Source organism: Symphodus melops (genome assembly GCF_947650265.1).
Source record: "Symphodus melops genome assembly, chromosome: 10".
In the NCBI taxonomy this organism is placed as follows: Eukaryota; Metazoa; Chordata; class Actinopteri; order Labriformes; family Labridae; genus Symphodus; species Symphodus melops.
The window spans coordinates 13,529,601-13,673,779 of record NC_136700.1 but is presented as its reverse complement, the minus strand read 5'-3'; the positions used below and the strand labels follow the sequence as shown (position 1 = coordinate 13,673,779).

Genomic DNA, 144,179 nt, shown 5'->3' with positions numbered 1-144,179 from the left:
TTGCTATTTGGAAACAACGTCTTTCAACTCCACTAACAACACAGTGAGAGCTACTCAACCGGATGCTGAAAAAGGACAATAGCCAGTTCTTTTGATGCCTCATTGTCAACAGCAGTTGATGGACATGACTGTAACACAACATCAACCTCTTTGCGGTCTATTTGGCACGTCTACATCATTGTATTGGTTGTCCTGGTGGCTTTAAAACAGCTGCCCTGAAATGTCTTTGAACTCCACGAGCAGCGCTTTGAGAGCTGCTCAACTGGATGCTGAAGATGGACAATAGCCAACTTGTCTTTGAACTCCACGAGCAGCGCTTTGAGAGCTGCTCAACTGGATGCTGAAGATGGACAATAGCCAACTTATCTGACGCATCATTGTCAACATCAGTTGATGGACATGATAGTAACACAACATCATCCTCTTTGGCACGTCTACATCATTGTATTGGTTGTCCTGGTGGCTTTAAAACAGCTGCCCTGAAATGTCTTTGAACTCCACGAGCAGCGCTTTGAGAGCTGCTCAACTGGATGCTGAAGATGGACAATAGCCAACTTATCTGACGCATCATTGTCAACATCAGTTGATGGACATGATAGTAACACTACATCATCCTCTTTGGCACGTCTACATCATTGTACTGGTAGTCCTTGTGGCTTTAAAACACCTGCCCCGTGTGAGGGTCGAACTCACGACCTTCAGATTATGAGACTGACGCGCTGCCTACTGCGCCAACGAGGCTTGCACTTGTGAGCCATGTGCCTCGTCAAACGTCCAACTGTATGCTTGATTGCTATTTGGAAACAACGTCTTTCAACTCCACTAACAACACAGTGAGAGCTACTTAACCGGATGCTGAAAAAGGACAATAGCCAGTTCTTTTGATGCCTCATTGTCAACATCAGTTGATGGACATGACTGTAACACAACATCAACCTCTTTGGCACGTCTACATCATTGGTAGTCCTTGTGGCTTTAAAACACCTGCCCCGTGTGAGGGTCGAACTCACGACCTTCAGATTATGAGACTGACGCGCTGCCTACTGCGCCAACGAGGCTTGCACTTGTGAGTCATGTGCCTCGTCAAACGTCCAACTGTATGCTTGATTGCTATTTGGAAACAACGTCTTTCAACTCCACTAACAACACAGTGAGAGCTACTTAACCGGATGCTGAAAAAGGACAATAGCCAGTTCTTTTGATGCCTCATTGTCAACAGCAGTTGATGGACATGACTGTAACACAACATCAACCTATTTGGCACGTCTACATCATTGTATTGGTAGTCCTTGTGGCTTTAAAACACCTGCCCCGTGTGAGGGTCGAACTCACGACCTTCAGATTATGAGACTGACGCGCTGCCTACTGCGCCAACGAGGCTTGCACTTGTGAGCCATGTGCCTCGTCAAACGTCCAACTGTATGCTTGATTGCTATTTGGAAACAACGTCTTTCAACTCCACTAACAACACAGTGAGAGCTACTTAACCGGATGCTGAAAAAGGACAATAGCCAGTTCTTTTGATGCCTCATTGTCAACAGCAGTTGATGGACATGACTGTAACACAACATCAACCTATTTGGCACGTCTACATCATTGTATTGGTAGTCCTTGTGGCTTTAAAACACCTGCCCCGTGTGAGGGTCGAACTCACGACCTTCAGATTATGAGACTGACGCGCTGCCTACTGCGCCAACGAGGCTTGCACTTGTGAGCCATGTGCCTCGTCAAACGTCCAACTGTATGCTTGATTGCTATTTGGAAACAACGTCTTTCAACTCCACTAACAACACAGTGAGAGCTACTTAACCGGATGCTGAAAAAGGACAATAGCCAGTTCTTTTGATGCCTCATTGTCAACAGCAGTTGATGGACATGACTGTAACACAACATCAACCTATTTGGCACGTCTACATCATTGTATTGGTAGTCCTTGTGGCTTTAAAACACCTGCCCCGTGTGAAGGTCGAACTCACGACCTTCAGATTATGAGACTGACGCGCTGCCTACTGCGCCAACGAGGCTTGCACTTGTGAGCCATGTGCCTCGTCAAACGTCCAACTGTATGCTTGATTGCTATTTGGAAACAACGTCTTTCAACTCCACTAACAACACAGTGAGAGCTACTCAACCGGATGCTGAAAAAGGACAATAGCCAGTTCTTTTGATGCCTCATTGTCAACAGCAGTTGATGGACATGACTGTAACACAACATCAACCTCTTTGCGGTCTATTTGGCACGTCTACATCATTGTATTGGTTGTCCTGGTGGCTTTAAAACAGCTGCCCTGAAATGTCTTTGAACTCCACGAGCAGCGCTTTGAGAGCTGCTCAACTGGATGCTGAAGATGGACAATAGCCAACTTGTCTTTGAACTCCACGAGCAGCGCTTTGAGAGCTGCTCAACTGGATGCTGAAGATGGACAATAGCCAACTTATCTGACGCATCATTGTCAACATCAGTTGATGGACATGATAGTAACACAACATCATCCTCTTTGGCACGTCTACATCATTGTATTGGTTGTCCTGGTGGCTTTAAAACAGCTGCCCTGAAATGTCTTTGAACTCCACGAGCAGCGCTTTGAGAGCTGCTCAACTGGATGCTGAAGATGGACAATAGCCAACTTATCTGACGCATCATTGTCAACATCAGTTGATGGACATGATAGTAACACTACATCATCCTCTTTGGCACGTCTACATCATTGTACTGGTAGTCCTTGTGGCTTTAAAACACCTGCCCCGTGTGAGGGTCGAACTCACGACCTTCAGATTATGAGACTGACGCGCTGCCTACTGCGCCAACGAGGCTTGCACTTGTGAGCCATGTGCCTCGTCAAACGTCCAACTGTATGCTTGATTGCTATTTGGAAACAACGTCTTTCAACTCCACTAACAACACAGTGAGAGCTACTTAACCGGATGCTGAAAAAGGACAATAGCCAGTTCTTTTGATGCCTCATTGTCAACATCAGTTGATGGACATGACTGTAACACAACATCAACCTCTTTGGCACGTCTACATCATTGGTAGTCCTTGTGGCTTTAAAACACCTGCCCCGTGTGAGGGTCGAACTCACGACCTTCAGATTATGAGACTGACGCGCTGCCTACTGCGCCAACGAGGCTTGCACTTGTGAGTCATGTGCCTCGTCAAAAGTCCAACTGTATGCTTGATTGCTATTTGGAAACAACGTCTTTCAACTCCACTAACAACACAGTGAGAGCTACTTAACCGGATGCTGAAAAAGGACAATAGCCAGTTCTTTTGATGCCTCATTGTCAACAGCAGTTGATGGACATGACTGTAACACAACATCAACCTATTTGGCACGTCTACATCATTGTATTGGTAGTCCTTGTGGCTTTAAAACACCTGCCCCGTGTGAGGGTCGAACTCACGACCTTCAGATTATGAGACTGACGCGCTGCCTACTGCGCCAAGGCCAGCGCGCATTGGTCGAGGTAAACAACAAGAAATCGGTTGAAATGACGCTGAGATCAGTAGATCGAATCCTGTTCATGATGAACTCGTTGGGATTCCCACATCATAAACATTGTATATTAATATTTCCAAATCAAATATATAAACCCGTGTGCAATTAATCTTTGCCTAATGTCACTATACACAGTTATAAACAACGATAAGAACTCGTTTATTTGGCTGGTTTTGTCCTGTTGTGGCATTATTCGGACAGCAGGTGGCAGATTGGCTTGCATACCAAATCAAATGTTTTCCTTAATCCCCTTTAAATATTATTTGTAGTTTGCAAGATTATCAAATCGTGTTTTAACCATAATTTTAGTATTTTTGCAAAATGTATAAGCCTATATTAAATTCCCCACAACATTTGGCATCAATAACCCTTATTTTAATATTAAGGATTATTACCCTCAAGAGAAACTGACTAGTATTCAAAAGCATGTATGTAGATGACTATAGATATTTATATAGCCTATGAGTGTCTGTGTGTTATATCTTATGGGCAATAAAAAGAAAAGAAAAAGACACATTTAGATTTGTTTCATTTATCTAAAGAGGATAAAGAAGAAATGAAGACAGAAATGTTTGTTTGTTCAATTTGACATTTTATGAAAAACATTAATAAACAACACAGTGATTACAAGAACAATCAAGAATAATAAGAATAAGAATAATAATAAAAACAATAATGGCATATGACACAGCAAACATGAACCGCATGTAGCCAGCCTTTTCCAGTTTTCCAACTGTACTCCTGGTATTCAGGTTCACAGCTACACACTGGAGTAGAGTAAGTAGACAGACTTAAGAAACTCAAGGGTTTTCATTGCTTGGCTTTTGTTTCTTCCCATATCCATGTTTTGCCAGCTCAGCCCTCCATTCTTCGTAAGATTGAGTCTCAGACTCTGTGCAGAACCAGTTTCCAAAGTACTGGCGATGTGACTGTGGCTTTCTGTCCTTGTTGCACTTTTTGCATATGATGACATCCGACTTCTTCTCATATTTTCTTGTCATTTGTCCAGCGCGCTCTTTGTCTTGCTTTCTCTTTCTGTATTGCTGGGTTGTATATGGGATATCTTTATTTGAGGTCTGTGTCTGAGTGAAGGGTGGCATGAATGATGGTGGCATGGTGACGAGCATCATCTGTGAGGGTCCTGCAGAACACTGCACGGATGGGGGAAAGAGAGGATGTTGGGGTTGTGAAGCCTGGGAGATAGTCTGAGGTTGTGGCCTTCTCTTCAGCTTTGCCTCCCCAGCAGTGTTAGGAGGAAGAATGAAAGAATGAGGCTCAGCCAAACTACTATATAGCAGAGCAGCTCCTTTCTGCAAAGCCGCAGGAAGCGTTTTAGTTGCTGCCATCGGTGCGTCTGGAGCTGGGATGCCTTGCATCACAGTATGTTGTTCCTGTGACCTACAACGCCTGCTGTACCTGAAGACAAAACAAAAAAAGGTCAGTTTTATCAGCTGATCAAATGTATCCAATAGCACTTCATCACATAAGATAAGTTAAGATATAAGGTTTTATTGTTCTCAAAAGTTCTCGCTAAATTACTCACCATTGTGTGAGTGTTGCAGCATTCACTACTGGGAGTTGGATGGTGGTGGCACTCATAACCTTAGCATTGTTAAGGATGCACTCTCTGATGTTGTTGTAAGCACGTAACACCATTGTAAAGCGTGACACCCTCACTCCTTCACAGCGCACAGTGCTTGGGTAGAAAGCACAGAGCCTTGTAAAGATGGCCTCCACGACTCTGTTGCAGTCAGGCCATTGTGCAGGACTGTGAGCTCCAAAGAAACTCCTGCAAATGACAACAAAATACACAATATTAATGTAGGATTATTCATATATTCTTATTATTAATTCTTACTATCTGTGTTATTCTATTTTCCTTCTGTCTGTGTTGACCTGACATTTCAGTTTGCTTAATTAGACGTGATACCTTTTGGTGCTCTCCACACCTGGTGCCACAATCTTTTTAGTCGCCCTGTATCGTCCCTGCTTTAAGGTGGTTTGGTGACGTGGTGAGTAAGCAGTCTTCCTCTTGTCATAATCCCCCAACGCCTGCCACAGGGTGATGATCTGGGCGCTCTGTTCTCCAGTCAATGCAGGACGATGTTCTTTAAGGCCAACCAAAACCTCTGCCAAGTCCTGCACGGCTCCATACCCCTGAATATTGTCACGGCCGACACAGTCCTAGAATGAATTTTTTGAAAATTGAGAAAAAAATTAATAGCAGAAAAAAATAAGACAATAGAAAATACCTGAGCATTTCCAACATATCCCAGAGTTTGTTCACAGACATGTTAAAGGACACAATGAATTAACATTACATCATGTGAAGTGGAGTCTTCAGATGTTGGAAGATCCCTTTCTGTTGGTAGCTCGACCACTGGGCCTTCAATAAACGATGCCACTGGAGGAGGGACCACACATGATGACGACATGGTGGTGGATTGAGAAGATTTCACCGCAGATTGAGGGGCCATAGAGGAGGATGACACAGAGCTGGATGCAGGCGTTGCTGATGGAGGGAGCACAGACGCTGCAGACAATGATGCTCGCGAGGAGGCAGCAGGTGCTATTTCTGAGTCAAGTGTTGGGACAGTGATGTCTTGAAACTCCTCAGGTTCAGCATAACCTTCATCAGTTGTTACATCAATGTCATTAGACTCTGACTCCACAATAGCCACCTTGTAATCCTGCAGGACTTTACCAGTTTGCTGGTAAAGGTATTCGAGTCCAATGAGCTCACCTTTAAAATAGATTACAAAAATAAATAAATGGCAAACAATTAAAAAATATGCCAAGACATTATTCAACAGCTCAGTGGTAACATTGTATTTGTTTAACTTGAATGAAATTGTCCCAAAAAATAAACAAATAGTTGTATACCAGTGTACTTTCTCGGCCCAGCATAAGGGGTGATCTTCTCGCCAAGAACCTCCTCTGCAAGAGTGTTGACAGCATGACGGAGCAGATGATTGTAGCAACGTGGATGCTGCTCATCCGTTGTTGCTGCCACAGCCCGGTCCTCATTCCACCTTGACAGTCCATCCACAAGATACGCTTGGTAGAAGGTGTCACTTGCCAGTGTACCTAAAGTAAAGTAAAAAATAAAAAAATCAGACCATACAAACGTTTCCTATAAATCAACGAAAAGCTGTTCTTCTTACAACTAATTTAATCGCAACACAGTTCATTTACTTATTTATATTGAAATTAAATCCTACATTTATAAAGTCTCTATTAACACATATTTACCTGGGATGAATCTGTTCAGATGCAGGTGAAATGACTCGAGGGAAGTGGAACCTCTGGCACAGCGGAAGGTTGGCAGACGGTGTCCTCCTTTCATCACAGTTCCCGTTTGCAGGTAGAGCTGCACTCCTGGAGGATCCTGGATGCAGGCCACATGCTTTCTCTGGGACTTCCAGATCTCGCTCATCCGGGCGGAGTTGATGAGTGGGACTCCCAGAGTGTTACGGCCAGCATCCCCATCGAAGGCCTGGATATGGCGTTCAATCAGAGCCTGTGTCTCCTTGGTGCCGCGGGTGGTTCTCTTACAATGCAGGGCTAGCTCGTTTCTGTTGATAGAACGCAGCACATCAGCCTCAGATGGTTGCCTCATGGCAGCTTCTAGCTCTGACCTCTTGGCCTTCTTCAGAGCTGACAGGTCGTCCTGATCCCACGCAAAGATACAGTGGCTGAGGCGACTCATGAAGGGGGCATACAACTGGTGTGAGTCAGTTGTGCAGCCCACAGCAATCCTCCGCATGAAGTGCCAAATGTCTAACCGGATTGTCATCTGCTCCCACTCTTCAAACATCCTTCTCAGAAGAGTGTTGCCACAGCAGTCCCGGTCAACATATAGAGCTTCGGGAGGAGCCACCCCAGCCACTCTGTATCGTCTGATGAGCCCTTCAATCATCGGCCCGAGACCGAAACCTTCACTGGCAGTAAGCACACACATGATCACCTGCCCATGCTCATTACCAACATTGGTTGCCCAGGTGGCTGTGCCATAGCTGTGTCCTGCAAGCTTTCGTGCGACTTTCTTGGTGGAATCCATTTTCAAGATCCGACCATATTGGGAAGTTATGGTGGCCTTGACCTCATCCAGCCTTTGCAAGACATCCTGGGCATACACCTGCATCAGCCAACGGTGTTTTGGGACAGGAATCATAGGTGGTGCAGGTGCAAATGAAACAGGCAGGATCAGGCCAGATGTGACAGCTCTGGCAATCCCCTTGCAATCTGTCAGGTACTGAACCGTCTTTTGTAACCAGACCTCAGTGTGTCGTTCCTGCAGCTTGTGCTGGATTTGACTGCTGCTGTTGCCCAGCCCTCGCTGACGCATCAAACTGGCTACCTCGAAGTCACATGCCAGTTTTGATGTTAGAATGCAGGGGAACTGCACCCTGTGGCCCATGTCCAGCTGAGACACAATGCCGTGGCTCCAGCTGATGACCTTCCGGTGGCAACTTCGGCAGGACAGGTACTCAGATGCCACAAAATAAATCGTACCCACCGCAACAACTTGCCTGATCTTCTGGTGCAAGCCTGCAGATGTGAGGAGATCTTTGTGGCAGTCTGGGTGTGGACAAGTTAACTTGACTTGCCACAGCTTACGTGGCATCCAAAGAAGCAGGGGACGGCCAAAGTAATTCTCCAGTGGAGGAGAAATACTGGTCTTCAGTGGCACCTGTGGAGGATACCACCAAAGTTTGTCCACTCTGCTAAAGTCCAGCTCCGGATGCCCCTGTGCTGTCCACTTGAACAGAGCCTTCGAAATCCACCTTTGGTCCACTTCTGGCAAGGCGCGTGTCCAGCCAGCTGGAATACAGACTCGTGCTGGGGGGGGGGGGGAAACAAACATATATATTTGATTTGAACTCTTTTTTTTACTTTATAATCTCTTGGAAATTGAACATGTTGTGCAGGAACTTGTAAAACGCAAGTCACATGAAGTACAAAAGCATATACTACTTTTAAGATACATTAGATAAATTAACATCAATAGATGAAGATGTGAAGCTGGCCAGAACCAAATATCAGGAAGTACAACTGTAAAAGAAAATATTTTGTATATAAAAGTATAAACCTACATGTCACATTGGCCTCTTCAAAGCGTATTGCCTCTGCTAGCAGCGTGCTGTCATCCAGCTCAGTAGACACAGAGGTGTGGGAGATGGTGGGAGGGGGCTCTGTGGCTTGCTGAACAGAGACAGTCGGGGGGGCGAGGGTGAGTAAAGGCCCTGTGCGTCCCTCAACCGACGCTGTTGGCTGAGCAAGGGTCAGTGAGGGCCGTGTGTGTGCCTGGGTCAAAGCTAAAAAACAAACAACAAAAGTAAAAAAAATGATAAACAACACGGATAAATATAAAAATATATATAACAACTGTGTTATACATGAGTGTGTGCTTACAGGGTTTTGCTTTGAGGGGGGAAACCAGCCTCGTCACAGTCTTGGATAATGTTCTTGAATTGGGCAATTTCCCAACCAAGAGGGAGCGAAGAGCAAGGGTGGCAGCGTGCTGAGTTGGAGGAGTGTTCTGGGTGGTGGAAGTGCTCTGTGTGGCGGCATGCTGAGTGGAGGGAGAGACCTGGATGGTATCAACATGCTGTGTGGAAGGAGGGGGCTGAGTAGGGGGACAGAGCTGGGTGGTGGCACTTGGTTGGGGTTTTTTTCCAGCATATTGTGCTTCCTTCATTGCAACAGCAATTCTACCAGAAGGAAAGCTCTCAATGTATTCCCTGAAACACATTTTGTTGTTCGCATGTTCCTGGGAGTCTTTGCTGCCTCCTGTGGGATCCCTGTTCATAGCTGCCACCAGGTAAGCAGCATACCCCAGGGCATTTTCAGCTACCCAGCGAAAGGTCTGTCCACGAAAGACACCAAACTGAATTTCAAAGAAACCAAGCAGGTGTTTTCGGTTACTGATATCGCCACTGTGTTGGATTAAAGCTTTTCTGGCTTTGTCCAGCACTACGTCTGGGGACAGGGGTCGCCTCCACTGCTGGCCTCTGTTGGCATTTTTGACTTTCGTTGCTTCCAATGTGTCCGTAAGGTTAATACTGCCATCAGCTCGTCTCCTGAAGCGAGGTTCCATCTAGAATATAAAAGGACAACATATATAAAACAGAGAAACAGATGTTTAAAACACAGCTGTGGAATGCCACAAAGTGACCCATCTTTCTTTTTTCTCACTTCTCATCTGCAAGAGTCAGCCTCTAGTTGGACACTTTAATGACAATCACCTTAAATAGGACTGTTTGCACCTTATACTGCCATCACCTTATATTTGCATTTTGAATGGGTGGACACTTTAATGGCAATCCCTTTAGGTGTGCCTGTATATATACGCATACGCACACACACACATATATATATACACATATATATATATATATATATATATATATATATATATATATATATATATTTATATATAACCCTAACCCTAAAACTGTTTTCACATTTAACAATGAAATGGTCCCTCGTTTCATCATTCTTGTATTTTTTTTTTCCTGAAAATAATTTAAGGCCATGAAGTTTCAGGTGGAAAACACTTGTCATTGTATTGTTTTACGGTAATTAAAAACACAAAACGGGTTAATTCGACCCAAACACCACTTCCACAGCTTGCGAAATTGTATTTTTTTCCTATATGCCTGTTTTTTTACACCGATTATATTCAGTCATGATCGCCTTGTAATGCTATGCTCATAGCCACATTACACGAACTAAGTTAAAACAACTAACAGTAGCCTTGGGCCGGGCTAGCAATTCGGTGAATATATTTATTTTAACAAAAGTTTACTTACCATTTCTTTCAAAATCTTTCAAAAGTCGAACGTGAAGAAATCTGTCTCTGTCGAACGTGAAGAAATCTGTTGATTCCGATCGGGACTGAGGCGAGCGCTGGCGTTACTAAGCAACTCTAAGGCGGGGACATCCGAGTGGGGCGGGACATCGGTGTGAATCTTGGTAGCGATACGAGCGCTGATTGGCCACATCGTGGTAGAATTCTGGTAGATTCTTGGTAGCAGACAGGGACGTGATTGGTTGCCACTACCAAGATTCACCTCGACCGACGGGTGGCGGGGGGCGCCAACGAGGCTTGCACTTGTGAGCCATGTGCCTCGTCAAACGTCCAACTGTATGCTTGATTGCTATTTGGAAACAACGTCTTTCAACTCCACTAACAACACAGTGAGAGCTACTTAACCGGATGCTGAAAAAGGACAATAGCCAGTTCTTTTGATGCCTCATTGTCAACAGCAGTTGATGGACATGACTGTAACACAACATCAACCTCTTTGGCACGTCTACATCATTGTATTGGTAGTCCTTGTGGCTTTAAAACACCTGCCCCGTGTGAGGGTCGAACTCACGACCTTCAGATTATGAGACTGACGCGCTGCCTACTGCGCCAACGAGGCTTGCACTTGTGAGCCATGTGCCTCGTCAAACGTCCAACTGTATGCTTGATTGCTATTTGGAAACAACGTCTTTCAACTCCACTAACAACACAGTGAGAGCTACTCAACCGGATGCTGAAAAAGGACAATAGCCAGTTCTTTTGATGCCTCATTGTCAACAGCAGTTGATGGACATGACTGTAACACAACATCAACCTCTTTGCGGTCTATTTGGCACGTCTACATCATTGTATTGGTTGTCCTGGTGGCTTTAAAACAGCTGCCCTGAAATGTCTTTGAACTCCACGAGCAGCGCTTTGAGAGCTGCTCAACTGGATGCTGAAGATGGACAATAGCCAACTTGTCTTTGAACTCCACGAGCAGCGCTTTGAGAGCTGCTCAACTGGATGCTGAAGATGGACAATAGCCAACTTATCTGACGCATCATTGTCAACATCAGTTGATGGACATGATAGTAACACAACATCATCCTCTTTGGCACGTCTACATCATTGTATTGGTTGTCCTGGTGGCTTTAAAACAGCTGCCCTGAAATGTCTTTGAACTCCACGAGCAGCGCTTTGAGAGCTGCTCAACTGGATGCTGAAGATGGACAATAGCCAACTTATCTGACGCATCATTGTCAACATCAGTTGATGGACATGATAGTAACACTACATCATCCTCTTTGGCACGTCTACATCATTGTACTGGTAGTCCTTGTGGCTTTAAAACACCTGCCCCGTGTGAGGGTCGAACTCACGACCTTCAGATTATGAGACTGACGCGCTGCCTACTGCGCCAACGAGGCTTGCACTTGTGAGCCATGTGCCTCGTCAAACGTCCAACTGTATGCTTGATTGCTATTTGGAAACAACGTCTTTCAACTCCACTAACAACACAGTGAGAGCTACTTAACCGGATGCTGAAAAAGGACAACAGCCAGTTCTTTTGATGCCTCATTGTCAACATCAGTTGATGGACATGACTGTAACACAACATCAACCTCTTTGGCACGTCTACATCATTGTATTGGTAGTCCTTGTGGCTTTAAAACACCTGCCCCGTGTGAGGGTCGAACTCACGACCTTCAGATTATGAGACTGACGCGCTGCCTACTGCGCCAACGAGGCTTGCACTTGTGAGCCATGTGCCTCGTCAAACGTCCAACTGTATGCTTGATTGCTATTTGGAAACAACGTCTTTCAACTCCACTAACAACACAGTGAGAGCTACTCAACCGGATGCTGAAAAAGGACAATAGCCAGTTCTTTTGATGCCTCATTGTCAACAGCAGTTGATGGACATGACTGTAACACAACATCAACCTATTTGGCACGTCTACATCATTGTATTGGTAGTCCTTGTGGCTTTAAAACACCTGCCCCGTGTGAGGGTCGAACTCACGACCTTCAGATTATGAGACTGACGCGCTGCCTACTGCGCCAACGAGGCTTGCACTTGTGAGCCATGTGCCTCGTCAAACGTCCAACTGTATGCTTGATTGCTATTTGGAAACAACGTCTTTCAACTCCACTAACAACACAGTGAGAGCTACTCAACCGGATGCTGAAAAAGGACAATAGCCAGTTCTTTTGATGCCTCATTGTCAACAGCAGTTGATGGACATGACTGTAACACAACATCAACCTCTTTGCGGTCTATTTGGCACGTCTACATCATTGTATTGGTTGTCCTGGTGGCTTTAAAACAGCTGCCCTGAAATGTCTTTGAACTCCACGAGCAGCGCTTTGAGAGCTGCTCAACTGGATGCTGAAGATGGACAATAGCCAACTTGTCTTTGAACTCCATGAGCAGCGCTTTGAGAGCTGCTCAACTGGATGCTGAAGATGGACAATAGCCAACTTATCTGACGCATCATTGTCAACATCAGTTGATGGACATGATAGTAACACAACATCATCCTCTTTGGCACGTCTACATCATTGTATTGGTTGTCCTGGTGGCTTTAAAACAGCTGCCCTGAAATGTCTTTGAACTCCACGAGCAGCGCTTTGAGAGCTGCTCAACTGGATGCTGAAGATGGACAATAGCCAACTTATCTGACGCATCATTGTCAACATCAGTTGATGGACATGATAGTAACACTACATCATCCTCTTTGGCACGTCTACATCATTGTACTGGTAGTCCTTGTGGCTTTAAAACACCTGCCCCGTGTGAGGGTCGAACTCACGACCTTCAGATTATGAGACTGACGCGCTGCCTACTGCGCCAACGAGGCTTGCACTTGTGAGCCATGTGCCTCGTCAAACGTCCAACTGTATGCTTGATTGCTATTTGGAAACAACGTCTTTCAACTCCACTAACAACACAGTGAGAGCTACTTAACCGGATGCTGAAAAAGGACAATAGCCAGTTCTTTTGATGCCTCATTGTCAACATCAGTTGATGGACATGACTGTAACACAACATCAACCTCTTTGGCACGTCTACATCATTGTATTGGTAGTCCTTGTGGCTTTAAAACACCTGCCCCGTGTGAGGGTCGAACTCACGACCTTCAGATTATGAGACTGACGCGCTGCCTACTGCGCCAACGAGGCTTGCACTTGTGAGCCATGTGCCTCGTCAAACGTCCAACTGTATGCTTGATTGCTATTTGGAAACAACGTCTTTCAACTCCACTAACAACACAGTGAGAGCTACTCAACCGGATGCTGAAAAAGGACAATAGCCAGTTCTTTTGATGCCTCATTGTCAACAGCAGTTGATGGACATGACTGTAACACAACATCAACCTCTTTGCGGTCTATTTGGCACATCTACATCATTGTATTGGTTGTCCTGGTGGCTTTAAAACAGCTGCCCTGAAATGTCTTTGAACTCCACGAGCAGCGCTTTGAGAGCTGCTCAACTGGATGCTGAAGATGGACAATAGCCAACTTGTCTTTGAACTCCACGAGCAGCGCTTTGAGAGCTGCTCAACTGGATGCTGAAGATGGACAATAGCCAACTTATCTGACGCATCGTTGTCAACATCAGTTGATGGACATGATAGTAACACAACATCATCCTCTTTGGCACGTCTACATCATTGTATTGGTTGTCCTGGTGGCTTTAAAACAGCTGCCCTGAAATGTCTTTGAACTCCACGAGCAGCGCTTTGAGAGCTGCTCAACTGGATGCTGAAGATGGACAATAGCCAACTTATCTGACGCATCATTGTCAACATCAGTTGATGGACATGATAGTAACACTACATCATCCTCTTTGGCACGTCTACATCATTGTATTGGTAGTCCTTGTGGCTTTAAAACACCTGCCCCGTGTGAGGGTCGAACTCACGACCTTCAGATTATGAGACTGACGCGCTGCCTACTGCGCCAACGAGGCTTGCACTTGTGAGCCATGTGCCTCGTCAAACGTCCAACTGTATGCTTGATTGCTATTTGGAAACAACGTCTTTCAACTCCACTAACAACACAGTGAGAGCTACTCAACCGGATGCTGAAAAAGGACAATAGCCAGTTCTTTTGATGCCTCATTGTCAACAGCAGTTGATGGACATGACTGTAACACAACATCAACCTCTTTGCGGTCTATTTGGCACGTCTACATCATTGTATTGGTTGTCCTGGTGGCTTTAAAACAGCTGCCCTGAAATGTCTTTGAACTCCACGAGCAGCGCTTTGAGAGCTGCTCAACTGGATGCTGAAGATGGACAATAGCCAACTTGTCTTTGAACTCCACGAGCAGCGCTTTGAGAGCTGCTCAACTGGATGCTGAAGATGGACAATAGCCAACTTATCTGACGCATCATTGTCAACATCAGTTGATGGACATGATAGTAACACAACATCATCCTCTTTGGCATGTCTACATCATTGTATTGGTTGTCCTGGTGGCTTTAAAACAGCTGCCCTGAAATGTTTTTGAACTCCACGAGCAGCGCTTTGAGAGCTGCTCAACTGGATGCTGAAGATGGACAATAGCCAACTCATCTGACGCATCATTGTCAACATCAGTTGATGGACATGATAGTAACACTACATCATCCTCTTTGGCACGTCTACATCATTGTACTGGTAGTCCTTGTGGCTTTAAAACACCTGCCCCGTGTGAGGGTCGAACTCACGACCTTCAGATTATGAGACTGACGCGCTGCCTACTGCGCCAACGAGGCTTGCACTTGTGAGTCATGTGCCTCGTCAAAAGTCCAACTGTATGCTTGATTGCTATTTGGAAACAACGTCTTTCAACTCCACTAACAACACAGTGAGAGCTACTTAACCGGATGCTGAAAAAGGACAATAGCCAGTTCTTTTGATGCCTCATTGTCAACAGCAGTTGATGGACATGACTGTAACACAACATCAACCTATTTGGCACGTCTACATCATTGTATTGGTAGTCCTTGTGGCTTTAAAACACCTGCCCCGTGTGAGGGTCGAACTCACGACCTTCAGATTATGAGACTGACGCGCTGCCTACTGCGCCAACGAGGCTTGCACTTGTGAGCCATGTGCCTCGTCAAACGTCCAACTGTATGCTTGATTGCTATTTGGAAACAACGTCTTTCAACTCCACTAACAACACAGTGAGAGCTACTTAACCGGATGCTGAAAAAGGACAATAGCCAGTTCTTTTGATGCCTCATTGTCAACAGCAGTTGATGGACATGACTGTAACACAACATCAACCTATTTGGCACGTCTACATCATTGTATTGGTAGTCCTTGTGGCTTTAAAACACCTGCCCCGTGTGAGGGTCGAACTCACGACCTTCAGATTATGAGACTGACGCGCTGCCTACTGCGCCAAGGCCAGCGCGCATTGGTCGAGGTAAACAACAAGAAATCGGTTGAAATGACGCTGAGATCAGTGGATCGAATCCTGTTCATGATGAACTCGTTGGGATTCCCACATCATAAACATTGTATATTAATATTTCCAAATCAAATATATAAACCCGTGTGCAATTAATCTTTGCCTAATGTCACTATACACAGTTATAAACAACGATAAGAACTCGTTTATTTGGCTGGTTTTGTCCTGTTGTGGCATTATTCGGACAGCAGGTGGCAGATTGGCTTGCATACCAAATCAAACGTTTTCCTTAATCCCCTTTAAATATTATTTGTAGTTTGCAAGATTATCAAATCGTGTTTTAACCATAATTTTAGTATTTTTGCAAAATGTATAAGCCTATATTAAATTCCCCACAACATTTGGCATCAATAACCCTTATTTTAATATTAAGGATTATTACCCTCAAGAGAAACTGACTAGTATTCAAAAGCATGTATGTAGATGACTATAGATATTTATATAGCCTATGAGTGCCTGTGTGTTATATCTTATGGGCAATAAAAAGAAAAGAAAAAGACACATTTAGATTTGTTTCATTTATCTAAAGAGGATAAAGAAGAAATGAAGACAGAAATGTTTGTTTGTTCAATTTGACATTTTATGAAAAACATTAATAAACAACACAGTGATTACAAGAACAATCAAGTGTTGCATAAAAAAATAGAAAAAAAAATAGAATAATAATAAAAACAATAATGGCATATGACACAGCAAACATGAACCGCATGTAGCCAGCCTTTTCCAGTTTTCCAACTGTACTCCTGGTATTCAGGTTCACAGCTACACACTGGAGTAGAGTAAGTAGACAGACTTAAGAAACTCAAGGGTTTTCATTGCTTGGCTTTTGTTTCTTCCCATATCCATGTTTTGCCAGCTCAGCCCTCCATTCTTCGTAAGATTGAGTCTCAGACTCTGTGCAGAACCAGTTTCCAAAGTACTGGCGATGTGACTGTGGCTTTCTGTCCTTGTTGCACTTTTTGCATATGATGACATCCGACTTCTTCTCATATTTTCTTGTCATTTGTCCAGCGCGCTCTTTGTCTTGCTTTCTCTTTCTGTATTGCAGGGTTGTGTATGGGATATCTTTATTTGAGGTCTGTGTCTGAGTGAAGGGTGGCATGAATGATGGTGGCATGGTGACGAGCATCATCTGTGAGGGTCCTGCAGAACACTGCACGGATGGGGGAAAGAGAGGATGTTGGGGTTGTGAAGCCTGGGAGATAGTCTGAGGTTGTGGCCTTCTCTTTAGCTTTGCCTCCCCAGCAGTTAGGAGGAAGAATGAAAGAATGAGGTTCAGCAGCTCCTTTCTGCAAAGCTGCAAGAAGCGTTTCAGTTGCTGCCATCGGTGCGTCTGGAGCTGGGATGCCTTGCATCACAGTTTGTTGTTCCTGTGACCTACAACGCCTGCTGTACCTGAAGACAAAACAAAACAAAACAAAAAAAAACTTCAGTTTTATCAGCTGATCAAATGTATCCTCCAATAGCACACTTCATCACATAAGATAAGTTAAGATATAAGGTTTTATTGTTCTCAAAGGAACATTTGTCTTTAAAATAGCACATACATTTATTTTACTTCACAGGTTATCTACATTTCTTTATATAAATATGAGTCTATTTTTAATTGCACGGGTTTAATTTGTAATTTGTTTATTCTGAGTCATATAGGGGGTCCTCTCCATCTTGTTTCGGGTTTATCTATGGTTTAAATATGTAAGGGAGGGAGGACAGCAGTTGTTGAACACTAATGTCTTGTATCCCTGTGTCCCGCATGTCATGTATGTATGTATGTATACGTATGTATGTATGTATGTATGTATGTATATGTGTGTGTGTGTGTGTGTGTGTGTGTGTGTGTGTGTGTGTGTGTGTGTGTGTGTGTGTGTAGCGGTTTCATATATATATATATACACACACAAACTTGTATTATCAACACTATAGCATGATTACACTTTTTTAAAACTGTTTTCACATTTAACAATGAAATGGTCCTTCGTTTCATCATTCTTGTAATTTTTTTTTACTGAAAATAATGTAAGGCCATGAAGTTTCAGGTGGAAATCACTTGTTATTGTATTGTTTTACGGTAATTAAAAACACAAAACGGGTTAATTCGACCCAAACACTACTTTCCTATATGCCTGTTTTTTTACACCCATTACATTCAGTCATGATCGCCTTGTCATGCTATGCTCATAGCCACATTACACGAACTAAGTTAAAACAACTAACAGTAGCCTTGGGCCGGGCTAGTAATTCGGTGAATATATTTATTTTAATAAAAGTTTACTTACCAGAAGCCGGCGCTGGCGTTACTAAGCAACTCTGAGGCGGGGACATCCGAGTGGGGCGGGACATCGGTGTGAATCTTGGTAGCGATACGAGCGCTGATTGGCCACATCGTGGTAGAATTCTGGTAGATTCTTGGTAGCAGACAGGGACGTGATTGGTTGCCACTACCAAGATTCACCTCGACCGACGGGTGGCGGGGGGCGCCAACGAGGCTTGCACTTGTGAGCCATGTGCCTCGTCAAACGTCCAACTGTATGCTTGATTGCTATTTGGAAACAACGTCTTTCAACTCCACTAACAACACAGTGAGAGCTACTCAACCGGATGCTGAAAAAGGACAATAGCCAGTTCTTTTGATGCCTCATTGTCAACAGCAGTTGATGGACATGACTGTAACACAACATCAACCTCTTTGCGGTCTATTTGGCACGTCTACATCATTGTATTGGTTGTCCTGGTGGCTTTAAAACAGCTGCCCTGAAATGTCTTTGAACTCCACGAGCAGCGCTTTGAGAGCTGCTCAACTGGATGCTGAAGATGGACAATAGCCAACTTGTCTTTGAACTCCACGAGCAGCGCTTTGAGAGCTGCTCAACTGGATGCTGAAGATGGACAATAGCCAACTTATCTGACGCATCATTGTCAACATCAGTTGATGGACATGATAGTAACACAACATCATCCTCTTTGGCACGTCTACATCATTGTATTGGTTGTCCTGGTGGCTTTAAAACAGCTGCCCTGAAATGTCTTTGAACTCCACGAGCAGCGCTTTGAGAGCTGCTCAACTGGATGCTGAAGATGGACAATAGCCAACTTATCTGACGCATCATTGTCAACATCAGTTGATGGACATGATAGTAACACTACATCATCCTCTTTGGCACGTCTACATCATTGTACTGGTAGTCCTTGTGGCTTTAAAACACCTGCCCCGTGTGAGGGTCGAACTCACGACCTTCAGATTATGAGACTGACGCGCTGCCTACTGCGCCAACGAGGCTTGCACTTGTGAGCCATGTGCCTCGTCAAACGTCCAACTGTATGCTTGATTGCTATTTGGAAACAACGTCTTTCAACTCCACTAACAACACAGTGAGAGCTACTTAACCGGATGCTGAAAAAGGACAATAGCCAGTTCTTTTGATGCCTCATTGTCAACATCAGTTGATGGACATGACTGTAACACAACATCAACCTCTTTGGCACGTCTACATCATTGTATTGGTAGTCCTTGTGGCTTTAAAACACCTGCCCCGTGTGAGGGTCGAACTCACGACCTTCAGATTATGAGACTGACGCGCTGCCTACTGCGCCAAGGCCAGCGCGCATTGGTCGAGGTAAACAACAAGAAATCGGTTGAAATGACGCTGAGATCAGTAGATCGAATCCTGTTCATGATGAACTCGTTGGGATTCCCACATCATAAACATTGTATATTAATATTTCCAAATCAAATATATAAACCCGTGTGCAATTAATCTTTGCCTAATGTCACTATACACAGTTATAAACAACGATAAGAACTCGTTTATTTGGCTGGTTTTGTCCTGTTGTGGCATTATTCGGACAGCAGGTGGCAGATTGGCTTGCATACCAAATCAAATGTTTTCCTTAATCCCCTTTAAATATTATTTGTAGTTTGCAAGATTATCAAATCGTGTTTTAACCATAATTTTAGTATTTTTGCAAAATGTATAAGCCTATATTAAATTCCCCACAACATTTGGCATCAATAACCCTTATTTTAATATTAAGGATTATTACCCTCAAGAGAAACTGACTAGTATTCAAAAGCATGTATGTAGATGACTATAGATATTTATATAGCCTATGAGTGCCTGTGTGTTATATCTTATGGGCAATAAAAAGAAAAGAAAAAGACACATTTAGATTTGTTTCATTTATCTAAAGAGGATAAAGAAGAAATGAAGACAGAAATGTTTGTTTGTTCAATTTGACATTTTATGAAAAACATTAATAAACAACACAGTGATTACAAGAACAATCAAGTGTTGCATAAAAAAATAGAAAAAAAAATAGAATAATAATAAAAACAATAATGGCATATGACACAGCAAACATGAACCGCATGTAGCCAGCCTTTTCCAGTTTTCCAACTGTACTCCTGGTATTCAGGTTCACAGCTACACACTGGAGTAGAGTAAGTAGACAGACTTAAGAAACTCAAGGGTTTTCATTGCTTGGCTTTTGTTTCTTCCCATATCCATGTTTTGCCAGCTCAGCCCTCCATTCTTCGTAAGATTGAGTCTCAGACTCTGTGCAGAACCAGTTTCCAAAGTACTGGCGATGTGACTGTGGCTTTCTGTCCTTGTTGCACTTTTTGCATATGATGACATCCGACTTCTTCTCATATTTTCTTGTCATTTGTCCAGCGCGCTCTTTGTCTTGCTTTCTCTTTCTGTATTGCAGGGTTGTGTATGGGATATCTTTATTTGAGGTCTGTGTCTGAGTGAAGGGTGGCATGAATGATGGTGGCATGGTGACGAGCATCATCTGTGAGGGTCCTGCAGAACACTGCACGGATGGGGGAAAGAGAGGATGTTGGGGTTGTGAAGCCTGGGAGATAGTCTGAGGTTGTGGCCTTCTCTTTAGCTTTGCCTCCCCAGCAGTTAGGAGGAAGAATGAAAGAATGAGGTTCAGCAGCTCCTTTCTGCAAAGCTGCAAGAAGCGTTTCAGTTGCTGCCATCGGTGCGTCTGGAGCTGGGATGCCTTGCATCACAGTTTGTTGTTCCTGTGACCTACAACGCCTGCTGTACCTGAAGACAAAACAAAACAAAAACAAAAAAAACTTCAGTTTTATCAGCTGATCAAATGTATCCTCCAATAGCACTTCATCACATAAGATAAGTTAAGATATAAGGTTTTATTGTTCTCAAAGGAACATTTGTCTTTAAAATAGCACATACATTTATTTTACTTCACAGGTTATCTACATTTCTTTATATAAATATGAGTCTATTTTTAATTGCACGGGTTTAATTTGTAATTTGTTTATTCTGAGTCATATAGGGGGTCCTCTCCATCTTGTTTCGGGTTTATCTATGGTTTAAATATGTAAGGGAGGGAGGACAGCAGTTGTTGAACACTAATGTCTTGTATCCCTGTGTCCCGCATGTCATGTATGTATGTATGTATACGTATGTGTGTGTGTGTGTGTGTGTGTGTGTGTGTGTGTGTGTGTGTGTGTGTGTGTGTGTGTGTGTGTAGCGGTTTCATATATATATATATACACACACAAACTTGTATTATCAACACTATAGCATGATTACACTTTTTTAAAACTGTTTTCACATTTAACAATGAAATGGTCCTTCGTTTCATCATTCTTGTAATTTTTTTTTACTGAAAATAATGTAAGGCCATGAAGTTTCAGGTGGAAATCACTTGTTATTGTATTGTTTTACGGTAATTAAAAACACAAAACGGGTTAATTCGACCCAAACACTACTTTCCTATATGCCTGTTTTTTTACACCCATTACATTCAGTCATGATCGCCTTGTCATGCTATGCTCATAGCCACATTACACGAACTAAGTTAAAACAACTAACAGTAGCCTTGGGCCGGGCTAGTAATTCGGTGAATATATTTATTTTAATAAAAGTTTACTTACCAGAAGCCGGCGCTGGCGTTACTAAGCAACTCTGAGGCGGGGACATCCGAGTGGGACGGGACATCGGTGTGAATCTTGGTAGCGATACGAGCGCTGATTGGCCACATCGTGGTAGAATTCTGGTAGATTCTTGGTAGCAGACAGGGACGTGATTGGTTGCCACTACCAAGATTCACCTCGACCGACGGGTGGCGGGGGGCGCCAACGAGGCTTGCACTTGTGAGCCATGTGCCTCGTCAAACGTCCAACTGTATGCTTGATTGCTATTTGGAAACAACGTCTTTCAACTCCACTAACAACACAGTGAGAGCTACTCAACCGGATGCTGAAAAAGGACAATAGCCAGTTCTTTTGATGCCTCATTGTCAACAGCAGTTGATGGACATGACTGTAACACAACATCAACCTATTTGGCACGTCTACATCATTGTATTGGTAGTCCTTGTGGCTTTAAAACACCTGCCCCGTGTGAGGGTCGAACTCACGACCTTCAGATTATGAGACTGACGCGCTGCCTACTGCGCCAAGGCCAGCGCGCATTGGTCGAGGTAAACAACAAGAAATCGGTTGAAATGACGCTGAGATCAGTAGATCGAATCCTGTTCATGATGAACTCGTTGGGATTCCCACATCATAAACATTGTATATTAATATTTCCAAATCAAATATATAAACCCGTGTGCAATTAATCTTTGCCTAATGTCACTATACACAGTTATAAACAACGATAAGAACTCATTTATTTGGCTGGTTTTGTCCTGTTGTGGCATTATTCGGACAGCAGGTGGCAGATTGGCTTGCATACCAAATCAAATGTTTTCCTTAATCCCCTTTAAATATTATTTGTAGTTTGCAAGATTATCAAATCGTGTTTTAACCATAATTTTAGTATTTTTGCAAAATGTATAAGCCTATATTAAATTCCCCACAACATTTGGCATCAATAACCCTTATTTTAATATTAAGGATTATTACCCTCAAGAGAAACTGACTAGTATTCAAAAGCATGTATGTAGATGACTATAGATATTTATATAGCCTATGAGTGCCTGTGTGTTATATCTTATGGGCAATAAAAAGAAAAGAAAAAGACACATTTAGATTTGTTTCATTTATCTAAAGAGGATAAAGAAGAAATGAAGACAGAAATGTTTGTTTGTTCAATTTGACATTTTATGAAAAACATTAATAAACAACACAGTGATTACAAGAACAATCAAGTGTTGCATAAAAAAATAGAAAAAAAAATAGAATAATAATAAAAACAATAATGGCATATGACACAGCAAACATGAACCGCATGTAGCCAGCCTTTTCCAGTTTTCCAACTGTACTCCTGGTATTCAGGTTCACAGCTACACACTGGAGTAGAGTAAGTAGACAGACTTAAGAAACTCAAGGGTTTTCATTGCTTGGCTTTTGTTTCTTCCCATATCCATGTTTTGCCAGCTCAGCCCTCCATTCTTCGTAAGATTGAGTCTCAGACTCTGTGCAGAACCAGTTTCCAAAGTACTGGCGATGTGACTGTGGCTTTCTGTCCTTGTTGCACTTTTTGCATATGATGACATCCGACTTCTTCTCATATTTTCTTGTCATTTGTCCAGCGCGCTCTTTGTCTTGCTTTCTCTTTCTGTATTGCAGGGTTGTGTATGGGATATCTTTATTTGAGGTCTGTGTCTGAGTGAAGGGTGGCATGAATGATGGTGGCATGGTGACGAGCATCATCTGTGAGGGTCCTGCAGAACACTGCACGGATGGGGGAAAGAGAGGATGTTGGGGTTGTGAAGCCTGGGAGATAGTCTGAGGTTGTGGCCTTCTCTTTAGCTTTGCCTCCCCAGCAGTTAGGAGGAAGAATGAAAGAATGAGGTTCAGCAGCTCCTTTCTGCAAAGCTGCAAGAAGCGTTTCAGTTGCTGCCATCGGTGCGTCTGGAGCTGGGATGCCTTGCATCACAGTTTGTTGTTCCTGTGACCTACAACGCCTGCTGTACCTGAAGACAAAACAAAACAAAAACAAAAAAAACTTCAGTTTTATCAGCTGATCAAATGTATCCTCCAATAGCACTTCATCACATAAGATAAGTTAAGATATAAGGTTTTATTGTTCTCAAAGGAACATTTGTCTTTAAAATAGCACATACATTTATTTTACTTCACAGGTTATCTACATTTCTTTATATAAATATGAGTCTATTTTTAATTGCACGGGTTTAATTTGTAATTTGTTTATTCTGAGTCATATAGGGGGTCCTCTCCATCTTGTTTCGGGTTTATCTATGGTTTAAATATGTAAGGGAGGGAGGACAGCAGTTGTTGAACACTAATGTCTTGTATCCCTGTGTCCCGCATGTCATGTATGTATGTATGTATACGTATGTGTGTGTGTGTGTGTGTGTGTGTGTGTGTGTGTGTGTGTGTGTGTGTGTGTGTGTGTGTGTGTGTGTGTGTGTGTAGCGGTTTCATATATATATATATACACACACAAACTTGTATTATCAACACTATAGCATGATTACACTTTTTTAAAACTGTTTTCACATTTAACAATGAAATGGTCCTTCGTTTCATCATTCTTGTAATTTTTTTTTACTGAAAATAATGTAAGGCCATGAAGTTTCAGGTGGAAATCACTTGTTATTGTATTGTTTTACGGTAATTAAAAACACAAAACGGGTTAATTCGACCCAAACACTACTTTCCTATATGCCTGTTTTTTTACACCCATTACATTCAGTCATGATCGCCTTGTCATGCTATGCTCATAGCCACATTACACGAACTAAGTTAAAACAACTAACAGTAGCCTTGGGCCGGGCTAGTAATTCGGTGAATATATTTATTTTAATAAAAGTTTACTTACCAGAAGCCGGCGCTGGCGTTACTAAGCAACTCTGAGGCGGGGACATCCGAGTGGGGCGGGACATCGGTGTGAATCTTGGTAGCGATACGAGCGCTGATTGGCCACATCGTGGTAGAATTCTGGTAGATTCTTGGTAGCAGACAGGGACGTGATTGGTTGCCACTACCAAGATTCACCTCGACCGACGGGTGGCGGGGGGCGCCAACGAGGCTTGCACTTGTGAGCCATGTGCCTCGTCAAACGTCCAACTGTTTGCTTTATTGCTATTTGGAAACAACGTCTTTCAACTCCACTAACAACAAAGTGAGAGCTACTCAACCGGATGCTGAAAAAGGACAATAGCCAGTTCTTTTGATGCCTCATTGTCAACAGCAGTTGATGGACATGACTGTAACACAACATCAACCTATTTGGCACGTCTACATCATTGTATTGGTTGTCCTGTTGGCTTTAAAACAGCTGCCCTGAAATGTCTTTGAACTCCACGAGCAGCGCTTTGAGAGCTGCTCAACTGGATGCTGAAGATGGACAAATGCCAACTTATCTGACGCATCATTGTCAACATCAGTTGATGGACATGACTGTAACACAACATCAACTTCTTTGGCACGTCTACATCATGATACTGGTAGTCCTTGTGGCTTTAAAACACCTGCCCCGTGTGAGGGTCGAACTCACGACCTTCAGATTATGAGACTGACGCGCTGCCTACTGCGCCAACGAGGCTTGCAGTTGTGAGCCATGTGCCTCGTCAAACGTCCAACTGTATGCTTGATTGCTATTTGGAAACAACGTCTTTCAACTCCACTAACAACACAGTGAGAGCTACTCAACCGGATGCTGAAAAAGGACAATAGCTAGTTCTTTTGATGCCTCATTGTCAACAGCAGTTGATGGACATGACTGTAACACAACATCAACCTCTTTGCGGTCTATTTGGCACGTCTACATCATTGTATTGGTTGTCCTTGTGGCTTTAAAACACCTGCCCCGTGTGAGGGTTGAACTCTGACGCCTCATTGTCACTTTTGAAAACAGCAGTTGATGGACATGAAGGTAACACAACATCAACCTCTTTGCAGTCTTTTTGTTTCGTCAACATCATTGTATTGGTTGTCCACAAACTCAGTCACAGCTGTTAAACAGCTGCTCTACTGTCTCATTATGAGTAGCACTCAGGCCTTTGTGATTGTCCATGCGTGGCCATCGGCTCAACTTTGAAGGGCCCCATCAACCGTGCTCTGTTTTAGCTTCACATTTACTATGTATACTAACTTTTAAAACACGTTTTTTGGATATGTCAGAGTCTTTTCAAGGCATTGTCTCTTGGTGTTTTTGCCCGTGGACTCCTTTAATTAAACTTGCACTTATTGCCTCACCCTAATGAAGAGACAGTCCTTTCACTCTTTGAACGCAAAATGAACCAACTGTGGAAAGTGTTGTTTGTGTACAAGTGTGTGATGTTCTTGATAGTGTATGTCTATGTGAGAGAGTGAAAGAGACAGAAATAAAAAAAGAGGAACAGGAGAGAAGAAGGTTTTGTGTATATTTGTATGTGTTTTTGGCAGTAAATCAGTATGCTAATGAGGCATGGTCTGTAATCCTCTTAGAGCTAATCTCTCTCAATCCACCCAGTCCAGGCCTGGGCACTGCTCACGCATAGGCATGCCTGGGTTAACACAACCACACACAAACACATGCACTTGCTACTTTGCTTTTACTTCTCAAAAACACTCTTTCACATTCTCACAAACAAAAAAGGCTATCAGTCCCTGGTTTATCATGAATCAGCAAAGAAAACACCCTGCTTTTATCCTGCAGATAACTCTGAAATAGAAAAATATTATTGTCGGACATCAGTGACGATGTATTTTTTGTTGTGGCCAAGTGTCTGCTCGTTAATTCTTCGACATTCACATTCTCCTCCACTATGTAGTGTCTGAACCAGACAGAGACCATAGCAATCGTCTTTCTCTCGTCTCTTCTTTGCCCCGACTGTGTTGAAGAACAACCAAGGTGAACTTTGCTTTTTCAGACAGTGAGTGCCTGTCTGCAGCACAAGTTCTGATAACCTGCCTATGTCAAAGGTAATTGCACATGCATGTTCTCTAAATTCTCCCTTTTTTGGTGTCAGACAGTACAGGCCATGTGGTCGGATTACTGTTTTGCTCAGTGTTTCCATGGTGATGAAGCAAAAGGCCGTTTTGAGATGTTCTCTATGAAGACCTTGTGTGCGTGTATGCACTGTATGCGTACTTCAGTGAAGCAGATTGCATTTGGCAGCAGACTCTAAGAGGATGTTCAAGCGGAGGTAGTCGTCTGAACCAGAAATAGAGAGCTTTGTGTGTGTGGGTGTGCGTGTTTGTGTGTGAAACCATATTTGCTGATACATGTGTGAACGCTACATTCACACTTTGTGTGCTTGTATCACTTGTGTGTCACCATGAACTCATCAGATTTCATATATTCGAGCAGAATTAAAAACTAATGCTCAGTTAGGAAATGTGCACATGTAAACACACTTTGAGAAAGATACACAAAGAGCCTGGCCTCTCAACACCTGAGGGATCACAATGTATTCTTCTGTTATGTGTGGTTAATACTGCTGCATACAGTACTCAGTATGCACAGCACATCACACTCCTAATCTCTCTCTCTGTCTTCCTCTGGTGCCTCTCTCCTTTTTTCCACCGTTGCCTCCTGTCTGCTCTGCTTCTTTTCTCCTTTTTTTTTTAGCCTATTCATCGACCTCCCAATGGAATACTACTTACTAGCATTTCCAGCGATATCTTCTACTTTTCGGTTGCCTCTTCTCAACCCCTTGATGTACCCTCTCTGTGTAGTAGATAAAGTCATTTTGACTGCAAAGAAGCATATCAACCGTATATCAAATATTGCATAGAATTTACAGATTTCTTTCGCACCCTTTATATTCTTCCTATCTGTGTTCCTCTTCTTTGCAGGTATGAAAGAGCTTTCCCCACCTCCTCTGAACCTGCGGCGCCTCTACGCTGAGACATTGGAATGGGAGCCAGTGTTGATCATCATCTCCCCAGGGGCAGACCCATCCCAGGAGCTTGCTGAACTAGCAGCTGAAACTGTGGGCAGGGAAAACTATCACGAGGTAGAGAATAACAAGAGTAAATGAGTAACAAGATTTGATGTATGTAAATGCTGAGTGTGCTTCAGCTTCCTTAACATTGACTTGAAAGACAGTTTTGAGACATAGGGCGTCATCATATTTGTCGCCAGAGTCCACTGACAGTCCTCCACACCGGCTGTTTTTAAAAAAAAAATTATTTGTGGTTAATAAATCCTTTGAAGAATTTAAGCAAAAACCTCTAAAGCATCACTATGTAACTTTTCCAGCTTAAAATGTTGCTTCAAAGTCGATCTAATAGTAAATTAACATATATTGAGAAGAGGTTCAAAAGATGAACAAAATGCCACTCCATGGATTATGTTCGATACTCTTACCCTAAGACTGATAAGCTGCGACTTCTTGGCTTCTGTATGGGAACTCTTTTGTTAAATATTATATTTGGAGGCTCAGTATTTCAATCCTGTAACTCAAGAGAAAAGTGAATTAAAATATCAAATCAGATTATCTAGCCCTCTTTCTTTTGAAAGATTACAATACAGAATCAAATGTTCCAATCCACTGCTCCTGTTTCTCGCCCCCCTCTACTCTGTCTAGATCTCCATGGGTCAGGGACAGGCTGATGTGGCCTTAGCTACACTCAGAGAGTCTTCCCGAAACGGAGACTGGCTTTGCCTAAAAAACCTTCATCTCGTCACTGCATGGCTGCCCCTCTTGGAAAAGGTCAGTTCTCTGTGTGTAAGAACATGAGATTATAGCATACTTTGCTTGTGTAAATGTGTGTTTGCATTGTGCTTTACTTAAAATGAAGCAAGTTAAATGTATATCTCAGCCCTTGTGCACATGTTGCTCATCCTGTATGTTTACATCATTAACTGTTGCTTCGTCAGCCACTTCTGCGTTGTTATTTTTACGTAACGTCACCTCAGGAAATCCCCTGTCCCCCCTCCCATCTGACAGGGGTAGTCTCCACCTGTGAGGAGGATATGTGAATGGCTAGGCCGGGAGAATCTCGGGAGCAGTTCTCCCATATAAGGATATTATATTATGGTCTATGGTTAGTTGTGTCTCACATTACACACATCTCTCAAAACCAAGGTCCACTGTTTTCAAAATTCTTCTGAAATTTTTCAAGATGAATACATTGTTTTCCCACTGAAACTACTCAGCAAAAATCATTTCTATAAAAAGAATGTTTGACATAGTTTTTTCAAGATTTGGCAAAAAAAATGAAAAACCCTTAAAACAGCAACTGCAATTTGCATACCTGCATCTTTATTTCTGAAAATGAAGAGGACACTTCAACACATAATCCGGACATGGCTTTACTATTTCCTTTGTTCTATATGTAGATACTGTATGTTGGAGGATGTGTTCTTTCACCATTACCATTTACCATTCTCTTAAAGTCACAGAGTGGTTTGCAGCCCATCTCAGAATGTCTTTACCACTTTAATCCCTCAAACTCATAGGGATGTAAAGACGTGATCAGACGTCCCTCCTAAACCCCATGAAGGCTAGATGTCTGGACATATATGCAGCTTCCCAGCAATAGATCAGTCATGCTTAAGTATCCTTAAACAGGGCAATTGAGAGTTGGTTAGAAAATGCAGAAGACCAGGTCATTAAGTTCATTTTGAGCACTTGGAATTACAGTACTTAATTTAAAATGTCCAAAAAGCAAAACACTAAATCTTATCGAAGCACACTGCAGCATCTTTGATTCAGTTCTGTCGCGTATACTGCAAGGCAGTGCAATCAGTGCACTGAAGAGATGTCCTTCTTCCTGTTTTAACAGTGTTCTCAAGTGTGGAGGACGTATGCGTTGTTGTCTCAAAGATGTTTATCATGCTTCACTGAGGGAAAAGCTCTCTGAATTATGTGAAGAAGTGCATTCAGTATGTTGTAATGTGTGCAATGTAAACAACCTTTTATATTGTGTCTTTTCCACTTTGTTTGGGCTTTTTTTGTATGCATGTGCTTTTCCTGTGGCTCTGCTAGGTGTTCTGTCACTGTTGCCATATTTACCCGGAGGACACAGCTGTTTGCAGTGATGCTTGTATTTTGGGTCTGTGCGAATGCCCTCGTGTGTGTGTGTGTGTGTGTGTGTGTGTGTGTGTGCGTGTGCGTGTGCGTGTGCGAATGCCCTCGTGTGTGTGTGTGTGTGTGTGTGTGTGTGTGTGTGTGTGTGAGTGTTGAGGTGTTAGCACATGTGCGCCCTTGGGTTAGCCAGATAACCCTCCTGTCCTGAGTCTGCTGTGCACCTGACTACAACCATACCTCATTATCTTCTACCATGTCCTGCTCCGCTCCCCTCCCCTCACTTCTCTATCTCTCCTAGTGTTTCACTTTGTATTGTCCTTTTATTGTACTCCGCTACCCCCTCACCATTTTTTCCTTGTGTAATTCAAACTCTCTTTCCGTCTGTCTGTTTTTCGCTCACTGTTTCTTTGTCTCGCTCCCTGCCCAGCAACCGATGAGGTTGAGCTCTCTGCAGTCGAGCTTGAAATGAAAAAACTGACGCAATGAAGGGAGCGAGGGATGCAGGGAACATAGGAAAGAAAGAATGAAGACACAGTAGATGCAAAAGCGGGCAAAGCACAGGGGAAGATATCAAGTGAGCGTCAGTGAGCAGGCGGAAATTCTACCAAGATTTGGATTTGTTTTAGTTTCCTCCTCTGTTTCTGTATCTGTGACCATCTGTTCTGTCTCTTCTGTTACTGTATCGCTAAATGTAGTTTCCAATATTCTCAGACTTCTCTTTACCATCTGTCTCTCAACTCCCTCCCCCCGTTTCACTTTACGAGTTGGTCATTTAGAGAGAGGCAAAAGTAGGGAATGGAGGCAGAGAAGCAGAGCGGTCAGTGTTCATAATTGAAGTTGGCAGTGCAGATGTCCTCTCATCCCTGTCTGCTCATATTCTTCCACTTGTGCTGTTTTCTATCTCACATTAGCCACTCCATCCATCAGTTTATGTACATATCATCTAACCAAATAGGGGTCTGTATGTATCCATTTAAACGTGTCGATCTTCATATCAAAGAAACATAACAAAAAATAAATAGGTCATCATCATCTTTCAGAATAATGTTTATTGTAATACAATCAGTTTTAACTGGCACAGTATTCAGGCACAACTGCAATCCTGAGTTTCTTAGATCGATAATTCTATAGTGTGAAAACACAAATATCCACTTGGAAAATATGTGTGTGAATTAAACCTGTAGAGCTTCAGAATTGTTGTGACATTGATGCACTAACAGTCAAATAATCATGGGCTTTCTCCGCTCTGTTTATTTCCCTGATTCTCTGTATTACCCATCTCCCCCTGTTGGTTGTTAAATATTTCTATTCCACTACCTCTTGGAAGACTATAATCTTATCAGGCACATCATTGCACACGCACACACTATATGAGACAGCGGCGTATTCTTCGATAGCTGTCAGTTCCAGTGTTCCATGATCTTCGGCTAACACGTGTGCTGTCATGTGGGTGAATTAGGTTCTAAATGATGCGGAAACACATCGATTGCAATTCTAAATACGTGAGTTTACACTGAACTTGTGATTATGTGTGTGAGTACCCAGTCAGATGACATAAGACCCTTAGGTACCTGCATGCTATTTTTAACCACAAGTGTTTGAGAAAAAAATGAAAGAGAGGGGAATGTCTGAAGAAAGGTGTGAGAAAGGGAAGGAACATAGAAAAGAACAGATGCCAAAAGAGAGTGAAGTAAGGTGAGTGGCATGTCATTCTTGACTTGTCTGTAAACATGCAATTGTTTTATAACTAGGAAGTAACAGTTCTTTTTGGACAACATACGGGTTGCGTGAATGTATCAACTTATCTTTGCACGGAAAACATGTAAAAGAAAACGATTCTTCAAAAATGTTTGCTGTAAGACCTGATCATTTTTTGTCAAATTCGTACTCATTTTTGACACATGTGGGAAAGTCAGTGGATTGTTTAAAGACATGGATATAAAGGTTTCCCGCAACTGCATTTCATGAAGTATTAAGGTATTTCTGTCTTGTAACCTTGGTGGTTACAGCTTTTGGATATTAGCCCTCTGCGTGTAGGTCCAATGTTAGAACCCGACCTTGTAAGCTGGGAGTCAGCCTTTGTGTAAAACAGATCAAAAGTCAAAATATGGAAAATTGCTGGACCTGCGTTATTGAGTGAGCAGACAATGCTTGCAGTCTGAGGCTTAAGTCACCTCTAATCGTTCCAAATGATGAACAAGTATTAAGTATATTTTAGTTCAGTATATTTCCGCCTTGGAAGTGAAGCTTACCATGCAGCCTCATACCATTGCACAAGAAGTCCTTTGTGAATGTGTTTAATACGTGTCCTCTCCTTCTTTCACAGGAGCTTAATGTGCTACAGCCGAAAGCAGGCTTCCGTCTCTGGCTCACAGCAGAAGTTCACCCCAGATTTCCTTCCATTCTGTTGCAGTCCAGCCTCAAGCTCACCTACGAGGTACTCACACACGTTTAAAACAAAATATGAAGTAGCTCACAGTGCTGTTAGGTAGCATTGACCTTATCAATATCACACAACGTCAAACACAATTAATAACCCTTCAGATGTTGTCGTCACACAAAGTCATTCATCTCTATTGTTTTTTTCCCCACATAGTGTTGAACCTGTACATTTACTTCCCCCAATATTAACTGTTGGTGAACTGTTTCTGAATTTATGTTTACGATAACGGGCTGTAGGCTACAATACAAGTGCATATCCACAATACTGGCATTTTACAATCACAAGCCATTTGAAATGGCTACAAACGCAGTGCAGAGACACACATATACTGAAGACACAGAAGCCTGCAGCTTGTGTGTTAGTGATGCATGGTTTAATGCTCAGTGTGTTTCTGATGAAAGTTGTGCTTAAGGGGTTAAATGCTTCAGCAGACAAGCATGCTGCACAAATAGCCTCTCTCCCTCTGTCCATCTTCTTTTTTTTTTTTCCTCTCAGAAAACACTTGCGTTCTTTCATATGCAGACTTACTTACAAACCTTAGATGTATGCGCACACATCCCCAGTGATAAGCTCGGCAATGTGCTAAAGTATGTTTGCAATGTTGAACATTTAAGATTCACATTTATTGATTTACATTCAAACAATCGATGTTTTGTTTTTGTTACTTTTACCGTGAACAACTGTGTTGTAATAGAATTTCTCAGAGCTGATCTGCAAGGTGTTAGCTGGGACTTATCAAGAAATGCTTGAGTTGATTTTTGAAGATCGTTGGTTGTAGTGTTGGTATAAATGTTTATACATGTGAATGTGCATAACACCGGGCACCACAGATAACGAGACACATCTCAAAATTCTCATTGAGCAAAAATGTAATTCTATGTGTTTTTTATAGGCAATATGGATGCTGTGGTTTTATGTGAGGATAAAAAAAGGGCAAACAAATGCAATTTAGACTGACGAGGAAAGTACCATGTAAAAACTGGGCACCTTTCTGGGTAGCATATGTAGAGAGGTTGTCCTTTTTGGCAAATTTAGTACATGTACTATTAGTGGCTGTGCATATTATCAAAAACTCCAGATGGTGGTAGCAAATGTTCAGCAAAGCTGATTATGTGTGAAATAATATGTTCATTGTTTCTCTCTCATTCTGAGGATATTGTTGCCAGAGGAATCAGATATAAAGAGAGCTGACTCATGTCGCAACTTTTGCTGTTGAAGTAAAGTTAAAAAATGGGAACATGGCACAGCCCCCAACAGAATCTGACGACACACTGTTTTTGTCGTTTCGTTTTTAAACTTGTGTTGTGACTCCTGGAGCCCAGCGACAAGGGACACCAAGAAAGTCTTTTTCATGACATTCAATGTTTCTTTGCTCTTAATATGGTCTATTCTGCCTGCCTGTGGTCATTCAGTGCCTTCGTGATTTTAGATCAGTCTATTTTTTTTAATTCTAAATTATTATAACAATTGTGTCATCTCAGCAAAGCCACAGGAGTATCTCTTCTCTTTTCTCTTTTTTATCTTAAATTAAATGTATATCTTTGCCTTGCCGTATTTTTGTGGTTGTATGAAATTAATTTATTTAGACCTTGCACTTTGAACTTGTAATAACCTTCAATTGTTCCAAAAGAATTTATCTCCATAGAAGCCACTCATTACCTTTGTCTTTCTCATGTCAAGGCTCCTCCTGGGTTGAAGAAGAATCTTCTGAGGACATATGAGTCTTGGACTCCAGAGCAGATCAGCAAAGGTGAGCTCCTCTCATCTCTTCTTATAAAAATAGTCAGTTTGTCATCAAAACTTTTTATTTTCCTGTTTCTGAGCAATGACAGAAGTCTTTTGATTGATGTACCCTATAATCACATGACTCTCTGTTTCTCTTTTGAATACATGATATATTGTACAGTGTATAAGCTAACCACAGCATTTCGCTAACAAGCTGGCCCCAGGCTAAAATACATTGTATCAACGATAAAAAGTCTAGTTAACATGTTCAACAATAAATCTGAGGTATACTGTTACAACACTGGTAATTATCAAAGCATGATTTTTTTAACTCAGGGATTGAGTCCTGTAAAGAAAGAAATTTGGGGTACTTTGCAAGTTCTGAGACATGTAATGAACAGTAGGAATCAACGAAAAAAACATTCAAAAAGGTCTAAACCGTCCAAAGAAAAAGTTTACAGTTGTGAGATACTATTGCTGTTTTTGTTTAGGAGGCATCCTGGCAAGAGCTCAATCTTTATTCTGCTTGGCCTGGTTCCATGCTGTCTGCCAAGAGAGACGCAACTACATACCACAGGTAAACTACTAAAACACCTCATATGAATGGAAGTTGTCATGCTTCTGCAATTTTATCTTGGGACAATGGTTAATGGACTTGAGCTTTGATGGCACTTTTCTAGTCTTCAGACTTCTCAAGTGCTTTTTGACCGCATGTCACACCTACACACCCATTCACACCCTGATGGTAGAGACTGCTACGTAAAGTGTCCGTTTGAGCACATTATCACCCCGCTGACAAAGTACCGGGATCAAACCGGTGTTCAGTGACTTGCCCAAGAACACATCGACAGGTTGTGGCAGGAGCTGGGGATCTAACCCCAACCTTTTGTTTAGAGAACTCTGACTCTCCCACTTCTCCACAGCCACCACAAAGTAGTTAGGATAGCAAAGGTTCTTTACAAAATCATGTCAAAAACTGGAACTACAGTCTTTGCACACATATTTGAACAGTCTTGATATCCAAGATTTATTTATATATGTTATGTAGCCCTGTTTTCCTACTAGTTCAACATAACTCAGCTCTTTTCTAAGCCACTAAATGATGGGTACAAAAATCATACAGATTGTTGTTCAAAGGGAGGAAGTTATGATGACATAAAAGTCCTCGTCAACACACGGACACCCACAGAAAGGATACAATGAAACCAGCCAAGCGATCAGTTTCTTTGTTCTAACTGAGCAGCATAGTGTCTGCTCTTTGTGCTGTCTCTCTGGCAGACACATTGTGTGTGTCAATGGTATACGTACCTATGTGGGTGCGTAGATGAACAAGAGCTTTTATTGTAAACTTGCTTGCTGGTCAACTTACACAATGTGCACATCGCAGAGCACAGTGTATTATTCAGTCCCTGACCTGGTGAAGCTTCATCTGGTACTTTTAAGACACACAGCTTGTAAATCAGGGTTTTGCAAATTCAATAGAGGAATCGGGACGCGTGAAAAATAGAATACTTTTGATTTTAAAAAGGAAATACAGTTAAAATGTCAACTGAAAATTGATAATAAATCTACTAGCTTAATGTGAGAAAATCACTTGCTTGTCTTTCCCTTTGCATCAATAAAGTATCTATCCATCGATCGATAGATCTATCTACTGTGTGTTTGAAACCAAAGTGTAGCTCTGCTCTGTATTTTAAATACATTCCATATACAAAGGCAAGTCAATGTGCTTTACACAAGGCAGAATTTAATAATTGAAATGTGAGGCATAGCTCATCTCTATACTTTGTTGTAGTTACAAGCACATAGTGGCTTCATTCTTTTTCCCCATGCTTTGTTTTGAATCCTGGCTGTAGAAGCTGATGTGGAGGAGGGGGGGGGGGTGACCACAATGCATGTCAAACATACCCAGACTTTCTTTGAGTAAGCAAGAGCTGCTGGTCTGTCCTAAATTCTATTTCAGCTTAAACTGTCAGCTGTGTTTGGCATAGAGAAACCCCCAAATCACTCCCCTCCACGCTCTTGGTATCTCACGATTTGCCCTCTGCTGGTTCATTTCCTACCTCACAGGGAGATTTTTAGAGTATTTAATAAGGGTCCAAAGTGCAAAATGTATCTTCAGGGGTGCCTCAAGGGTCATTGCTTGGTTCCTCTTCTGTTCTTAATATACACCATCCCACTTGGTGGAAAAATCCTCTCACATAGTTTCTCATTCCATTGCTATGCTGACAACACCAAGCCAGATGACACTACAGTCTCAGCAATAATTGTGTTATGGCTGGCTGATATCTCTAAGTGGTTGATGAATGTCACAAACAGCATGTCACTTCACTTTTCATATCCCTCCACTGGCTCCTGGTTACTGCTCACATTAAAACGTTAAACCCTGCATTACCTAAACTTTCTTATCCAGCTGTACACTTACACTTACTCCTGTCCACTCAGTCTGCCAATAACAGGCTCCTGGTGTCTCTTTCCACCTTTAAGAATTAACTAAAGACCCAGCTCTTTTTATGAACAACTACGCACGGGAGTGACAATGGCGATAAAGATGATCATTGATGATGATATAAAAAATACAAACACTTTTTGGGTCCAATCAGACTTAAAGTTGTTTGTATGCACCATTGTTTCGTTTTTTCTAGAACCTTTGCTTGTGTTCTACTTTCTCTCAGATGCACTTTACTTTGGGGATAAAAAAGCACCTGCCCAATGTAGAATTCAGGAGTCAGCTTTATAAAAATCTGTTGCACAATTGGTCGCATTCAAGTGTTTTGAGACGCTGAGTCTCAAAATGCACTGGGACTCATTTGTTTCTGTATGTCTCATCGTAACGCCAAGGCTACAAGTCAGCAGTTGAAGAAACACTGCATCTATTTTTGTCTGCTGACCTGCACACACAAAACCCAAAACATTGTTCTGTTAACTTACCTCCAACCTGGACTGCTGTTACCCTCTCTGTCTCTTGCACTTTTGTTCTCTTCCAGTCACTGAATTTCTGATAGATGCTGAGAGAGAAAGGAATAAAAATAGTGAAAGGTAGGATTAAGAAAAGGGGAAAGATAAAACCAGACACAGAAACAGGTTTTCACATGCAGGTTTTGTACAGGATGTGACAAACAGCAGCAAAAGATAGATATTAGGTGTTTCTGTCCGTTAACCATGGAAGAAAAAAGAGTGGTAATTTATGTCTTGTGAACAAGCACACTTTCTGACGCTCATACACAATGCCTGTGAATATCAACATGATACATGAACACAAATAAAACACACACATTTGCAGTCATATTTATTAGACCTACAAATAGAAACATTCAGAATAAGCAGCAAATGGTATGTAAATGTAAACGTTTCATCAAATAAATAAAAGCTCTCGGCTCATGCTCTGAAACAGTCGGTATATACAAGCAAACGTTTCCAAAACAACACAAGTTAAAAGATTTCCTGAACATGCCTACGCGGTTCTCTTTCATCCACCAGCAGCATCAGTCTGCAGATTACGACTGCTGATTGAAAAGCAGTGAAGTGCAACAAACGCATATCCAAAAAGGACTGCCCTGTCACTCCATTATGATTCAACACTTTTGTAACTTTTTTCTGTCTTTCTCAGATATGGTTAATGTTGTGCTAAACTGTGGGTGCCCTTTCGTGCACAGACCTCTCTCCCCTCACTGAGGTCTCAGTGCTAAATATTTTTACTCATAAACTGCTGTCGCCTTCACACAACAGCTTGTGTATTACTTCCAGCGAGTTAATAAGGGAGTCCATATTGGGGCTGTATATCGAAACATTTGTATCACTGAATGTGAAAAGCAAATATTGGACGTTTGTTGGTGTCTTTAAATGCCTCGGTTATTCCTGACACACTCAAGAAATAGTTTCCCTGAAAATCAGAGCAACAATAGACATAATGAGAGAGCCAATAGTTATTACGTTTGTTTGTCTTTATTGATTAGGACTGAGCTGTATTTACTTTTCATTGTCCCTGTGACTTTGATCGTTGGAGTGGAGAAATACAGTGGTACTGCACTCACACACTTTTTGTTGAAGATTAATATGAAAAAAAAAAACAAAAAAAACCTGAACATATGACAGGTATTTTTTACACTGATGTTTGATCCTGTGTGCCATCTGCCATTCTTTCTCATGTATTCCTCCTTCTCTGCTTCATGCAGGGTTGGACAAAGTTCTACGAATTTTCTTTGTCGGACCTCCGTGCTGGCTTTGAAATCATCGACAGGCTTTTTGAAGGTAGGTGGGCTGATAGCGATCATTACAATGTCGTAGGAAGCTGTGCTTATCTGCTCTGCGACACCTGCCAGCTATGACTGGAAGCTTTGGATTCTTAGATCTGTTTCCTCTTTAATGTACACTTCCCTTTATGGAGAATGACACTGACACATCAGCATTTGAATTTTAATGCTAAGTCTATAATAGGCCATTTGTTATGTCGCTGCATTTCTACATGTATGCTGGTGTTCTTTTGTTCTGTTTGTGCCAATAATCCATTATGAAGCTTTCCTTCTTTTGGTTGTCTTTGTGTCACCAAGGAGGTAAACCTTTCCAGTGGGAGTTTGTCCATGGCCTGTTGGAGAGTGCCATTTATGGTGGACGCATTGACAACCCCTCGGACCTGCGTATCTTACGCTCCTACCTGGAGCAGTTTTTCTCTGCACATCTCTTCTCCTCCTCAGCTGGTCAGAGAAAAAGCAGAGGAGGAACGCGCTTCTTCCCAACTCAGATCAGCCTCCCAAACTCCTGCTCCATATTGGTAGGATGTCTTTGTGACAGAGTGTTAAAACTGCAAGCTGCAAGCATTTCCATAAACAATTAGGGGATGCACGTGGGACTGTTAAATAAGTTAAAGAAGTAAGTTGTTGCTACAGAGACAAGAACAGATGTATATTTGTTCTGCACTTTGACGCTTAAGCTGCTTTGTAGTGTAATCAAACCCCGATAGTTTAAGGCGCACTGGGGGAGATGCAAGAACAAGTTTCATTAGAAGTAGGTTTATAGAGAAGCCACAGCAAAAAATTGAATCAGTTTGCCTCAAATAAGCACCATTTGCTTTGTATTCTGTTAAGGAAGCGGAATCTTTGTAAATCTGTGCATTTAATTTCCATCTTAGATAGTAGTATATCATAAGAGCTATTAAAAGACAGTTTACTATACACAAGTAGTCAAGCAGTGTTCTTTATTTTACACTGTTTAGAGCAAGCTCACTCGTAGCTAACACGATTTTATTCCAGTATCACAAGGGCTTTGGAGTTCTCACTTGTCTCTATCTCTCTCCAGATTTCTCACGTAGCTACAATTCTGTGTGTGACCTGTTTGTGACTGTGTGCATTTTCAGGACTACCGCAGTGTCATAGAGAGTCTCCCTGAGGACGACAGACCCGCATTCTTCGGTCTGCCTGCCAACATCGAGAGATCCGCTCAGAGAATTATCAGCTCCCAGGTGCGCCCACACACTCACGATCGTACTTACAAAGCCACCTGCTTATTCCCACAAGCACACCGCGCCATCCACACAGCACTCCATCTCCACCACACACATGCGGAAGCACATACTCACATTTATTATCCATTCACACCGAAACATGTATCATTTGGACCTTGTTAAACTGACATATACATTTAGGAATTCTCAAAAGCATCTTCAACAGGAAAGATATACTTATGCAAATCAAAGCAGATAGACTCAAACACATGCCAGAACAAAAAAAGAGATGACACACACACTAACAAAGGACCGGGTATTGAATGAAAACGAGGAACATTTGTGTCACTCAGAGACAGAACTCTCACCTACCACCACAGATTCTCTTTCAGGTGCAATCCAAGTCAAGACACAGAGTGTTTTTTATTTTGCTTGATATGTGCAAATTTGACTGCAAGGAAATCTTTGCAGCCTTTTTTTTAAATGTTGTGATTGGCCAATCCTCCCTGAGAATACATATCTGCTGTGGGCCGTGTTGGTGATAACGTATTACAAAGTCATCCATTAGAGTACTCAGATTTCTTTTTTGTAGTGATGAGTCGCGTAATCAGTTCATAGTTACTTCTTCGTAAAAGTAACTGTGATAAAAAAACAACCTCTTCCTTCAGTCGCCTCAAGAGAAAAGAACTCCCAGAAGCATCTGCAGTGTTTTAGGGCTTTCACACTTGCTGAATTCTCCTGAAAAACTCAAGATATTTCCCGGAGGAGATGTATTATGTGAACAGGAACAGCCACATTTTTCGGTCAGACATAAATTGGAGTTTCTTCTTCCAGACTCGCAGCACGTCCGATTGAACTGATTTAAGACAACGCAGTTCTCCGGAGAATTCGCCTTGTGCCAGTAGGAAGGTGTATGACGTGTATATCCTGTGACTGCTGCACCGCGCATAGAATCAATACGTGCGGCAGCCGCGATCTTCGCACACCTAGATAAACGACTAAATTACATTTTCTGTTTGTCAGTATGATCTCCGCTCTGTTGTTGATGTTGTCAGTACGTTGGGCTTCGCGTAGCATCAATATGAAGGGAAATATTCTTATTATTGTGTCGTGTTGAGGACTCTGTTGCTTCGTCCGTTACTTCCAGGTTGTGTCTTTACGTCACGTCTTACCTCAGGGAACTTCCATCCATCTGGACCATTTTACCGGTGTGGGTTAAGAGCCTCAAATGGGCTTTAATTTATGTTAACACTAGAGCACTCCTATGCCTTACTTTTCTTAGTGAGTAATGCAGTAATGTAACAGATTACTTTTTATTTGCAGTTATCTTGTAATGTGACAAGTTACTCTGAAATGTTACATGACACAATACTGGCTGTCAGTCTCCACTAACATTTATCTACTCTTTATTTGAGTAGTTTCCTAAGTGTTTGAATGATAGTTAAAAGTCAGAGTGATTTGAATTCAGAAGAAATCAGGTGGCTCTGTCATTTGCCTTTAGATTCTTTTTTTTCTATTTTTATTTTCTGATTCCTATTCTACGTTTATTAGTCCAGCAGCTGGTGCCAGCTTCTTAATAAGTGCAATCTGTAATTCAGGTACAACATACATTTATCCACATCCATTTTTCCTACAATATGCACGTGCCTCCTTTTAATCGTGTCTGTCAAAAATGTTGTTTGCTAACCATCAACATCCACAAACAATTTGTGTATACCTGACATGAGGAGTTCTAGAAAAATTCAATTTAAAAACTAATATTCAATGGCAATTTTGAACCCTTGCAGTTTTTTCCCTAATCATGCTGCAGCTTAATTTGAACGCGTGTTAGTCGCTGCATGAAAGCCTGAAAAGGCCCATTGAGTATATATCTACATTGAAGTCAATGTCACCCTTAGGAATATGTTCAGGTGTTTGCCAGCGGCCTGACATCCACCCAGTGAGACACAAGTCAAAGAGAAGTTCTCGCCAAAATGAACTCACTTTTTCACATTTGCATCAAATATTTGCCACTTCACTGATCTCTGTACTGCAAAGGCAATTCATCTCCTAATTGCTGTTCAAATTACAGAGCTGATTGTTCGACCACATTGTTGGAACTGCAACATTACACAACACTGATTCTTCCTTTTATGAGTCATCATTGGACTCTTTGTGTGTTTGAGTGTGTGAGTTTATACATCCCGTGTCTCTATACTCTCCTAAGAAACCCACAACCTCAATCATGTTCAAGGCCCTCACCTTCATTTAGGAGACATGAAAGCAGTTTATTTAAGGGTCAGGACTTCACTTTGAGGTTTAGGCATTTTACCAGGCAGCCATCCGTTTTCATTTATTTCACTATGAAATAGAATTCACCTTGCAGAGACATAAAACAAGGTTCAGATGGATGATCTGTCATTGTGAAGATCATGTCTGGTTTTATTGTGCTTAAGGTTATGCTGTCATTGTGCAGAAGTTACACCTCAGCAATAAAATGAAAAAAATATCTGAACAGAAAATAAAATAGAAAAAGTTTGAGGTTGGACACACAGGTACGAAGGTAAGGGCAGAGTTTCTTCTCTTGTGGAAAACCTGGAAATATATGTTGCATGTCGTTAAAAATCAAAATGTCTTCCTGGTGATTTAATTTTTCAGCTACATCATGTTCTTGCAGCATTGAGCTGAGCGCCTTTGTAGTTATGATAAAAACCTGGGCCATGCTAAGCCAGATGGGGAGCCATGGGGAATAAAACTGAGGAATGGAGGATCAATGTGTTTGCATGTGCTTTGGGTGTATTTTTGCACTGTCTCTGCTAGCTATAACACACGTGGGGTTGCAGATGGCTTGCAGTATTTATGTTCATCCTGTCATGAATAATTATCAAGGGTGTTGTTGTGGGTGTCTGTTCATATCTATGAGACTGAGTGTGTGTTTGCGTGTGGTTATTGATGGTCACTGCAGATTCTGATGTAACTCAACGAAACCCAGTATCACAGTGCACTAAATGTGTTCCTTCACTGTGATTTGTTTTCTTTGTGTAAAGAGAGGGAGAGAGTTTGAGAGGTAGAGCTAATGAGAAAGAGAGGCTAAAATCCAAAGAGAAATGGAAGATCTGCAGAAAGGGTTCACTGTCAAAGTAGCAAAATTATATTAAAAAAAACATACTGAATCATATCAAATGTATCAAGAGAAAAGTCCCGCTTTTAGCATAAATGAGTACGCCTCTGTGTAAAAAGAAACCATAATGGAATAAATGAAGGGGGACATATGATGGACAGATGGTTCTGTTGGGTTTTTTTGTGCTCGCACATGTCTTTCTGTGTGCACTTATCCTCAGCACACCCACTTAAACCATACCGAACCATTACAGCCTGTGTGCTCGGTCCCATGAGGGAGTTAATGCATTTACAGTGAGCCCATTCATCCTGTCAGTGAGGCCTGCTGATCACTAGAACCACCAACCTAGTTTAATTCACACTATCTCTCAAGGTCCTGTGTGTGTGTGTGTGTGTGTGTGTGTGTGTGTGTGTGTGTGTGTGTGTGTGTGCGTCTCCCCTCCTGCTGTTATTTTTCACTGTCAAGTTCATTTTCTCTCTCTCTCTCTCTCTCTCTCTCTCTCTCTCTCTCTCTCTCTCTCTCTCTCTCTCTCTCTCTCTCTCTCTCTCTCTCTCTCTCTCTCTCTCACCCACCCTTATCTCCTGTTAAAGACCATTGTAACTTTTTGTGGGTCGAGAACTTAACCACACTCCCCTACATTAAAAAAAAGGCCCTTGGGACCATCAAGCAGTTTGTTTTAGTTTAGAACAGTTTGATTCCGTTGGGTACAATAAACTCTGATCTTGCAGTTCCACACCCAACTGTACCCTTAGTAAAGTCTAGCTCGCCAATAAACTCGAACAAAGACGATGTAGACAGTTCTAAAAGGTCAGCAATAGGCAGAGGTCCATCAGGCAGTGCTACATGCCTGTAGTAATTAATGTAATTAGTTTAAAAAAACTAAAGGAGCCTTGACAATAGTCACAGGATATTTAAACATGGTGCGTTTCGTGTTTGTCCTTTATTACTTTTTATGTTTCTTACTTCTGTTACACAGGATGTAAATATTTAATTAAATCAACTAAATGTAGTGTGCCTCGCTCTACCCTTTAGTTAGCTCGGTATGCTTGGCACCCCAACACAAGGGAAGCAAAAACAGTACAACTGAACGGATCAGTTATGTTGGCACTTTTCGCGTTTTTAAACAATGACTCCCAGGTGCACATAAGGATGTGATTTGAACTATACGTTTAATCATCAGAAGGCAATTAAAAACGGAACTTCCTGGTTTCTCTCTTTGACTGTCCAGCTGGTTATAATAGTAAACATGGTTTCCACCTGGTAGTCATTGGGTGTGAAAAAAAACACGTTAATATATTTCTATCTTTAGATATTTTAATTCTCTTATCTTTAGCTGCCATCATTTAAACTGCTGTCAGGTTTAAGGGCTTGATTAGCTATCTGTTTTTTTTAAATCCTCCTTTATCTCTCTCTCTCTCTCTCTCTCTCTCTCTCTCTCTCTCTCTCACACACACACACACACACACACACACACACACACACACACACACACACACACACACACACACACACACACACACACACACACACACACACACACACACACACACACACACACACACACACACACACACACACACACAGTGTAAGCACCCTCTCCGCCCTGAGCCGAGATGAAAAAGTAGGTGTTTAGTAGAGAGTACTCCTGGCCTAAATGAAAGCCAGTTATCAGATGTGTCACCTTCCAACATCATGCACATACATAGAAATGACACAACCACATAAACACACAACCTAAGTCATAATAAAAAGCACTACCCAGCACTCTGAGCCTGGAGCGGAGCATGCTTGATTCGGTGTGTAAGCAGCTGTAAGGAGATGTATTTGGGCTTTTTTCTCACTTGAAACATTGTTAACAGTGGAGAGTGTTACTAGTAGAAATGCCAGCGACATACTGTATTATTACAGCATCTTTAAAATACTCTGGTTTTCTTTTTCTGAATAAAGAATTGTTTCTTGGTGAAATTAGCAAGGGGTAATCTTTCAATTTTAGCTACACATTATTCAAAGGAGACAGATTAAAGGGATACTTCACCCATTTGCATGAAGCTGTGTATCATTAGAAACATGGTAGTAGTGTTGAATGGTCGTGAATCCAACCCTCATTTTGCCCTGAGACGAGAAAAATATGTTTTTCTTTGCCTGGAAGTTTTCTTCATGTGATGCAAAAAGCGTCAAATTGCAAAATGAGGGTTGGATTCACAACCATTCAATACTACTACCATGTTTCTAATGATACACAGCTTCATGTAAATGGGTGAAGTATCCCTTTCAGTTATAAATATCCATTTTACCTACATATCTACATAATGAGGTTTTGTTTATCATCCGTCATACACCTTTGTGTAGTTATATAAAGAAAGTTGTAACCATTTATTTTTGTGTGACCATTTCGAGCATGCTACACAACCTGCTTATCTAACAAATCTAAATTTATTCATTCAGTAAAATGATGCTTCTTTGTAACTTCTACAACGTCCTTTGATTCATTTTTTTTTTGGTTTCTTATTGATTAACTCACAGGTGATTTCCCAGCTCCGGGTTCTGAGCCGCTCAGTAGCAACAGGTTCGAAGTTTGACAGGGAGCTTTGGTCGAATGGACTTTCACCGGTCCTCAACTTGTGGAAGAAACTCAACCAGGTTAGTATTTCTTTTTTTTCCAGTTCAGCTTTTCCCAGTTCTCGATTTTTGTTTTCCTTCACTTAAATTCTTTAAATGCTTTGCTTAGTAATCAGAAAGGTTTACATATATTCATTTTATATTGCATCTGCAAACCAACCCACGCTCTTTCTTTCTTCCTTATCTGGTGATCTAAACATTTTCAAGGTGTAATCAGGAACTAGTCAATTAAAAGTAGCAAAAGCTAATTGGAAGATGTCAGAGTCTAATTGAGCTCTGCGTGTGAAGGTCAGGCAGCATCTCTGCGGCTGCTCACAGACCGACATCGTTCCAAATCAAAAAGGAAATCTCCCTCTACATTGAATAATTTAGCCATCATTAGACCCCTCTCCCTCATAAACTCAAGTGCTGTTTATGACACATTTTGTACCTCCCTTTTTCCCCTTTAGACCAATGCATCTCCATTTCCATGAATGCACTTGTCTGAGATGCCGTTTGTAGATGTATTCATGGACTCTTGATTCAAGAGCAGAAGTATACAGTAGCACAAACTGGCTCGCTCAAGTCAACTAATTTTTTTTTCATCCTTGGACTCGGTTTATCTAGCTGTTCGGTTACATTTTTGAATAGAGACAATAACAAAGCTGCAGTCGAGCTGAATCCCACCAGCCTTTTTTTCCCTTTGTCTCATTTATCGCTTACTCTCCATTGTCTCAATTCCTCCATTCCACAGTCCTACTATCCCTGTCTTTCCCCTTCTGCCAGAGTGCAGCTACTGAATTTGATTTCTACAACAGAATAACGTACAAAGATACAACAATAGAGCGCTATGTAACCAATATAAAACTAAGTGTCCCCCTGGTTTGTACTGAAAAAAAAAAAAAATTCACTGTTTGTTGGTTACATCTCTTTAATGTTGAGTAAACTAAAGGGAAATAAAACAATACTAGGACAATGTTCAGTAATAAACAGAAAGTCTTACAGCACAGAAGCCCAAAGTAAAAACATCTAAAGCTCTGACTCAGATTCAGATTACCTTTATTGTCCCATAAGGGGACATTTCTTTTGTAGGGATAACATCTACAGTTAAATCGTACCTCTGTTCCTATTCTCATTCTCAGATGACTCTAGAAATCCATCTGACTTTTTTGTCATAATACCAACATGTTTGTTTCGCTGTCAATTATCTCCCAGGGTTCTACTCTGATTCACCAGAAGGTAGCCCCACCTACAGAAGGTCAAGGGTCACCAGTCCTGTCGTTCATCATTTTGGAGCAGTTCAATGGCGTCCGCTTGGTCCAGGTATGTCAGAAAACCTACTAATACTACTCCTACGATTACTAACACAAAACATGTTTCTTACATTGTTATAGAAAGGGTTACTTCACCTGCATCAAACTGTTAAGGGAGAAAAACATGTTGTTTACTGAAAATGCAATATGGTTCATAAGTTCAGTTAAACAGAAGAATGTTTTTACCTTGAATAAAAATGTTCAAATGTAAAATGGGCTTTGTCTCATGGAGATGCATGCAGTGAGCATGAATGTGTATACATTTAGAATATGTTTCTTCAAGCAGTCGAATTAGCATTGTGGTTAGAAGGTAATATCACAGGTGACATAAATTAAAAAAAACATATTTTATCTTCCTCTATGTACTTCTTTACCAGCGCATGAGAACCACACTCTATAATGTTTTCAACTCAAAACACTTCTTTTTTATGTTCTTGCCTCTTTAAACTTAGCCCGTCATTTAAAGGTCCAGTTCACAGTAACAACATAACCAAGATGCCAATAACACCTCAGTGCATCAGTCCTCTCAGACGCCTTCTCAGAGTGTGTACTTAACGGTTCCTGTCTTCTCAGAGTATCCACCAATCCCTGGCCGCACTCAGCAAGGTCATCAGAGGGACCCAACTGCTAACACCAGACGTTCAAAAACTGGCCACCGCTCTGCTCAATCACGAGGTGAGAGAAGAAAAAGAGAGGGTAAATGAGTGGAAGAAAGGAGATACAGTGCAGAGTTTTCCTGGAGCAGAACTGCAAATTAAGATGCTACATAAATGTTAGTTTGTCTTTATAGATATAAATGTCATTTTGTGTATGTATGCTATTTCCAAATGACACATTTTGGTTTATATCAAAGATAAAGATGATGAATTTATGAAAAGTACCTTCCTGTTGCCCTGTTTGATGAATTTAGCTCAGTGCTTTCTTTCTGTGACTTTCTGCCACATGTATGAAGTAACATGTTATTTTAGAGAAGCAGCAGCTTTTCTCCACTGACATTTTTACTTTTCACGTCAGATATACACTGAGATTTATCTTACACTTTTAAAATGATGTTTCTCTTCATGGAAGTATCTCGTTTCAAAAGAGAAGTTTAGCATGTCCCCTAGACCGTGATGAGGGGCACACAGTGTTCAGAGCTCACTTGTAGTCATCCTGCAAAAACAGCAGGTATCCTCCCGTGTGTCCCCGGGCTGAGATGAGGACAAAAGGGATGCGATGAGGTACAGTAGAGGAGGAGAGATACACAATCAACCTTTTAATCTTTCTGTGTTTGTAATCTCCTGAGAGCAGCCAACGGCGTAATTCCTTCCACACTGCTCTCCTTCCTCTCTCTTTTTATATTAATCAGCAGCTCCCAACCAACTTTCTCCAGTTGTCATCTCATGGTGTTCTGTCTCTCTCCTCTCTTATGTCTTTTTTTAAATAGGATCAATTTGGGGTCGTACCAAGGTTTAGAAATGTTTTAGCTTCAGTAAGAGGCGGAGAAGTGTGAATTATGTGTTCCAATACCATTATCTGAAGTCTTTTTGAAAACATGCCAATCCAAAGTAAGATATAGCATTTACTGACAGTGTCCTGTTGTCATGAATAGCATAACAAACATTAATAAGTAGATGCATGTCATAATCATTTATTCTAAAAAAATGTTGACGTTCCACATAAACATCTAACTAAAATGTTAATTCACAGTTCGCAATCTCATTGAGTAATTGTCTGTGTTTTGAGTTTCACAAATAAGTCCGCTGAGAACATGAATAATAAACTGAAAGAAGAAAAGAATACGGTCCCAGTATGCACAGTTATTAATGAGTATATAAAACTGAGGAGCCCTCTCCTCACATCCCCTTTTTAATTGAACTGTAAAAAGACTTTCCATGGCCCAACGTAGAGAAGCCCAGACTCGTTTCTTTGATGGTCTATGACACACTGAGCTGCCTCTGCAGCTTTTCAATCAGTTGATGGACAATTAGACTGGTCCGCTATATTAGTTATGGAGGGCAATGCTACTTTGTAAGTTTTACCGTTGCCTGTTTTTTAAACTAAGAGGGCTAATTAGGGCCCAAGACATATGCACTGTTTTAAAGCCGGCTTCTTCCTCAGATTCAGATCAGTTCATTGAACAAAGGTTGCCTAAACTATCTGGCAAAGTGCAACAGCAGCTGTACTCTGTCTTTATGCTGCTTTACGTGTTGAAATTCGACAACATTCTTGAGCATCCTTACATTAACCACCAGCAGAGTTTAGTTTTCAACACTTAATGACTTTCAGGATTCTATAGCTGGTTGCTATTGTTGGAAAAAGCATTAAAGCACAGAGTGTTTGCAAACCGACTTTCACTGATAGGCTCAGTTTCAAGCAGAATTATTGGGAAATGGACCATTTATGGGTGTAATATTGTAAAGGTGTTGAGGGCTGGAGGAATCAGCTGCATTGCCCCTTTCCTCTGCCGTGCAGTAAAAAAGAATTAGACACTTGGAAACAACCAAAGCATCAGAAGAGAGAAGTAAGCTGTGCTGCATAACAGACAAATGTCCCCACTGCCTTTAGTCAGTGGAAAGATCATTAATGACGCAGAGATGATTTTTGATTCAAGGTTAAAACATTTGTAGGACTAGTTAATTTTTCATCGTCACCTAATGGCGTAATGTAATTAACGTGGCAAAGTTTGTCATCAAGGTTCCTTAAAAGCAAGCTGTGTTCAATGGCAAGAAGTGATCAAAGCAATCTTATCTAAACATTTACTTGCAAAGATGTTGCTATAAACTATTTCTTAAACTCTGCTTTGCTGAGTGTGATGCAAAATCTCTGACGTGTCAACATTAGGTTGGATTTGCCATTATGATCAAGGAGTATGAACAGAACAACACAGACTACTTTGGAAGGAGTGACGATCTTTTTGTTTTCAACAGAGCTCCCTCTCTCTCCCTCCATTCTTTGTCCCATTTGTCAACACGTGTATTATCCATGACTGGGCTCCTAGATTTTTAGGAATTTAAAAAAAATTGATTATCATTGATTGATTGATTAAAACTTTCAGGGGCTGATTTTAAATTAGAGCAAATATTTGGCCTTTACTGTGTTACGGTCTCTTTACTGTGACTTTATTGTGACATCAAATACACACACATACGTAGACACACACACACACAATGGTTGACCTGCACAGTCAATTATTTCAAGCTTATAATACATTAAGTTCGGCCTCACTGTGCATATTTGCGTGTGCGTGTGTGTGCGTGCGTGTGCGTCTGTGTCTGTGTGTGTGTGTGTGTGTGTGTGTGTGTGTGTGTGTGTGTGTGTGTGTGTGTGTGTGTGTGTGTGTGTGTGTGTGTGTGTGTGTGTGTGTGTGTAAGGCCGTTCTGTGATATTCTGTCTAATAGTTTATCACAGAGTTAACAGTTTTCCCCCTGAGGCAGTCCACCCTCTGCCACCTACACAGATATTGCATTTGTCAGCTCTTAGTTAAATGAACCATTAAATCGTTACTGTACAAACTAAACGTGTGAGTTTTAGAATCAGTCTTCTCTTTGTTTAATATTTACCAAAGCAACTAAACTGAAATAGCACCTGGAAGAATTGTAGTCATGTTTAAAGGAAAGAAACAGTTTCAAACTTTGTATATTCTCTCACCTCTCCTGAGGAGGAAAAACTTTTTACTGCATTGTAAAAAAAAAAAAATCACTCCACTTCCTCACATAGAATCACTTTTTGTAAAATGAACATTGCCATCCTCAAAACAAAAACTTGTGTTGTTTTTTCTGTGTGGGATTTGTTTTCCCAAACCACTGAGGCATCTGAACCTGGGAGGTTGAAAATCTATTTACTTCAGTTTCATGGTGAGACAACGAACAGAAACAGATGGAAATATAGAAAAGAGTTGCTCACATAGACAGACACACCCTGTCATATTTATGTTTGCAAGAGTCTGCTGTCATAGTCAAGTTTTGATTCGCACTTTAAGTAACAATTAAAACGTCAACATATTAAGAATGTTCAGTATTTATAAAGATGTCAGATATCACTTATTTAGCCATTTGTGTGTCTGACAGCTCTGACCCTCTGACACCAGGCCTTTGGGAAGATGATGTCACTGCTGAAAACCTCTTGTTTAGTTTTTAGACCAGAGCTGTTGTGGATGGCAGGATAGTGTTTGCCCTTAATACTGAAATATTTGAATGTGTATTTTGAATACCTTTAAGGTTCAGTGTTGATCGCTTAATGTTGAAGCACTCTGTGATTGTGGTAATAACAGAACTGAAAGACACAAGCAGAAACAGTGACATACAAAAAAAAAGTTTTAGGGATTTTCCATTCAAAAGTTTCCAGATGATTAGTGACTTTTAAGACTTCCAAAAGTTATTTGAAGGACACAGTTAACTTCTTGTGCAGACAACTCAGCAGCGTTCCCTTAAAAAATATCCAAAACACAGCCCAGTGGATCAGCAGTCCTCCTGCACGCTGTGACTTTCTGATTTGACAGCTGAGAATAGTGAGTGTGCGAGAGGCACGTTCAACTGACCCAACAGATTTCCCACAGCGAAAATAACACGTTCTGCTTCTCTTCCATGCTGACACTGATTTCTGTTTTGTATTTACTTTTTTTCTTCTTTATGGCTTTAAATGAGTTCTCTTTCTCCCCATGCCTGCTCTCTTTTGTCACAGTGTCCTTTAACGTGGCAGAACAAATGGGAGGGACCTGAAGAGCCGATGCAGTACCTTAGAGCTGTTGTAACACGGGCTCTTGCCATACAGGTAATGTATGCATGTTTATGCACGAAGACATCCCCTACACTTTTTCTCTGCCTGTTCACCATCTGTCTTGTTCTATTTCCCTTTCTATAAGAGGCCACAGTATGAATACATCAAAATGTTGATACAGTTTTCGGACTGCTTTTTTATAGTTCGAGGAACCGTCAGGACCCTCCTCCTTTGTTATTCATTAGGCACTGCAGGAACTATAAACTATTTTAGTTCTTCGAACCCTATAGAGGAACTTTTTTTGCTTCTGCTTCAGATTAGGAACCACGGCTGTACAAATGCAGACCGAAAGAAACGTTCCCATGGTGTGTAGTTCTCTCTGGTAGGAAGTTCCACTTCATAAAGTCCCTAGAACGTTTTGGTAAAAAAAAAAAAAAAAAAACACCTTATGATAACTTGTCAAAACTTTGCATCGTGTTGAAAATAACTAACATAAAATATTGTCTTAAGCATTATCATTGTTTAGTTTAACCGAATGTTTCACTCAATGACTTTCACATGAGGTTGCTCCTGTCTTTGAACCTTCAGCAAAAATAATCTTGTCGCATTTCTGTGGAATAATTGGTATTAAAGGCATCTGCAGATGACCTCATGGGTTATTAAAAACCCAGACACTCCTGGGAATCCTCTATTAAACCAATCTCTCTGGAATGAGACTTAAGAGTTTTGTAATCAGCATTAGCATAAAGCATTGGAGGATCCATTTAAATTCATTTTGTATTAATATCCTTCCGAACAGTTTGTCCTCTGGATGTAATGACAATCTTGGAGGACCCTTTTGGATTTCTTTAGTTTCAAATGTCCTTTTTTACCTCCCTTACATTGATCGTTTTTAAGGTTTCCCCTTCATAATAAAAGTCTTCAAAAATCTGGGTCCAATGACCTGACTAAATGCATTAAGGTTATTGCTCCATCTGAAATAATTTATGACTGATCTAGGCAATGTGTTGACGAAAACCATGCCAAAAAAAGGTTCTAATGTTGTTTTCAAAAAAGCGCTTCATAAATATAAGCAAATTACAATATAAAAGCATGCGTTTCTGGGAAGTGTTTGCCCTAAGTTGGTGCCAGGAAATGAATGTTCTGGCTGAAACTCCTCTGTGTCTCCCATCGACTGTGTCTGACTGTACGCCCACCTCAATATGCTCTGTCAGAATAGAGGAAAACACATACACACACCCGCTCAGAAATACTAGATTTAAATTTGAATTTGGTGAAATTTGTTATTTGTGTGGGCTAGCCTCACCGCCTGTGTCTGCCTGCCTGACTTCCCATCTGTTTGTGTGTGTGTGTGTGTGTGTGTCTCCCTTTCTGCGCTCCATCTGTCTTTATGTGTGTCTATCTGGAGGCTGCACTGTCCTTAACTGTCTATTTCTGCCCATCAGCGCTGAGTGATATCTCTGTTAGCAGTGTGTCTGTGTCCTGCTCACTAATCAGTCTAATAAAGGCCGAGACAGTCAGAGCTGCTCCTGTATAGAACTGCTGAAGAATAAAGAGCGAACAACACAGCAGCACACCCCAGATGAGTAGGGCGACCTTGAAAGAACCCAAATGCCCATACACAAATATGCACACAAATACTATGCATAGAAACGCATATAAGCTTGCTGTATTTATAATACCTCCAATCCTGCATGCAGATGCCTGCACTGTTTGTGTGTGCGTGTGCATGTGTGTGTGCGTGTGCATGTGTGTGTGTTTGTCTGTCTGTCTGTGTGTGTGTTTTTGTGCTTCGTGCATGGGCATTTTTTCTGCAAGTATGTGAATATGGAAATGGAATTGCATTTGTGCTTCTTTTTTTTCTTGGCATAATGCTCATCCCAATTTATCTCTAAAGCCAGTGCAGACTGATGCTGTGCAGGAAAAAAAAAAAAAAACCCGAATCCATTTATAATTGAGACTGGATCAGATGTTGGTTCATTCTGCCTCTGTTTGTCAGCAATTTTCTCCAGCTGACCTCCAAATCCAGCAGTTTTTCTGGCAAATTAGAGAAAGCTGCCTGACTTTTGAAGAAAAAGAAGAGCTCAGAATAGAACAAGACTGCAGTCCCAGGTCAACCCTGAAGACTAAATCTGTCCACTGCAGACACACAGCCTTATATGATGATTGCTTAGCTCGAAGTGTTAAAGGACAGGGAAATGTGTTGATGTACCATTCTGCATCGTTTCCCAAAGAAGAAAAACATACATGCAGACTACGGACTGAGCTTATATCATGAGGAATAAATCAGACTAAGTGGCAAGCATGTAAGTCTTTTTTAAAGTGTTTTTTTTCCCAATGTTCTTTGCTTGTGTGATAAAAGCACAAGGAGACATTAAATACTCTATTGGCAACACACTGTTATTGCCCTCTCCCGTTTCAACCCTTTATATCTCTCATTCACCAATCGATACACTCTGACTTAAATAGAAATTATAACCATTCCACACACAGATCAATGTTTTCTAGTGGAATGTAAAGAGCCAATCACAATGCAAAGCTTCTATTTCTGTATTTCATGTGACCAACGTTCACAGTGAGAGGGAGGAGATTAAGAAAACATATTTGAAGTACTCAGAGCCAGCCCTGTTTATGTTTAATCTCACGTCTTTAACTGAAATCTGTTGTGTTTATTCTCATTATCTTCCATTGATCCACTCAATGTTATGCCCCACTCCTTTGTGAAACTGATTTTATGCCTGAACTGTGTGTTCCCTTTCGAGAGTTTATTTGTTATCGTCTACCTTTTTGGGTTCATTAATCTGTATGCCGTCTCTGTGTGTGGTTTTTGTTTGTGTATCCAGAGTTGGGTGGAGCGCACAGGCAGACAGGCTCTTCTATCAGACACCCTGGATCTCTCAGAGCTGTTCCACCCTGACACCTTCCTCAATGCTTTGAGACAGGAAACTGCCAGGTAGCGTTGTATGCTTTATTAAGTTTAGTTTTGGACACAACAGTTACTGAATGAATTCAACGGTTCAAAAGATGTTTCTGTGTGGTTTCAGGTCCATGGGTTGTTCTATGGACAGCCTGGTGTTTGTCTCATCATGGAGGAGTCATCTCGTACAGGCCAAGCTCCAAGTCAAGGTTTAATTAACACTAGTACACATGAACCAACAGATCATGGATGCAGACAGCACAACCACACTGCAACTATCTGCACTGCAGAATACTGGAGCTAAAAACAAAGCAGACTCTGGCTCAGTGATAATTGGAAAATAATGATGTGAAGGATTGCAAGAATAGAATACAGAAGCAGCTAAGAAGGCAGACGCCCAAAAATGAGAACAGAAAAACGAAAGGAAAAATAAAAGAAAGAAAAGAAGGCCAATGTATTGCGTATCCATTCGAGACGAGTCTGCTGCCTTTTAGAACAGTCATCTCAAGTCTCCTGTGCCTCTTTAATGCGTCTGATCGGCACACATTCAAACTATTTAAAAGCTGAGCATATTCCAAGTGCACAATACCAGTCTCAGTCATCTATTTTTTTTTCCTTTCACGCACTGATTAAGGGTGATATAATTGTAATGTGTACAATTAGAAACTTTCAGGCATCGTTTCTGACATGCCAAAAAAATATGCAGCTTGACATGGCCTTATTTCACATGTATAAAAAGGAAAAGGAAAAGGGTGTGGATGCTTAAAAAAGAGGCTGCAGCTGCAGGGAGGGAAAGGAAATTCTCAGACATCTGACGAAGAAAGAGAAAGGGGGATAACGGTGACGCAATGAGCTCTCTTACACAAACACACACAATTTAGCTTTTCTGGATTTTATGTCGCTCATTCTCTTACCCAAATTATGGTGATTCAGTGGTTTTCTGTGTTATGTCTTACGTGACGCCAGAGTTCCCTTCATTGTCTGGCATATTGTGGAAAATCCCCAAGACACTTGACTGAATTCACTCGCCTAAACACTCTGTCAAGTACGATGACCTGAAAATGCAATCACTTTAAGGTCAGTGGGATTTGTCTACATTTCTCTCAGGTTAAATATACACCCTCCTTTATCTTTTTTTTTCCAGATTGGAGGCCTCCAGTTGGAGGGCTGTAGTTTTGATGGTGTTCATCTTAGTGAGAATCAGCATGACTCTCCGAGTGTGTCAGCTGTCCCGACCTGTTACATGGCCTGGGTTCCACAGGTATGTGTTTGAAACACGGCAGATTTAAAACACTTATATCGTAGTTTTACATTTTTGGAGTCATTTATTTGTTTCTGTGTTTCTTCCTAGTCGTCCTCTGCAGACTCCACAGCATCCGAGGACAACATCTGGTTGCCGCTGTATACAAGCTCGGAGAGAGTAAAGGTGGTCACACACGTCAGTCTCCCCTGTGGAGCCAATTCAAACCAGTGGATACAGACCGGAGCCGCTCTCTTTCTCAAACAGCAGTGACAAAACGTCTTAGGGAAGTTAACCTGAGACAGTTACGACAGAAGGCTTTTGTTGAGTGCTGTTCGCCTCAGGGGAAGATAACTTTGTCATTAAAGGCAGATTTGACAGGGGCAGCAAATAACAAAACAAATTAACACTTCAAAATGTCAGTCTCTTACACAGACACTATCATTTTCTAATTAGGCACCTCAGCTTGGAGACAAAAAAAAAAAAACAACACACACACGCACGCAGCCACTTCATGTCACTTTCATTTGCATACTATGTTACCAGAGGAAGAGAAAACCGTTAGTGAATAATTGACTTTATGGAGGTCGGCTTTTTGGCTTAACAATGACACTAATAGTATCTTCATTTCACGGATATGACAGCAGAATAGAGCAGCTGAAACATCTTCAGTAATGTAAAAAACATTAGTTTGATCTCCGTTGTAGCGGGTGCCAGCTTTGATACCTCCGATTAGGTGAAGAAAACACTTCTCCACTCGTCTACTTTAAAACATGAAACTGGATCAATCTGTATATGAAAGCTTTCTAAAGTCACTAACTTGATCCTTTTTTTTTTGCAACATGTTAAACCTGCTTGCCTTTAAAGCGTGTTTCATAGTTGCCTGAGTGTATCTATGACTTTATTTATTCATAATAAAAAACAAATAAATGTTGTTTCTATGTCATGACTTTATTTATTCATAATAAAAAACAAATAAATGTTGTTTCTATGTCATGTATTTTAAGTACTCACTATAAGTGTTTGGTTAGACAAACAAACTGGTTTTTTTTCTATTCAGCTTCTTTTTTTCTTTTTTTTTTGAGTTAGAGAAGCATTCTGCTAAAAAACCAACACAGAGGTGCTGGTTCTTTGTGTGTGTGTGGAGGCGTGTTGTGTGAGTGTGTGTAGGTGTGTTTCGGAGCACATTATCAGCAGTCACAACTGTTCAACAGTAAACAATACAGATCACAGTTCACTCTGCTCGCTCTGCCACTCACTCAGATCTGCTGAGGCGGGCTTTATGGGCGTGAAACGCCTCGGTGTCTGTTCCCAAAGCAAATGGTGGTTGTCTCTCTCACACACAATCACACACACACACACACACACACACACACGTGCACATTCACAAGCACTCAGTCCCTAACCTCTGTGATTGGTTGTGAGTTGAGGTTGAGCAGAGTCAGTGAAGCTGTGATGGATGGCCACAGTACAACAAGGACGTGTGTGTTTTTATGTGTGTGTGTGTGTTTGTGTATGAATCCAACTAAGAGCATCAAATTTGATTGATGGCTTAATTAAGCCTTTTCCCCCTTGTATCCTCCTGTTTTTCCTGTTGTGTGTATTCATTTGTGCAAATTTTTTGGAATGCGTCTGTGTATGCAACTCTGCAAATGTGTGTGTGTGCTTGATGTGTATTTGTGGAGACAGAGAAACGGGCTGGAATGAGGGAGGAGTGGGTATTGTGTGTGCACTGCAGTGTGACAAAATGGGAGTGAAATGGAACAGCAGGTTTAAAAAAAAAAAAAGAAGAGAGGATTGGATTTCAACAAAACACGGCCCTCTGGGTCAGAGAGTGAGAGAGAGACAGAGGGATAGAGGTAGAGAGAGGGGGATGATGAGCGAGGAGAGTGAGAAAAAGGCTCTAAAATTTGTGTTGTGAGAAAATTGAGAAACGAGAAAATGAGGATGGTATGGACGAAAGAAAAAGATGGGGGGGTGGAGCAAGCCAGGACAAAGTAGCAAGAAGTTTTGGACGAATGAGCATGACAGCAGAGAGAAAGTATTCATCAATTAATGTGGCATATATCAAATCTGGTTCAACACTGGGTTGGTACAAAACTCTTTGGTAAGTTTTGACATCAACTATCCCGAAAGGCAGAGGTGAGAAAATAACATCAGCAGCAATCACACAGAGAAATGCTTCGCTGAGGGCTTGTTCCTAAGGTGTTTACAGAGCTATCACAAATTAGCATGCCAGCTTTGTGGAGCTGCTGTGATAAAATTCTATTTCTGACGGCGTTCAGTAGCGGCTTTACTTCACTGTTTGTCTGGACTTGTAATCACAAACCCACACAATATGAGTCATGATTTAAACGCTGAACATGTTGCATCCCAGTACCTGACCAAACTTTGAGTTATGAAGTTTCATTTTCAAACCTTCCATTTAATGTGTCAAAATAATGCCACATACATGCAGGACAGAAACAAGGCAGTCTATTTGACGTTTCTTGAAATGTCTTGAATTTTGCAACACGTTTTCTAAGTTCATCTTTTTTTTTTTTTTTTTTACATCTTTTGTAACCATTATTAACTATTATTCTCCTTTCTCTCGCCATTCTCTCCTCTGTTCCATTTTCTATCCTTTATGAACTTCACAACATCCTCCATTTGTCATAGTTCATTAAAAAGAAGGCAAAAAGAAAAAGAAGGCAAAAAATGACTCACTTTTAAGATGTAAACAGAGTCCAAATAAAAAAGCCAAAGTGAAAAAAAAAGAGTGAAACACAGGGAGGATGCAAGACTAGACATGATACACAGGGCAAGAACTACAAAATAAATCAGGAAACGCTTAAGACTAAACTCGGAAACATTAACATAAAGAAACACCCAAGGGAAACAAGCAACACCAGGGATGAATGAGACAAAATCAAACAATAAATGAAATCTAATCTCTGTACATACAAAACTAAACAAGACCAAATCGTGACACCGTTCATATGTATGACGTCCAGCATTTACTGTTTGGGGCTTTCCTATTTGTTTAACCCACAATAGAAGTCACTGCTTATGTGAAGGCTGCTTATTTAAAATATAAACACTACATGTTCTAGCTGAAAATCTTTCTTACACACAGATTTGTGACAGAGTCAAAAAAAATGGTAAGAAACATGAAGGTGTAAACGGAAAGGAACAGGACTATTTCCTTTGTTTGTTGTCTTGTAGATATGTTATCTTCAATCAGATTTGAAGAAGTCTCGTCTAGTCCCTACATTCTTACTCAGTTTGTGTAAGGCATGTGACCCCAGTGTTTAAACTTCATTACTCAGCATGCTAACTGAGCCAACATCTGGTGGGTCTCTATAAAGCGAGAGTGGTAAAATGTTTTGGTTTCCTGCATGAGGCTGGATTTCTCATTTGGGTTTTTAGGTATAAAATGTTAATCACTGCTGCATTAGACTGTAACCGTGTTTTTTAATGCTAGAACCAGAGGAACCTCAGATGACTCACTGCCAGCTGCAATATCACAACAAACTGGTAAAGTGTAGGAAATGAATCAAATGAATTGTGATATCTTCATCTTAAACATCACAACAGGATACATTCCTGGAACATCCAAGTTAGATATGAGTTGACTTCATAGACATCCATATTTGAACTTTTGTATGTTTCCTTTTGCAAGTGGGTTTTTCAGGGTTACGGGTTTCAAGATTGACGACAAGAAATTCTTTTTGTGTTTAAGCATACCTGGCCAGTGAAGCTCATTCTGGTTCTGGTTCTGAAACTGGATCTCTGATGCACCTGCTGATGACACCAGTGTTCTCTCCCATTGCTTCCAGTAGCTTCCATGTGGGGCACAGTGTCATCCTCACAATTCTTTGCTCTGTTTTCTTACAATAAAAACTTTTGATAAAAAAAAGATGCCACAACATGTCCCACCTCAGCAGGGGTGCAAAGTGAGAGGAAAAGCCAACTTCCTCCAGGAGGAGGCATAACTCAGAAGGAGGACAGGTGAGTGCCTAAATTACATTGTAGGAGTAGCAAAGTAAAGAGAGAGAGGAAAACGACACTGAACGGGGAGGAATGGGATCAATCTGGTTTCCAGCAGCTTTAATAGACTCTGGGACAAGTACCACGAACCACTATTTGCTCAGTAAGCTTTATATTACTAAACAAATCTACTGATCTGGTGAAATGATCCATCCTAAATTGACATTTGCAGGCACCTATTCAATGAAAAATGTTTAGATCCTTGCTGTTTTAGTGTTTTGATGAGCTCACAATTTGGACTCAATGCCAACCAAAAATCTGCAGTGAGGTCCGAATTTCAACCGTCAACAGCAGGTTGAAGTCTAGATGTTTTTTTAGGCTGGGGGTGGAGACAAGCTCAATGTCCAGAGAGGTGACACTGTGACAGTCGATAGTTCTCTTGCTGAATATTTATGCTTAGTTTTTGTTTCAGAAAGAAAACCAGAGAGGGCTTTAGCAGTTGCAAAAGGTACAAATATGATGAAAAACATGTATGCCAGCTGTCCCGATAGTGGCATTACTTCAACCATTTAAAATTCTAAACTTAAACAACAAATACATGCAAACACTTTGCACCCTACATCAAACTTTAGCCCAAATTGAGCTTTGATGCTTTGATTTCACAGCAATTATTATTTTTTTGTTCCAATTAAAGCCAAACTAGCTAAAGTTCATCTCCAGACTTTCCTCCACATTATCCAGATTTTTGATATATCTGAGCCCACCGTTGAAGTGTAAACCAATCCTGCAAATTCTTGCAAAAAAAAACTTTTTGGAATTTGAACATTTTGACAGTAGTTTAAAATTTTGCATTTTAATACAGCCCTTTATGTCATGAAGCCAACTGTTTTATCTCTCAGCCAATATCTTGTTGAGATCAGCACTTGGCTTTGGAGTCAAAGGCTATGAGTTCAAGCCCATGGTGTTGCAAGATGTATATCTTGTACATATTCAGGCATTGTGCTGTGGACCTCTACCCTGCATTAATTTAATTTAATTTTAGAAGATTTAAATAGTTACAAGTCCGGACAGTTATATTGTCATTTGTCTCTTCCTGCTCAAAGGACTCTTTCTGCATCCGTCTCCATAGTTTAAATTGGCTTTACCTTTATAGAAAATTAGATGTTTGGTACTTGTGGGTTTTAAGGGTGGCTGAGAGGAAAGTAGGGCCAAATGGTGACCAGGAGGTTGCTGGTTCAAATCTCAGCACCTATTAGAGGGTTTAGATTGTGAAAGGTGTCTTGATTGGTCTTAGTTTGTATTTCAGATTCAGGGTTTAGGTTTCCTTGTATTGTTTTACTTCTCATTCTTCCGATTGTTGCTTGTTTCCCATTGTGTATTTTTTTTTCTTAATGTTTCATAGTTAAGTCCTTGGTGTCTCCTGTTGTAGTTAGTCATTTCTTATCTCGGTTCTATGTTGTGTGTTTTGTTGCATTCTTGAGTTTTCTGTGCCTTCAATGTTTCATGATGTATGTTTGTAGTCATCCATGGTGTTTCAAGTCTTGTCCTGCCTGTCTTGATTGCCCTCATTGTCTTCACCTGCGTCATTAGTCTCACCTGTGTTTGATTACCCTTGTGTCTATATTTAGTCTCAGTGGTCCGTCCCTCTTGTTGTCAGTTCATTGTCTTATTTCAGACCATGTCATACAGTATCTTGAGTGTTTGCCCTGAATTGTTATAGTTTCAATTGGCTTGGCCTTTAAGCCTAGTTTGACCTTCGGGGCTTCTGGAGACCAATATTGTACTTTACTATTTTACAAGTGTTTTGCTGTTTTCGTCACCCTCAATTAGCCTCAATGTGCGCTTTTTCCTCCTAAAAAACGCTTGCCACCCAAACCATGTCTGCAGTAGCAGCTATAATTGAGCTTTAAACCTCTTTGAAAACGTTTCTCATCGCAGGGAGGAGAAGACGTTACAGTAAGTTGACTGGTGAAAGTCTTCTTTTACAGTGATGAAGCAATGAAAATGAAACTGGAGAGGATTGTAGAGGACTCTGTGCTGGACAACGCTTACATGAAGCTGATCAGAAAGGTGAGTTGCTAACTTAATTGTTGTCACTGCACAAGGGAGGATTTAAAATTTTTTCGTTATTATGCTTTGTCTTGTAGTGTGTGGGGGTGAGCTGTCGCTGCGCTCAAGTTTATAGGCTTAATTTCTGTTTTCTTTTCGGCTGATACTTTATCTTTCTTTTATAGAGCAACATTTGCTTTATTTTATGCAGCCTTGTCCTTCTTGTTGCCACCATGATGCCAGAGCTCAATGTATTTAGCCCTCTGATGGTAATAAATGTATGCAACGAGCCAATTATTTGTGCTCGGCTTGTCACCTACAATGTGGAATAACTACTTAATACTTTTTTCATTACTGCAATTAAGATACAATTCTTTTTGGAAAACTTTTGGCTCAACTTAATTTGTTGTTATAACTAAAGCCACTGATAACCCAGCACCCAGCAAAATAAAAATAAACTAGGAAACTGGGAGCCTAGTCTCCTGCCACACCACTGGAAGACACCGTGAAGTGGCTGGGTGTGCTGGGTAAAACTTCCCACCTTCTAAATAGAGGTCATGAGAAGGCCTTCCTCCCTTTGTTCCCAAAACTGACCCTCCAACACTGCTATTCAATGAGTTATTTTTCATATATGTTAACGTTATAACTAGATTTTATGCAATTAAAATGTGACAGAGTAACACTTACTTCACACAGTTATTTAAAGGCCCTTCTTTTCACTTTGACTTTCATCACATTTCATGACAGTAACTTCTACTAACAAACACTTCAATCCTGCGAGCTATTTCCTCTGCAGCTAAAGAATGACATAGCTTATTCCTCTGTGCCAGAGAGCTCCATTGTTGTCAAAAAACTTTTTTTTTTTTTAAATCAATAAGCCACACTATTGCACTCAGTGACATAATCCGTCCTTGCAATGCAGTCAATCCCACAAACAGCTTAATCTTTTTTGTATTCTCACTTTCAGATTGTTAACAGAAAAGCAAACTCCCTCTTATTGAGTTACCTATCCCATAAACATGTGGAGCACAGCTTTATCAAGCAACATCATGTAGGCAGTCGGTATAATGTGCTTTGGGCCCCACACAAGGTGCGTCTGTTGACAAGCAGAAGTGAAGAATTACAAAATGAAGACCCATGTTGACTAATAAGATAAAGTTGTATCACCAAATTTTGCACAAATATGACTCTTCTAGCATCTACAGCCCATTGCAACAACAACTCTTGGCGTAAAATCAATAATTCTTTAAATGTATGCAAACCTTAGACATGGCTTGTGTTAATTGACTTTCTGGACCCAATAAAGCTGCTAAACATGAGATAACGATGACACCAATAACACTTCAGCCTATGACATTTCTTCCTGGTCTGAATAATATCTGCAGGGAGAGGCGTCTTGTTTCTTGCTCTGTCTTGTTGACCTTTTAGCACCTTTTGCCACCATCTCCTTCGCTTAGCCTCAGACATGGAATCAACCAATATCGATACAGGATACGGGTACTATTTTCACTGTCGAAAATTGATGTGCTTTAAGATAAACTTTGAATCTATATTAAACAGTGGAACAGGTAAATGTTGTTACTTTAAGGATATTTTTTTTTAGTTTGACTTTTTTCATTAAGATTTGCATATACAGCAGGATCTAAAGGGCTTTTGGGTAAAAACAGTATAACGAGGAACAAACACAGCTGGTGTCTGCCTTTTGATGGAATTTGTTGATATTAAAGGAAGTATGAAATATTGGCAGCCTTAACCTTGAAAAATTGCTGATAGGAGAAAAAGCTTTCACACCACATAGACCTTTTTTATGCATAATGCACATTTGCACAGCATGCATATTTTGCCATAATTTGCTGTGACATCCCTTTGTTTTATACTTTGCATACTGTGATTACATGTTTCTTTTACATAGTTGTTTTTTTCCTCGTTTCATAAACCTCTTCATAAAAAACCCCCATCTATAGATGAACATTTTTTCTCTCCTGACTAATCTGCTTCAGTCATCTTTAAAGTTTTATTTCATTTCATCAAAGTGAACATTTGTGTCAGTATGATACTTTCACCCTTGAGAAAACATATTGCAGCACTCAAACATCACCCGCACAATCACTGTAATTCTTTTCTGTAATGAAGCTCGCTCATCCAGAATATGAATTAAGGTTGTAACTAGGCTATACAAGTGCTACCTCAGCCACTGTGAAACTGTCCCGCACCTGCTAATGACAATATACCATCTGCAATGAACATAAAAATAATTGCCCAGCACTTTTACTCGCATTGAAAAGCTGTATGGTCCAAATGATCTCACATCATATTTGCGTGAGAAGCCCTGACCTAGCCTTTCACTCTGAGAAGAAGTACTGTAGCGGCAGACAAAATGGCAATAATAATGGCAGACAAAAAAAAATCTCCCCTGTTTCATAAGTGATTCCCATTATATCATGCTGTGCTGATTGAATGGCATTGGGGGAATTCTTGAGCAATGAAAACAGGCTGTTTAAAGGGACCTTCCCTTGTTAAAAAAGTAGTATGAATAAAAGTTACCCCAATGTCTTGTATTGATTGGAATATACCAATCCAACCTCCGAGAGGAGGCATCCACGCTGCATCCAAATCAGATAACTTAACAATGAGTGGGCTTTCTTTGATGGGAATGTACATTGCCTATACTTGACTGGATGTCTGAGCTCCTTGTTTTTTTCTTCGGTATGCCAACATACCGTGGTGGACAGTGGTCCATTTATATCTGGATATTATTCCCTAATACACTACCTACAGATCATGACCATAGGTAAATCCTCTGGAACTAACCTGGCCTGAGCAAAGCTTGTTTATAATGTAATAAAACATGCATGGCTTTACTTGTCATCCATCATCACATAGACTGTATGAAACATGGGCATCACCTATGTAGAGTAATACTACATTGACCAAAAACAGGTTGTACCAAGCTGTCAACATGTTAATGTCTGCTTCAAAAGTGGACATTTAAACGTGGGGCTAAATCAGTGTAATTCAAACCTTTTCAGAACAAGCCAGTTCTCTGTTAATGCAACAATGTGTTGCGGTTGCGGATCCCCACTCCCAAAAATCTAAATTTGATCAGCCGTTTTGGTATTTTCGTTTTGCATTACTGCTGGCTTACCCACTTTCATTCAGAGGGTTGCAACTTCGAGGATACTCTTTTGATGGCGAATCATGAGAGTTAATGACCTCCTGTGAATCTTGAATTGTTGAATCGCTTGTTGTAGCTGCAGCTGAAACAGCTGTATTAAGCCAATATGCCTTCCCTGTTGTGTCAGACTCAGAAGTTTAATTTGGTGTTCTTTTAATGGACCCTGTCTTAAGCCACCGATACATGATCCTGTCAGTTTTACAGCCCTGATCATTTGTAAAGAAAATCATAACATTGCAAACCCCAAAAACGCCTCTCCAAAAACCACAAAACAGCCATTTTAAATATAATAATATTAAATAAGTTAAGTTAACATTGAAAACAAGACATTCATGCTACTCTCCACGAGGCTTTTGAGTCAGTCAAAGACAGTTTGAAAAATATACTTACATTTTTCCAATCTACTCACGGACCACTAATGCATGTTAGACCCTTTTGCCATTTGTTTCCGAATAATTGAATGATGCAATCCTGGAAGTTCTTTACTTGCTCACGGACCACTCTTTAAGAAAGGCTGGACTTCAGCGTATTTCTTATCGTTTGAAACTAGCCTCAAGTGGACACTCGATGAACATGCAGTTTTCTTATAGTCAAGGCATACTGTATGTAAGACAATGAGGGTGAATGACTCATCTTTAAAAGATTGAACAGTATTTTGAAGTTTTATACATGTAGTGAAACATGTTTACATGTTCCTACAGGGTACTACTTCTGTATGTCGGAATGTCACATATAAAAGCCTCAGGAGACCGGTTGTTAGAAAAGTGAAAACAAAAAAGGTTATCAAAGGCCATTTACTTTATTTATACATAGCAAGGGAAATGTAGTAACAGAACTTTTTTTTTTCCTCAGTATAATGTGTTAAACTGGGTGTGTGTTTAAGTGTGTGTATGTGTCAGCGTGTTCCCTCCCTGGAGAGATATCCTGCCTCCAGCAGAGTCGGAAGGGCTGACAGATGACCACAAGGTCACTTGTCTCTCTGATCGGTGATCCTCTCAGGAGGCACAAACACACTTCAGGGGGAATTTCCTGCTCTGTTTCTGCCTTTGCCTTCTAATGTGTCCTCCTCTGCTGCTTTCATTTTTGCTTTAACTCTAGTTTTTCTCTTAGTGCTCTTCTTTGTTCTGTCATATCCCGAGCTTTTTTCTTCTACATCCTTTTCTCACCCGTTCTCCTCTGTTCCCCTGCTCTCTTTACAACTTCTAACTTCTCTTTGTCTCTTCTGTCTTTGCTTCCCTAACGATATTCCTGCCTCACTGTCTCTCCCGCTTTCTCTCTCTCTCTCTCTCTCTCTCTCTCTCTCTCCTTGCTACTGTGAGCCATGATCTTATTGCAGAGTAAGGGGATTATCGTATTAATGGCAGATGTAAGACAGGATTCCTTCAGGACTTTTTGTCGTCTCTCACAGTTTTTCTTTTTATTTTTTATAGTGACTGGTTAAAAAGAATGGGATAAAAGGACGTCTTCTTTCCCTTTCAAACTCTGCTCTTTTTTTTTGTCAAACCAACTAGAACTTGTTAGTGCAACTTAATAATTAACATCATAGCTGTGAATATATTGTAAACCTGTTTTCTCCAGATTTAAGTTGAAAAACATTCAAGTTCATTCGTAAAACAGTATCTTTCTATCTATCTCTGTTATTTATTCCCAGTCTTTATGTACCAGTACTCTCAATGTTTTCATGTTGATAATTAACTGAAGTTAAAATAATCACTTGTGTTAAACAGTAGGCCTATTGTCAAGAAACATTTGAGTTCTTAGGAGGCCATTACTTAAAAACTCTAACCATAAAAATGTCTGTTGAAAATCTATAAATACCAGAAAATTGTTTGACACATTATTTCCCCTTTAAATTTCTTTTTTCATTATATTGAATATTTTTACAACTGCTGTGTACAAGTATTACACATGCTACACATTTCTAGAAAGCTGATTATTTTGACTAGCCATGCAGGGCTATTTCCAGAGAGGAATGGCATGGGGGACCCCCCATGAAATTATGTTTGTCTCCTCAGGTGCCAGCTGAAAATCCTTGATGGTTATTGGCTATTTGCCTTGCTATAGGCGGAACTTATGTTGAAATCCCTTATTCAGGATGTTTTTAATAGAAAATTGAATGATTCAATAATATATATTTTTTCATAAACATTCTTGATTAAATTAATTTAAAAAGTCAATAATTAAAGATTCATGGATTAACGGATTTGTGCCCAGCTCTGCAGAAAGTCAATCAAATGGAAAAATCAGTGAAAAAGCCTTGTATTTGCACAAAATAGCTTGTGATAACTGCTTTGCTGCAGTTACCAAATATTCAATGCACTACGAGATAAGTGTGTCTATCAAGAAGAAGAGATGTACCCAATAAAACAGGAAAAATGAATTTTGTATGCAGTCAATACACTAAGACCGTTGGCAGTGCTCGAGGACTTCTTGTACTCTTTCAAAGCAGTTTAGAGACTCCGGCTTGGCTTTAATGTAACACTTTGGAGAGCAGTTTGGAAAGTATCCGATCCCTTTTCAATATCTTCAAAAAGATCTGCTGTCATCATCGAGTTTGTAAAGGATGTTTGCTGGCTTCACTTCTGAAAATGAAAAAATTCAGGTGAGTTTCCCAAACACCACAAAAGTTCAACATCTCGGACAGCAGAGATTAAGGACCTCTGCCCCATTGGTGCCTTTTGCAACAGCTTGAAAATATTTTGGTCGAGGTTTTTGCACATCACCCAGCATCCTAATAAAGTAGGCTTCAGCAGTTTTTGTTGTCGGTACAACCACAATTGCTGTCTTTGCAAAAACCATTTCCATTTCGTACAGATGCCCAACAGATGGCCTGGGCTGTTGTAAAGATCACACAGCACTAGGGTACTATTTGGAAAACTCTGGTTTTAATAGAACAAATGCAGATTGATGAATGAATTACATTGTGTTCAGAATTGAAAGCATATTGATAAAATTAACCTCAATTTAACCTCAATTTATTTATATATATACATATATATTCCACTAAAAAAACAAACATTAGGTTTCAGTCGTTCTTTGAAACTGGCAATGAGTACTGAGTGCAAAAGTTTGATCTCACTGGAGGGGATAACATTAGCTAAACACCTTTGTTTAGAATTGCCCATTCTCTTTCAGTTTCTATTACTTTTTGGCTCCTTCTATAATGTTGTACTATTTATAAATACATTTAAAGCACTGGCAACTTCGGTCTCAGATATTAAAGTTTTAGTGTGCTATTTGGAGCACTCTTCTGCTGGATCAATGCCCCCATCACTGGCCATAGGAACTATCTGAAAGCTGTTTTTTGGATTGATTCTACATGAGACCTTCATTCTGAACCATTCGGATTCATACTTCTGGCTTCAAATCCTGTCTGTCCGCTGCTACATTATACACTTCTACACCAGGTGGCTTTCGAGCAATTTTGTGGTTTGGCCCCACAAGAGTTGCATACCTTCTCTATTCTGTAACATGCTTTCACATCGACTTCTAACCTAGCCTTAGCATACTCTCCTGTGGATGTTGGCTTTACTACAAGTTGAATTATATTCTTTCATTTCAACAAGAATGCAGCAGCTGTAAACCGAAACACTATAGCTGCTGTAGGATCCTACAGGAACAGAAAACGATCTTGGAGGAGATTGGACTGTCCATCCTTCCTCATATGAAAGACGATGGGTCTGGGGAGAAGATATGGAGGAGGGGTGGAAAATAAAAATGATTAAGAGGAGGAGCTGAGAAGTGGGACAAGACGATAAAAATATAATTAAAGTGGATAAAATACTAAACCCTACAAACGGCTTCTCTCTATGCTTCATGTACACACCTCTTTCCCACAGTTACCTGCACATGTTGTGTTAATAGCAATATGGGCCTGTATGTAAAACACATGCTAACATCAATCTTAAAAAACACATTCTATTATAACCATTAACCATGTGATTTTTTTTTTTTACTGACTTTTTTTCTCTTTTTGCTGTCATTCTGTCATCTGTTTTATTCATTTCCCCCACTAACTTAACTTGCTCACAGCACCATCTATTTTCTGAATTGTCCTTCCTGAAAGAAATCTTTAACCTTCTACAGAGAAACTAACATACAAACAAGAAAGAAATTCCATTTAGCCCAGCATACAATGCAATTATTCTATCCTACTACATATAATCACTTTAAGTTGCTTTAAGCTACCACTGAACATTCCCCACCGATTCACACAAGATTATAGTTACTGTCACACTGATAGGCAGGGAGGGTGTCTTAATGATACTTCACAGGGAGAAAAAAAAGGTTAGAGGTTCTTTTCACCTAAATAATTGCACCTAAGCCTCCATAAATACAGAAATAATCAGGACTCTGTGCCTTCTAATAAAAAACAGTGAGAAACTAAAGGAGACAAGACAGAGAAATCTAGTGTTTTAGTAGATCCAGTTTGGCCCCGGTGATCCTCTGCACACTCCATCTAATATTGAAGAATGTTCCAGATTAGAGAGCTGACAGCGGCTAACTGACCAGCTGCAGTAACCCCTCCCCTCTGCCGTCACAGCCAATGGAGCAGCGCAGATTAATGACCTCTCAGACCATCGGCCAATCACCAAACTCGGCTCTCATCTCCAGCAAGGGACGTCCTTGAGCAAACTCATACACACACATTTAAGCAGCGACATGCACACACTCAGACACACACACGGCACTCACAAACACACGCATAGCTGCACATTCACCACTTAATTCAGCCTCCTCTGAGGGCAGCAGGCCGCTCAGTGCCGATGTTTATGGTTTCTCTGAACCTGCAAATCACAGTGGTTACGGCTCGGCGGATTTATGACCACGGCCCTGTCTACCAGCCCTTAGACAAACCATGGATCACCCAGACCCAAACTTACACACGCACCAACAGACACACACACTTTTCTGTTCTCAGGATGATACACGTGCTACAGCAGCATAAAGGTCCTCTGTTGTGTTGCCGCTCTCGTTGTTGTGTGTACAGGACACAGGGCACATGTCATGTTCACCTTGCTCTAACAGTTTTGCAGCCAATCTTATCTCTGTACACCAAAGGAATGCTCAAATCATTTACACTATCAGATACAAAGCTGATAAATATTAAGCTTTTTGAGGCAAATGATTCTCCATAGAATCACTTTTCACAAGGAAAGGGAAGATTGGATGGCACTGTGTCTCAGCTATCGTTTTTACTGGCCTTTTAAGGACTACAGGCGTGAAATAAATCGAGGAAGGCGATGACACCCCAAGGATTTGGAGATTATGTTTTCCTTTGTGTGATCAAAAAGGGGTCTATTTTCAGTGGGTGTCAAAATAAAATGGGGTAACTCAATCCCTTTTTTTCATTGCGGGGCAAAAGGTCAAGGCTCTATTACTCTAGAGGTGGCAGAATTAAAGTGGATTTGTGTTTGTGATAGTGCTGCCCACATAAAAATAGCATTTTTTTCCCCTTCACCTGTATGCATTTTGTTTTTCGATGACTCATCGTGACCTTGGCTGCACTTATGTGGGAGGAGAAGCACAGTCGGGGAAGTGTCAGTAACAATCAAGCAGTGAATGCCTGCCGGTTCAGGCCATGTGTGGGCTGACACTGGCTGACTGGACTTAAATAAATTATTGAGGGAACAAAATAATACAATCCAAAATTGTGTTGTAAATATATATATGTATACATATATAATAGCAGGGGAAAGCCTGATACTAATAGAACATTGTTTGTTCTTATTGTTTAACATGAACTCTCTCTATTCTATACTGTGGATAAAGGTGTAGTGTACTCTATGGTGCTATGATTAGTTTTCTCTTAGCATTTACTTTGCTGCTTGATTGGAGTTGTGGAGGATTTTCAATTTCTTTTGACTTCAGGGTGCCTATTTCGGGGCAAAAGTTTTGTAATGAAATCAGCCTTGACCTGTTTTGTAATGAAATTAGCCTTGACCTCATCTGACTGCACTAGTCTGCAGCAAGATCCCTTGAACTCAGTTCTTTACCAAATAGACACTGGTCTCATAAAATACCAGTAGAGGGTATTATTTCCCATTCTATGTCAGTATATTTACACAGTTTCCAGATTACAACTGCGCTGTCTGGAAAACCTATGCTTCCCAACACAGAGGCCCCAAGAACTCTGAGAAACAGCAAACAACACATCATGAGGGGAAAGAACAAGAAACATCAGCAAGCCAATTGTAAGACAAAGATAATCATGACAGATTGACCCTTAAAAATTCACTTCTGAATTTCTCTTATCACTTCTAGATAAACCACCAATACTTTTCTTGATTAAAACATCCCAGTCCTTCTGTGTGGGCTGAGATTTTGTACATTTACATTTGTACATTTATTCACAAGTTTTGCTTGTCATTGCATAAACATTTTCTACAGTTACAATTTAAGTTATTTGCGTCAAAAAGGAAGAACCTATGATTGCCAAACCCATTCAGTGTATTTTGTTCTTTAGTATGGTTCACATTTGACAGAGGACTTTATGAGTTACATCGCTATATATATTTAATACTTTTGGGAATTAACAATCCATTTTTAAAAATGTATATATTTTCTATTGAATTTTTACAGTTAAAATCCCATTGGTCATATACCCCCTGCTGCATTCACACCCGCACACAACCACACACATGCATACTTGAGGAGAGAGGCACCATAAAAATTTCACAGCTCAAGGTTCATCATAGTACAGAGAATATTGGAGGAAATACTCAGATATTGTACATATATTCATCCATCCTGTACTGACTCAGGATCGGGAGACGATCCAGAGTATAGCAAGGTAGATGAGTGTTGTTCGGCATCAAGGTCTCCCAGGAAGCAAACACTGGATCACTTCCTGAGGACCCCTCCACCCACGCACACTTGAGAAAAAATAAATAAAAATATAATCATCTTCACAGCGATCAAGCTGTATAGCAGTAAAAATAATATTTGAAACCATTATACAGAGAAAAATAACTGTAACAAATATTATGAAGAAAAATAACTAAAAATTATTTTAAAAAAAAGAAACATAACTGTAAAAATTAACAATCCATCTGAGTTAAAAAAAAAAAAAAAAAGACAAAAGAAACACATTCATGTGGCCCTACATACCTCGAAGAGAAAATGATTGTGGGTTAGAGAAAAAGCACATATGAGAGAGCTCTCAAACTAAGTATCCTCCGATGTGTTTGTATAAAAGATAGCGTTATCTTTGACTTGCGTGTATATCATCAGTATTGCATCACCAGAGCAGTGGAGTGTTATTGAGACATGTCTCAAAATATATTCTTCTTATTTCTCTGTCTTGAAAAATACAAAACCTTGCGAGAACCCCAGGATGTTTGAATTTTCTTTGCCTTCGAACTGTCATGAGAGATTAACAGCCTTGATAGATTGACTTGGATTACCTTGAATTTCATTTTATGTTTCTCCTCTGTCTCGGAAACGTGCACAAATAGCTAAAACGCTGCTATATAATATGCATTACATTACTCATATTCAAACTTCATAAACTGAATCTATGAATTGAAACCAGCTCTCAAATTACTCAAGGTGTCGATGTAACAAAATCTTTGGACTTCAGTTTCTATGCCCATCAACCTGTTTCTTATTCTGGATGTTCATATGTGTCATTTTTTTCTAAACACTACAGTCAGGGCAGGATGAGCTCAGCATTTCTGTCACTAACATGCTTCATTAGTAAAGATAAACTAAGCCAAGCAGGTAGACAGACAGATTGAATCTGACAAAACAAATCTGGAGAGTGCAGAGCGATGAGAGAGGAGACAGCTAGTGAATTTAGGGTTGTATGAGGTTGTAGCGTCTTCAGCTCTCATAGCACATTTTATTCATTAGGATCAAATACTACACTCAACATGTTTTAATAGAGCAATTAGAAAATAAATATTTAACTGATGGTAGGAAATAATAACAGATGCAGAGAAAAAAGAAAAAAGCTATGTGCAGTTGAAGCTTGGGCCCTGAAAAAGGACACGGAAATGTAAATAGGGGAAAGTAAAGTTAGTAAAGCAGAGCAATAGGCTTAGGAAGGAATGGGGAAAAGTAGACAGGCAAATATGGGACAACAAGGGTGTATAAAAAAACAAGAAGATAAGAAGTATGGGGTTTATTTTGGAAAGGAAAGTGGGCTGAAGATGGAATAAAATTCCTTGGACAAAAGTAATGTTATACAGCTGAGTAAAACATAACTGAATAACTGGACTTTTGGAATATATTAAAAAGAAAACATTTACACCAGCTGATGGTTTAATTCTCAATAATTCAAAGCATTAAGGGCTCAAACCATGGAGTATAGCAGCAACAGATAAAAAGGAAAATAGAGTATGATTGGTTACGAGGATAAAGATATATTGAGTGGAAAGTAAGTATCAGAATGGAAAGTAAAAGTGTTTTAAGGAGAACAAAGAGAGGAGAGAGCTTGATGGAATTTCTGGCATGGAAAAATGGGCAAAAAATAAGACAATGAGTAACAGACAGAAAGAGCCTGAGAGTTCTGTAATGGATGAAAATAGGGAGCATGTTCACTTTAGTGGGAAGATGAAAAGGAGGAGGTAGAAAAAAGGAGATAGACACATAGACCGAGGAAAATGACAACAACATCAATGGAAGGGTGTGAGGTTGACTCATCTCCAACCAACATGATTTCACTCTTCTGTCTGAGACAGATGCACAGTCAAAGCATGTGGCGCAGACAGTGTTAGAATGCATCGCTCTTAGAAGGCTGTGAAGGGAGGCAAATGGTGTTAATGGCTCCAAAATGCTTTTAACATCCTCCCACCCACACCAGTCAGACCCACGCCTTTACCGTTTTAATGTTACTGCTAAGGACTCTGTTCCACATTTTGGAGGACCTGGAATAGCAGTAAAAAATGAGATGTAACAAGTATGTTTATCAAGTCGACAACAAAAATGTGGATGAATTTATAACATGTTCATTTTTTGGTTTCGACTGAATACATTAGCCAATGTTGCATCATCCTTTGGTTCTTAGGGCACACTTGCATTAGGCAAAGTTGTGCCGTTCTGTGCTTAAGCAAGATTGAGGAATACAACACTAGAAAAAATAAAAATAATCAAGGGAAGCAGTGCAAGTCCACACATTGGAATACAACACACTGAAAGTCACTGACACATCCATACGCTCCGGGATTTATGGACATGAAGGCTGCCTACAGTGCGTTGTGTATCCCTGCTTATATACGTGCATGAACTCTACTGTGCCGAAGCACACCTCTTTGAAACGTGCCAGGATCGAGGAAGTGTTCCGTGCTTCAGCATGGATCAGAGCACTCACACTAGTCATATTAACTGGACTTTAGGGGTGAAGTGTGCTCAGGCACATTACGGATTGCCCAGTGTGAGTGCACTCTTAGACTGCCCCTTTGAAACTTCTAGTTATTATTTGGCTGCAGCCATGTTTGTTTTCTAATGCCAGAAGTGACCATATTTGGATGAGCGGATGGTGCTGGAGAGAAGTTATTGGCCAGAGTATCAAAACTTAAAAGTTTGTGCAGTGACTAATTCATTATGATGACAGCTTATAGTTTCCCAGAATGAGATGCTATTGTTAATGGTTGCTTATTGGATTGTTTAGCTATGAGACTAAAGAAGCAGCCAGATTTTCTAGAATTTAGCAGGCTTTGCTATGGAGATCCTGGTGAAAAGTAGGTGAAACATGTACAGGAACATACTAGTTTTATCATCATGTAGGTCTGCTGTCTTCTCAACTAACAGATACCTTAGTTCCTACTGACATAATAACAATATAATAGATTTTGTCTTGATTAAAAAAATGGAACAAAGGCTTCATGAATGGCCTGATAAAATAACACTCACTGAGTCATAGTATTGTTCTCATCTAGTCAATGAAAATCCACAAAATATAAACACAGCCCTCAGGTCAAGTTCAGTGTCTAAATTAGCAAAAAATATTTCTAGCAGAAAACACGTTACATCCACCTGTCACTTAAATTGACCAGGCCTCTAATACTGCATCACCTAACACAGAAAACAACAGCAACAACTGTTGTCACCATTTTTACATTCCGGACTCAAATAGAAAAAACATACAAAGGTGGAACGTTTTTTTCTACTTTAACTGGGTGTGGCCAATCATTTTGTTTTGCAACCTCTGGTAGTTCAATTTGGATGTAATATCTTAAAGTAACATTATCTTAAAAATATAAAAAAGGAGAAACGTAAAAATAGTCAAAGGGTCCTCTTCTCCCCACTAGCATATTCAGTTGCACTAATTAAAAAAATATGTCCCTGAGTAAAGATTATGCTGAGTCATCAATAATGGTCTGGAAGTTTCCCAAAAAAAAAATTATCAAAAACAGGTCAGACTCTCAGAAACTTAGAGTAAATTATGTAGCTGTGGGGCATTCAGGGCAGCCAGTCTGGACTTTATTTAGTGACAGTGCATGTGACTGTGTGAGTGTGTGTCTATTTGTCTGGCTTTGTGCACTCACTTAGGTGTGTCTATTAGAGACTGCGCACATCCTTTCCACATAAAGTATCTATTGTGTGGGTATGCATGTGTAATGTTTGGCAGATGTCTTAAGTGCTGAGTTATGACTATCAGATTCAGGTGTCAGGGCACAGACTTCCTTCCATAACATGGTCGACTGTTTCTGCGATATAACACGCACACACACGTAAAGTAAAGGCTGACACATAAAATGTGAAAACCTTTTTTTAAATCTATTAAAACTTGTGATTACAAATAGTTTTCTGGGCCAATTAAAGAAACTGTTCTCAGGTGCAGTTTTAGGACATACGGCCATTAAGCTGTTACATGGATTTTTTTTTTTTTTTATAAAGTCCTTCTCATGACAGAATCCAGATTTTTTTCTCTGTCATCCCAATTATTATTATTATTATTATTATTATTATTATTTATTTATTATTATCAACTTTATTTGTAAAGGGAGCATGTACAATATTAAACATAAATGTTGCCATTTAATGTATTGCACCAGAGTTAGCTCAGACCTATTTTACATCTGCAGTCCCTTCTATTGTATTGTAATTCTGTCCTTGTAGTACCTTTTTAAGTGTGGCAGTCTTTCAATATATTTTTTTCCCCAGAAAGAACAGCAGCTAATGGCATGTTTTCCAGTCATTGTCGGAAACATCTTTGTCATGATGATGGAACAAAGAGCTCATTCTCTAAGAGCAGTAGCTGATTTCTCTGTCCTCTACTGCCTCATATACTTGCTGTACGTCTAATGGAGATACACGACAGAATCACATATTTCCATTTTGGAGGCCTTGCCAAATAAATGATGCTGATGGTAAGGCTTAAAGTGTTTTTCAGAGGGGAGTGTTGCTCAGATGTTAGCAGTTCATGTTGGTTGTTTATTCAGAAAGCCAAGTTGTATATGATTTGTTTGCGGTGAAGTTTTTCTGGAGAGTTGGTTTGTTTGTGCAAGTTCAGCAGAGTTTACTTGCTATATAAACTATTCATTTAGCGGGGAATGGTTATAAGATGGTATATTGCTTAACCCATTTAACCCCAAATGTATCCAGGACATGAAATAGTAGCCCTCTACTGGAGAAATGAGCATGCATTTAATTGGTTGGCCTATGGGATTCATTTGTGGATGATGATGTCAGGTGTTTTCAAAGCAATAATTGAGCCGGTGTTTACCTTTTTGTCAATGTTATCCCTGAGATCCCACCCCAACTGTGCCTGCATTTTAGCAATGGGGGTATCTGCTAAGAATAACAATGTTATCGAGAGCTCTAGAGAAGCTTTTAGATTATTTCTGCACAATACATCCCTACTGAAGCATGTTTTGTTGTTTGGAAGACTTGTTGTAGGAAGGCTAACACTGACATTAAGAAACAAGATGACATTCATGTGTCTTACCAGGGATCTACATTCTTCCCAGTACAGTTGAGGTGCAGGACAAAATAAAGGAGCAGAGTCATATTGAACCTTTATTTCTCTGCCGAACTTTCAAATGTCATTTTGTTTGCTTATATGCAACAACCATAACTTGATATTGTTGCCATTATATTAAGCTTTTATTAATATGCTTAGGTCCATTTTAAGGGACTTAACAGCTGTTTAAATACCAGCAATGGGAACTTCAAGGTAAGCAGGGTGTTTATTGCAATCCACATTCCCGTAACATAAGTGGCTGTGTGGTTATCGAGCAATTCAGGGAAACAACTTAGGAATGCTTAGGTCTTAAAAAGTACCCGAGGATAGAGCCTGTGAGTGTGCACGCTTGTGTAAAGACCACAGACATCCCAGCTGTGGTTTTGGTAGAGTTTTTATTTCTTGCTTGTTTAGAGGTTTTATAAGAAGTCTCACACTCACTGAGCGAGTCTTGCGGTACACTGCGGCAGCATAATGGCCCCTGGGTAGACAGGTATTCTGAGCAAACGCTGATTCAGTGTAAACTGTACCTTCTTTGTTGCAAAAAAAACCTGTTGCACATCACAGAAAAATAAATCTCCAATAACATTATCTCGTTGAGACATTATTGACCATTCTTTATTTTGATTTATCAATATATATTATATTGTATTAATTCATAACGCATTATCTCAAGAAAAAAAGCTCAAAGGTACAAGACCTTCCTCTTTGTTATATTTATTTACAAAAAGCAGGTAAGAAAGACCTTACTCATCGTCACATTCTCTCTAAAAACCGAGCATTAATCCATCACGAACACAAAGAAACATTTAGCAAAGTTACAATGACAGGGGAAAACTGCCTTTGAGGGGCAGAAACCTTGAGCAGAACCAGACTCATGATGAACAGCCATCTGCCCAAACTGTGTTGGGTTTGAAAAAAATGGGATAGAGAGAGATACAGGAAGCAGGACATGAACAAAAAACAACAACAATGGATGAGATCAATTTAAATCTACAATGTGAATAATGATGGTAAAAATACATGTTGTATGAGCAGTCACAACAAATTATGTGAAGTACAGATTAAAAGGTTGAGCAGCTCATCACTACAATATTTATCTTAATTTAATAGATGTAAGGCTGATACCCAGCTACGAGATTCACTTTAATATATCATACATGTATATGCATACCTGAAGGCTACCTGTGTGAATTCTACATATACGAGGACTAGATTTGCTTTTTGGTTGAAGTGATGGCAATATCTTTTTTATTTGATCGCGCCATAATGATCATAATGCATGTCATCCTAAGTGTTTATCAAAGGACCAACAGCCAGTCAAGGTTTTCAGTGAAAAATCTTTTGCTCCTACATTTCAGAAATGTAAGGGTTAAGTCCACCTACTATGGAAATGGCTACATTGTACCTTAAATTGCCACTCAAAGCTTCACAAATTTGGCATGGTGTGACATGTTGGATGTATTGAGTGTCCAGGTCAGAATTATAATCAACCCTATATCGTAGTTTTTTTTATGTCCAAATATCTGCAAAACTAACTATCGCCCTCTTCCCTCTTCTTTGTTACCTTCTTTTTCTTTCCTTATTGCTCAATGTTAACATGTTAAGACACGATTAAACGGTTAAACATGGCTCAACATCAGCATGATGCCAACACCAATATCAGCAGTTTAGCATGAAGAGCATTTAGCTTTCACAACTATTGTCCATTAAAATATAGTTTTGTTTTTCACCGTCTAGACAGCAGTTTACACAACCAGCATAATGATGGTCTGCCTTCAAGAATGTACTGGAGTCATTTCTGAACTTCTGACTTTGCTGTCTCAAATACTTCTAACCTAACCTGAGCGTCTCGTGATTTATAGCCATTTAAGTCATTTTAAAAAGTTTTTTTTTTCTTATAGACATCAGTCTATCTGTTTCTTGCAAAGGAAACCTGTTTATATATATTTGCTATATTACTGATGTTATGGAGTGCAGGATTGTATTTTCTTGTGGTTATATTTTCTGATCAGAGAGGACATACTATAGCTACTGTCTGAATTCCTTTTTTTTCTTGTAATCTGATTACACAAAGTGAAAACAGCTTTTCATAACCTCTGTATTCCAATAATTCGATAAATAACACAACAACTCAACAGCTACAGAAACCTCTCCAGAAATTGTCTTTGGCTCTGTGTATGTGTGTGCGTGTCTGCGCGTGTGCGCATGCATGTGTGCGTGTGTCAGATGTTCTTTGTAGCCTTCACTACCATATGTTTCCTGTTTTTGCACCTTTTTTGGTCTAACTAACCTCACATCTTTCAGACAGCTTGCTCTCGTATGCACACACACAGGACACAAAATAATTTATGATTCACAGACAAACCACAGTCTACACACCTTCCTGCTCCGAGCAGTCACTGGGTTAAATAAGTCACTGTGAAATGTTGTTTTCCAGGAGCTGTTATTTCCTTCTCTCATGTTGGCTTTTCGATTCACCGTGTGACCTCAAATATATTTCAAGACATAGTTGAGTGTGTCTTTTTGAAGTGACAAATAAATAGGATGATGTGTTTCTTTCGACGACATGGGTGGTAACTGCTTGTAGGGTTTTTATGAGTTGGCTAACCAAGGAATGAGTGTGATCAAGGTAGGATGTTGACAGGGGGAGGGGGCCTGTCAGAGGGCAAGAGCTTAAAAAAACATTTGTGAATGAATAAAGTTCTTAATAGTCTGCCTTGCACACCCATGCCCAGCCTTAGTAGTACTTCGAAGTCGAAGAGCTTTCAAGTAGTTTTTAGTTAGCATTTATAAACGCAATAAACCACATAAAATAGGAGCACTCGAACTCATCAATGCAGTAAAATGGACAAGCTGCCGTTAGGATGAGTCGATCCATCAATCAAACTTTATGTAGCACCTTTAACACAACTTCAACTGAAGTTCAAAGTGCTTTAAATAGAGCAGAACACTGATTGACATGAGGTAGATGGTAAAAATATTTTTTTTTTTGCACACAAATAAGAATTTAACACTATAACAATAAATCAAATTCAGAATTGTATTTTCTTGCCAAGTTAATTTTTGATTATTATTTATGGTACCAAATTGATGTCCGTCATCAAGTCAGACATGCAGGATTGAAAAGCGTGCAGCATACAATGTGTTTCTTGATCATTTTGTCTTTTTTTTAACTGATTAGATTTTGTTTGTAACTTCGTTAAACAGGTGCAGTGAATAGAAGTAACTCTGACACTAGATTTATCTTCAAATCATGCTAAAACTGGATGAGGAAATCTTAATTCGATAGCATTTCATACACAGGCAAATTTACCAGGACAATCATTTTCCAGCACGCCGAGTGTCCGTAGCTCAACAGTGAAAAGTTTCACCTTTTGGAGTTTCATCCTTCTGCTGAAAAGACGTCCTCACTGACCTGCAGCTGAGTCACGCAGTGACCACAAGATTACTGGCAGTGTTACCAACTCTGTTGCTGATACAGAGCAGAGAAACACACTGCTGCCAGGAACTGAACCTGTGTGGAAGGCAGCAGGTAATTATGTCGCCATTATTTCCTCACAGCATGCAGGAGGACCAGAGTGCATGGTTCCATGTTCTCTCTGCATCCCTCCCAGCTCGTAACACTACCGTTTGTCCCGTCTCTGACAAATTCCTTTAAGATTTTTTATGATTGTAAAAATTAGAAGTACATTTAAATGCAATTAAATGTTCCTATTCATATGGAGGAAAAAAAGTGCAGATGATGAATGCCTGTTCATTTCAAGAAATCTATTTGACCATTTTCATTTGTTTGAAAATTTTTGAAACACATTTGAGTGCAAAGTGTTTTTGTTTTTTTTGTTCGTTGGGGAGGGAGACAATGTGACATAATCACTAAATGAGTAGCAAGATTGTTCTTTGAACTAAAGTTTTCAGTAAACAACATGACTCGTTATAGGGGGTAAGGTCATTGGTTGTGATCACTTAAAGCAGTGCTTCCAGACAACAGAAAATTAATAAACATTTTATGTTTTTTGTTTTCTATAATAAAATTAGAAAATACCTACAAACTTTTTCTTACCAAAAGAAATACAAGACCTTTGTATAAAGTTCCCCTCAGAGCACACAGAGGCCTCAGGCTGGAAAACTAAACCTCCGAGTGGTGGGTGCATACTGCAGGCTTTGTGGTAGCCATTGACTCATGCAATTCAGTCTCTGAAATTAATCAACGGCCGTGTGGGGTTTCTTTGCAGCTTATGACAGAAACTGGCCAAGAAGTCTGGACTCAATCTTTTTTTAGTGAAAGAAATTATAGTATTATTGTATTGACATTTTTACAATAAGTGGCATGTATACTGCCCTCAGCATACCTGGCTTGTTAGCTCATTGCGTTCAAATTGTATAATTTAAGCTTTCAGGACTGATGCTGGCTTTTTCCCATAGAGATAACAGTGGATTGTAGAGATGTGAAAACCAACGTACAACACTCTCTCACCAGAGTGTATTGCATGTAATGGCACAATGTTGAGAGTTCTCTAAGCTTTTTCATTCTGATGAATAAACAGCTGTAGTCAGCCTCCACCAATTATACAGTATCTCGTGCTGTAGAAAACAAGGGGGTAATGCGGGCTCATTAACCTGCTAATGAATTAACCACAGGTGTAGACTGTTTTGCTCTGTTATCTCCCTGATCCCAATCACTGCTCCTCTCTTTCTCACTTCCCAACCCCGCCCCCACCACCACCAACAAGGTGCTGGCCAGTTGCCAATTTCTAGGCTTCATATGCACAGTTTTGATAATTCAAAGGGGGATGTCACTGTGGCAATGTTCATAGGGTGCACTCTGATTTTTACAAGTTATGTGTTGAAGCTTTTTATGAGAAGCCAATGCTAAGTAGTCATGGGATGATATGATAAATCGATGTAAGAGAGTTTGAAGAATGGTTTGGAGATGGACATGTAAAGTTAGTCGAGTTAAGAAATTGAATTCCGGGGCGCCGATAGCTCAGCGGCAGCGACAGCGCGCGTACCATGTTGCGAGGCCTTGCTCCTCGCGCGGGCGGCCCGGGTTCGCGTCCGGCCTGTGGCCACTTTCCCGCATGTCTCTCCCCACTCTCTCCCCCTTTCCGACTCTATCCACTGTCCTCTATCAATAAAGGCAAAAAGGCCAAAATTAAATCTTTAAAAAAAAAAAGAAAAAAAGAAATTGAATTCCCTGTTGATATAAAGTGAAATCACCCACATCGAATGAACAAGAATCGTGATTGCGTCCCCGCTCCTATGACTCAATATCCATTAAACTGCCGTCCAATTATGTGTGTGTTCCTGTCTGCATGCGATAGGAGATCAAGTAGTTTAACAAAGCACACCCAAATATGTTGCTACGGTGATGCTCTTAATGTTATTTAAATGTCACTGAAATCTGTTTTTCTGTCTCGGTGTTTGCAGTTTTCTTCTTAGCAGGTTTTCGCTGTGTTGTTAGTGTGTATGTCTGTATGATCCTATGTGTGTTTAATTATGCATACGTTCTTTGCTGCAAGAGAGGGAAAGAAAGCATATGTATGTGCTTGTGCGTGTGTAGGTAAGCTCTTTAAGCTTGTGCACAAGGTAATTCAGGTAATTGAATAGTCTGTAAGAATAAAGTGTGCCATGAGGTTCTCGCACTGCCAGAACAAAGTCTTTTACTGCTAATACCTTCCTACACACACACACACACACACACACACAGACACACGCACACGCACACACACACACACACACACACACACGCACACACAGACACACACACACACACACAGACACACATACAGACACAGCAGTGAATCAGCTCCATCAAATTAAAGTGAGTCCAGTACCTCAGGGCGTGTTATTTGTTTCTTCCTGCATCGTCTCTTTTCCTTTCTTCCTCTGATCCCTATGCCCCGCTTTCTCTCCCTCTCAATATGATGCTCCTGTAAGAGCAATTTCCCAAAACCTGACTTTCTGGACTTTGATGGACATTTTAGAAGTCATGTGAAAAAGTGGTGCATAAAAAAATAATCTTTGGCTGCATTTTATGCATCCATGGAGCCACAAAGCATAACACCATTACTAAACTTTACCGTCAGTTGGAATAAACGGCAGCCTTTTAACTGCAGGATTTCTCGAAGAATTGGAGTTGCAGCGTGAATTGTGAAGTCAAGAAGATCACACAGAAAGACAAACGGGTCAGTTCTCGAATTGCACTCAAAGTTTATTATTTATTTAATGGAACAGTTTGAATCAGAGAATGTCATTTTTATTGGACTATTTTAAATGTGCGAGTGAAGGCCTGCATGTACCACTGTCCCTTTTCTCCTTATGTCTGCAGATTCCTCACATAAGGTCTCTTTCCATTATTCAAAAGAAATATCTAATATTCATACCTAAATGAAAGCTGTTCTATAATGTAGTGTTAAAGAGGGGGAAGATGGGAGTAAGGGACAAGGAGGTGGGGGCGATTGTGGGGTCGGAAAGGAACGAGAAATGATGGTGTGTGTGGATGTGTTTCGAGTAAGTTATGAAAATAAGGAAAGAAAAGAAAAATATTCGAAAGGAGGATAAAGCTGTTGATTGGAAATGCTCACCCACACACTTATAAACAAACTCCACACTGCCGAGGTCAATGCAGAAAGGCAATGAGAGGAGTTTTAAAGCTAAAAATGCCTTCTGTGGATTGAAAAGTTAATTGCTGAAATAAACCATCTCTGCGCAACGTGGGGCAGCGCTGTATCGCTCCATCGTGTCTCAGTTGTAGATCATATTCTCACTATTCTTTCCCACACGCCTCTATGACAGCATCAGGTCGTCTCCACCTCCTCATCATCTGTCTCTGTGTCAGTTTTCCACGCCTGTCTGTGTCTCAACACTCCGCTTTCTGTCTTAAGGCTCTCTTTTTCTGTCTCAGTGTGTTTGCTTCTCTCCTATTAATTCACTTCGTTTGTCTCCCCCACTTCCTTCTGTCAAGGGCCATCTTTGTCTGTCAAGGTGAACACCTCCTCAAATTGTCTGTTTGTCGTTTTTGTCAATTCATCAACCCTGTCTGTCCTAACCTCTGTCCGGGCTGATTAGCTGTGATGAGCCTCCACCCTACAGTAGTTATATCATCTTTGCGCTGTATCCTCTTGCCTATTTTTCACTACAAAAATATCCCTCACTTTTTAAATGGGTCAACATGTTAGGGCAGTAAAATACAACCACACCTCACTGGACACATCCAATGCAGCAACTACTTCTCAGACTACAATTAAAAAACACATTGCAAAGTATGAAGGCTATCAACTTATAGTTGCTGACTCATTGAGTCATCAGTTGAGAACACTAGTGAAGTCGACATGTGCTTTATTTGTCATATCAACATGCATACGACTTTTAGCTGCATCGCCATTATGTCGTGGCTATGGACTGGGCCTTGCATGCAGTTATACAGCTGAGTATCCAGAAGGCAGAGGTCTTGTGAATGAGAAGCAGAGAACACTCGGAAAGAACAAGTAGAGGGAAAAATAGCTTTTAGAAAGCGTCATTGGTTAATCTTGACCAAAACCAGAAACAAAAAAATCGACCCACATAAGCCTCTGAATGTGTCTTTAAACTTGCACTTTCCACTTTGGGGCAGCTAGAGAAGCTGTTACTACAAGATTAACACAGACACAGGATTATGTGTTAATCTTGTGGAGGATGACATGCAAAGGGTTAAGGTCATATTCAAAACAATGGCTGCTGGGATGACCACTATGGTAAATGTATTTGCTCTTATATAGCACTCTTCTAGTCTTCTAACTACTCAAAGCACTTTTACACCGCATGTCACACCTACCAATTCACACCCATACTCACACACTGATGGCAGAGGTTGCTATGTATATTGACCATCAGAAGTAACTAATCCTGTTCATACACATTCATATGCCCATGACGCAGCAAGGGGAGCTATCACCTCTAAACATAACCCTACATGAGCAACAAGACCCTATAGGCTATCTGGCACCCCCCCAATGTGGATTTGTTATTTTTGAATGGTTATTAGACGGCCTTTATATCTTTAGCAGGCATGGAAGATCATCAGTATTATTTTGCCATCCATAGTTTCAGATGATCCGGTCGGTGTTTACAGTGTTCTTCAAGCTTTCTCCTCTAATTCCTGACTCCTTAGCCCCTGTTCTTTATTTTAATGTTCACAGCCAAGTTGCTTACTTTTTCTATGTTAGGTAGGATTTCTCAGTGAATTCTAAAAATACTTTAAGAAGAACGGGGAGCGCTGGAAGGTATTATGTATGCTAATAGCTGCCCCTACCAGAACTGACACTCCCTTGTTCCTAAATACAGTATGCAGCATCAAAGAGCAGGAATGGTGGGAAATGACAAATGGGATATAAAATATATAAGTAGATAGAGGCAGACAGCAGAGAGATATCCAGACAGGAGTGTGAATAAAGGTCCTCAGATGTTTCCCTCCATATTTGTATTGCGTAATTTCCTGCATTCCTGGTTAACAGCAGGGTGGTGATGGTCCTGATAAAAAAAGAAAAAAAAAGCATCATTGGACAAAGGTTGAAAGAAATGGAGGAAAAGTCAATAAAAAGAACCAAAGACAGAAATTCACGTGGAGTGTTAGTGAGAGAGGAGAGACTGATGGGATGTTAAAAATACAGCTGGAAATCTGGTTAAGCTGCCCTAATTACTTATTCTGATATGTTTGTGTGCGTGTTTTCATGTTGTATAAAAAGGTTACGCTAGAGAATATCCTAATGTGTAAAACAAATCAGTTGACGCGTTGTATGTCTTTATGTATTTGTAATGTAAAATATAGGAAGCTGCTGACAAGATTGATCATTTTGGAGGAAAGATGGTAACAAATTCTCTTTGACTAATCTCTCTCTCTATTAACCTCCCAACTTCACTCAGTGTCTTAATTCTTTCACTCTGTGTTTTCCTTTGATTCTTTCTTAATCGTTTACTTACTAATAATATGTTAAGATGTGTTGTTTACGGTTGATTACTCTTTTTCCTTACTTTAGTTAAAAAACAAGTCTGACATGCATTGATTCACAAAATGATAAATAATTAGATGGATACATAGTTTTATGAGTGGTTTATTATTCTGTTTAATGTCACTGGCTGGCTGACTACCACTTGGGTTACCACAGCAACGACTCGGACAGGAAACAGCCTTGAAAGATATAGAAAAGGACAGAGTGAACAAAAATGAAATGAAACATTCTGTGAATAATTTCAGAACCTCCTACTTTTAATTGGGGTCACTATGCACAGTGTAACATTTTTAAAGCTCAAATATTTGTGGATATCTTGATCCAACTATGCACTGAATAATTCCAAAATGCCCGCTATGCCTTACCACCACTGATTTCTTAGATGTGACATATTTAAAATTCTATTTGCTTCTTATATTCTATTTTATTTCATTTAAGTACTCACTTTTTGGCCTTACTTCGCACATTCACGTTTTTTTTGCAACAATAAGCCAATACACATTTCTTGTATATGTAAATGTATTTGGCAATAAAAAAGTATTCTCATCTTTAAAGCTATTGTAATGACTTGTCCTGCCATGTCTTTTGCACAAAAGGCCTCATCTTGCTATTTTTTTTTTTTCAATCAGTCTCAAAAACTTAAAGTAATCCTAGTCCAGAATACACTGCCACTCTAGGGCTCACACTTGCCTTGTAAAATAATGAAGATTCTGCAATTACTACAAATAAATCAAAATAACTTCTTGTTCACATAAATTGACAGTTTGCAACAGCATGAGGTAGCCATGGTGTTTGCCCACATTCCTCCACGACTTTCCTCAGCTCTACTTAGGCATTTTACCATGCTAAAATATATGGAATATGGTCTATATTAATGTTAACATGCTGATGAAAGCTCTTAGCCCAAACCACTTCTATTCCAAAGTACAAACATCACACACTGCGTTAATGCACCTTACCATGTTGTTGGTGTGCTACTGTAACAACATATTAACTATTGCTCAAAGTAATCTAATTATAATAATGATGTATTATTTAAGGCACTCTTTGAAAGCACAAGTAACAATTCATGTCTACAATTTACACTGAAAGACAAGACAAAGTATGAAATCAAGATGAAGAGGATTTGAGAGGCAGCATGGAAAATGTTCAAATGGAAAATGCGAATTGAAAAAGATGCGTTTGAAATTGCGTTTGAAATTACCTCTTCTGATCTTAGATATGTGTAAAAGGAATATTAGTGTTTCACTTTGACCCGTGTGCTCAGTGTTGTGTAGTTGAATCCGTGACAAAGCGGCACAGCGGTGTCACTGTGCTGTCCAAACACCTTTTTTTTTTTTTTTCTTGTTTTGTCTCTCTCTCTCTCTCTCTGTTTATACCAAGATATTTCCCTCTTAGTTTCTCCAAAGAATTATTTTCCCAATGTGACATATCAAATGATGCATAAGACATTCCCCATTACACACGACTGGTGATCAAACAACCAATATTTCCATATCATTTACAGACTTTACAATCAAGTAGCTGATGAAAAGCATAGTTGAAAAAGCACTGGAGGCATTAATGCTAGCAACACTTTATTCATCAAGAACAACCAGCTGATGTGTATAATAAAACAGAACAAAACACAATAAATTATTAGAGTAAAGCATGACATTTTGTCAGGAATATTTTTCTGAATACAGCGAAGCAGGCCTTTGTTAAGGCTAACATCAACAACTTTTGTCTGAATACATAGCATTGCTGTATAAACCCAGTAACCCAAAGGAGCAAAGCTGAACACATGTTACTGAAACAATGGCAATTTCTTAAAGTCCAATATGTGGTTTTGATGTTAGTTTGAAGTGAAAGACACCCCCCCCCCCCCCAAAAAAAAATAAAAATAAAATGAAATAAATAAATCTGAGCGGCTTTAAAGGTGTGACACTGAAGTACATGTGGTACTATTGAATAGAAGTGGCAGGGAAAACATAACAGTGATGAGGAAAAAGAGGAATGTCACTTTGGAGCACGCAACAAAGGAATGTGCTGTCAACATGAACAAAACTGGTAGACACAGGATACACACACACACCCACATACACACACACACCTTCTTTGTCAGCGGGCAGCAGAATTCATGAAAGCTCATACAGTGTTAATGATACTGCATTTACGGTACTCAATTTTCACTAAAGTTTAAATGTATTACTATAGTATCCTCTGTGAAATTTTAGTCGCTTTATGATATATGTTTTCTCAAAATGGAAAAAAAATAGGGAATGATCCCAAAATAACAAACCAAAGCTTAAAAAAAAATTGAGCACTGCCATACAGACAGACAACAACAGCCATGAACATCTACCCTAACCCTAACCCTATACCCCATGTGTGTGAGGTCATGTTTGGAAGTTATAAGCATAAATCTTGTTGAATGTCATCACTGCACGAACTGACAATCTGCTAATATCAAAGACTGCTTTTTACTACGCACCTGTCGAATAACAGCTTTGAATTTACATTACACACACATGCCCCCCCCCCCCTACACACACACACACACACACACACAAATGAAAGGGCTAGCGGCACAAAGTTGATCGGGTTTCACCGTGACGATGAAATCGTCTGTGTCCACTTGTTCTTTGTTTTGTCTGTCTTATGAACAAAAGTAGTGTAAAATCCCATTTTCTCTGTGTAAATCCAGACTGCAAGCCAGCCTGAGAGTGTGATGGAGAGAGTCATGGAAGGTGATGACGACAGGGAGATGACAGATGACAGTGTCTTTTATTTCTAGCAGCTGGGTCATGTGTGGAGATGATAAGCAGTGAGTTTGAAATCTCCCTTTGTTGCTTTGATACTCAGCCACCTAGACACACCTTACACATGCACACACACAATTTTATGGGTTCATGGACAGTCACATGCTCGTATGTGCTGCCAGCCCCCCCCCCCCCCCCCCTTTACCAAAAACTTCTTCCTGAACACATGCGCAAGCAAGTACGCTCACAGACGCATACTGGAATATCACTTGTATTTCTCCAGAGACTGAAAACATCACTCTTCTTCTTACAGATCTCTTCTTAGATGTAATGCTGTTAAAGACTTGCATGTTGTCATTCAGATTGAGCTTTATTTAAGCATTTCCATTAGGAAAAAAATATGGTGACTAAAAATCAGGCATGCTGAATTCACAAACATGCTGATTGAAACTGTTGAAGTAGCTGCAATCTTCCATGTGCTAGATCCTTAAAGTGGGTGCTTTCCTCTCATCTCGGAACGCATGGTAATCTACAGTCGGGCTTGATTGTCCCTTTTCTGTCAGCCGCCCATGCTTCCCTAAAAGAACTCTCTTTCTTTTCTGAGTGGAGTCTCCCACTTTCCCTTTTATGTATTTAGGGTGTAAGGATCACAGTTTAATCCTTGTTCACAGAATTCTGGTTAGTAGTTGGAATTCCAGAAATGTTCAAAAATGTGATGGAGCCACATGGTCTGAGGATTCTTTGATGTGTTTGGAGCCAGTGATGAAGGGTAAGGGAGAAAGAAAGAGAGAGTGGAAAACAGACTCTGTGAGCAAGAAAGGAAAAAGAGCGGCAAGCGTGTGATGGAAGGAAGTACAAAGGGAAGTGTATGTGTATGCTGACAGGATTTCCAAAGAAAGAGGGAAAGCTGTGGAAATAAAGGGCATAAGAAACTACAGAGAATGTGGGCTCGGAGTGATTATGTGTGCAGGGACGGTTGAACTCATTTGAGGCCTCAGGCAAAGATTAATAGGAGGACCCTGCCCGTGTTGATTATTAGCTCTTAAAAAAGTGAAACAATATTAACATACTCTAAGTCAACAGACTTGAGAGATCAATTTCTGATGCCGTTACTGTATAAGAAGGAATGTTATGCTCGATGTAATGTCATGCCAATAAAACTATCGCCTACGACTGGATGAAGACAAACATACTGATTGATGGGCATTTTTTGAGAAGTTACTTCAAGGTCTAACTCCTTAACCTTAGCCTAAGAGTATTTTTGGAATGATATGAAGACACTTGTTTTTTCTTTTCTTTGCAAGGACATGAACTCTTCGACTTCACCGGCTGTGCTAACTTGTGGTAGCCATATGTAGCGTGAGAGGTAAAGCGTGAGTTAAGAGGGAGAGGTACAGTAAAGATACTGAAGCAAAGTGATGCTGTATGAGAGAAGGAGAGGAAAGGAGGCTACGAAGTAGCCAATCTTGCACTAGATTTTTTGTATTCCAGGCTAAATCAAAACATTCAGTACCAACGCCAGTGCCCCTTTGGAAGTTGGCATCTTGGGCCACCATCTATCCCCCATCCTTTGAATTAGGCAATTGCCAACCTTTAGAAAAACCTAATGGTAACACTGTTAGCAGTATGTGTGTGTGTACATAAGTGTGCAATTCAGATCCAGCAGTTGTGGTTAGCTTCTTTCTTATTTATAAAATGTTTATATTATGTTGTGTGCTGCTGCCCTCTTGCCCAGGTCACCCTGAGGAAAAGATCTAGTTTTCAAAGGGTACATTACCTGTTTACATTTAAAAAATCCTGACTTCACGGCAAGATAAAGTGTGACTTTGGTTTAAGCTTCCTCCAACCCCTTTTCTCTTTCTCTCTCTCACCTCCTGTCTCACGCTCACTCATCTCAGCATGCTCTTGGCAGAAGACGTGCCTGTGCCTTAAGTTTAAGTCTTATCATAACACAAAGAGACTCAAACACAAGAACATGAAATAAGAAATCAAAACAGTTCATACAGTGGTTCGAGCAATTTAAAATCCATTTCATGTAGTTGGCACCGCTTACATTTCTGAAAAAGAACACTTTCCAGTGCACAAGTGAATTTAACTGTTTCAGGAAAATTTTGACTGCAGGAAACTGAAATAAAAAACATGTCAAGCTGAAAACATTTAAGCATTGAAAAATTGGCCTTTATGTAGATATGAAGGTTCTTGTAAGTGTCGTTGGTATGATGCAGGGTTGTGGGTTGTCAGACATCAGACATTTTTGTCTTTGCTGCACATGTTGCTGCGGTGCTTTTTTTAATATGAAGTCTTTTGCAAAATGAAAAAAGGGATAACTTTTTCAACAGTTTCAGATACAAGTGTCGGTCTGAGTGTCTCAGCGAGGGGGCTGAGAGGGACACGCACACTCGCACTGTTCATGATGTGTGAGGAAGATCTCATCAATGACCCAGCGCACCTGCGGCCTCCTATGGCGCTGATACAGGGTGACCTCTGGGGCATATTTCAGCACCTAAAGGAGACAGGGAATAACACAGAGAGGATCAAGTAAGTATGATTTGTCACTGATGACACTGTTTTTAGGTGCCAGCTTATTGGCAGCTGGAAAAGATGGAGAGAGGTTTGAAGAACATTATTAGTAAATTAGTTAAGATGTCAAAAACATAATTAGCAAATGAAAGAAAGTTCTTTGAAATACTTTATCAGATTTAGTTATGGCTGACCAAACTTTCAGTATTATTTTAGATTAATTCATTTTTTTCATAGGTTTTCACTGGAGGCATCCATTACAGAGAGCGATGGGACAGGTCTGATCTTTTAAGAGTATCGGACCTGATATTGATGTAATCCATATATTGGGTATCAGACAGGCAGCGCCAATTAATGGAACTGATTGTTGGGCACTTAAAGCATCCTCAGCTTGCACTAGTCTCTCCCTTCAAAGACGTTCATGACGACGTTCAGACAAGATTAAAACACTTCTTCTATATGATCAAAAGTACAATTCTTACACTTCAGTTTAAAAGATTTAAATGTGCTGGGGGGGGGGGGGGGGGGGGGCTATTTTCTTTCAAATGGAAATGAAGTTAAGTGAAAGGTAACTTAGTATTTAACTTAACCTGACTTGATGTTGTTTTTGTTTTTTAGAGTACCAAGCTGTGCAGAGGTAACACTTGTGATGTGAAAATGGACAAATTGTTCCAAAACTGATTTAGTGAATTTCTTCCTACTGAACTCAGAGGAAGCGAGGCTGCCTAAGATTTATGTTTGGACTTCCCGACACTAAAACAATGCTGTGAATAATGAAGTGTTTCTTTAGAAGTTAAGTCAGTGGGGGAAGCAGTCACAAGTTAAGAATACCTGCACAGAAAGGAAGGGAAGGAGGGTGGAAATATATTTCATAATCGCAAAAACACCCAGAGTTGCCAACACACTCAGGACGTTTTTTTTGTGTGTCCACAGCACATGTAAACACAAACACACCTCATTCACATTCTTCTAGACACTGACATACACACACATGGAACAATTAAAATCCAAATCCCACTTTTGTCTAAATTTCCATTGTAGGATTTTTACAGTAAAAGGGAGAGAGAAACAGAGAGAGGGCCCTGCGGAGCATTTTTCAATAATGAAGCTATGCAAGAACAAAGACACAAAGAGATGGAGGGAGAAGAGAAAGAGAGAAAAGAATGAATGACAGGCTTAAACTAGAATGGTGCATTGCGAGGGGATAAATTGAAAATGGGAATTGGGAGGAATGGAAGAATGATGGAAGCCCACAGAGGGAAAGAGAGTGAAATAGAGAGATGGAATGCTAACAAAGAACTTAGAGATGTGTGGAGATTGGAAAGAGAAGACTGGGCAGACATGGAAATGGATGGAGAAGAGTTACAGGAGGAGAAAAGTGAGGCTGCTGGTGCATTGCTGCTTCATTGTTGATGCAGCACCTGGCTCTGCACGCCTGTTCTCTCTCTCTCTGTCTACCTTACTCATTCACTTCATGTTCACTGTCTTTTTAAGTCCTCTCAAATACACACCAGCCAGGTTCATACTGTAATGTATGGTGGCTGCAAATGCTGCAATGGCCCTACACATTTCCTTTAAGAGAAACAAGCTACCAGTTTTAGGATGACGCAAATTCAAAACACATGTTAGAACCCAAAGCAAACCTAAACATTCTTATTATGTTCTTATACTGTTTTTATGTATATGGGGAGCCCAAGGTAAATTTCTGCCTCTGGTGGACAATAAAGATTTATTCTATTCTTCTCTATTCTGCAAACAAAAGGAGCTGCAAAAATCACAAAACTCATTCATTAATAGAAAACCATTCTATATAACAAAACAATGCTCCAACTAACAATTCATCACAGTAGAAGTTCTTTAGACTTTTACAGCTTGTTTTATGACCACTGCAGCAGTTTTGGCCCATTTAGCCACTGTTTCTATTAATATAAAATGTTATATTCAAATAAACCTCTGCACTGTAATACTTCATGTTGTAAGCCTTACCTCGTGCAGTTTCTGCGTTGACTTTGAGGCCTGACAGGTGCAGCCATTGTTCCAGTTGTTGGTCCCACAGCCACAGTTTCCTCCACAGCGTTTGACCAGCAGACAGCGAGGGAAAAAGACGGCGTTAGTGGCTTTCAGCTCCTCACGCAGGTTTACGGAGTAGTTCCGAGGAGTACAGCTGTACCGCTTGACATCATCATGAAGACGGTTCAGATCAACTGGACAGTTGGAAAGATAAGTTGAAAAAAAAAAGGCTTATTATTTGTATGGATTTATGTTTTTGTTTCCTAATTGCTGAGGTGTTTTTTACTGCATTTTAAAGAGTTCATTGTGCCAGCTCAATCTATGTTTTAAATTTCCTTGGACATATTTTTGAATCATTCCAACATATCTATTCATTTGTTCATTTATCATGGAATATTAATATATGACCTTTTCTTGATTTCAAGTGATGGCATCTGCTTTTGCAAGCAGTCACATAAAGACATCACTTCCTCAGCTACTTATTGGAAAGCTAATATTCTTTTTTAAGGACTAAGACAAAGCCAATCATGATTGGTTTTCTAAGAGAGAAAAAGCTGTTTTGTTTTATCATTGGTGATTTACACTAAAGCATACTTGATGGTGATTGAAAGAAAAAAGGGGACTATTACATTCACTTCAAAAGCAACAATAATTGACCGTAGGATGGAGGGATGAGTGGACAATATTGAGAGGTGCAGAAACAGGGAAGAGAGGCCAGAAGAGGAAGCAAGGGCTTATAATTAATTGTAGATTGGAAGTATTGACTGTTTTCTTTGTTCATGTCATCACTCTGGTGAAAATTACCTCGTTTGTGCACAGTACGTCTTTGTTCCTTGGGTTGCTTCAATGGTTGAAAAAACTAATTTCAGGAGAACCAAAGGGACTGTTGAAAAAAGCTGATGGGAAATAAGGGATTAAAGCAGTGTTCCATAGGGGAAAACCAGGAAACCTGGAATCAGTAGCTTGATTAAAATCTGTCTGTATCTCTATTAATTTACTAGTATTGGCGTCAAAGACCACTGACTGACCTTAGCTCCATTGGAACCCAGCAAAGAGAGCCTGAAGACAAGCTGTAGCAGGTGTGCTTTTTTTGTTAAGAGATTAAAAGATGTCCTTGTAATATAGTAATCACAAGCTTTGTAGGGAATTTGTGAGGATAGTGAGTGAAGGTGACAGAATTGTCCTATGTGGAATATTGCTTTATCCTGTGAGCGAATCAGAGACACCACAGGTGGTATGAAGAAAGAAAAGGAAAGTGATGACAGAGTAAAATATAGAACCATGAATCACCTTTAGATTGATTACTCTCTTCATTTGTCATCACCAGCAGGATAATTATCACCTAACTGTCCATACCAGTGACGGTAATTGCACCAGGCAATTGAAATACTCTGATAACTAAAAAGAAGTCACTGTAAAAAGTATTAAAACCTTTAAATATGTGTATTACTGTAATTAGTTGATGTTTCTCGGCAGTTCAATCTGTTTGTAGAAACCAAAACATAGAAAAGAATAAGCACTTGACACTGACCCTACCAGTGGAACTGATACCATCAAGCTTATATTTCAAGTTGTGTTTTCACTCTGTAATAGCTGCCTGTAAATACTGATAGCTTTGACTTATGTAAATTCCACTCCCTGTCCCTGAGGAGGAGGATATGAAAAAAAAGACATTTAATGAACAGTGCAAGAAGAATTTTTAAGCAACTGCAACATTACCCTCAAAGTAGTGTTAAAGTATGTGAAAGGACATTAAATGTTCTCTCATAAGGAGAGAGCGTTCAGTACATTGGAGGGCAATCACTACATCTGGTGAGTCAGAAGGCCTTCCTACAGGGTAACTACTGTTGCAATCTCCTTCATCAGACAATGTGGCTTACAGCCGTTCATCTCTTAGCAAAGCAGCACATCTCATGAGCATGTCTTGTGCACCGACACATTTTTTTTTTTCCTAGTTTGATTTAAAAAAAAAAAGTTCCTTCCTCCGCGTCATAACCAAGACAGGATTAAAAAGTGTCATGTTCACCAATCATTCTGCACCCTGTGTCTGAGAGAGGAGAGTATGGAGTCAGATATTTCCATATCAGGCCATTACTAAAAGGAATAATGGAGATATAAGCCTATTTTAAACCAGGTAAGTTCTGCCTTGGTGGGCAAATCATGCCTTTCACATACCACTGTAACGTTACTGTAATGAGTTAGTTAAAATGGCTGTAAGTCTGACATACTTTATGGCCGCTTAGGAACTACTGCTGGTAAAGTGATGCATTTTGGGATTGAAGTCCAGGCTAAACATGCACTTGTGTATGTCACACAGTTGTTCCCGTATTTATGTGTTGCCTGCAATCAAAAGCATGACACAAACAATAACTTCCAGGAAGCCCATACCTTACATACCCTGGGGAAGAATACATTCTAGGGCGAAAGACTGGGTTAGAGCTGCAGTTGAATCGGTCCTTACAGGAAGTCAATTCTTCTTCAACTGATACTGCCTAACAGCAATAAATACATATATGTATTTTCTATCAGCTTGAAGGAGTGAAGAAAAGCATCACAAAGCTGTTTCAGCTTCCAGGAGACAAGCATTCCCCAGAAAAGATATCTACACCAGACGAACCAACGAAAGAGAAAAGATCCAGGTCCAGGTGAGACGACTAGCCGCTGGGCTTTAACATAAGTCAAAGGACCATACAAATCAAAATCATATTTTATTTACTTCTTTGATGTTGCCATCACAAGCTTCTATACCCAATAAAAGTCAAAAGCCAGAGCGCTGAACCACAAAGCAAAGGACATCAAACAGTACTTGTATCTTTAACCTGGCTGAGGAGCTAGATGGTAAAGAATAGGATGAAACTAGTGAAAAATGAAATAAAACTACTCTGGTGCATGCCATGGATATCAAGGGATGAGAAAAAGGTACATTTAGGAGCAGAAAAAAAGGTTTGTTTGGTTTGAAAAATAATTGAATCTTAAGGAAAATAAACAGTATATCTGTTCTGCTTTAGTTCTAATGTTCACTAGTTATAAACTCACTCAAAGGACTAAGGGGACAGCAAGACCGTGTCTTTGACTTTAATAGAAAATAGAGTAACAATTGCAACAAAGGAAGATGATGTTAAATGACAAACAATTCAAAATCTAATTAAGTTAGATCCATTTGTGGCTTAATATCCCTATTGTGATTGTTATTTTAAACCTGTTTGGTAGAATAGGCTGTCTTTTATGCACGCTATATTAGTTCGGTACATACTTTAAATTAAACACAATTAAACAATATATATGTTTTAAAAGGCTACATAGTGAGATCTATTTAAAGCCCAAAGGTAGCAGCCCAGGTAGCAGACTCCAACACAAACCCAGGTACTCTAATACAATTGGAATAAATGATCTTTCTTAGTTCCCGGTACATTCAACAAGTAAATTTGCAGTAAAGAAAAATAAAACTTTTTTTTTTTTCATTCCACTAAAAAACAAAGGCTTTTACGATCCAATACAAGACTAAAGGACCTGTCAAGATCAATAGCCTCTGTGAACCAAAACTGTGTAGCAGTGTGAGATTGGCTTGCATTGGCATGATTTTGAGCTTTGCTGCAACAATGTAACGATACAGATCAGTCATGCATTAGAAATCCCTTTTGAAATTGCATGACCTACTTGATACTCTAACAATGACACATTCGCTTGATGTGCAATAATGTGAGTGAGTAACAGAAAATGAAAGGAAGTGCTAAGGGTCAGGAGAAGCCTAATGGCATTGATAATCAATAAGCAATTGTTTGCCAAAAGAAACACTACTGTGGGGGTTATAATAAAAGACAAAGAGAAGAGCAGGAGACATGCATCGGCTTAACAGAATTAGTGAAGTAAAGGGTGCACGATTCAATTGTTTATCTTGATATTTGTTGACATGTTTTAAATTGTTCGGCAAGATGACAGGAAAATAAAATGTATGCGACGGTCTCAAGATGTCAGGTGAATGTGTTTCCATGCTTCACTAAAATCCCTGCATCACGTTTTAGATACAGTTGCTGTGTGCACATCTGCTATACAGGAGGCTAAACAGAAGGTGCTGTATGTCTGCGTGATGTGGGCATTAATAGGTTAAATGAGGACAACTAAAGGTGTTAACAATCAAACAAGGAATTCATTATAGTTTCATTTATATGATTTAAACATGAAACCTGAACGTTAAAGCTGTGACTCCTTTTAGCTGGTTATAAAACACGCCTACATCATTGTCTCTTTATTATCCACAGAAGAAAACTGTTTCTAACTTTTCAAAATTTTATTTAAAGTTTGCCTTTTTAAGAATAGTTTGAGTTCATTTTGAAGTCTATTTTAAGCCAGCATCAGTTCCTCTCTAATTATTTCTTCAGGCCTCACCCATGCCATGATGGGGAAGCCGCCGCCGCCGCCGCCTTTTCTAAATGTTGTAAACTTAAAAAGTAGTCAACTCTTGAGTATTTATTGTCTCAGTGACATTTGACTCCAACATGGACTAAATCAGTGGTTCTCAACTCTTCTAGCCTCAGGACCCACCACCAACTCCACTCTGGGAAAACTGAGACCCAAATTTCTGATATTTTTCATCAGCTTGGACTTCAATCAATACCAAACATATAGCAGAAGCAAGAAATATAACAAAAAAAAAACATGTTTAAAAAGTGCTTCACAGCACTGGCTCCCAGCCCTCCAGCTGAGAACCACTGGACTAAATAAGCCAAAGATACAGTAAGAGGCAATTATAACTGCAATAATAATCAAAGCTGATTCATGAAGTAACTGAAACACTTAAAGAATCATCCCACACCGAGTGTTTTTCTTCCTGCATAACCTTTTGTCATCAAAAGTACATGTGACAGAGAACCCATCATTTCTGATTTTACTGGAAGGCAAAATGGCTTCTTTTGTAGAAGGTGCTTTTTCGTATTTGATGAAAGAAACCGTCTAGATGGGCACAATCAACACTGCTTCATAACATCAAACATAGGCAATGAAAGCTATGTGTGCTGGTGTGTGCAGGGCAAGACTACATATTTATGCGGTATGACTGGAAACGGAGAGACAGGTCATGTTTAAGGGGGTGGGTATACTGAGAGTACATGGTGTGTTTGCATATTAGCTAGACTGTCTTTTTAAAAGTAGTATAATCTCAAATAAGCACTGGTGTGAAATCCTGTCATAAAGCATGGGCGACAAAAGGCAAAGACTCTGTAATATACTATGTGGACTCTATGTGGACTGCACAAGTCTCGGTCAGTTGAATTAAAAGAGTCCCAATTAATATTACGATCAGGCTTACTGTCCTTCATGGTACCAAAGGTGTGTGTGTATGTGTGTGTGTGTGTGTGTGTGTGTGTGTGTGTGTGTGTGTCTTAATGAAAACAAAGCTAAGCTGCTGACTGTGGCGTATTTCTGCACTGCTGCACCGGTTGAATTTCCAATTAGAGGGAGCCACGCTTGGTACAGTATATCAAAGACCTGCAGCAGCACCTATGCACCTTTTCTATAGTGTTGCAACATGCACATACTCCCCCATACACAGAGCTTTTTCATGCCAGCCCAGCACATGCGTTCACTGATAAATAGAGATGAATTTGCTGTCAAGCTCACATATTTGAAACAGGAGAGCACTCAGGTAGAAAGAGAGAGAGAGAGAGAGAGAGAGAGAGAGAGAGCAAGAGGAGGAGAGACAGGTGAGAGAGACTCCAGTTTGTTGAAAGCTTGAATGCTTCTCTAAATTAGACGCACACATCTCTTATAGCGTGTTTGTAATAAACATATGCGTGCCATAATTTCTTATCTGAGTTTAAGTGCAAGGTCTGTTGCCTCAGAGACTCCTGGTTGACAGCATTTACTGCATGGTAAAAGTAAATACTCTGAACTGCTGGTCTATACTGTCTCCTCAACTCACTGACTCATCTGTAGGCCCAGTCGAGGGCGAACTGCTCATTTTATGATGCAGTGACTTAGTCCAAATGTGTTTTGTTGTTGCAACATTAGATAGATAGGTAGGTTTAATTTTTCATAATGATCTAACATTAATACAGAAAGCTGCAAAAAGGTCCAACATATGTGGATTTCTATAGCAATATGTTTCAGGTGCAGGAAGTAGTATGTCTCCCTCAAATGATCAAAATGTTGTTTGCAACGTATTCCTTTCTGATTGTTAATGTTGAGAGCAGCGTAGTAGGGCATTGTGCTGACTGAGCCCCTTCAGTTCCCAAAAGTGAAAATATTTCATACAGTGGAATCAACGTATTATCTTGTACACACAAGAACATTACCTTCATATTATCAAAACAAAATATCAAGCTTACTATCTATGTTCTATGTCTATGTCTTATCAATATCATCATTATGACAAAAGATTATGAACACAACACGATACTTTTTGGGACTTCAGAGGCTCCGTAGAATCTTTCTCTTTCTTGTAAGGTTTCTAATTCCTAAGCAACAGTCCTTGTTTGTGCTATGTTTGATCATAAGGCAACAATGAGGCCTCATATCATAATTACCGCACTGATTAATAATTAGCTGCAAATTACCGAGTCACAGACCTTGTCAACCCCCAAAGCTGCACCACTGGGTTTTCTGAAAAGCCCAATAAGTGAGAATTGGCGCCCTGCTGTGTGGGTCTTTGTCGGTCAGCACAGGGCGGCATACTCTCCCCTCCCCTCTATTACACCAGCTACCAATAACTGCACCAGTCTGCAGCAAAATACTGTGAAGGCAGCATGGTCATTGAAGATTACCCTCTGCCAACACAATGTAATAAACACCAGAACTCTTATTTCATCTCTTATTACTTTCCATTACTTTTTTTTAATACTTGCATTTCTCTGTTACATGTCATCACAAGCCGATCACTCATTATCTCTTTTTGTTGCACTTTTAAATTCTGTGTTCATATATATTTTATGCAATCACAAAGCCCAGCGTTTAGTCACGCACAAGGGCCCCTGTTTGATATCAATGTTTGATATAAGTATTAAGTATTAATTAAATGTTTGATATAAGTATTACTGCCTTTCTTAGAGGTTGGTAGTGTTGTAGAGCTTGAAATAGGACTAGGTCTCAAGACGGATCTCAAGACAAATGTGTGAGTGAGTGGCACTACTGCTGCACATAAGATGATGATTTTTTCTGTGATATTCCCTAAATGCCCTAGACTCGTCTTGGTCTCAGTTCACTCTGATCTTGGGTATGTCTTGGTCTCAGTTAGTTTGGTCTTGACTACAAAACTACTAGTTGGACATCAAATAGTAAATTTATTGTGTAGACTTGTCGTTAATCTAGTACTTTAAAACATAAGCTTTTTATACAGCTGGAATCTTTGCAGATAGTTTTGAGTCACGTAATGTAAAAACCATCTCTACTCATTGAACCACTCATAGTCTTTGTCATACAGGCATATATACACACAGACACAGACACACAGACACAGACACACACACACACACACACACACACACACACACACACACACTAAACACAATGATACCAGTGTTTGAACCCTGAATAAATTATGCTTATCTTACCTTTATTGTGTCTACTTGCCAGATGATAGGCTTTGGACATATAATGTATGTGCGTTTGGGTGTAGATGCTGTCCAGGTCCTGTCTCCAGGTGTCCGGACTCAGGGTTCTTAAAAGCTGTTCCACGGTTTCAAAGGCGGCTATAGTCCGATCCAAATCATCCAATGAGAAAGGATCCTCTGTGACTGGCTTTTGCCCTGCATCGCTTTGCTGCAAAGGTGAAAAGGTAATTGTGAGTCCTTTTCGTTCTTTTTAAGCAAGCAGACAAGTCAACGGGAGCTATTGCAACATTTTGTAGTGAATCAGTTCGCTGTACTTTTTTTCCCCACACCTTTGCCTAAATGTTATCTCACACTGTAATGGGGAGGTCAGAACTGTTTTAATAAAGCATAGAAAAAAAGATATTCAAGGATTCGTTGGAAAATAAAACATTCAGAAAAATCAACAGATAACCTCCACACTGCCACGAAGAAAGGACACTAAGGTCACAGTCACCTCAGGTCATATTGACTCAGCATCTTCTTAACACATCCAGTCGTTTAAGAGATCCCAACTAAACATTACAGACTGAGATTTTAGTTAAATGGAAAACAGATTTGCAAGGAGACATCTTGACCTGATCTTTGCCTTTTGCTTCCTTTGCAGTGTAGCTGCATATGGTCTTCTCTTAAAACACATAGTGCATTTCAGAAAATTAAAAAAGCTGTTTCTTTTAGTCATGTAGCAGATACAGTGATCAAAGCATGAAACTACTGCGATAAGATGTAAAATTCCTACATCCTGCTCTAAGTGTTTTCAGTTATTCACAGAGCCATTCTTTTTTTCAATGCTTTTAAATACCACTCTCAATCAAACATTGCTTGTGCGAAAGTCATCTTGTAGTGGCATTAAAAGGAAAGAACATCAAAAAGTAAAAAGGTCTAACAAGTGAATGTAGTTACATTTATTGATCTTTTATGACTAACAGTGAGTTTGTTGAGCGTGATCTCTCTTTGTATTTTTTTGGCTTTCCAATTAATTATATATATCACCATATACCCGTAATGATTATTATTTCCAATTCCCCGCTATTATGTAAGCTAGGAAGGAAATGCAATCTAATTCTTACAGCAGTAGAAATGTTTTGTCTGTCACATTAAGTGCCATAATAAGCCCTTACGAACAATCAGGTCAAACGGATCCAGTCTTGTACCCACAGCCTCTTTGCTCCATGTCTGATCAGGAACTTATGCTACAGTAAAAAGTAGCAGAGTAGTGTCAGTCATAAAGAATCTGTTAGTAAATGGACAGTCATAGAGACAGGATGGACACAAACACTTCGTGCGAGCACACAGCCAGTCCTTTTATGCCCAGAAAATATGCTAGGTGGACATCGGGCAAAACACCACTGAGGCTTCACATTTGTTATCATTGACTGTAAACGCTACCTTACAGTGACTTTTGTGACTCAAAGAATAAATCAAACCAGCTGATGTTGCCAAATGAACAAAAATGTGGAATTAAAGCTAAACCAATTGTGGAAGTCTGAACCTCCATTATTTTTTAAAAATTACTTTAAATAGAAATAACCGAAATATATTTGAATTGTTTCACTTTTTTTTTTTTTTTTTTTAAAATCAGCATGCATTTATGGATCAATGTATTATTAAGTTAAAACATAAACAACTACCAACAAATAATGCTGATAGTGTTTAATTCTGTGCATATACATCCCATCTGCCTTTGCATTGGCATATCCTTTCATGTACACGCAAAATACACACACACACCTACACACACACACACACACACACACACACATTTTAGCATTATCAATCCATGCAGAAAAACTTCCACACAGCCAAATGCACACTAATCATTATGGTCACACATGTCACGAGGCCAATAGCAAGCACAAATTACATTGCTGTACTTATAAAAACATTAGTCTCAGAAAGCATGTCGTTTTACATGTCTAGCTTCATGCATAAAAGATCAAGTATATACAGTACACGTGTCAGTGTATTCTGTGTGGGGTAATGCAGTAGCCTATGCAAATGGAGCATATGTTACATTCATTAGTGTAGCCATTGTGGCCAGTGTACCGAAGAAGACAATTACAGTATACATTATGTGGGATATCAGAGTTGAAAGAAGATAGGCTGTATGTCTTTAAATATCACATGCATCTGTTTTCTAATGAAATGCTCCATCTATAGTTAAAGTTATTCACACATAGTTTGAAACAAGTCATGTTTATAACAAAGTGTTTATTGCAGAAGCTTTTGTATTCCTTATTATAGCAGCAGGATATATCAGCAACATTATGTGTGAAATGCCATTTGTTGAGCTTCAATAGAGTAAATATTAATCTCCTAAAACTCTGTGCAATCCAATGTAAACTTTGTTGGCTCAGTATGCAGCATGCAGCACATAACCTATACATTCAGTAGTCTGAATGTTGAAAGTTAGATAGCAACAAAATACAGTAAAGAAAAAAGGAAACAGAAGTAAATGTTATTAAAATAAAGCCAATCCATTTCCTCAAACATAAGATGCAATCTATGAAAACAAACAGCTTACATTTTGACCTGAAGAATCTTCCTGAAGCCTGACACGACACAGTTTTCTTTATAAATGTTTCAGCTTAATACAATATCAAATAGTGGAGACACAAACTCTATGCTGTAAATGGTGATGTATTAAAGGTTTGAGGTGGAATATTATCTGCTATTGGGCTGAACTTTTATTTTGAAACATTAGCAGTACCTCAAACATTCAGTTCTCTTTCAGTACTGGTCATGCATCTGTGATGGTCCCAGATCTTCTCTTAATAAACAATCACTCTTGTTAATTGAACTTATAAGCTATCCAGTGTAAACCGATACCATATTTCATCCATATCTATGCACATATACATTTATAATTGTATCATCTGATTAAAATGAAAATGAGTGTTATATCGTTTTACTTTTAGTTTATTATTTCTTCAACATAAACTCCCCTCCTTTAAACATCCTTTCTATTGAGAGAAGAATGATGACAGCTCTTGTTTCTTTTTTTATTTTAATGACACATTGTTGTTGTCTTATTCTTTTTTTTCTTTAATGGTTGAAAACACTGCTCTAGCAAGTAGCAGAAAAAGAAAAAAAAAAGAGCTCAATGTCAACAAAGAATTGAATCAACTGATGCAGGCTTTGTGCTACATCTGAAAACTGAATGGAGGAGGCAATAGTCAAGATTTGCATGTTTCAATTTCACAGTTATAATGTAAAATATAAGTACCCAGAGTTCAATGTCAACAAGGAAAACCAATCGAATGATAATGTTCTTGTGATACAATGCACTGCTTTAAAAAAAAAACTCAAATAAGATATTGGTTGATGTTGATTGCTGTGTCTGTGGTCAAGATCAATATTTTTAGTTTGATGCTTGATGTTCACCCTATAGCAGATGTGAGATGAACTTTAACTGACTGGTCAGGGAAGTTTGCAAAACTAAAAAAAAGAAAACCTACCACCTGAGTATCTTTGACAACTTGTCTTAATCGAAATTCATGCTAACTCCTTTTCTGAAAAGTGTTAGTATGAGTCTTACATTGGGCAACTGTTTTAAGTTAGGCATGTGTTATTATATACACAAGTGCGTGCCTGTAATGGACTTACCAACATGGGCTCAGTGACGGCCTCCCAGTTAGAGTTGGATGCAGGCAGAGAGGACTCAAACTGCAGGAACAGAGAGCACAGATAGCCAAGCATCAATTGATTAATTAAGAAGAACATTTTACATGATCAACCATACCGAAGAGATGAAACTTATAGATTTGTTTTTAAGCTTGCTGTATTGCCTTGAAAGGTAGAGTAAATTATCTTCAATCTTAAAACTAAATACATCTGTTTTTGACCGACAACAATGAAAGCTCTTGTTAATCAGGTGTGTGTATAAAATGAACTTTGAGTGTCTCAGTTCTGTTACATCGAAAGATGACATATTTCTACATTTGCTCACACTCTGTACAAGATGGTTAAAACACCATGCATAGGGTTAAGCGAAGATCTTAATCATCTAAAAGTAAAGGCTAATGCTTAGGCAAAATGTATGAATATAATGTAGGTTTACATAAGATGTGACAGGATACCTGTGTTTGAAACACCTCACTTCCAAATCCAAAAAAACCCAACAATTTGACAACAATTAATCTGAAGGTAGCTCATCAATCCAACAGATAAAGTATAAAAACACTAGCGCTCAGTAAAATCAGATTTATGTGAAGTGCTTATTCTAAACATTCATTAGACTGTGTGTGTGGGCGTGTGTGTGTGTGTGTGTGTGTGTGTGTGTGTGTGTGTGTGTGTGTGTGTGTGTGTGTGTGTGTGTGTGTGTGTGTGTGTGTGTGTGTGTGTGTGTGTGTGTGTGTGTGCGTGTGCGCATGTGCGCAAGCTATCAGACTCTGGTCAAAGCATGTTTAGGAGTTAAACACTCATCAGACTGACGTATTTGGCACACATGCACACATTCTTTATATCTCTCTCCCTCTCTCTCTCACACACACACACACACACACACACCTGGACACACACTTTCTTTGGCACCACCCTCTTTACCACACACACAAAATCTCTCTGGCTATTGAATCTCTCTTCTTCCACCGTCCTAAATACCATCATTGGTTAATATGACACACTTAATCTTTCTTAACCACACTTCAAAGATACAGTGTGCTAAGTATGTCTCAGTATGTATGTAAGTTTGTGCCTGCAAATCTGATAGCTTTGACATCAAAGTCAGTAAGTGTGCAAAGTTTTATATAACAAAAGTCTTGCATGTGGGCATTGGGTAAATGTATTTCACATTAGCACACACGCCCAAACCAGCTGTGAATGAGGTCAAAAGGATTCCTGTAAGAGTGTGTGTGTGTGTGTGTGTGTGTGTGTGTGTGTGTGTGTGTGTGTGTGTGTGTGTGTGTGTGTGTGTGTGTGTGTGTGTGTGTGTGTGTGTGTGTGTGTGTGTGTGTGTGTGTGTGTGTGTGTGTGTGTGTGTGTGTGTGAATTGGGAAATGCATGTTTACAGTTTCCCAGCCTTATTTCCTTCTAAGGTAAAACTCTTCATGTCAAGAACATCTGGACCACTTGGAAAAGGGTTGGGAAAAAAAGCTTAAGAGACAAGGCTCAGATCATGTTGGAAGGATTTAAAACCTCTGAGCGTGAAGAGTTCTTGTCACTCTTGTTCTTACTTCACAATTGTGTGCTGGTTTTTTTGTGGATCCGTTTCTCTAAAATCTGTTTTTGATCTTAATGCAGGAATTTGATTAAAAGTGGTTGAAAACTATGTTCACCTTAATGGTAGTTGTATTTTGGTTTTCTAATTTTACACGAAATGACATGTCCAAGTTTTATTTGAGATATTTCTACTTTCTTACAACAATACATAAAAATGTATCTAACTTTGTAGTCATCTGGAATGTGCCAGTGCAGAAAGTTTTGTTTGACGATGGTAAGTCAAGTTGCACTTAAGTTAACTTTTATTGTGCCAAAAACAGATGAACAGGTAGAAACAGGACAGCAAATAGTCTTGAGCTGTAACATGGTTGGTGTAGGGTATGCTTCAAATACTTTTACTTTTACCTGAGGAAATGGAAAAATAGTTGTTACGCTGATGCATAATTACAAGGCATGCACCAATTCTCTCCTTTGACAGGTTATAGTGAGACAAGCATTTAATTGTACATAAGTTTGTCTGTTGGGTCCATGCACCAGGTTTCACAGGATCTGGGCCCAGATCTATCTTTCTCGCTGGTTTTAGCATAACCACAGTTGATAGACAGCTGTTGTTCCTGAGTGAACCAAACTAAACTGGCAATTGCACCAGAGTTTGTTTGAATCTTACAAAAGTGTACTTGTGAGGAGACCATAAGAAGTTTATAATCTAGAGTGTATCAACATTGATTAAAGTATTGTCTAAATGACCAACAGGGTACCCCATACACAGTCTAGTATACTATATATATTCTGAGGTGCGCACGGTTGCAGGAAGATACCATGAAAAATAATCAAAGTATTGTCTAATAGTTTAAAGTGTTGTTACGAATAGCAAACAAAATTAAAGTAGACATAGAAATTCTTGTATTATTTTTTCTGTAACTAATTGAGAAATACAGTCTTTTAAACTATGAAGCAATATGTTCAATTTTCAGCTGAAGATAAACCGTCAGACAATATCACTTTGATAGTATTTATTGTAGCTGTCCAGTGGAGGGAACGTGTGGGAGTCGGCCTTTTTGACCTCCATTTTGTACTGTTGGACACTATGCAGTGGATGATTAAGTGTGCTGCAGAGACTGAGGAAGGCCAGAGAAGATCCCTATCCAATTGTATGCCATAAAACCAGGAGACTTTTGACTTTTTCGAAACATCACAAAGCCACATTTAAGCTTCCTCATCTCTCCCAGCTCATTTTCAAGTTAATGTAGGGAAAATGCTCCTTACTGCTGCACAGTGATTTGTTCTTGTAATTTACTGGGATACTCTCTTCTCAATCTGCAGTTTATTTGTGTCTACATATTAAATGTTACTTTCTTTGAGTCTTTATGAGTAACATTTAGAGTGAAGCCACATGGAGGTGATAACGCTGAAATAAATACAGCTCTTGATTATTACTCATTTTCTCTCAAATGTACCGGATGTTTTCACTGATGTTCTAGCAGCAACAGTAAATGGAAATAAAAAAATTTAGACAGAGGGAAGTAATATTTTTGAAAGAACATGGTAACTGCTGTTTAACATCAAGTATAATCACATACACGTTGACTTGGTTGGTTTCATTTTCTATCATTTCAAGGACAATCCACAAGACTTCATGTCCGGGAATCACACATGTATGACTCATTGGGATTCTGGGAATTTATCCGTATCATCTTTCCTGGGCAATAGTATTTTCTTGCAGTAGCATTAACACTCAAAATACAATGCTCTGATGTTGAATACAGCCAAAGATATTATGTGTGTTGCATGTGTAACCAAACAGCTCCTTAAATGTTAATTTTGTGCAATCAAAGGCACTCATTACTTTATGTAAGCTTGCACTGCAGATGACGATTTTCACTCGCTGAAAACAAGATTTAAAAAGGATCAAAGAATTGTAATTTTGGAGGAAAAACAGTGATGTGAATAATAAGTAAGGACTCAGTTTGACTGGAGTGTTGCCTGCAGATACTTGGCATTTGTTTCTTTGCAGGAGGGAGCAGTTCTATTTTAATATGACATCTTAAGGTCATTTTAGGTCCCACTCCATTAAAATGTACTTGTTATTTTCTTCTATAAAACAAAAACTTTGATTGAAAAGATATGTACTATGAAATGTGGTCAACCTTTTTTCAAATGTCTCATGTATTAGAACCCCCCCCCCCCCCCAAGAGAGGTTTAAATGCACTTTTGACTATGCTAAGCTACATGAAATACTGTAAGCCTCACCATAACCCAAATGGTAAATCTGACTCCAATCCGTATTGACATGTCCATCACAGATAGTAGTGTTGAAGATTCTGCTGTTTTGTAAAACATCCTTAAGCCATTATCTATAATAACCATTGTGCAGATGCTAACACATCACACATCATTAGCAGTGATGCTTGGCACATGATGCCTGTCTTCCTTAGTGATTACTGACATTGCTCCCTCATCCATATCAATCAAAACTCTCTCAGCCATTCATGGTTGACTTGGCTGGGCATTACATACTACATGCTACAACTAATCCTGTCCTATGTTATTTTTTTAACGTGTTAGAGATGCTTCACATTGACGTTTACTGAGAAGGAAAGAGATAACAGGTTTGAATGTGACGTTGGATGCCCTTGTGACAGGGAAAAGATCCGGGTGGCTAATACACAAGTTTTTTACAGCTGTGGTTGCACATGGGAGAAGTAAAGACGTTTCCGAGAATGTCGACTGCATCTGCACCTTTTCCACCTCTGGCTAGCTGTTTGTTAGGTTATAAAGACACTAAATGTGACGCATCTATTGGCCTTATCGAGAAGAGAGTGATGTGCACTCAATGTGCACAATTAATGAGCATCAATTAAAGGTCAAAGAGAGCAGATCACTTGCATTTGGAAATATACTGTAGTTCACACACTCTGTTTCACTTCAGAGAACACACTGGTTGTTGATCTGCACAGTTTTAGCTGGACCATATAACCAAGACATGCTGTACTAAAACAAGACCCTTTCCAGATTTGATAATGACTTGGACCTTGCTTGACTGTATTCATAAATGAACGACAATGAATTTTCTGGAGCTAGAAGTTGAAGTTGAATTACAGACCTCTAGGCATTTCCTCTTCATTCAATAAACCATTTATCAAACTGTATTATTTCTTTGTCACAAAAAAACTCCCAAAGGCACCAATAACAGTAACACAGCCATGAAATGTTAAATTGAACTGGAATTACAAGAGTGAAAACCTTGCAGCCATCTATCAACACTCACGTGTCACTTAAAGCAACCACTCCCTAAATATGCACGATTTTGAGGCTTCGAGGCCAAAATCACCATCAGGTCCATGACACCTGCGTACAAGCCAATTTAGTTCACCTTTTGTATGTCAGTGAATCAGAATAATTCTAAATCGTCAGGCACATGCCCCCAACCTGTACTCAGCATACGACCATGCCCTGTCTATCCATATAAGGACATCTGATTGGTGTATCAGGATGAGAGCGGTGAAGTGGAGACATATAAACGTTTTTAGAAGATGGCCCCAAAAGAGAAAAAAAAGAGCGGCATGTTTGGGGGCTCAGATGCCGCTACATCGAATTACATAGTTTCAGCAATTCTGTACATGCATTGGCATCGTGAATCAGCTGAACAGTCATACATCACACTATTCCAACATGTTGTGAAGGTCTAACGTGCTCTCTTCTGAAGGCACTGTCTGCAATATCTTTCAGCAAGGCTGGGTCTTTACACTCTCTGAGACATAAACCACCATCATGTATGTTCCCTTCATCCTCTTAAACAGGCTCCAATCAATCAAGTTGGTTTTGATAACAGATGCAATATTTCATGGCAGTATTAGTTGGAGTGGCCGACGATTAGATATTAGATGAAAAGGCAAACACTTTATGATTACTTAATGCATGAAGTCAATGCATCAGTTAATTTACGTTTTATTCTTGTCTCTTCAAAAATAAAAAATACATTCATGTTATGTTTTACCGAATGTATTCTTAATATGTCATCTATTGAGTTAAAAGAGTGTATGTTAACATTTTCAGGAGGTTCTAATAAACAAATTAAAGTAAAAATATATTGATGAATCACTGATTTGTGCTTCAAATGTCTGCATGCACAATTTATAAGCAAATATTTGTGCAGATGCACTGTTAGTGAATGAGGCCCATTGAGCATATGTTGTTGCTCTTGTTAATATTTACTCTGTTACCTTTTTACTTCTATTTGGCTTCACTCTACATTTTCTCTCTCACACTGATATTGTTACTTCAACGTTTTTTCTTGTTTTTTTTTTCCATTTAGTCCACCTTAGGCTACTTTCACTACCTCACAAATGCCTCTCCTCTGCCTCTCTCCATTCAGGTTGTTTTAGTCATTAGCTGACACGTTGATAACATCTCAAGACACCTGTTCTCTTTTTCTAGTGCTGCATCATCTCACTCTTTCGCTCTGCCTCTCTCTTCCTCCGTCCCTCTCTCTCCTCCCTCTTATCTGCTCGACAGGTCTGGAGAGAACAAATTAGACCTGCTAAATTAAGCCACACACACAGCTCCAGTCTAGCTGGGGGGAAGCTGCATGAGTGCCTGTGATTGTGTGTTTGTGTGTATGTATGTGTGCAAAATTTGAAGACAAAAACACACTTAGACACAAGTTCTTTGAAAAATTGGTCAAATGGATCAAATAAGATAAGCCACTAAAGCCAGATTCTGTTTAAAATGTACAGATAAGGTGTGATAATTTGACCAGAAGAGAAACAACAAAGGAGGAAGAGGAAAGAAAATGAGTTTTTTAAGGAACATTGTTGACAAAATGTCAGGTGAAACAAGTGTGACGTTGTTCTGTTGTAGTGAATATTTGTTGCGGTCATTAAAGGCTGACTACAATACACACGCAAAGTATGTAGTTTTGTTTTTCTTATTTGTTTAGATATTACCCTATGTGCTTGTTGCTGTAGCAACATCTGTGTTTAGATTTCATCCAAATCTAAAAGGATGAGGATTTTGTTCACTTGCTATGAAACAGATACAATTTAATTGTGGAGCCTAAATATGGACCACCAGAATGAAGAGACAAATTTATGTTTGGCACCTCCTGTGGCGTGTTTTTTTTTTTTGTTTGTTTTTTTTTGTCGGTCACATTGAAAGCACATATTTAAATTCTGCTCTGAAATTATACGAGACAAACATCTACACAGTGATAGGGTATGGTTGACAGGTAATAGACAACACTAAAAAAGTGTTAGTTCTTGCTTCACATGCATGCGCAGGACAAATTCGTGAATGAGATAAGGTGTACTCTATTCTCTACCACGGGCACCAAAATCAGCTGGTCATGTGCAAGAGCTTTTAGTTGAAATTGTGATGAGAGCAGGGTAAATATTTTCACCCGAGCTACAATGTCAAAATGACAGTATAAAGCAAGGCATCGCCTGCAAATACAGTATCTCTCTTATTCCCTTTTCTACCCTTACCCCTCCATGTGCTCTTACCACTTTTTTTTCTCTCTCTCTTTTTCTCAGATAATAAGCAATAATCCCCCAGTTCACCAGTGTGTCTGTGATGCTGTCTTTCTTCCACACTTTCTCCTGTGCAGTCATAAAAGATCCGGCAATGGAACATATGTAAGGCCTCTCTGTCTCTGCCCTGGTCTGTCTTTTCCCCCTCTTATTATAGGGTGGGAGAACATCTTCAAATCAGGGTCCCTCTCTTTCCTCTTCCTCACAGAACAAAGCTAATCTTCTTATCTCTTCCTTTGTCAGCTTTTAAGAGACCCCTTTCTCATCCACTATCCCTCCTGCCCCTATAAGTATGTCTTCCTTCTACAGTTGAGTGGATGGGAGAGGGAAAAAAAAAAACCACTTGGGTGATATATTTCAACATTTCACCACCGTGTTGCGAGACCTTATCTCTCACTATTCCTATATCTTCTCCCATCGTTTTCTCTACCTTCATCATCCCATCTCTCACTTTTATGGCCAAGTGGAGGAACAAGAGTGAAAAAGCTTTTTACCTAAGCCCAATGTTACAAATTACAACAAACACACTGAGCCATGTCCCAAAGAAATCAGCTCACTATTCTTCCTCAGCTGTGTGAGTGTTTTAGTGTGAGTATATCTAAGTAGAGTTCTCACCAGCAGTGAATAGTAGACTTTGAATCCCGGCTTTGCAACAAAGTAGTCATCAGATTTGAAGGTGACTCTGAGCGCATTGGTTTTGGAGTTAAGTCTGGGCGGTGCCTTCTGCCCACACCAGCGACCCCAAATTATAGTACTGGTCTCTGATTGGTCCTCCGCTTCCACAAAGTCATACCTGGAGTGAGAAAGGGAGAGAAGGAAAGAAAAAGATTCAGGATACAAACTTTGTAAAAAAAACAAAAAAAGGGTTTATAGATGTGAGAAAAGATGTTGCTGGCCTGTCACTACAAATCAAAGGTAGAACATTTAGATGCATTTGAGTCTTATTTTTGGTTGTTTTCTTCTTTTGGTAACCACAATTCAGATTTGCCCAAATCTGGGAAGGCAGTGACATCACTTAAAGATCCAATTGGAAAGTTTTGACTTATAACACTTGCAGTAAAATATGGATTAAAAGAGTCCCGTGGATTATGGATTGTCCCAGTTGTATTTCTAAATAAAGTAAAATGCAGTTTACTGATGGTTGTTACTTGACTTTATTACAATCTAACTCTTGTTAGGGAGCTCATAAGTCAAGTATAACTTTTCTAATAACCTTTGTAATAATATCACTAAACTCTATGGCTGCCTTATCTGATGATTGGCTATTACACTGTTCATAGAGTTTAATGACTATTTCTGTGAGCACTGGGCTTCTATTACCAGCGAAAAGATCATATTCCAAAACTTCTCAAATCACTTCCCAAGCCTGTCATACAGCTTAAAAAGAACATAATTATATATATATATATATATATATATATATATATATATATATATATATATATATATATACAAACACAAAGTCAAAATGACAAAACTGATTTGAAAAACAGAATAAAGCTACTTTCTCCTTCCCCCTACCTCACAAATCTTTTCTCCACCTCCTCCCCTATTCTTTCCCCCCATTGTCTTTTTTCAGCAAAGTGCTTACAAAGATGCCTGAGTTACATATGGGGATTAAAAAGTTGGCTACTCAACCCTCAAGGACAAACCTCTTATGATTGTTGCAAAAGATGTTTATAAGCAGTCTCTCTTCACCCCTTAAACATTGAATATAGTTATTTCAAACATTCATTAAATTGAAGTTTATTGTTGGTGTCTTAATTATGTACATGAAAAAATGTCCTACCCCTTTTTAATGCAGCTTTTAGTCGTCCTTTCAAAGTTAGTTTTCTCATTTATGTCCTTCCAATCAGTTCTTCTTACAGCTTTACTTTATTTACTTTCACTTGACTTTTACGAGTTACAGCTGCTTGTATATCATTCATTATGTTCTTCACTTCTCCGGTCAAACATTTTACACCAGCATTGGCTTGTCTTTGTGTTTTGCTCTAATCCTCTTGTCTCCATTTTATTTTTTTACCACTCCAATGGCTATTATTTTAATCTGTTCTTAGATTTACCTGCAGATTCCATTCTCAGCCTCCTCCAGGCCAAATTGTCCATCAAACTCCAGGTGAATGCGGCTCCCTGGTGGTGACAGCAGTTTCCATGACAACAGCAGATTGCGGGGGTAAGCGTTGGGGTAGCGTGGGCTTTGGATGAATCCACCCAATGGCGTGACTTCAATGTTTTCCTCTTTGTGGTACAAGTCTGTGGTGAGGCGATTGCTGTCTGTTAGTGGTTACAACTCATCAGTTAGTTAGTCCAGTTATACGTTAACACAAGCAAAGCAGCTTTTTCAGACACTTAAACATTAAAAGACACTGGCACAGATTGAAGAAGTCAAAAAACAGACTAACAATGCAAACTACTCATGAGATACACAGCAAATACCATTGTACTATATGAAATGGCAATAAAGGTACTTTATTCTATTAATAGAGTAGTTACAGAAAACTGTGACCCACTCTCTTGGTAATTTTCAATTGAAAATGAAACTAACTGGGCATTTGAATGTGTAAAAAAATTCAGAGGTCACCGAAAGTATGCTCATTTGCTGTCTGACTGTTACGAAAAAGAACAATTTAATGTGAGCAAAAGAAAATGGCCATGGACTAATGTGTTGGTCAAGGTTAACATGGACAGTTCTCGGGCAGTGGCCATTGCCCCTGTAACACTATGGCATATATAACATGCTGTGCCAAAACAGAAGAATACCATGTATTTGTGTTCAAGCACTCCAGCTATTTCACTACCTTACCGCACAAACACACCCTCACAAGAAAACACACAATTCATCATAACACCTCAACCCTTTCATATCTCCAAAAAAAGAAAATGAGAAAGGCGAACTTGGTAATTTTGCAGACTTCTTCTAATGTGATTTCCAAAGTCTTCTTTGTTGTCAAATAACTGCTCATTAGTACAGATTAACATCATAATAAAACCCCTCTGAATATCTAATCCTGATTAACAAATGCATTCATCAATCTGATTTTGATACAGCACAACAAAACTCATTAATTGTTAGAATCATTTAATTGCTGACTCCATGAAAATTACAAGAAAAATCCTTACACACACAAACACAATCACTCTAAGGTCAGGGTGTGTGCTGAAGTAGGCTGACAGGGCTGTATTTTCCGAGGGGTGCATGTTTTTTTTTTTTGCAAGAATGAGAGGGCTGAGTGCATAATCGAGGCACCTCCGTATGCACCCCTGAGAGATGATGATGAAGCGCTGGCCTTCTCTTCCACCTCTTCACTGCAAACTTGCCTCTTTTCCTCTCTCCTCATTTCCTTTATCCTCTCTTTACCTTGCTCTTCTTTGCTTCAGTCAGTAATTCTGTCACATCGGTCATTCTGCATTCTTCAGCAGTCACAGCCCCTGCCAAATCTGGCTCTGTTAATTAACACTGTACCCTATGGTAAATGTGTGTATGTGAAAATGCATTTGTGTGTCAGAGTGTATACTTTCAGTTTTGAGCATTTATCCTCACATAAATGTGTATGTGCGTCGTTATAAGGGTGTGTGGGTTGCTCAGTGATTTGTGTGTGTGTGTATCTGTGTGTTTGTGCAGAGTTTGTTAGTAAAGGAATTCTTCCACTCTGCTGATCAGAAGCTTCTCTGTGTGTGTCCATTCACTCATAAAAGTGCTTATGTGTCAGGAACTTTCACCCACTAAGGTCACTGGGGAACAGAGTATATAGTGCGTTTATGTGTGCAACTGTTAGCATTCACATCTATTCACTAGGGAGTTTGGGTCCATGTGTGGGCGGCAATTGTCAGGTCCTGCACATGGCGTGCCAATCTATAGTTTCTCACATACAAGCTTGCACTTGTGCGTCTAATATAATTAGTTGTGCACAACAGAGCCAAACTTTTAAAGCACTTCTGAAGTGTCTGCAGTCACCTTCCGCCAGGTTTACTGTCAGATGTCACAAAAATGAAAACACATTTTCAGAAAGTCAGCAAAAGAAAACTAAAGTTTCTCTCTCTCTTCAGCTAATTTAAAGGCAGGGTAGGTCATTTTCAAAAACTAGCAGGACTTGAAAAGTAGCATCCTCTCCTTTTCTCCGTAATCATCCACCCCTCCCTGCTGTGCTCCCTCAAAAGCCACGCCCCTCACTTACGGATTTCAGTTCATGCTTTGAGTGTGGGCTCATGCATGTATGGGGTAGAGAGGCTTGATTGGTTTATGAAAAACGAACAGTCATCCAACTTTGGTTGAAGTTTTTACAGGTTTATAGCTGCGACAGATTTTCTTTGTTCCTTTTTCGGAACACAGTAAGATCTTAATTACTGTCAGGACATAAAGACAATTTCAACCAAAAACTTAAAAAGTGTGCCTGGAGGAAATTACCTCCCCTGCCTTTAAGGAAGGATGACCCATCCACATGAGCAGCATGTTTCACTAATAATCATTCCAGTTATACTTCTGTCTTGACTATTGTCCTCACATAGTGTGGACACTTATGTCGGACCAAAGTCCAACCCTTTATTTACATTACAATTAATTCGCTCAAGCTTAAAATTGAATATATATCTAACGTTAGAATGCAACATTTTAACACTGTGACAACTAATTTCTTGTCATACAAACAGACTGCCACTGAAATCCTATCGTACTCTATATCATCTTGAATGTATCGATTCAATCCCAAACACAACGATTGATTAAGACCGTCAGATTTCCTTTAAGTGTTAAAGCATGGGTGCAGAGACTATGTCACAGGTTAACTAGCCTCTGCTCATTACTCTGATGCCTGTTTCAAATTGGGGGGACATTTCATGAATGCACGCTAAATTTCACTCAGACATTCAAAGATAATTGCAACCAAGCAACCAAAAAAATTGCGATTTGGCACAGCTTAAGTGATGTTGTAAAAAACAAAAAAAACATCACTTTGTCAAAACATCACTTTGTCATCATAACCATAACAACTCCACCAGGATCATGATATTGAGCAGACTCTTTGTCAGCGGGCAGACAGAATTTGCCAGAAACCTAGACATCCAACAGAACCACTGACTTCATGATATTCATGGGCTTTGTACACACACATTCTGTGTATGGTCCCTACTTGCATTCACAGCCATTGATTACTTTATCTTTGCGAGCCCATCTAACATAAAGGCCCTGTACACTCCCTTTTCTCCAAAGTCTGATTGTCCCTGATCCGACACCAGTCAATCGCAGTGCCATACATCAGAGATTCTAAAAAACACATTCATTATAATCACCTTTATAATCCTACTATATCAAACTCATCAGAAGGGAGAGTCCAAGAATATTTGACAAATATCCCAAAACAGCAATTTCAGCAATTTGCAGGACTGCTTCCCTTTAGTCTTGGATATGTAAAATGTTTACAGAGGTCCCCGACATGTTTGAGGGAACTATCTTCATTTTCAAGCAAACATGAACTTTGCTGCCATACTTGTCAGGAAAGACACACAACAGGCATCTTGTGCATTATTTAATCCCAGTGAAAGGATGCTATTCAAAATGTTCTGGCTTTGGTTGCTAACTTGCTGCTGGCTTCTAGCATCAAATCTATTTAAGTTTTTGCCACTGTGTCCATTACATGTGTCCATCCACACCTGCAGGTTTATGTATGCCGGAGTTCGGGGTATAGTGTGTCAAAGACAGAATGCATTAGGAACAAAATAAGATGTCAAATTAAAAAAAAAAAATAATGTAAATTTGCTAAAGCAGCACAGAGCTCTTTTTAAATGCATGTCCTCTGTGACACCATTGACCCTCCCATTAATCATGTAGTGATGTCAATGAAAGCTCTGCAATTTCATGCAAATGATATAAAGATAAAAGCTTTCTGTTTCAGATCCAGAGAATAGACAGAACTAGAAACTGGCAGCGACATTTCTTCTAGCTGATATACAAATGAGTGTTTGGATTATTTTGGGTACAGGTTAAAACGGGTTGAGAGAATCCAAAATACTGTGTATTTGGAGACACAAGTGCAGACCCAGGGGTGTCTCAAAGTTAACCACTTAATCGTAAGCAATTGGAAAGGGTGGGGGACCACGTAACTGCATGGAGCCACAACAGGCTTCCTAAACTAAATAATGCACTGAAAATAACCACTGTTGCCAAGCAGCTGATTCAAAACCAAAATTGTGCAGGAGACCCAGAAAACACGAAATGAAAGGAAAAGGCTGCCAGAAAGACCTTTGATAACGCAAAAGGCTGGAGTGAAAAATAAACTTTCCAGCTTCCCAAGTTATACACTGGGCAGCAGGCAATTGACAATGAGGACACAAAGATCTTAGATGGTGTTAATATATACACACTGACAACTTCAGAAAACACAGGAATAACCTCTCACTACCTCTGAAGGTGAGATAATGAGTCAGCATAGAGCAGGGCTCACCTGGGCTCTATCAAAGCCAATCCGTGCGACACACACCTGATTGCAGTGAGTCGATTCTCTCACCACCATAAGTCGAAAGAGTGAGTGCCTTTATAATGCAGTATATGAGGGGCACAGTTTTATAGACAAGCCAGGCAGAAATTCTATGAGTCATTTCTGTGTTCTTATAGCTTGGTAGTAGACCAAGCTTTAAATAAAACTTTGGCTATGCTGAACTTTTGCCATAATATTTTATTCAGGGATTTTACATTTATTTCAATTATTGTAGGACTCTAAGGCTGTGTTCAGACTGCCACCCAAATCCAATTTTTCCCTGATCAGAATCCAATCTAACTAATTGACTGTTCATGTTATAAATCGCAAGTGACCAGATCTGATCTGCCTGTCTATATTGACGTGGTCTGATCCACATTGGTTTCTAAGGTAACAGGTAACGCCCAGCAAAAAACCACAGCAAAATTGATGACAGAGAAGTGTGATTATTTGTGATGCAAACAATTTTACGGAGCAGTCTGTCCATGGGCTTGTTTTACTATGTTTGTTTTGATTCTTGCAGTTTTCTTTCACTGACAGAAATGAACTTCAGTGCGAGTGACGCAGAAGACACATTGAAGCTACCTAAACGTTCATATTGAGTCGGATCTGTAGAAATCAGATTTGAATGAGATTCAAAACCACCTCCTCAAGTGGTTTGAATGAGCTTTGGAAAAATCAGATCTCATGAGGCTTTTTGTGTTCAGACTGGGAAAAAAAATCAAACCACATAGAATCTGGATGAGCTAAAAATCAAATTTGGAGGTGCAATGTGAACAAGGCCATAGACTTTCTTACACAATTGATCATGTAAGATTGCTAGTTTCTACATAAACAATGATGTAGGAATCAATTACTGTATTTTTTTTTAACTAGATGCTTCACTTGTTTATCATATATTGATGTAAAGTCAGCACATCAACAACTTTGCAGTGTCAGCACTGTGTCCCCACATCCAATTAGCTCGGCTACAAGGCCGAAGTATTTATATATAAAATGTGTCACCATCCAAACTATATCAGGGCAGGATGGGCACTGGATGATTGAAATTTCTGAAATTAGAAGAGGCTGTTATTACTTGGCTTAACCATGCATGTCAAGACATTTTCTGCCAGTAAATCCCCTCCAAATGTGTTGCCAATAAAAGTTTTAGTTTAATTTGTTTCTCTGTTCACTTTTTCTCTCTTCTCCTCATTTACACCACCAGGAAGTGTTGTCAGTGACAAATTGGCAAAAAGGAAATGACCAAAGTTTCTCCATTCTGAGGTGTAAAAGTATATCTACCTTCTAAAAATCTGGTTTGTATGTATGCGATAGGAAATGAAAGTTCTCTGAAGATGGGGAATTATTTAAGGATAATCAGAGTTTTATAATGTTTCTAGGTCTTTGAACTAAATTATAGCTACCTTATCATTTAAATTAGGTTATTCCTACTTAGATTCTACATAAACAATATAAATAAATAAAAGACTGGATTTGAAGTAATGGAATGTTTTGTATCATCTACTAACATTTTAGTGAGCACTGGCTGTCTCAGCAAAACTGTCCATTTGGAGGGCAAAGGGATGCGATGCAATCATTTCATTAACATCTTTATTCAAATATCTACATGCAAGTACAGTAAAGCTTGCACTCCATTACTTGATATTTTTTCCCAACCCCAACTCCATTCTTTCTTCCCAAGTTGCCAGTCGGGCTGTAAACTATGACAAATGGAGGGAAGAGTGTCAAACATGTTTTAACTTCAACTGCTGGCTACACCAGAGCCATGAAAAGTTGGGCACTGCTCCCAGTAGCATATTGCTAGATGATAATCAAAGGCTTCCGAAGTTAAAACATATGGGTGGTGTCCAGAGACTTTGAATAGAAAACATAATTGCAGTTTGGATTGATGATGTTTCTTAAACTGCAACTGCCTATGATGCAAATAACAAAATTAAGGTATCTTGGGAAAAGTAGGTGCTGAATTAACGATGACAGGTATCTCTATTGTTAGTATTTGTTCCATAATACCAAACAATAAAGGCTAATTATTATAATCAAAGCCACATAATCAAAGAATCTATCTTATAATCTCAGAACTGTAATAAAACCACTTACAGAACACACCTCTTTTGAGCTTGACGGAAACGTTTTGCAATCTCAGAGAGTAAGATCATGTCAAAACTGCTGATAATTTCACTGACAGCCTGACTCAACTCATAGTGCACACACACATGTACACACACACATGTACACACACACACACACACACACACACACACACACACACACACACACGTACACGTAATGTCTGACACTCACAATTAAGCCTTCCGCCCCCTTATCTGACACATACATAACTGTGACAATGATGCTGCGTGATGTATGTGTGTGTAGGTGTGTGTGTATGTGTGCGTGCATGTGTGTGTTGTGTGTGGGATCTACTGAAGTGTGCTTGAGGAGAAAAAAAGTTTAAGAATGTATGTGTGTTTTCGAATGTCTGCTGGGATGGATGTGGGAAAATTCTCACTAATTAAACTTGGCTCTCCCACCTCCAATGCCAGGGTGTGATGTTCTTCATGGCTCTGGGATCTATTTCTGATTCAAGTGCCAATCACACCCTGATCATCCTGCAAAGAGCATGCATCAGAGACTAACAATCTAGTTCTGAGGGGAAATTAAAACAAATTACAAGTAAATAACTTATGACAAGAACAATATATTACATGCAGTTCCCTCTCAATTAAAAGTTTACTGTGTTGAAGTAACAGACTAGAAAAGTGTCACCCTGTATAAAAAAACCTCTGCTTTTTTAATCCTTGTATGTATTCTATGCAAACCAGAAGCTATTCTTCTTGACTGACAGTGTGATTATGATGCTTTCTCACTCAGAGACACACTCCCACAGGACATTACCTACAACAAGGCAACCCCATTTCCTACATCTGCCACCCCTGTCTGACATATCCTGTCTGACTTTCATCTTTTCAAAATGAATTCTCATAGGCCCCAGCACTATAGCTAACAGGACACACAGACAGAACATTCACTTTCAGTTGTGAAAAACTCCCCAGAGACGTGCAATGTTGCTGTTCTCGTTCTTGGTGGCAGTCTTACTTTCTGTCTGCAAAAAAAAAGAGTATTAAACTGTCATGGATGGTTTGTTTTTCTTCTATTTTCTTTTTTTTTTTTTTTGTATTTCAGGAGTTCTCAAGTATTATGAGAGCTGTATGACACTCATCTCATAACTGCCCAGTCTTGTATTTGGTACATAAGTGTATGTAGAATAGGTTAGACAGGAGGTAAATAGCAGGTTTCATTAAGCTAAGTTAAAGAAACCCAGCAAACAACACTTTAAAGCTCAAAAATGAACACATTTGTCTTATCTCTCACCTGTCTATACATAGCAGAGATTTTTTAAAGACTTTAATTTATTTCTGCCAATCATTTTCTTTTATTGCTTTGGAGCAGTTCATATAGAAATATTAACTTGTTACCTGCTAAATAGAGACAACATTTTTTTCTCAACATGATTAACTCTTGCTTTACTCAAGGGAAAGAAAATACATTGTAAGTATGCACACATTTCTACAGATATTTCAGTCGAGTAAAAATCATTCAATTTGTTTGAATTTGGCAGACAGGCATATAAACCATCTGACATGTCACATTAAATTAAAGACTTTTTAATTAAAATGGTTTGGCATGGCACAGAGTTCTATGTATGCAGGCCAACTCAATTCACTCGGGGATTTACTTCTCTGGTAAATACGGATGGAATTTAAAGAGCATTTCATGAGCCAATTTGACTGCTGCATGAATGAACCTCGACAGAAGCTTTACCAATAATCTACTGACTTACTTAACTTTATAAAGAGGACATTATTTTTTATAAATATTATTATAGTTATAGATCTTTTTTCCTCCCATACTTGGCTATCTGCTTAACTTTGTTTCCACCTGTGTTTGGATACAGTGTAGATTATAGTCTATTAGCAGCAAAACTTCTGGTAAACACTGTGCAAGCATGTGTGTCTATCTGCGTCTGTTTGTGTTTATGTCCTCTGTTGTTTATGTGTATTCAGGAGGCTTGTATGTGCACATCTGTTCATCACTACATGTATATCTGGGTCTGTGCGAGTGTCTATTCTTGTGCCTTGTGTGTCTATTGGTTGTTGATGCGGGAAGCTGTACTTGCACCCTCAGAGTATTCTCACCCATGAGAAATAACCAAAGCTTTTTCCATCTGGCTAAATGTTAGCTCAAGGCCTGTGTGTGTGTGTGTGTGTGTGTGTGTGTGTGTGTGTGTGTGTGTGTGTGTGTGTTTGTTTGCGTCCCTGTGCTGCTTATCAAAGCCTGTGCTGGCTCCACTGTTTTGCCACTCTCTCATGACAAATCAGCTTTAAATATTCTCCCTTGTTTTTCAGTCACACCCACACAAGCACAGAGGCATGAAAATGGCTAACATTTTCACATGCACACACAAATCCTGGAGGTGAACACTGCATGCCAAGGGGTGTCAGCTTTGGTCACTGTCGACTTTAGCCCCACTTTTCTCCTCCTTCCTCGGTTCCCTCCATCCTGCACTGTATGCCTACTTGTCTTTCCCTTTCATTTAACCACAACAAAAACACTGAAGCTGTCATTTTTCTTTTTTTCCCCCTTTGGTTCGCGCCGATGGAGGCCTGATAAACATTCTCACACTTAAAAGCATTTCAAGCCTCAGGGAACACGACTAACCCTGGTCCCTGAGGCGTGACCAAGTTTTGACTCGGTCCCTGAGGCGTGAAATATTAATAAATTGAGAATGGACCAAAAAAAACTGTGCATTACTACTGTTTTCCTCGCTGTCCACCTGCTTCATCTGATAAATGATCTCTTTTTCTTTCAGATAGTCTGTTAAAATCACCCCCGCCTCCGCTGCCATGATTAATTTATTTCTATTAGTTTTTTATGTAAATAGACTGCATGTTGTTGAATTCACTTTAAAAGTGTGGGGAATTGGGATGCTAAAGTGAAGTGATGGCATGAAGAAGCAGGCAGGATATAGTACAAAAACAGGAGAAACCTTTCAGTTACTCTCCAGTTAAACTACGAAGTGGTGATAAAGAAGGAAATATGTTGGAAGAATGTCCAGTGCATTAGGCAGGACACAGAGGCACTCAACTGAAAGTTACATATATGTGGAGGGTGCTGGGGTGTGCATATACATGAATTATAGAAGGCAGCAGGCTAGTGTATAATTATAGAAAGCATTATAGCCCTTCAGTTGGACACAACATTGCAGCTGAGAGAGGCCATGCATTTTTTTGTGAAAATGTATTTTAATTAGGGCAGGGCAATTAATCGAGATGATATCCTTATAATTATATTAGCATTTGCAATAAACACATCATGAAAGTCTGAAATTATCGCAATAAATAAATAAAAAAAATTACAATCTGTATGGTGGCCTGTGAATAAAGCCCATGTTTTCACATCATTTTTGATGCAGTCAGATGAAGCTACAGCTAACTATCATCTACTCTTAGATCAATGAAAATTAAGAGGAGAAAAAAAAAAAACTCTTTTGGGGATTTGCTTTGGATATAGAAGGCACATGTTGCAAACAGGTGACACAAACTGTAAGTTAAAGCTAATATGTCTACTTTCGTTAGCTTTGCGCAATTCATATAATTATTGCATTATGAACAATGTTCTGGACTGGAGTCAATACCACGCCACAGAAGTTGACAAAACAGCTTACAGCAATGCCAGCCTTCTACTTTAAATCAACCACCAACCCATAATCTTCAATCTAAAAGAAATATGTCTAAAGTCGAGAAAATCAACCTCTTATTTAAATGTTGTTTGTTAATGTTTTAAATGATGTGCAACATTTCAATACAAGCTAAATTTATGATATTTTGTCTATTACATTTTCACTCTCAATGCCTTATATATTATATATAATATACAACTTCCTGTTTCAAAGCCTTTGAAATAAGTGCTTCAGGATCATCACTGACAAGTCTTTATCAACGTGTTGTCCTTAACAAAAAATGTCACGTACACTTACAGTAGTCTACTTCCCAAAAGAAACAAAACTTTCAAGAAAATACAACCAACAGCAGGCATCAGTACATTTAGACAATGAGCATACGCCCTCTCTTATCCTCCTTGTCTTTTAGTGTCTCTTCTAAGGTAAATCTGCAAAATGTATTAAGCAGGCATTTATCCATTTCTCCCATTTCCTGGGAAAGGGTGTGTGTGCTATGTGGCATACGCTAAAAGAGTTTGTGTTAGTGCATTTGTGTGTGTGAAGGGGGAAAGAGGGTGTGAATGTTCTTTTGAAGCAACACAAAGGAATGTCCTGTGACACGGACAGAGGAGGTTAGACAAACATCCACAGACGTGACCAAAACAGTTTACTTGAGCTCACCCGCTTACTTCAAAATGACTTCACACAACTCGGCCCAGACAAGTGAGAGTAAGAAAAGAAAGACAAATAAGAAGTACAAAAATAAAGAGATGGACAAAGTGAAGGTGAAAAAAGGTTGAGAATGAAGAATGAGACAGAGAAGAGATGAAGGACAGTAGGGTGCAGGAGAGAGAAGCAAGGGAGACTGTGATTGAGTGCAAAACAAATAGAGTGAGAAAAAAATGTTAAGACAGAACAGAGAAAATAATAAAAAAAAGGGAAAAGATAGAGAACATTGCTGCAGCTACTGTAGTGCGAAAAGGACAAGAAAAGTCCACAAAGCCCCAAGATACCTAGGCACATCAAACACTGTACAGACTGCGACAAAGAGCATGTCTGAGTCACACTGTGAAAGAGCCAAAAGATAATAAATGCTTTGTTTGCATCTGTGAAGTTATGCACAGGCTTGTGCGAGTACATCCCTTGCTTTGTTGTAATATGCTTCCGATTTTTGCAATATCATCATTATTTTGCCTTTGTGATCTCCTTCAAAAGCAGAGACACAGAAGAGACATCACTGGAAGAAAAATGACTGGCATTGCGTTTCCATGTTTCTTTGGTACCGGAGCCTTTTAACGTGTCTTACATCTTCACCAGCGAGCCTCTATGGCCCTTTTGGGGCTTTGATTAGCATTAGCATCCACTTAGCTTTTGTGAGTGCCTCTCAGGCATGTATGATTCATCACCTGTTTAGGGGGACAAATTACACCAATGAGTACAAAGAAGATGGATGAGTTGCACTCTGCCAATTAGGCTGGAAAATCAGTGTTCGGAAAGGTGAAAATATAATGTCCATATTTGAGGCATTCAACTTTTTGGCACAGTGAACTGGTTCTATCATTTTTATCAAAAGGATGCGATGTGTCATACATAACACAATAGGGATACGCATTTCTGTGATTTTCTAGTCATCTTTACTGGGGGAAGCTAACAGCCCAAAGATGCCCATCTTGACCTCAGAGATTATAACTGCCCCCTTTACCTCAAATATACCTTTTCTCATTATACTGCAGTTAAGGCACGTCAAAACCCCTAAACCTGTCATTACTGACGTTCTTCTTGAAGCATATTAGTTTTGATTCTGTGCGACATCTATAGCATCTTTAATCTACAGTATCTTTAGGAACAACAAGTTAGGCCTATTACTGTTGTTAATTTGCGGCACCAACTGAAATTCTTCCTCAACTGGGTTGTAACTTTACTGCTCCCAAATAACACATTCCACTTTGGCTCTTGCGTAACAAATAACTTTATAGAAACTAATGTCTGCATGACAGTACATCTTCAAATCTGAATTACAATTTGCATGATTGAAAAAGGGGCATGGCTTTAGTCCTGTTTCTACAACCTAATCTCTGTATTGCACTAAGCTAACACCCCTACATTCTGTGTGTCTTCTGGCACTCTACTTAGCAGGCTCCCACCCTCTGCTGTGATGTGCTCCTGCTTAACACCTTGGCTAAGCTCTCTGAATAATGCAGAGGGGACCAACACCTGCTGAGTCAGCACTGAAGACAGGTCAGTGGAGACACTAGCGGAACTGCTTTAGCAGCCGTAACACTCAAATGCAGAGGTGGCACAAACAAGCAGATGCATAAGTGGAAGGACACCGAAATATAGATAATCACAGAAACCCACAAAGAAGAAGAAGGAGGAGGGAGAGAGAGAGAGAGAGAGAGAGAGAGAGAGAGAGAGAGAGAGAGAGAGAGAGAGAGAGAGAGAGAGAGAGAGAGAGAGAGAGAGAGAGAGAGAGAGAGAGAGAGAGAGAGAGAGAGAAGAATGGAGCGCACAGGTTGAAAGAAGCCTATCTGTGAAAAAAGAAGCACTCAGTCGCACTTGCTATGTTTCCAAGGAAATATTTGCTGTTAAAACAATGATTCTTAAACTTCCCTGAAAGATGCTGAATCCTCTCTTTAGCCTCCCGTTGTCTTCTCCCCATAAAGAGAACCGTTTCATTGGACATACAGACCAAATATCAAAAATATATCTTATGAAAGTTGCTTGATGTTTTATTGCAAAACAAAAACAATATGGATTTGCCGTCTACATGCACACATGCTGCGTCATTGTCAACTACTGCTACAGCGTTGCATGAAAGGAGGGATGAAAAAAACAAAACTCTACTTCATACAGAAAGCTTCCTCTTCCATTTCTCTTTTTCGTTCACAGGAAAACAAAATCCAGGAAACAGGGACTGTCAATAAGACTGGGGGAGCCAAATATAGTTGAAGAAGAAGACAAGAGATCCACAACTTCAACCAGCAGGAGAAAACAAGACAGGAGAAAGCAGGTGGGTGTGTGAAGTTCCTCAAGTTGTAACAACAGATTGTGAGGGAGGGGCAGGACAGAGAAAAGCGGAGGATGAAGGATGAGAGGGGCTTGTCCCTGTGTAACCCTTCTCCACTGTGATGGAGTGTATTTACCAACACTTCATCAGCAACATCCTCCCTTTGTGTGCGTGTGGGTGAATCTACACAGCATGTGTGGCCTGATGGAGTGTTGCCTGTAGCATTTGCATTATCTCATCTGCTTGTGTGATACTGTATCTGTACTATAAATCATCCAACATAGTGTTTCTGGATATGTATGAGTAATATATCTGTCTTTTATAACTTTGGCTTAAGGTTGGATTAAGGGCCTGGTCTTCACATATTGAGAAATACCTGGGGATTCTTCAGATATCTTAGTGTCTGTCAATCAAACCTCCAAATGCCAAGAATAACAGCTTAGGCACACCACACAGCATGCCCTTTATAGATTCCTTGTGCTGCCTCTGTGTTTAAATTTAGTGCATCTGTTTAAGGGATAATGGGATAATATGTGTGTGTGCATGCTTGTTAAAGAGTGTGTGTGCGTGTGTGTGGGTGGGTGGCTGTGTGTTTGTAAGGCTTGTTAGGGAGGCAGTTGGCTCCTGCTGACAGCTACTGCAGTCTGAACAGCAGGGCTGACGAGGACAATCAATTAGTCCATAAACACACACACACACAAACACACACAAAAACATTGATGTTCACGTATAATAGGTGTACATGAACAAACACCCAGCTAAAATATGCAGTGATATAGGGAACATTAAATGCATTAAAATGAACCACACTTTGTCATCTTCATCCCTCATCATCATACAACTGTATGACAAACTGGCTGCTGCTATAGGCTCTGTGTGTGTTTCTGCGAAGCCACAGCTGCGGCTGCACAAGTTTATCAAATATCAGCCTTGATCCCTCTAAGGGCTGCTTGGATGCTGTTTGCTGGATGTATGATTGTGTGTGCGCATTTGCTCTGAGCGTTGTGTGTGATGCTGAGCAGATGCTGATGTTTTGACAGCGGTCCTGCTCTCAGTCTGCCTGCCTCACATCAGCTGTCTGTGAGAGTGTGCTTTTTCATGGGTGTGCTGCGAGAGTGCGGGGTTAAGCAGTGGTCTGCCTGTCAGTGTGTTTCTGACCTTCTATCTACCACTGGGATCACTTATCCTGCTGCCGGCTCTACAGAAGCACATAACGTCATCCCTCTGCCATTTCTTTACCCTTCTACTTTTATATTCTTTCGTTCTGCCTGTTAACTTTTCTTTCTGCCTTGCTCTCATTTTCCCTCTTTGATATCCCTCTAACAATGCCTTCGCCCCTTTTCTTCTGTGCTGCTATCCATGTCCCTTATTGCCATGTTACCCGCTCTCCTCCCCACATTTGTATTCTCTCCTCTCAGCTCTCCTCTTCCTCACTCTTTGCCGCTCTAATACCGAATTCAGAGAGTAAATGATGAAATGAAAACAGGAGAGGGGAACCTAATGAAGACTAGAAGAGACAGAGAGAGAAAGTGGGAGAAACGCTGAGACACACAAATGGAGGATCAGAGAGAGAGAAGGAAATACGTTGAGAAACGCTGACAGTTGGAGAGGAAAAGATAAAAGTGTTTGACAGAGGAGGAAAAAAAAGATTCTTTTTCATTTGTGTCAGAGCACTATTGTCAGAGTAACAAAGACATAGCACTCACAGAGCACGAGAGGATTTCTCTCTTTCTGTCTTGCTCTACACACACACACACACACACACACACACACACACACACAAATATAAAACACACAAAACATAAATACACAGAGTGTTTATCTCTTTCCTTCAGCAGGGATGGATCTCCCGGGGTGAGAGCGGCTTCAGCTCTCATCATTCTGCAATGTCATTTCTGACATTTGTCATGTTTTCGCCCTTACTTAGCCCTGCTCGCACAACCCCCCCGGCTTCACAGCGCTTTCTCAGAATGTGAAATTTGTCTCTCAGGGAAATACTCAGATCAGAACAGATGGCTTCATAGGATGAGGTTTGGTCTTCTATATAGCAGCAGGTAACAGTTACGGCAATACTCAATATTGAACCACTGCCCTGCTGCAAAGGGGTCATTGGATTCATGTTGCAGTTAGTTGAATTTGTCAGAGGTGACTTTAGCAGGGTAATAGTCCTATTTCACCTTCTTCAAAAAAGCTTCAAGTTCATATCTTTTGCATGCAACCTTTACATTGATCAAAACAGAAAAAAAGGAGAAACACCACTCCTGGGAAATGTAGTCAAATGCCATTTTTTGAAGGGGAGCAGTATTAATAGTTGACTTTTAAGAAGTGCGATAAATGTATATAAAAGAATGATAAATGACAAAAATGGTTAACCAAATTAGTTATCTACTATTTGTAGCACCACGTGACACAATCTTATGGCTCAGGAAGAGCCAAATTACCCTACCCTCATGTCATCCCATAAGGATAAGAAGCATGTCTAAAACTTCTCCTGTTATCCCTAAATAAAGCCAAAGTCACGACAATCATGACAAGCATTGACTTTACATGGTGACGTCATTTGGGACAAAAGTGTATTATGCCACAATTTCAACTCTCTGCCCCCTTGGCTGACCAAAACACTTAACAAACTGATAAAACAGCAGAGATCCCCCAGGTCGTAAAAGTCTACAAAACAGATTTGTGTGCCATTCTGAAACAGACACAACTATAGAAAGTTGAACTACTCTTGTCTTAGAGTTTGTAACATTTTTTTTATATTTACCTCTTTCTCCATTTTTTTAATTTGGGGCACCATATGAGCGACATTCGTCAACAGAGCTGTCAATCATGACATCTTATCCCTTTCTGTAGCATCAAATAACAACATGTAACTACACTTCTCACTGGGACATATATCTGCAAAATAAGAACTCCCTTTTAAGTGAGAAACCCTTTGTTTGAGAAAAACATAATTGAAGTGTCTTTAGAATTTAAGGTTTCACCCATGGTCCATCAGTTTACATAGTGGACTTTATGACCTATGCTGTGGTCAGTATAGGGAACGTTTCAAATATTTTGGCTTTACTTTGGTGGCGCTTCATGTTGTCTATGCAGTTTATGCTCAAAGCCCACACAGCCGAATTAGCTGGAGAACCTGTGATGTTTAATGTGGTTTATATGGATTCAGTACACTGCTACAGAATATTGAGGATGTAAAGTTGTATGCAAATCAGAAACTGAACACCTTGCCTTTAATAAATCATACAGTCATCACCAGCTAAAATGAGAATATTCATGCAGCTCAAACACGTTCCCGTTATGATCCAACTTAAAGCTCAATGATTCCCAAATAGCTGCAGTAAAGATCCTTCTAATTTCTCCCACAATCCCCTCTGACAGCCCGTTTCTATGCCACACCTTGCCTGAGGGGATACCAATGTAATTAACACACCAGCTGCAACTGCAGAGGCATTGTTACACACCAGAGGTGTAAATATGAAGTGTGCTGAAGTTTAGCACACTGTCACTGCATGGTGGTCCAAAAACAATACATTTTCTTTTGTTGCTATAGCCTCAAATTTTGCACGCGACTGTATTTTCTTTTTTTTTTAAATTAGTTTCAGAAGTAATTTAGTTTGAGCCTCTGTGAAAGGTGTGTGTGTGTCAAATGTGCAGTGTTGGGATATATTATAATACACGGTTTAACTAAAACTCTCTTTTATATAGCTGAGTAGTTTTCAAACACTTTACACACTTAAGTCAATTTACAGAGGTTAACCACTTTGCTTGATATGCTGTTTAAACACTAAGTGATTTACAGGCAGTTTTGTCTCAATCTATAAACAGACCTCTGCTGTAGGTATGAGGATGTTAATGCTCTTAGCCTCTCTCAAACACAAAGTTATATCTATTAAATCTAACACTAATCTACCTCGATGTTCTTACCCTTATTATCCTTAACTCTTATTCATCAGTGTTTCTCTCTTATTAGGGGCCACTTTCCCTCCCTGCGTGTTCACAAACTCTATCTCTCTCTCTCTCTCTGTCCAAACTTTCTTTTGCGTTTCTTCTCTGCTCTTTTTATCCCTTAATCTCTTGTTTCTTTTTCACGTTCACAGCTTATTCAGCACACTCCCGTCTTTTCCCTGTTTCTCTCTATAGTGATGCCGTTACTCTTTCACACCTCTCCTCTGTCTCTTTTCATATCCATCTCTCCCTCTCTTTCTCGCTCTGCCTCTCTCCCTGGCTCTTTCTTTGCTCGTCAGCTCTTTTTGCAGAGCTCAGATATTGGCAGACGTTCACATCTCTATCCTCCTCCCCTCCTTTGGTTCACTCTTCTTGTTACCCCATTCAACCCTTCTGTTCAATTAAAACTTCCCACTTGTTTATTCTCCCATTTCTGTTAATGAATTCCCCTTGTTCTGTCTCTTCCTATCTCTGCCATCGTTCGTAATAACACCCCTATTTCATTCCCTTCATGTTCCTCATTCCATCTGAACTTCTTTTGGCCTAATCATGTCGGACCTTGTTCTCTCATCCTGACTCTCTTTCCTTACACCATCCACCTTCCTTCTTTCCTCTGTCGCTGCATCCACCTCGGCAGTCAGTTGGCTCAGCTACTGATGACACTCTTCAATACTAAACCTCTGTCTGCTTTTCTCTTTTTTTCAGCCTTGCTCTCTACTTCTCCTCAACAGTCGGCCTACCCCGTGTCCCCAGCTGGGCGTGCTTTTTGAAGGGCTTTATTGGCTTGTAAATTGAGTGAATAGAAAGTTAACAGAGGAGATAGAGGAGTTTGGAAAAAAAAGTCAAAAGTTGCATCTGCAAGTATTTGACAGCATTTTGTGATTTTGTGTAGCTCTTTTTTAATAGGTCTGTCATAGGCTGCTTCACTCTCTTGCACTGAACTTTCCCAGACTCCATAAAAAATGATAATTTATCTACCAAAAATCTACATTTGATGACTATTTAATTAGTTTATTTCTTGCAGTCTCTTACATGACCTGCCTCTCTCTGTTTTTCTGCCTCTGTGAATAGTATTTGCTGCTGAATATTGTTTTTTATCTTGTTTTAAAATCCCTTTTAAATCGCTATTATTTTTGCACTGATCTTTTAAATATCCTTCGAAAGTATTCGCCTCACAGCAGGTCAAACTTTTAATCTAATGTTTTACTGGGCCGAGGTTTCATAATTTGCAGATCTCACTGTGACCGAAGAATATTAACGCGGTATTAATTAAATTAGAGAGTTACACCAGCCCAAGTGAGCAAGAGGGAGAAGACGTTTGTGTGTAACAAAAACTCATAGGCGGACTTCTACCATACACAGCGTATTCATACAGGACAAGTAATACAATTCAATAGAAAAGAAGCACATGGTCACGGTGCACAGAAAGCACGTCCATACAAACCACATGTATATGTCATATGAGAGACTGCACATTTAAAACGATATTTGTCATCCAGCTTAGCCACACACTATAGAGCTATTACGGTACTACACTCGTATCAATCTAGATGCTGTTTCATAATTGACAGTCCACTTTACTTCTTTTATCCAAATCTCTTCAACTGGCTCGTTCTTAACAGGAGATAACAAGTGATCATGTCAGTCCTCTGAAGTCACAACATACTAGAAGAATGCACCAACTTAAAAAAAACAATATTCTGTGTATTTTGATAATCCAACGGAATGCATTGTTCTCTTATACTATCACGTATGGGTCACAAGGTGAGGAAGCTTAATAATGTTTCCATTTCCCTCATTCTGCATGAATGACCCTCTCAGTGTGGGAAGCCAGATTTATCTTGTGAGGGTACTGCACGTTGACAGAGTCCTGCTTGTGCCTTCCTTTTATGCTTAACCTTTGAACATAAACTGAGATCAGATAATCTGCTGATGGTCGGCACTTTACTCGGTCCTCTTTCCCCCTCTCCAAAAAATTCCTTATCTCACCCCCCTCAACTCCTTCATCAGCCCGCCTTCCTCCCACCCCCTCTTTTATATTCCCTCCATTTGCTCACCGTTGGTTGTGCTATCTCGCTCACCAAGCTGACAGGGCAGAAAAGTGAAGGGACAGGTCTTTTCAACTTAGCATATCTCTCTTAACACACCTTTTCCCTCTCCCTCTCCTCCGTGCTCTCTAACTCCTCTAAGCTCCCCTCTAAAATTTCACTCTTCCCTTGCTGCCTTCTCTTCTTCAAATCCCAGCACAACCACCCTATCTCCACTCAATTTCCAAGACATAATCTTACTTTTTGCTACTCTCTTGTTGCATACAATCCTCTCCTGCCAGACTGTCCGAGTGGTCACCACCCTATTTCTGTTTCAGCGCAAGGGAAATACTGTCTGCCAAATGTATAGGGGTGTGGTAACTATGCTCATGCAATTCTTGCACAAAAAAGTAAATGTGTTCGTGAGCAAAAACAAGTGTTTATTAGGTGATACCCTTGAAAGGGAGATCCTGTAATTGTGTTTTTTTTTTAAAAAAGTGTGTCAGACGTGGTGGGTGGGTTGGGAGTAGTTTCTTGCCGGGTGTCCTGAGTGTGACTCATATATTCCAATGACAGCCCTGTCTGCCTGTCATCTCTGTGTTTAATATGGTGACATGAAAACATTTGGATTTTGTTTGCATGCTGTCTGTCAGTAACCATAATAGTTGGTTGGTAATATAAAGTAATCGTAATCGTAATAGCGAGAAAAACTATTGGCCAATAATAGAGTAATCGCCCTCTGCAATAAATATACACCAATAATAATCCACACAGATCAAAGAAGGTACTTTCTTGAATAGACTAATAATATTCTGTTAAATGAATGTAGACTACACCATGCAGAGCATTTTTTGCGCTATAAAAGCTGCATGCTTTATGCTTATGTCAATTAAAATATTAAAAGTCAGCGGGGGAATAAAAGCTGTCTCTATATCGTTATCGTTCAGAAGACTATCTTTAATGGAATCCAACAGAACATGGTAAATGAAAAGGAAATAGTTGTTACTTCTTCAGGCAAAAAAAAAATCCCTCAAGGCATTTTAGAAATCAAGGTACTTCACTGATTCGAGGAAGAGTTTCAGCTCTATTGTCAGGGTTGGTGGACCTCTGCTAATGCTAAAAGCTGATTCAGCACCTGGGACACTGGGTATGAATACTTGAAGGGCATTATTTTAGGCCAAAGACGTTTTAAGTGTTACCACAGACAAGGCTACCTTTAGTTCTCAGAAACACTCAAGAAGCATGGCATCACACTCACTGATATCACCAACCCATTAGAGTATGGGAGCACACTGGTCTTGTCTGCATGTGGACATAGTGTTTTAATATTTAACTTGTTTTTCACTATCTATTTCTTTGTTTCTGTAGTGAATATCAGGATAGTTTAAAGGGTTTTAAATTATTTTATAAATGAAGACTACATTCATATTTTTTCTTTAGTTTGCTTCGGTTTGTGTGAGCGTGCAAGCTTGCATGTCTGTGACACTGTTTCCGACATTATATTTGCTCACAAAGCCAGCAGGTTGAAGAGGCTTTTGATTAAAAAGGAGATGGACAGATGGGGGAGAGATAAAGGCATAAATGAGAAGGGGGAGAGATTGAAAAAGGAGGATCGGGGGAGATGGACTGATATATGGCATGGCAGAGGCTGATAAGACAGCACTGAGAGAGGAGGGCAACAGATAAGAGAAGAACTGCTGGAATACAGAAGAGGAGAAAGGTATGTCAGGAGCCTTCAAAGAAGATAATGTGCTCCTTTGTCTGAATATAAGTTATTAGTTCAGTGGGGATTTATAGCATAGTCTGTTTCAAAAGTTAATCATTCCCCTCATTGCTGGCATCCTACTCTCTAAAAGCAACTTCATTTTGTTACTCTCATATATGTACGAGCTGCTGTATTGCTGTGTGAGTGTGGCAGTATTATTACTTGGCTTAAGATTATGTTAACGTGAACAGGGAGGGAGAGAACAGTTCACTTAAATCACCTGAATATCTGATGCATTCCACCATATTCACAGGGTGAAAGCAACATAAAACACTTCATCTGAACATCAGTTTGCTTGCTTTAGACAGTCATAGTAGCCCATCAGAAATGTGGAGTCCATATCAAACATTTTAGCTCGGAAAGTGGATTTACGACATTATGACAGCGTTTATGATTCTGACTTCATAGTGATCAAGTCAAACTCTCTTGATTTTGACCTTAAAAAAATAAAATAAAATAAGCAATATGCACCTTGTGTGAAATGGATTTAATATATAGTAGTACTTTGAATATGAGCTAAGCATACAAGTGCACCTGATCAGACCCAATAATGACAGCTGGTAGAGCTCTATTTTGGGTGTAAGAAGCCCCATAGACCTGTGGAGGAAACTAAATTTAAGAAGTTAACTATAGTGGTTGTGGGTTGTATGTGACGTCCTCTTGTTGGCTTGTTGTGAGTTATATGCGTGGACATGCATTAAATGGCGGGGCCTGCCCACAACGAGCTCTCCGGAGCAGTTTGGGGGTTTGGTGACTTGACTTCGTGCCCGGATTTGAACCAGCAACCCTTCGGTTCCCAACCAAAGTCCCAAACAGACTGAGCTACTACCAGTAGCTCTAAATATAGTCTCAGCTTTCTGTGGATCTACCGCTGATGCAATCTGAAATTTAGTCCAGCTAACCCCCAAGGTGTATTTTTTTCCAAGTGTTGCCATTCCTTTAAGTGACATTTCAAAGAAAAACGGTAATGTATTGAAGAGTCATATCATTTGATTTGGGACATTTTGTCATTTGAGTGTGATGAAAGTTTACCCACGGACTGTTTCCTATATCTTAGTGACAATTACACTGTCAGTATATGCTTGTTTTTACTTGCTTACACATGGTCAGATTTCCCTGCCCACCAGTGCCGCTTACATACATACAACACACACACACACACACACACACACACACACACACTAACACACACACACACACACAAACAAACAGTCAGAGTGAAATAGGTTTTATGCAGTTTGGCTTGTCTGGTCTCTTCAGCAGAGATGATAAGTTGTTCAGTGCAAAAGGCCAAACAGTGTTTACCTTGTTCTATGTGTTTACATGTGTATGTGTGGGTTTCCTTTTTCTACAAATAAATTGTGTCCTCTTATCTCACCACCCAATTCCAATCCTTTTAATGCATACACACAGACACTTTTTAACGGCGAACCAAAAGAATGTGAACACTGCTACACAAACATTAGAGAAGAAAGAAAGAAAAAAAAAACCTTGGGGGGAATTCCTCAAAGTGAGCTACATTCTGACAGAACACTAAAACACACACAAAGGACACTAGGGCACTTTTATAATGATAAAATGATGAGCTCCTATCAGTTGAGGTTGCACATAGAAACAGAGTTAATCAGCACCAGTGAATTTAATAACTGAAATTAGCTCATCATTTTCCACATGCCTTGGATTTAAAGAGTGGTTTAAAGCCTTTGCAGCATCTAACAACCTGTCTGTCTCTGTAGCAGCTATCACAGCAAGTCTTCGTCTTTGTGCAACAAAAGATCACAAGAGATCAAAGGATTCACTTTGATAACCGTGATCTGATTCGATATTACCAGAGCGTTAAAAAAAAAAAAAAGACTCGACAGCTCTGGCAGTATGATATGCAGTGAATGACGGCTCCTCTCCCATGTGACAGGGTTCAAAAAGTTATGTCATCTTCAAAGCTCCTGTGAGACAATGATTTAATTGTCTAAAACTGTGCAAAGTCTCCAACCTGAAGTTAAGGCTCATACTAAGCATGTCACCCAGCCAAGTTCTGAGGGCATGTTCTCTGATATAATAATGTCCTGACAACATCAGTGGGTGTTACCGAATCTTGGATTAATTTGACAGATTTCAAGTGTGGACATATTGGAGATGTATGCAAAGCAGAGACGTTCCATACTTAAGATTCAAATTAAACCTAATCAATCAATCAATCTCTTTTTTAAATCCTTCTATGCCTGCAACATGTTTAAAACAAATATCAACTAGGACCAGTGTTTCTCTTTAAAGGAGACCTTAAGGCAAACTGTGTCCATGTACTGAAACTGATCAAAAACACATGTTTTAATGAACATGTTTGAAGTTTTTTTGAAACTGTGACTGGGAAGTGTTTGAAGAATAGAAGTGAATACAGAAAATGGCAAGATTGAGTAAGACATAATGATGTGTCTTTCTCAGTTGGAGAAGCAGGAGATTATCTGAGAACTAAAAAAGGTAGATCTGTAAAAGAAAAGTAATCTGAAGTAATCTTGGAGCACCACCAGCAAGTGATAGACTGGAGATCTCAGCTCGAATGAAGGAGACACGCTGTATATGACAGAAGTCACAATTTGTCTGAGAAGCAAGTGAAGCATCTTTGTCATCCTACTGACTTTTCTTTTCCTCCTTCTAAACATCTCTTACCCACGTATCTTTTATTTGCTCTCCACACTCTGCTGTCGCTGCCTTCTCTGCCTCCTCCAACACACTTCAAATCATTGGGTCAACAGGTCATTCATTCCAGGCGGCCATTTGTCACTCATTCGTCACACTTCCGAACAACTGATGTATATCTGAGGACTTAAGGCCACAGCTGCAGTCATTGGGAGGAAATCGTCTTATCATATGAATAATTATGTATACAACTGAGACAGAATATGAAAATAATAACAAATAGATCCAATGGTACAAATTTAAGGAGAGAAAGCCATTACTTTATCCAAATTAGCTTCAAGTTATATTACCAAGCTACTGTAAGGGATACAATAATACTGGTAGACCTTTCCAAAAAGGTTACCTTTAAAATGCAACCAATTTTAGGCAGCGAACACACTAAGCACGAGCAACATCAACACAGCCACAAAAGAGTAAGTAAATAAAGTCATCTCACCGTCTCTCCTGATGTTGCCCCTCATCACTTTGGCGATGGAGAACTGCTGAGCTCTCCCGACTCCGGTAACACTTCCCAACAATAAAACTATCCACATCTGGAAAATCACCGATCCACTCATGGCAAAAACAGCTGGTGCAAGGTTTATACAACTTAAGAGATGTTCTCCTTCACTCACTGCGAAAACAAATGTTTTTTTGAATATTGAAATACAACGCCACAAAAAAGTTGAAGTCGAAACTATTTTTTCCGTTCAACAACTTGGAGCCACCGTGTCCTGCCTTCGCTGCCTGTAAATGTGAGCCACTTGTTGCCTCCTATTCCTGGCGCTTGTCTTACACGGTGTCCCGTCCTGTGCCAAAATACCCCCCCCAAAACGTCTCCTTCTGAAAGTTACGCACCCGCAGATACAAGTGAAGAAAACTCCAACACAGTGAAATGCACGTGGAGGGTAATATAGCTGCTTTCACGGCCAGACATGAGTTTATAGGCGTCGAACTTCTTATCGCAGAGCTGGAAATAAATTCTGTTCAGTCACTCAAAAATATCCCGCATAGTTCACTGGGTCCTTAATGACGCGTTAACCATGAAAGTCAGCGCGTAAAAGTTAACCAACTTGTGCTGCGCGCTCCCGATGCGTGCGCGTCAGTGATGTGTGTGGGTAGCCTGGGACACAGAGGAGAAGTTACTTTTAAACACAATTTTGAGGGGATATCTATCTATCTATCTATCTATCTATCTATCTATCTATCTATCTATCTATCTATCTATCTATCTGTCTGTCTGTCTGTCTGTCTGTCTGTCTGTCTGTCTGTCTGTCTGTCTGTCTGTCTGTCTGTCTGTTCTATTGCAATGTGTTTTGTGCTTTTGTATGTTGACAGAGTTGAAAGTCCTTAAAGTGGACAAATGACTGTGTTTAGAGCCCTGAGAGAAGGTGACCACATCCACAGGAAAGGAAACACACAGCACGGGCTAAATGAAGAAAAAAGAAGGTCTCTCGAGTGATTGGCTTTACATGAGGAAGAATAAAGGAAACAGCTGAAGTGTGTTCTTGTGGATACTGATAACAGAAGAGTGGCCGTCACATTCTTTTGAAACACACAATCACATTCTTTTTTATTATACACTGCATGTTGGGCTGCAGCTCAAACTGTTTTTTTGTTCTTCTACCTAGATATGTCTTTAGTTAGTAGTTTAGTTTAGTAATTGACACTACGCCCCTGTCTTTCTCCCTTTTTTCTGTGACGTAATCTTCCTCGTCATTCACTGAAAAAAAACAAAAAAAAACATGCTGCTGTCTGCTGTCACAAGTTGTCTAACAAAACACAGACGGCATGATTGCACTTGTTGAGAAATTCTAATGAGTTAAACCAGGAATCATTCAATAGGCAGCTTTGTGTTTGCCAAAGGCCGTCAGTTTATTTCCCACAGACATTTTGTTTGAAGTCATTCTAATGAGCCTATTTCAAAGAGATTGGTCTAGCATTTTAAATGTTGCATGCTTTATTTTTTAAGCAGTTTCTTCAGCACTTGCACTGAGTTTATTTGAGCGTTTGTGACCAGATGTGTGTCCCTCCAGGCACACTCATAAGTCTGTTTTATACACTGGCACTTGCATTGGCCCTTGCACTTTTTTGTTTTTTAACCTTCTCACTAACCCTTAACTCCCATTTCTGGTCACCGTGTCCATGCTAAGCACACTATTACATTGTAAGAGTAATGTAGGTTTATGGGATGAACTTGCCAACTCGAGGTTTCTGCTGAGTCGACACAAAGCCTTCCCAATTTACCCCAGCAATTGGCTAATGACTGATGCAGCACCTTTTAACGCTCAGAACCACTTAAGGGAAGATATAGGTTATTAATAGAGAGGGGAAATTAATTAAAATTAAATGCTATTAGACTTCCCTGCTGAGCTTCAAAGGCATTCTGCACCTGGGGAATAAATTTGTAAGTACGTTAAAAGATGGCTGGTAGGCACAAATCATACAGACATGCATGCTCATGATGTACACATATGCCCCCTAACACCCTAGAGCTTTAATTACATTTATTGTAATTATAGGGAAACAAAGCAATATCTGGACATGGACAGTGGTCTCACACAAGTCTAAAATAAATCAAATTAACGGGAGGCGAGGAATAACAGAAGTGTGCTCATTATTATTGCCTGATTAAACAGCCAGAGCATTATCATGATTATATGCAGTCAGTTGCAGATTGTTTCTCTATTACTCTATTTCAACTTCCCTCTGTCTCAGTGTGTGTGCATGTGTGCGTGTGGGTCCACAGCATGTATCTGCTTGAATGATCCGGCATTAGTCTTGTCTCCCCTGAAGCGTCTTCACTTTGCACAAACATTGTAAAGTAGCCTTACTGTCTAATGTGTGTGTGTGTGTGTGTGTGTGTGTGTGTGTGTGTGTGTGTGTGTGTGTGTGTGTGTGTGTGTGTGTGTGTGTGTGTGTGTGTGTGTGTGTGTGTGTGTGTGTGTGTGTGTGTGAGGCAGGCTAGCTTCCAGGCAGAAACGTGAACCGCTAAATTAAAAGGTGCTGGTTAAATCCTCAACACTAATAGACCTGTCGTAACTGCTGAATATCCTTAAGCAATGCTCTGCATAGTGCAATGTCTGGTGACAGGACACTACAGCTTTTAAATAAATAAATACTGTGTTAACTCTGCTGACAAAGAAGAGACTCACACCTTGTTGTAATCCAGCTTTTCTGAATTGTATGTGCACATTTCTTTACCCTGATGATAGTGAAAATCAATGCTCAGTTTTATGTTTAGCATCATCTGTCATTACACATAATGACATTACTGACAGGTGGGTGGGATGATGTCAGGTTGTGACCAGTGATAAAGTTTTACAAATATGTAGACACTCATCGATTTAGACTCACAGCCCTATGGTTTATATTTTTATATGTATACAGTATGTGGCACATAGGTGTATTTCATTTTCATAAATGACCACCACTAACCTTTTGCAATTCTTACTTTTACAATCAATGTCCTTGTCTTTGACAATTATTTTAAATGCTGCCATTATAATTACCTTTCTACCTTTGCTTGTTCATTTAAAGTCAGACATCTGTTGACACGGCATGTTAAATATCAATATGTAATCATGATAAAATAACCAAGCCTTTCAATGCTTTAAAGACACTTTATTATAATGGTGCTGGTTGTTTCATGCATTGTTTTAAACAGCTTCATATAATTATAAATTTACATTATAGTACAAGTGCTTACTATAAAATTGAGGTGACATATGCAGGCAGACATCTTGAGCTGCGCTCAATTTACAATTTACCTGTGTCATTATCCACGATCACCTGCAACACATCATTCCAAGTGGCAGTCTACTTAAGCTCCAAGATATCAGGTCTCTCCCTGTGCTCACTTACTGTCATCTCTGACATGCATCAATATGGCAGCTCTTGCTTTAAGCCCAACCACCACCCCAAGCATCCACTTGTTTAAGAGATTCATTAAATCATATCATCACTTTTCAAATTTCTGCATGTAAAATAATCTGAAAAGGAGTGAGCATAGACGCCAAAAACTGCTGGTAATAAACATTTAAAACAAATACCCCACGAGTTGTCTGACTGAACTCATCTCCATGTGTTGTTATTATTATGAATCCACAGAAAATAGGTACAATGAAAACAATTCTAAATATAACTTTGGTGGTGCATCATTTTATAAAATGATAATGCTTGTAAATTCTTAACATATATATATTTTAATTCATTTCTCTCAGATTTTGAAGAGACAGATTTCACATATCCTAAAAAGCTAAATGTAAGCATTAAACCTGAAGAAGGAACTGATATTTGGTTGTAAATCATCCCTAACATTATTGTAATGCATGAATGTAATATAAAACAATAATTAATATAGTTTGTATTCTGCACAAAGTCACGGCAATTAATGTTTGAGTGAAAAGTTACAAAAAACTTGAGAGAAAAGAAAAAAATAAGGCTAATTTCAAAGGCATATAGTGGGTGCTTTTCACTTCTCTCTTTTTCTTACACACACAAACACACACACACACACACACCCTCTCCCTCATACACTCACACACACATTGTTATAATAGAGTTTCTGGTTTTAGTCCAATTGGGCTGGTTTCCCAGAACTTGTGTGGTCCTGATACTATATCCATGAGTGAGTGTTCGTGTGTGTGTGAGCCATATTTATCATGTGAAAAACAGACCTCCTCAGGTTGTGTTACTGGGGATGGTGTCTGATCCATCGTGATATTCAGACTTTGGAAAAAAACAGAACAGAGAAGAAGAGGAAAATGTTGATGAACTACTGTTTCATTTGGAATTAGAAAACACACAATTAGATGAGGGCTCTTTGTCTTTTTGTACACAGTGATCACAGAGAAGGGAAGCAATTACAGGCTTGTTTAAGACAGCAAGAGGGTGTCACCACAGTGCTGATGTTTTGTGCCACTTGGTTCCACCAGTGGATTTGTGTGCTTGAAAAGAAAAAGTGTACAATTGAAAATAACATTTTACAAAACATCAGCAAACATGTGATTATGTCTGACAAATGTGGTTGTCTGTTTTGTCAGCCATGCTTTGGGTGAGACATTCACACATTAAACGTGGACGTAAATGTGCTTTTAAATCTGAAAGCTTGGAAAAGAAACCATTTTTCAATGCCATTCTCTCAGCGAAAAAAAGTCGAATTTCAAATTCTTACCTTGTTTGTAATTGTCGAAAATTTTGGCTCAAAATGGCAGCATCTAAACATCGGATATGCTCTAATTTCGCAGACATCACAAGTCAAAGGTGAGAAGGGCAATGATCATTGTTCTCTGCTCCTTTTGTCTTCCTGCATTTTTTGTCCTCTCCAGGTCATCCCCCTGCTTACCTTTTCATCCTCTCATCCCCTGGCTTAATGTCAGATGAAGGAGGATTACTGTTGGCAGGGAAAGACGTGACCAGTGTTTTACTGTGGAGGTGTGTCTGATACATAATGCCTGTTCTGACCAAAAGTCTTAGAGGCATCTTGTAAAAAGATGGCAGTAACATTTGCTCTTCAAAATGTCAAAAAGGCAATTAATACAAAGTTGAATTGAGTTCTACATTCACAGACATCAAGACAAGACTAAATCCAACAGGGAGATCTTTGTCCTGCACCTGTGGCACTTTGAGTGTACAGTAGTTCAGCCGCTACATTCAGAGTCAGACAGAAGTAATGCATAGATGTATTTGAGTTAAACTGATTCTTTGGAACATACTATACAGAGTCAAAGAAAAAGAATCAGTTCCATTGCTCTTGTCATGGTAATTTCCTGCTGTGAATACTTGTTATTGCAGAAAGTTGTAAGTAGCAATTCTCTTTGAAGGAAGAAATCCTTTTAACAGCCACTTTGAAGCCTGCAGGAGTTTACTCTGTGATACTAAAAATATACTTTTTAGGACAAGAACTACCTTGGAATCACACAATTTTATTCATAGTGCAGATATAAGTAAAACAAAAATACTACAATTTCAGAAGTGCTGGTAGCCAGTGGTTGGTGCATGTACCCCATGTATAGAGGCCAAAGCCCTCCTAGTGACCGGCTCTGGTTCAAAATCCGACCTTAAGCTTCTTTCCAGCATGTCATTCCTCTCTCTCTCTCTCTCTCTCTCTCTCTGTGTCCCTGAATTCTGATCCTGTCCTTTCTCCTGTTCTATGTGATGCTTACTAACAGTAGATCAGATCATTTGAGTAGAAAATGGAAAGCAATATTGTGTAAAAAACAGATTACTTTATTTCATTTATCTGCACATATTTGTATTCATTGATAAAATAAAGCAATCATCTTTTATAAACCTAGAATCTTCAATATGTTGCAGTTGCAGATTCCTTCATGTTCCCACAGTGGCCAGCCTTTCTTGGTTAGCCTCTGGAAATCTCTTAATGAGCTCAGCATCTCTGTGTGTATGGACAAGCAAGTGTGCGTGTTTGTGATTGTGTGTGTGTGTGTGTGTGTGTGTGTGTGCGCGTGTGTGTGTGTGTGTGTGTGTGTGTGTTTGTCTTGTAAACATGACAAGAAACAAAGCAGGAAAGTCTTATGTTGAAGAGGTGCGGGTAGATGGATTTCTCGAGAAAACAATATGTTGTCATGCTATGCTGTCAAATACTGACTCCTTGTGCAGCTACAAGGACACCTGAGGCCTGTACTACACAGCAGAATCTTTGGTAGTACCAAAAAGTTGTGTCTTATTTGGTGCTTTGATGATGACGGTTTAAGTATAAAAATCACCTGACTAATACTTCTTAACTAGATGCACAACCAAAACTGAGTTAACCTGATAGCATAGAATGATATTGCAGAATATGACAGGCATCTTTTTTCTTCGGGAAAGTGTTGCAAATTCCTGGCTTTAACATTTGCTAGTTTGTGTGTGTAAAGACAATAACTCTTTCTCTGACTCATGTACAAAGAACGATGAAAACTGGTGTCATTTTCAGCATTTTTAACAGAAAACTGGGAGTTCAATCAAAAGGTTTTCATCAAAGGACTGCGCAGTATTCCAACAGTTACAAAAGTGACTTTTTACTCACTCATTCATTTGTCTTGTCATGGTTCTTCACCAGCTGTGACCATAAGAAAAAGCTGAACGGACTCTCAATTGATGGTACTATGACAGGTATGAACGCTGTTTTCTGTGTTATTGCATGGTTTGTTTCAGTTGATTTTGTGACTGCAGTAAGAGTTCAGCTTCTCTCTGTGAGTTTGTGTATTTGTGTTTGTTTGTGTGCATGCTTGTCAGATATGTTTCTGGAAGATTATCAGAAGGTAGGTGTATTAAGCTGGCTCGATACACAAGGCAGAGGAGGATTATTATGACAGGCTTATCTGTCCTATGATTCTCTATGCTCCACTGACACAGTTCTCCTTTCTACTACTTACTAACACACAACACGCACACACTGTATATAAAGTCAACTATAGTTGGCTTTCATAGACATATACATGGGCATGTGTAAATAATGAAAGCAGATGCATAAAAACACAGTCCTTGCATTTATAAACAGCACATTCACACACATGCTACTTCTATGAACATAAAAACAGACTGAGAAAAGCCTCTATTCGTAGAATAGTAGAATTGTGTACAAACACAAAAAACTCACTTGTGCAAAAACACTCATAGACACACATACCAAAGTTGCCAGCACTTACAAGAACACACACATACACAAACCCTCCCTCCCTCCCACACTCACAGTTACAATGGAGTTATCAAATACAAAAAACATTGCTTAATAAATCCCTCCGAACGAAAAAGAGAACATGCACAATGCCCCTCGACAGAGCTC

The 144,179-nt window shown here is 39.8% G+C and overlaps 3 protein-coding genes across 4 annotated transcripts in view; 1 reads left to right on the top strand and 2 right to left on the bottom strand.

The window, feature by feature from the left end:
* Positions 1-56,083, top strand: part of dync2h1 (dynein cytoplasmic 2 heavy chain 1) — a 187,472-nt gene extending 131,389 nt beyond the window's left edge. Inside the window, exons 81-96 of the mRNA XM_079353769.1 lie at positions 27,495-27,655; positions 28,229-28,354; positions 32,001-32,111; positions 33,798-33,867; positions 34,334-34,419; positions 38,018-38,093; positions 38,393-38,613; positions 39,196-39,300; positions 44,906-45,022; positions 46,196-46,303; positions 46,867-46,968; positions 50,956-51,045; positions 53,835-53,944; positions 54,036-54,117; positions 55,053-55,169; positions 55,260-56,083. Of these exons, the coding sequence (XP_079209895.1) occupies positions 27,495-27,655; positions 28,229-28,354; positions 32,001-32,111; positions 33,798-33,867; positions 34,334-34,419; positions 38,018-38,093; positions 38,393-38,613; positions 39,196-39,300; positions 44,906-45,022; positions 46,196-46,303; positions 46,867-46,968; positions 50,956-51,045; positions 53,835-53,944; positions 54,036-54,117; positions 55,053-55,169; positions 55,260-55,421 (1,844 nt within the window). The 3' untranslated portion in view covers positions 55,422-56,083. The remainder of the gene's footprint in view (positions 1-27,494; positions 27,656-28,228; positions 28,355-32,000; positions 32,112-33,797; positions 33,868-34,333; positions 34,420-38,017; positions 38,094-38,392; positions 38,614-39,195; positions 39,301-44,905; positions 45,023-46,195; positions 46,304-46,866; positions 46,969-50,955; positions 51,046-53,834; positions 53,945-54,035; positions 54,118-55,052; positions 55,170-55,259) is intronic.
* On the bottom strand, positions 4,301-8,625 carry LOC306829906 (uncharacterized protein; the record flags this gene model as incomplete). The annotated part of the gene is made up of 7 exons (XM_079353124.1): positions 8,597-8,625; positions 6,753-8,342; positions 6,384-6,587; positions 5,822-6,243; positions 5,431-5,684; positions 5,044-5,289; positions 4,301-4,916 (listed from the first exon to the last, which is right to left on the bottom strand). Exons 2-7 carry the CDS (start codon positions 8,125-8,127, stop codon positions 4,301-4,303), a joined length of 3,117 nt encoding a protein of 1,038 aa, XP_079209250.1. The 5' UTR covers positions 8,128-8,342; positions 8,597-8,625.
* Positions 56,084-89,006: 32,923 nt separating the features above from the next.
* pdgfd (platelet derived growth factor d) lies at positions 89,007-137,439 on the bottom strand. 2 transcript variants are annotated; one of them, XM_079354198.1, is made up of 7 exons: positions 136,848-137,439; positions 112,842-113,052; positions 111,394-111,571; positions 103,697-103,756; positions 100,055-100,262; positions 92,487-92,704; positions 89,007-90,483 (listed from the first exon to the last, which is right to left on the bottom strand). In XM_079354198.1, exons 1-7 carry the CDS (start codon positions 136,966-136,968, stop codon positions 90,349-90,351), a joined length of 1,131 nt encoding a protein of 376 aa, XP_079210324.1. In that variant the 5' UTR covers positions 136,969-137,439; the 3' UTR covers positions 89,007-90,348. The 2 variants fall into 2 exon arrangements, with proteins under 2 accessions (XP_079210324.1, XP_079210325.1); XM_079354199.1 differs by having other exon boundaries at positions 112,842-113,031.
* Between the last annotated feature and the right edge of the window lie 6,740 nt (positions 137,440-144,179).

Bases quoted from the DNA above. Each gene is read 5' to 3' on its own strand.
- pdgfd (XM_079354198.1), bottom strand. From the start codon at position 136,968: ATGAGTGGATCGGTGATTTTCCAGATGTGGATAGTTTTATTGTTGGGA. The intron at 111,572-112,841 runs GTAAATCTAAGA...TTCTCACTCCAG, and splicing joins GCTGAGAATGGAATCTGCAG to GTATGACTTTGTGGAAGCGG. The intron at 100,263-103,696 runs GTAAGTCCATTA...TCACCTTTGCAG, and splicing joins CCGTCACTGAGCCCATGTTG to CAAAGCGATGCAGGGCAAAA.